We start from the raw sequence: 144,179 nt of genomic DNA on the forward strand, positions 1-144,179 counted from the left end.
ACAGTTCATAATGGAAACTCGAGGATCGATCCTTAGCTTTGACTTGTATTAAGACCACCCCTGAAGGCCAGCTAATTGAAACAAATCCCTAAAGAGACTATTTATCATTTGGTTCGGTGTGTGGCAGCTGCCTAGTCATAACAACATATGTAAATGAAACTGAGCTTAGTGATTTAAGAGATCACTGCTAATTTCTGTTTTAATTTTAATACTTATAATGTCCTACCAGGACAAAGAAAACAGAACTCTATAAAAAAAAAGATAAAAACATTTTTAAAAGAACATTTGTGAATCCCTGCTAGTATCTCTGAAATCACTTATATCCCAGTACAGAGAGTTCAGTTGGACTGAGTGTACTATAGTTAAATATTTCCAAAAGGTTATGTGATATTTGGGGCTGTACATGTATGTAACCAATATCATTAACATTCAAAAGGACATTCAGAAGCATTGTGATAAAAAAAAAGTGAGAAATTTCATAATGTCCAGTTTATTATCAATCACCCAGTAAAAGAAAAGAAAAACAAAGTTTTGCTAGCCATTTATCAGTTTCCAGATCTCTGGGATAAAGTGGAGTAGACTAGGCATCCACCATAATACCTCAGTATTAGCACCATAAGCCTTTACAGTATGTTCTCAGAGACCACCTATCCAGGAAAGTCACTATCAAAAAAATTAAAAGAAGGCAACAATTACTAAACCATCTGTCTATGATGGCATTCTGGATAAAGCACTGAGTAGTTGCATGCATACTGAATACACATCAACCAGTTTTGTGAGGTTATGAGGGCACAACATAGACTATACATGACCCTGGCCTGCAGATGGTCTCCCACTAAGTGGATATGTGTTATTTAATAATATATCCAGTTACAGGACTGATTCATCTGGAAGTGCACTTTGCTTGAAAATTTGGCCTCTAGCAGGCTTCTGTAGCAAAGTATACAGTGACTTAGCCACTATTGTATGGGCCTGGAATTCAACAAACAACTATTTAAGTAGTTTAGGTACTACACCAATAGCTACATTTATAACTTGGTTTACTTTATAACAGTGGGGGTTTAATATTTGTCAAAGGGAGTTTCTACTGTCCTACTTCCTGTGCATTTTATCTTAATGGGTGCATGAAGACTTTGCCAACTATTTATATATGTCAATTTCTATTTTCATAATCCATCACAGCTTATTCAATAGTGCAGTATTCAAGTTCCTATTTTATCTCATTGTGCTGAAGAAAGATGCAGCATCTTTCCATTCATTCTGAAATTGTACCGAAGCTGTTTCCCCTTTAGGCTGATACTCACTCTTATGGAAACTCTGCCTTAAAGTATCATAATACCCTTGGTCCGGAGTGCATAAAATAAATGGATGGGAAGAGCCTATTCTTTCAAAAAAGAGAAATGTGGAGTACAACTTGGAACATATGCTTCTACTTGTAGGTTGGCCAGGCACAGTTGTGTCTGACTGGATAATTCATTAAAATAGTGTCAACCCACAGGTCAAAAATTTCCAAATGGTACAGCTATTTCCTGAGAGCACCCACTGAGACAGAAAACCATAAGGCCCGTGGTTCACAGGGTGTCTTGACCGCTGCTGTGCTCAAGTGGAAAACAGTAGCTTCCAAACACCCAATCCTGTTACTCTGCCATAGCAGAGCATGGAAAAGATGTTGCTTATTGCATATGCTGGCGTTCATTAGTGCTTAACAAAAGAGGCAGTGTGTCTCTGTTTCGAAATAGAGAAACACCTTTTATAAAAGTACAGAAGTGTACCCAAGACCTGGCTAGAATACTTTTTTCTTTAAAAAGTCCCTAATTGTTATAATATAGCAACACAAATATCAAGGCCACTGTTTTGTAGCCGTGGAAGTTGGGCTGTAAGTTGTGTGTAAAAGAAAAAGTGGTCAGCAGCCCAAATTCCATGGCTGCTATATGAGCAGTGATATGGTGTTTCAGAGTGTATGTGGCTGCAAATAAGAATCTGCAGAGACAAATGTGCCATCACCAGGATATTAGACAGTGTCATTATCCTTTAAAACTGTGTTCTAGTTATATGGAATTAAGTTTTTATTTTTTTAACTACCATTCTATATAGCACAAGCTAAATAAAACATCACAATTTTACAAAGTAGTAGCTGTTTGCCTTTTTTTTACTATTCCCCACTTAGAAAAATCTAGTTTAAAATCATTTCCTACACTGAATGGATCAATTCCCAGAGGAATTCTTAGTATTTACACATTTTCATTCTCAACCCTGAAAAATGGAGAGTTTATCTTTGGAACTATCGTCACTTCGGTCTCCTAGTGCTGCAGCTTTTCTCACCCATCTGTTGTTCCACACTTGTTTTAAGTTATCCTTTCTTAAAGTCTCGGTTACATATGCACTTCTGAAACCCCCAGGTGATATGACGATCTGGTTTCAACTTAACAAAGAACTTTGATTTTACATGCTAATGTTACGTGTTATCACAGTCCTGTGATAAATGAGTTTTGTATGGCCGAGATTAACATGATTTTTCAGATATGCTGCTGTACTTGCAAGCTGTGTGTATGCTGCTGATTTTGCTATTATCATCACAAAGACTGTGTCTTATATATAAGAGTCTCTGACCAACAATACAAGACAAGATCTGAACAAATGGCTTGCACTGGAATTATCCAAACAAGATTCCATCTCTTCTTTATAACTACAGCTTCAGCATGATAAAATGCATACTAGAAATATTTAAACTCTAAAAGTCCTTACAAATGGAAGTTTATAGCCAAACTGACTAGTACAAACTGTTAACTTTCACTGCTGAAATTAAGTAATAAAGGGGCATATCATCCTGTGATAGTATTTCTCAATGGAGAATATGGCTCCCCAGTGAGTTCTTAACAGCCCATTAGGGGTTACTTGGGTACTGAAACATTTATGGGGCTGATTTATCAACATTTAAATATAATTTTTTTTTTTTACACCAACACTCATGAATTTAAATTAGGGCTTACAAAACTTGAATCTAAAAGCTTGTGAGTTCACATAGAAGTCAATGGGATTTGTCCTAGGCAAAATATAAGTGATTATTTTCAATTTTTTCACATCAAGTTTTTTAGACTCTAATTTTTATTAACAAAGCAAACATTCAAGTTTTGGCAAATTTAAAGTTTTTTTTAATTGAAAATGAAATGTAACACTAAGGGGGACATTTATTAATCCACAACCGCTCCGAGCGTTTGTTCGAACGCTCCGTGCATATTTTCGGCGACTTTTTTCTACCTTGCGTAACTTTTTCGTACTTTGCGACAAAATTTGTGCGACAAAATCGTATTGTTGCGCTGAGTACAAAAGTTTTGCATTCATTCAAGCTTTGGTATCGTGACTTTCCTTGGGCCAGGTTGGAGCTGCAGAGTGCCATTGAGCCCTATGGGAGACTTTCCTTGGGCCAGGTTGGAGCTGCAGAGTGCCATTGAGCCCTATGGGAGACTTTCCTTGGGCCAGGTTGGAGCTGCAGAGTGCCATTGAGCCCTATGGGAGACTTTCCTTGGGCCAGGTTGGAGCTGCAGAGTGCCATTGAGCCCTATGGGAGACTTTCCTTGGGCCGGGTTGGAGCTGCAGAGTGCCATTGAGCCCTATGGGAGACTTTCCTTGGGCCGGGTTGGAGCTGCAGAGTGCCATTGAGCCCTATGGGAGACTTTCCTTGGGCCGGGTTGGAGCTGCAGAGTGCCATTGAGCCCTATGGGAGACTTTCCTTGGGCCGGGTTGGAGCTGAAGAGTGCCATTGAGCCCTATGGGAGACTTTCCTTGGGCCGGGTTGGAGCTGCAGAGTGCCATTGAGCCCTATGGGTGACTTTCCTTGGGCCAGGTTGGAGCTGCAGAGTGCCATTGAGCCCTATGGGAGATTTTCCTTGGGCCGGGTTGGAGCTGCAGAGTGCCATTGAGCCCTATGGGAGACTTTCCTTGGGCCGGGTTGGAGCTGCAGAGTGCCATTGAGCCCTATGGGAGACTTTCCTTGGGCCGGGTTGGAGCTGCAGGGTGCCATTGAGCCCTATGGGAGACTTTCCTTGGGCCGGGTTGGAGCTGCAGAGTGCCATTGAGCCCTATGGGTGACTTTCCTTGGGCCAGGTTGGAGCTGCAGAGTGCCATTGAGCCCTATGGGAGACTTTCCTTGGGCCGGGTTGGAGCTGCAGAGTGCCATTGAGCCCTATGGGTGACTTTCCTTGGGCCAGGTTGGAGCTGCAGAGTGCCATTGAGCCCTATGGGAGACTTTCCTTGGGCCAGGTTGGAGCTGCAGAGTGCCATTGAGCCCTATGGGAGACTTTCCTTGGGCCGGGTTGGAGCTGCAGAGTGCCATTGAGCCCTATGGGAGACTTTCCTTGGGCCGAGTTGGAGCTGCAGGGTGCCATTGAGCCCTATGGGAGACTTTCCTTGGGCCAGGTTGGAGCTGCAGAGTGCCATTGAGCCCTATGGGAGACTTTCCTTGGGCCAGGTTGGAGCCGCAGAGTGCCATTGAGCCCTATGGGAGACTTTCCTTTGGCCAGGTTGGAGCTGCAGAGTGCCATTGAGCCCTATGGGAGACTTTCCTTGGGCCAGGTTGGAGCTGCAGAGTGCCATTGAGTCCTATGGTAGGCTTCCAAAATCATGCACAGAAGGATCAAAGTCGGAAAGGTTTTCCCGTTGTTTACAATTGTTCGGTACAAAAATTTCGGATCGCCAATACGATATTATCGTGACTAATCGTTTTTTCCGTAAGCATTTTCGTGATATTTGCGATCCGCAGAAATTATGGTATCCAATAGCTTTAGTTCTTCTTTAAGACATTTATTCTGCTTGAATGTTTAAATGCTCTTCTGCAATATGGTCTTCTAGTTGCCCATTTGTGTTCTCTAAAATACTACTCTCTGCTTGGCCTTAAGTTCTAATCTGTACCAAAAATTTGGCAACTTGTATTTCAGGCTTCCAGTGTTAAGTATTCATTTTATTTTAATAACCCAGTCTATCCAAGTGTCTAATCCAAGTGTCATCCCTGCCAACAGAGGTCCCATACAGTATGTACTTCCTAGTCCCTCATTGCGCTGTGCCATGTAGTGCTGGGGACTAAGCACTTTCAAGACATGTCTGTTTTTAGGGGAATCGTATTATCTCATATTAGCATTTATTTTTATGGCAGTTTTTATTGTGCAGTCGCAAGAAGAAAGACAGATATAATGTTATTACAGGAAAAGTATATGCATTTGTGCAATACACCACCAAGTGGCAGCATCAATTATATATAAAATAATCGTTGATTTGATTTCATTAAAAATAATAATATAATAATATAGTGATTACAAATTATTGTAAAGTAGGACCTATCAGATCAGATATTTGTTGTTGTTTTATATTAATTAGAGGCGTGGAAAGTGTATAGCCATCTGTACTTTGTTGTGTGTGAAATATACCTTATTTATAGAGATCTAAAATCTAATCCAATAATAAAAACGCCTTACGTGGGCAAATAATTGTGAGAGTGCAAATTTGTATGTGATAGTACATACTTTACATACTTTAATTGTCCTTTTCATTAACATTTGCATGTATCATTTTATGGGGAATGGAAAACAACACAATGTGACAGATGATGCTCTAATTAGCCTTTACTTGTAAGGTGATGCAATAGCATGTAATGTCAAGTTTTATCTAGTTCTCGTAGACCATTTACTGGGCTGCAGTTTGGTTGCTGAGGGTTAGACCAGAAAATTGATTCGCCTTTCTTACAAATTGTAAAGAAAAAAAATACTTTCACAGATGTATATTTCCTTTAAGATAGCTATATAATTATACTGTAAATACTCAATATAGAAAGGGAAGCCATGACTGGGCGGGACAAACTGCCAGACAGGGGTTAATAGTTGGGGCTTAGTATCAAGCACTTGGGGGGTGGAGCATATGGGATTTGAAGCAGGCACAGTTAAGGAGGGTATCCATTTTGGAAAGAGAAAACGGAGTCCCACCCGCCCTCCCATTGTTACCCTTTGTGTTAGTTGTCACAAATGTGGCCTGGGTAATGGGATACAGGTTAAGTTGACCCAAGAAGGTAAGTATTTTGGGGATACGGTGAAGCAAGAAGCTAAGGGAGGATGGCCCGTTGTCACAGCCGGGCAGCGGGTCCCTGGAAATGGAGATAGATTTTGTTGGCAGTGCCGAGTTTAGCAAGTCCGACTTGTTCAATGGGACATGGTTCTGGATGTTTCCTCTTTAAGAGCGATGGGTCTCTGGGATGTGTTACGTTATATTGATACCTTGGCTGAAGCATGCAACCCTGCGTACCCACCATGCTGTTAGGCACGAGAGGCTGGTGGCCGGTACGGTTGTCATGCACTTAGTTTGGTCCATTGCCAGGGACTTCAGAGCTTGAAGGATTACTGTTTAGTATTTGTTAATATACTTGTTAATACTGTTATAATTTACTTGTTATTTATATTTATGGTTATGTATTTTATTGCTTATGTTATATAATAAAGCTGTGGCCAATACATTTTCCAATCGAAGGACAAGCTGTAAGTGGTGATTATTTCTAGGCCAGTAGTTTGGGGCAAAAGGAGGGCAGGTATTTGGCCCTGCTTAAGTCAAGCCCTCCATAAGCATAGAATGACAAGATTGTAACGTGCTTTTCCCATAGTTGTTGTTGGTTTAGCTAAGCCTTTATTATTATTATTCACATTTATTTATAAATCGCTGTACAATAAGTGGGTTTCATACACTGGACATACACAGTAACATGAAGCAATTAATAACCGGTACAAGAGGTGAAGAGAGCCCTGCCCAAAAGAGCTTTCAATCTAAGCCTTACAAAGAAAGCATGGAAAATATACATCATATTAGTCACTCAAACATTACATTGGGATAATATGTATGTAAATAAACATAATTCAATACTCATACCAAATTGTAATTTTATATATATATATATATATATATATATATATATATATATATTTCTTCCAACTGAGCCGCACACCAAACTTGTAAAACTTAGCTTTTATTCAAGCATTTTCTTAAAAAAACGAATACCATGATCGTTCAAAGCAGTATAACAACTATACTTATCAGTCCATCAGGCCACATCCGCGCGACGTTTCGGGGGCATTCCTCCCCCTTTCTCAAGCGCACCTCGTGGTTAAGTACAGTCAGCAATCCACATAGCTTGTTACTTCCTTGTATAGCCGAAAACCGGAAGTGACGTAGTGGGTCACCGTGGAAACGGATCACACTGTCAGCGTAATCAGCATCCACAGAAGCCGGCACGTCAATCCAGTATATATTAATAAGGAGCTATTGGTCTATTATGTAAGGGCACCTATACATTCATAATATTGAAACAGTACTCAGCACAATGTGATCATATCAAAAATGGAACCTAGAGTCCCAGCAGTCTAGATTATTCAGCATAAACATTGATCATCTAAATGAAACCAGAGATAGGATAAATAGAAAATAAAAAATAAAAAATAAAAAATAAAAAATAACAAATAATAATACTACAGTAATAGGTTATTTTATACAAATAAATGTAAATCAAAATCCCTATTTAACCCATATGGAGCTAGAGAGTTTAAACGATGAATCCATTCTACCTCAGTTTTCTTGAGGATTTTGACCCGGTCTCCACCCCTTCCAGGGGCAGGGACATGTTGTATTACCCGATATCTAAGATCATCAGCTGTATGTCCCAGTTCTAAACAATGTCTGGATACTGGGAGAATTCTGTTACCAGTGTTCACTGTTGATCTATGTTGTGAAAACCTGTCCTTAACCTTCTGGATGGTTTCTCCGATATAAATTAGATTACATGGACAGACGAGCATATATACTACAAAATTGGTGTCACATGTATGATGTCCCCGTATTTTATATGTTCTCCCTGTATGATGGTCAGTAAATTGTGGCCCCACCAAAACAAAACGGCATTGGGTACAACCTTTACATTTGTACATACCTTCTCTAGGTGGACCTAGAAAAGTAAATTTTCTCGGTACAGGGGAGACTTCAGCTCTTACTAATTTGCCACCTATTGTATGGCCCCTACGATATGACATCATAGGGGCTTGTTGGAATGTTTCAATTGTGGGATATGATTCCCTTAATAAATACCAGTGTTTCTGAAGGATGGATTGAATCCGACCACTTTGCGCATGATATTGGGAAACAAACATCATCCGTTGTGTGGTTTTGCCTTTATTGGGTTGACTAATCCCTTTATTTCTATTCACTTTAGAGAGACCTTCCTGAAGAACATGTTTAGGATAACCCCTACTTGTTAGTTTCTTATCCATTTTGTTCAGATCCTCTTTAACAATAACTGGGTCATTAGCAATTCTGCAAACCCGTGAAAATTGGCTAATGGGAATAGATTTTTTAACCGATGTGGGATGAAAACTATCAAACCTCAACAACTGGTTTCGATCAGTAGGTTTTGTATAAATTCGTGTGAGGAATTTTTGTTCACTCTTTCTAACCTCAACATCCAAAAAGACTATTTTGTGGGTATCTGCTGTCATTGTAAATTTAATATCTGGATGGGCCCTATTTATCTGATCACGGAAGACGGACAGGGACTCCAGGTCACCCCGCCATAGGAGGAACACGTCATCGATATACCTCCACCACGCAAAGCAATGCGTAGTGAAAAGTACATTACGATAGACATGCTCCTCCTCAAACCAACTCATAAATGAGTTGGCATAGGCTGGGGCGACCTTGGAGCCCATGGCCGTCCCCCGTATCTGCAGATAAAACCTGTCCCGAAATTTAAAGAAATTTTTATACAAAATGAAGGTAAGAATATCCACAAAAAAATTAATTTCCATTTCAGTGTATTGTCCACTTCTTATCAAAAGCATCTTTACTGCCATAATCCCTTCAACGTGAGGTATAGATGTATATAGACTGGCAACATCAAACGTTGCCAGCCATATGTCATCAGCCAATTCATTTATATTAGATAATTTTTGTAAAAAATCATGTGTATCCCGTTTGATGTTGCCAGTCTATATACATCTATACCTCACGTTGAAGGGATTATGGCAGTAAAGATGCTTTTGATAAGAAGTGGACAATACACTGAAATGGAAATTAATTTTTTTGTGGATATTCTTACCTTCATTTTGTATAAAAATTTCTTTAAATTTCGGGACAGGTTTTATCTGCAGATACGGGGGACGGCCATGGGCTCCAAGGTCGCCCCAGCCTATGCCAACTCATTTATGAGTTGGTTTGAGGAGGAGCATGTCTATCGTAATGTACTTTTCACTACGCATTGCTTTGCGTGGTGGAGGTATATCGATGACGTGTTCCTCCTATGGCGGGGTGACCTGGAGTCCCTGTCCGTCTTCCGTGATCAGATAAATAGGGCCCATCCAGATATTAAATTTACAATGACAGCAGATACCCACAAAATAGTCTTTTTGGATGTTGAGGTTAGAAAGAGTGAACAAAAATTCCTCACACGAATTTATACAAAACCTACTGATCGAAACCAGTTGTTGAGGTTTGATAGTTTTCATCCCACATCGGTTAAAAAATCTATTCCCATTAGCCAATTTTCACGGGTTTGCAGAATTGCTAATGACCCAGTTATTGTTAAAGAGGATCTGAACAAAATGGATAAGAAACTAACAAGTAGGGGTTATCCTAAACATGTTCTTCAGGAAGGTCTCTCTAAAGTGAATAGAAATAAAGGGATTAGTCAACCCAATAAAGGCAAAACCACACAACGGATGATGTTTGTTTCCCAATATCATGCGCAAAGTGGTCGGATTCAATCCATCCTTCAGAAACACTGGTATTTATTAAGGGAATCATATCCCACAATTGAAACATTCCAACAAGCCCCTATGATGTCATATCGTAGGGGCCATACAATAGGTGGCAAATTAGTAAGAGCTGAAGTCTCCCCTGTACCGAGAAAATTTACTTTTCTAGGTCCACCTAGAGAAGGTATGTACAAATGTAAAGGTTGTACCCAATGCCGTTTTGTTTTGGTGGGGCCACAATTTACTGACCATCATACAGGGAGAACATATAAAATACGGGGACATCATACATGTGACACCAATTTTGTAGTATATATGCTCGTCTGTCCATGTAATCTAATTTATATCGGAGAAACCATCCAGAAGGTTAAGGACAGGTTTTCACAACATAGATCAACAGTGAACACTGGTAACAGAATTCTCCCAGTATCCAGACATTGTTTAGAACTGGGACATACAGCTGATGATCTTAGATATCGGGTAATACAACATGTCCCTGCCCCTGGAAGGGGTGGAGACCGGGTCAAAATCCTCAAGAAAACTGAGGTAGAATGGATTCATCGTTTAAACTCTCTAGCTCCATATGGGTTAAATAGGGATTTTGATTTACATTTATTTGTATAAAATAACCTATTACTGTAGTATTATTATTTGTTATTTGTTATTTTTTATTTTCTATTTATCCTATCTCTGGTTTCATTTAGATGATCAATGTTTATGCTGAATAATCTAGACTGCTGGGACTCTAGGTTCCATTTTTGATATGATCACATTGTGCTGAGTACTGTTTCAATATTATGAATGTATAGGTGCCCTTACATAATAGACCAATAGCTCCTTATTAATATATACTGGATTGACGTGCCGGCTTCTGTGGATGCTGATTACGCTGACAGTGTGATCCGTTTCCACGGTGACCCGCTACGTCACTTCCGGTTTTCGGCTATACAAGGAAGTAACAAGCTATGTGGATTGCTGACTGTACTTAACCACGAGGTGCGCTTGAGAAAGGGGGAGGAATGCCCCCGAAACGTCGCGCGGATGTGGCCTGATGGACTGATAAGTATAGTTGTTATACTGCTTTGAACGATCATGGTATTCGTTTTTTTAAGAAAATGCTTGAATAAAAGCTAAGTTTTACAAGTTTGGTGTGCGGCTCAGTTGGAAGAAATATTATTGTGCAGGTGGACTCCCTGCAATTTGAGCCTATCTAACGCACCCACAGTATTACATTATACTATATTAAGGTCTGAGTGCATCGTACGTTGGTTTTTATATATATATATATATATATAGACAGAGAGCCGCACACACAAGGACTTAACAATAAAGTGAAAAAATGTATTCAAAAAAATCCAACGTTTTGAGTACTGACTGTACTCTTCCTCAGGGACAAACCCCTGAGGAAGAGTACAGTCAGTCCTCGAAACGTTGGATTTTTTTGAATACATTTTTTCACTTTATTGTTAAGTCCTTGTGTGTGCGGCTCTCTGTCCATATATTCCCTTATTTTAGCTAGCACCCAGGGCATTGGAACTTTCATAGGGTGTGCTCCACTCTTCCTTATATATATATTTACTGATTAAGGTTATTTGTACTGGCATTCACCAAACAAATGCACTGACTGGGTTAAAAATCATATATATGTAGGGGTTTACCAAAAATGGGCCCTTAGGACAGACACCCCCAGACTAGGCCACTGGATGGTGCTAGGTAACAGGGACAATGGGATGACTGGGTTCTAAATAGTTAACAGGGAGTATACCTGTAGTTCGGGTTATGGCCACAGGGTGGTGCATAGGCCCATATAAAGAGTTGCAGCCATGTGCTGACAGCCATCTTAGGCTGGGATAGCTCCTGGGTATAGGAGCTTCCAAGGCCCAGTTACTAGATAGTAGTTCCAAGTAATAGGACATTCTAGGAGTGTCATGTAGGACACCAAGGTAGAATGGGCGGATATTGCCCCTCCAGGAGTGGTAGTGGGGTTAAGACCCCCCAGCATTATATCTACTGGAGTGCAGGCACAAAGTGGCTAGGTAGGTGGAACAAGTTCCCGCTAGTCCAGGAGGCCGGATCTGAGGGTGCCATACGAGAGTACCGGAGTGGGTCCCTGTGGTGTAACGTCCTAGCGTGAGTACTGGGAGAACTCTATAAGGGAGTGTCTTGCCATAAGTACCGGGGAGAGCACCTAGAGGGGAGCACATCCGGGAGCCCTTGGGGTAGCCCAACAGGAAAAGGTTCTCAATGAGAAGTATGGAGATATGCCCTGCCATGTGTGTAAATGATATGCCACTCCTGGAGAGGTGTCTGCCTTGAATAAACCTTTGCATCTATTTCACCTATACAACTGTGTCGGAATATCTATCAAGCCCGGAGGACCACTACCAAGCTGGTAAGGAATAACCCCAGGGTGGGGTATATAACACCAGGAGTACGTGGGTCCCACAAGGGGCATAGCATCGTGATCGTTTCCCAGGGGGTGGATTACAGTTTCACAAGACCATCCCTGGGTGGAGGCACACCATTAAAGGGAGAAATCCCTGTAAACCCCCATAGTAAGCGGGGGCTCAGGACTCCTGTAGCGCCAAAGTATAGTGCTTCCGCAGGTAGTGCCACAGGATCTGCAAAAGTGGGCTACATATATTATATCCTTTACTGTTATGCGCTCATTGTGCAGATATGGTTTACAACTATCTCTACCTCCTTCGCATCTCTCCCTTTTTCTCAGGACAACCCTGGGGCAATAAGGGCATCAAATATGTAGAATGAAGTAGCAATACTATGCCATGAAACAGGACTGTTTAGTGAACTATGATTGAATTGGGAGTCCTAGCACATGGCAGCAACAAGTCCAACAAGCCATATATGGAATTAAGATGGCAATTATCTGAGACTGTAATGACTTACTGAGCCAGGATACTGGGGATATTTTATTGATGTAAGTAAAACACATTGTTGTGTGTTTAAAAATAATTCACCTTTATTGATGAGAAAGTCAGCAGCTATTTTGATTGGCTTAACTTAAAGGCCTGGATTCTCTCATCTAATTGTAGAACTTAAAGACAGCAATGAAATATGGACAACAAAAAAAGAAATATGTAAACAAAAGAGACAGATATATAAATCTAGAGAGTTAGCATAAATGTATATGGAAACTTGTTGCCCAGTGTAAAGTTTGGACTTGCTTATAGAAACTGGGTCCTTGCCCATGGCTAATAATTATTGTTTTACAGACTTTAGACCCTGCAGGGTCTGTGAAACCTTCCTGACCCCTGTCAAGTCAATCAGAGGCTCCAAGGTTTAACAAGGGCGCCGGTCAAATTCTGGCTGGCTCTAATTTCCACCTACTCCCATTAGAAACAAGACTTCAAGGCAACAGTGATAAGTAATATGCCACTAGAGCTACTTTAACCTATAAAAAGAATGCAGATTGATAAAACAGTTTGACAGACTGAGCTTTGTTTACCTAAAGCATATTATTGCTCGTTGAAGACATTTATAAAATTTATAAAATGGGATGGGAAAGTCCTGTGATATAAAATTATCCCTAAGGTGGGCTGCACTGTCACCATTAGGTAGCACCGGAAGAGTAGAGACTGGAGAAATAGGACAAGGAGAGTAAGGATCTAGGGTGAATTCTTTTACTGCAAATGCTATTTTGCCAACTTCAGCTGCAGCTAGTGATGAGTGAATTTTTTCACCAGTCATGGATTGCCGTTTTGCAAATTTTCGCGCATCACTAGCTGCAGCTACTGGATTTTTTTCCCCAAGAATAAAGTGTCAGAATGAATTGAGAAGATGCTAACTGACAAATTAATAAATATCAGTGTATCTTTTCAATACATTTATGGGTACTTATCACCAAAAAACAACCTCAGGCAAACATTTAAATTGGTGAATACAATCATAATGAAAAATGGGCTTAAAGAGGTTATTCACCTTTGAGTTAACTTTTAATATAATGTAGAGCAGGGATCCCCAACCTTTCTTACTCGTGAGCCACAGTCAAATGTAAAAAAATTTGGAGAGCAACACAGGCATCATAAAAGTTCATGGAGGAGCCAAATAAGGGCTAAGATTGGCTATTAGGCAGCCTCTATGCACACTATCGGCTTACAGGGGGCTTTATTTGGTAGTAAATCTTGTTTTTATTCAACCAAAACTTGCCACCAAGTCAGGAATTCAAACATAACTACCTGGTTTGGGGGCACTGAGAACAACATCCAAGCCGTTGGTGAGCAACATGTTGCCCCTGATTATTTGTAGCTTCTTTTTATTATTTCAGTGTTTGTTCAGCAGCTTTCCAGTTTGGAGTTTCAAGCAGCTATGTGGTTGTTAGGTTCCAAATAACCATAGCAACCAGGGAGTGCTTTGAATGAGAGACAGGAATATGAATAAAAGAAGACCTGAATAGAAAAATAAGTTATAAAAAAGTAAAATAACAGTAAAACTATAGCCTTACAGAGCAATAGTTTTATGGCTGCTGAGAGCAATAGTTTTATGGCTGCTGAGGTCAGTGACCCTCATTTGAAAGCTACAAGGAGTTAGAAGAAGACAGCAAATAATTTAAAAACTATAAAAAATAAATAATGAAGACCAATTGAAAAGTTTAGAACTGGTCATTCTATAACATACTAAAGTGAACTTAAAGGTGAACTACCCCTTTAATATCTCCATAAGGAGTTAAGTCATCAAACACCATGTCCATTGATACTCAAAGACATTCCACACATTTACAAATGGAGCATAATAGCAAAGAAAAAAAGTGAAGCAACATCTTTGGCTCAACAAAGGTTTCTTGTAGTGTTCTCTTTATAATGCAGACATTCTCTAAGGTAGGGCTGCTCTGCTGGAAGCCTGAAGGCAGGATGTGGCCCTCTAAAAGAATGTATACACCCCAGCATGCTTAAGATCTCCATAGACCTCTTTTAATGACATCATTGTTTTAAAGCAATCTGGCCCTTAAACCATGTCCAATATCAGATAACTGCCCACGGCATGAAAAACCTTGGACAGCAAAAGGATACTCAGTCTCAGTAAAGACTATGTAAGATTGGCTTTTCATGAATCCTGATAGATACCATTTATCAACTCTGTCTTTACTGGAAACAATTCAAACCATGTTAAGGCCAGGTGTTAGCTATCCTGTTAGGGCGGCCATATATAAGCCAACTGGATATGATTTCCACACAATTGTCCCAAGGGCTGAATGCCTTCAATTTTTCTATTTTTCCAATCGAAGAGCACAAATGATCAGAACAGCAGCTGCAGCTCCATGGTTCCTGAACTGATGAATATCCATAATGTTGGCTAATGGGCAGTCTTCTCCTTTACAAGCTGCAAGCGGGGGAGGATTAAGCCTGTAGAACCAAGTTGTGGTCCTGGCAATCTCTCTCTATAAAAGCTGAAGGCATGGGGGCGGACTAAGCCCTCTGATTCAAACCAGCCCCCAGGTCAAGAATGGCAACAGTGCACGGGAGTGCCAGCTTTTGAAAAATATGTCCAGAGGTAAATAGATAGGACCACCATACGGGGTTTACCTTGCATTGCAGCATTTTTACAACAGCACCAGTGTGAATGAGGCAACATTGTTTCTAGTAATGAGCACAAATGTATTTATTTATACAGGAGCAGTATCCAGCTCATTTTTGTAGCTTCAATCTTTCTCAATTTCTGTTAGCTCGGGGCTGTCCAACTTGAGGATCATGGGCCAAGGCATTTTTGTGGCCATCACTCTTCCACAACATGAAAAAAGTATAGTGTACAACAGTATATTAGGTGATCTCTGTGGTATGTAACAAATTATTTGTATACACCTTACTTGGAAAAATCACTGTATTATGCAAACGGGCAATTGTTTCAATAGATTCTTGAACAAAATGAGTTAAAGATGAGCTACAGCCCCCTATGGATTTTTAACTATTTGCCCCCTCCCCCTGTACAGTGTTCCCCACCCCTTCCCTAATTACATTAATCCATCTGCTAAAGAAGGGTTTATTTATACCTGCTGGACAAATTGAGAGATATGGAGCACTGTTGATGACTGCCATGTTTGGCAGCTCCACAGCTAGTTCCATGCTCTTTGGTGCCACTATACTGGGAGCCAGTCTGGAGAATGTGCACCAGCAATCTATACTAGTGTGCAGTGCTGGAACTAGGGATAGGCAGAAGAGACACGCTGGGGGGCCCCAGGCAGGTACATTTCCTGCCTACCCCTAGACTGTGCTCCCATTCACCTGGCGATTGTCTTTGAGCGTCATCTTCCCAACCTAGGTCACTGCGCATACGCGCTTTTCCATATGTGCACGCGGGGGGGCGGTTTTAGGGGTGAGGTGGCCAGCCGTGCTGCCTAGTGCGTCCGGTCAGCTTGACCCACTCTTGCTACTATGCGTTTTCTGTTCTGTGATCAGTGCAATGGACCTTGGGAGCAAACAACCCTTGACTCTTAAGAAGGGCTAATGTAGTTTGAGAGGAGGCAGGGTGGGTGGTCACTAGTTCAAAAAGAAGGTTTCATTGCCCTTTAATATTCTGCAATATATATTGGTATGGATGAGTGCAGAGGTTTTTGCTTGTTTAAACCACTGAAGTCAGTTGCAAGGAACACAAAAGTTTCTAGATTCTTCAATCACTGCTACCAAGTAGGGACAATAACTACTATCATTCCTTTTTCATTCTGTTTTTTTTTTTCATTTGTGGCTTCTGTAGTGCTGACGGAAGTTCAAAAGTTTAATGTTAATTCGTAGTTTATATGAATTACTTCCTGTCTCACGTGCACTGCAAAATATCATAAACAACAAGTTTCCCATGTGCAGGTAAAAGGTGTCTTTTATGGCATATTAAAACACAGACACAAGAATGGACTAATCTTATGGGGGTAATGTAAATCTTATGGGGGCAATGTAAAAACAGATGCAGGCTTGCTCCAGGCCTGGTTACCCTTAGCAATATAATCAGATGTTTGCTTTCCAATAGCAGAACAGTATGTGTAAACTGTGCATATGTTATTATATTCCCCCAAATGCCTTATTAATATGTTTATGTTGTGTGCTTAAAGTGATACTGACCCTTACCTTGCCCATTGTGACTGACAGAACTGGCATTGCTGGGACTAAGCATCAAACCATTGCAGAGCTCAAGCTGGGTGCTGGCTGAAGGGGTATTTTAAAAGATGTGCTGCCACAGATCATATTTAGTGATACTGCTACTATTCATACTAACTGATAGAACTGTACCAGTATCACTTTATTCTACAGATATATTCTTAATATTTCTAAAGTATGATATAAGGATTTTATGCAATATTTAGGGAAATTACTAATGCTAATATTTATGTTATTCACAGTTTTTATTTTATTGTAAAAAAAAAGCAAAGCCTAGTGAAATAAATGTGGACTAAACCTTCATAATTGGTTCTCACATGTTGAAGCTTACATCCAAATACTGCCATATAATCAGATATTTATATTGCCTAAATAGACAAATTCCAGAATCCTACCTTGGTATCATAAAAATGTAAAAATCTGTGGAATTTGCTAAGTGATTTGACTGTTGGGTGCAATAAAAGTAAATAGTTTCCAATACTTACTCTGAAAAAAACAAAAGAGGAACTATTTAGCATCATTCTTGATTATCTCTGTTCCTGTTAGACTAATTGCACCCATTGGGAGTTTTGCACAGGTAGAATATTAAAATACTCCTATCTGCCAGATGTGGCGGTGGCAGGAAGACCACCCTTTAAAAATGCTCCTGTCAGTGTTTCTAAACAGTTTCTAAACAGTCATCCACCTGTTTTATTTGACTTCCATTGTTTTCCATCTGAGCACAACTGTGGCCAAAACACAAGTGTCATACGCCTCACAGTTTACTTTACATTTGAAACAGAATTTTTATTTTATTTTTGTTATATGACGGACAAATTATACTTCAAATATGTGGTTTGATTTTTATCCACAAAGTTGTCATATATACAATGCTTAATAGCTCAGTCAAAATTTGAAGCCCCTTAGTATACCCCATGTGTATATTTGTATTTACACAGTGCTACTTATGTACACAGCACTGTACAGCAGAACAACAGATTAATAAAACAAACATGGGGTCATTACAAAGAACAATTATATTAAAGATTACGAGTTAAGGAGGAAATGTAATAAAAATTGCAAACAGAACAATATTTGCACAAAAAAAGAATACAAATGTGCACTTTGCCATGTAATATTCTTTGTTATACAGTTATTGAATTGCAAATTTCAATTGCACATTACACACTTCTAAGGTATGCATGAAGGTAGCAAAATCTTTTGGAGCAAAAGTAACTTTTTCAGTAAGAAGTTTAATACATACACTGTGCACTGGTGCAAGCCACAAAAATGTGCAATCTTTTTTCCAGTGGCAAAAGTGGTCACTAAACAGTTTCCAGGTTCACAAAAGCTATATTACATTCATGATAAATTGGTTTGCACAAAGGCATGGATTTTCATATTGCAAATATTTTGCCAATAATGACATTTATTACATTCCCCCAAAAGTGTTAAAGAGACAAGAGTAAAGAGATTCCTACCCTGTAGAGTTTACAATTTAAGTTGGTCGGTAACTTACAGACACAAATAGGAGGGTATTAAGTGCTGGAGGTTACAGGGCCAGAACAGGGTCTAGTGTTATGTAAGTATGAGAGGTAGTCTTTGGGGCACATTTACTAACCCACGAACGGGCCGAATGCGCCCGATTGCGTTTTTTTCGTAATGATCGGTAATTTTGCGATTTTTTTCGGCGTCTTTACGATTTTTGCGTAAAAACGTGAGTTTTTCTGCGTCTTTACGATTTTTGCGTAAAAACGCGAGTTTTTCGGCGTCTTTACGATTTTTGCGTAAAAACACGAGTTTTTCGTAGCCATTACGAAAGTTGCGCAAAGTCACGATTTTTTCGTAGCGTTAAAACTTGCGCGAAACGTCGCGCCTTTTAAGTTTTAACGCTACGAAAAAGGCGCGACTTTGCGCGCAAGTGTTAACGCTACGAAAAAATCGCGACTTTGCGCAACTTTCGTAATGGCTACGAAAAACTCGCGTTTTTACGCAAAAATCGTAAAGACGCCAAAAAAATCGCGTTTTTACGCAAAACTCGTAAAGACGCCGAAAAACTCGCGTTTTTACGCAAAAATCGTAAAGACGCCGAAAAAATCGCAAAAATACGAAAAAATCGCAAAATGTTCGTTTCCAATCGGAATTTTTCCAATTCGGATTCGAAATCGTGTCTTAGTAAATCAGCCCCTTTGAGTTTATTCCTGAAGAGACTGAGGGAGGATTCTCTACGTAGGAATTCTGGGATGGCATTCCCAATGTAAGGAGTGGCAAGACAGAAATGTTTAAAGAGGAAAATGGTAGTAGTAGTGGGGGTGAGACCAAGAAGTTGCTTTGAGAGGAGACACATATGGAGACACAAGAAAAAAGATGTAGTGAGGTGCAGACAACTGAAGGGCTTGAAGGTTATGAGAAGGAGTTTGTAAGTTATGCTTTGTTTTATGGGAAGCCTGTGGTCTCTTGAATGAGATGAGGAGAGTTCTGGCATCAGTATTTGATCAACACTGTGCCATTGCAGAATGGAGAAACTGGCTACTTCACCATGTGTCCTCAATAAGGACTAATCTCATTCTAGTAATATTTGAATTGAGCTAAAAGTATAAATTATTGTTTTCATTTTGTGATTTTTAATATAGGTGTTTTCACTGTACTTTCAGGGTGTAATTGGGACGGAGATTTTAAAGGTTTCAGCTGTCAGTTTTGAATTCTATATTTGATTTTTCCAAGCCTACAACATGGTATAGTACAGTCCTGCCTAGTGTTTTTTATGTAGTGTGAAGATGATTTGACATTCCACATATCTGAGGGCCAGTTCATTTACAAATAATGATGTCATCAAAAAAGGAGTCTGTGGAGCATGAACAGCTGAAGACCAAAGAGGGCCTCCAGATAGACAGCCTTGGTGTAGTATGACCAACTAATGTATTATTTTATATTAATAATTTTGCACACATGACCTGTTCTAAGGTTTAAAAAAGTACTTCTTATTGGTTTTTTTGTATTGTTTAAAAGGACTATCCTTTATCTATGTAGCACTGGAATTACGCAATGGTCTATAGCAGTGCTGTCCAACTTCTGTTGTACCGAGGGCCGGAATTTTTCCGACCTACGTGGTGGAGGGCCGATAATGGAAGCCAGTTTTGACCACTCCCCTTTTTGAAACCGCACCCACTTGAAACCACACCCATGTTATCACATGATCATACCCATATTAATGGTTGTAGTACAGCAAAAACCTGCCATACTCTGCCTGCCCTACCCTGCCTGTGTGCCATACTCTGCCTTCCCTACCCTGCCTGTGTGTGCCATACTCTGCCTGCCCTACCCTGCCTGCGTGCCATACTTTCACTGTGTGTGCAATTCTTCGCTGGTTTGTGCCATACTTGGCCCATGTGTGCCATACTCTGCCTGCCCTACCCTGCCTGTGTGTGCCATACTCTGCCTTCCCTACCCTGCCTGTGTGTGCCATACTCTGCCTTCCCTACCCTGCCTGCGTGCCATACTTTCACTGTGTGTGCCATTCTTGGCTGGTTTGTGCCAAACTTGGCCTGTGTGTGCCATACTCTGCTTGCCATACTCTGCCTGTGTGTGCCATACTCTGCTTGCCCTATGCTGTGTGCACACACAGGCAGCCTACAGTGACACAATGCTGGCACTGCTCCTACAGTCTGCACAATAACTATATATTAAAAAACTTTTTAATTGAAGTACCACCTCAGTATATGTTCTTTTTGTAGTGTGCAGGGATTATTTGTGGGTTTCTACTGCTCCTGAGGTGTGAACAGGGGAACAATGTGGGTGATTACAGCCTGAGCCTGAGGTGTGAACACTGCAGGGGGTAAACAATGCAGAGATTAAAAGGTGTGAACAGTACAGGGGATTACATATTTAAACAATACAGCCTGATTACAGCCTGAATCTGAGGTGAGAACCATGCAGGGGGGGCAGTTAATCACAGTACTGATACCATTTAAAGCTTACACAAGAGTAAGCCATCAAAGCAGCCAGACAGGTGGGGGGCCACACAGAGGGGGGTCGCCGCGGGCCGCCAGTTGGACAGCACTGGTCTATAGAGATTATACATCATTCAAATTAGCCCTTCCCCTAGTAGGATTTACTTACAATTTAAGGTCCATATATTCACAGTTATACATTTAGACAAAGTATGAATATGTTTTTAAAATACCATTATTTCCACAATTTCGGGCATTTAATCACCAGCTGGTAAAATATTGATAATTTCTTGAGCCAAACATAAGTTCCCAATGCTTCCTTAGGATTCTGAGGTCTGAACTGCCACTGTGATTTCAACTTAAAGGGATTCTGTCATGGTTTAATGGTGTACTTTTTATTTCTAAATTACACTCTAATATTTAAAATTTTATTCTTGAATCAACAAATGTAGGTGCATAGGCAGCCATCTCAGTGCATTGTGCCTGTGTCTGAGCCTTTAGAAGGAGCCAGCGCTACACATTAGAACTGCTTTCAGGTAACCTATTGTTTCTCCTACTCCCATGTAACTGGAGGAGTCCCAAGCCAGACTTGGATTCCTTACTATTGAGTGCTATTCTGATATCTACTGAGAGCTTCTATCTTTCTACCTTTCCATTGTTCTGCTGATCGGCTGTTATGGGAGAAAAGGGGGGGCGGGTGATTGCAAATTGCAGCGCAGCAGTAAAGTGTGACTGAAGTTTATCAGAGCACAGGTCACATGGCTGTGGCACTCTGGGAAATAAAGACTATTGCTAGCCCCATGTGAAATTTCAAAATTAAATATTTAAAAATCTGTTTGTGTTTTTGAAAAACTGATTTAAATGCAGGATTTTGCTGGAGAAGCTCTATTAACTGATGTGGTTTGAAAAAAACATTTTCCCAATGACATTATTCCTTTAATTTTGGGTAATCGTACATTTCAAGACCAACAGTTTGTCAGGGCCCCTTTTAACTCATAACATGGATAAAAAGATGTGCTAACACTGCTGTATCAGTTATTGTTTAAGAATATATAGAGCAGCAAAAAATCATTCAGCCCAAAATCATTTTCAAACTGACCTTTATCTGGACTTCTAGCTTCAAGGAGAGGAAATATGCATTGTCCCCTAACTGGCATTCAGGTTGGCCCCTCTAGCCAAGACAATTGATTCTCCCACAATTATCACTGCAGAATTTATATTTACATTTATGGACATCTTAATGCACAGAGGTCTTGTGCAGTTCACTTTCTGTTGAGAATGCAACTAACTGGTTAATATTCCCAGCTAGCTGCACATGGAGATTGCTGTTTTTGCTAAATGTGTCAGTGCTTTGTCCTAAGGAATGGCAAGATATTTCAGCCAGGTGTTCTGCGTGACCTTTTTCACATAACTTAACCCTGCATTGTGCAAAGCAGCTGTAAATTGAAGGCATTCACACACACAGGCCTTCATGGTCACATAAAAAATATGCTGTATTTCAATTCCGTTGTCCAGTCAATTTCCTGCTGTTCTATCTATTGTTGTTGAGCAGATCAACCTGCCTATTTAAAAAAAATCTGGATCAAACCAGCAAGTTTATTATAGTGTCGGCATACCACACTGTCATATATCTAAAAGGCCTGCTAATCTTAAATAAGCCACATTGTTGCCAGATGCAATAAGAGCCAGTCTTTTAGAGGGGGGTTAAACAAAATGTAAACAATATTGAGCATAAAGTGTAAATTATCATACAGGAGTGCTATTAACCCGGCAACAATTATTTTCTTACCCCTTTTCAGCTGTTCTTCCATCTTTGCTCTCTTCTGGCTTCCTTTAAAAGAGTTCACTACTTCTTTTCCTCCTGTTATTCTCCTCTTCTCGTTTCCCCCAACTATTCATTTTGCTTTTCTCCTTTTAACCTCACTTCAATATTACCTTTCTTTTGCACCCATAGACTCTGCCACTATCACGATACCACACTCTGCTTTTTTCTTTGTTCCTACAATTCCTTCTGCTCTCACTGCTCCCGCAACCCTTCTTCTTATATATTATAGTATGGCCAGTTCTAAATTGTATTAATTCTGATTTATCTAACCTTATGACATGTAAAGGAAGTATAAAAGTCCTTTAACATCCCAGTCAGGTAGCATAGAAACTGAAACCTAGCAAGTCACTTCTGCTTAGTGAAATATATGGAGTGAAAAAAAACAGATCAGTTATACTATATAAAATATATTGCTTACCTTACTATGTATACTTAACATTATTTGCTTTGCTTTGGTTTATTGGCATTTAGTAAAATTTACCTTTGCAACTGACATCAATTTCTCCTCATTATAAGAAAGGAAATTCCTTATTTACAAAAAATATTTTAACATAACATTATTCTTTGCAGCCATCAAATTTAAAAGCAAAAGGAAATACCTAATTATGGTTCAATGCCAAACACTCAAGGGTCACCTGCAGTCATAATTTTGCCTCCTTGTTAGTCACCATAGGAGCACTGTTTTGTTGTGAAATAATCAAAATGAAAAGGGAATGAAGTTAGAGAAGGAAGCAATGGAGCGAGAGTCACTGAACCAGAACTAACAGCAACTGTGAACTATTATTAAAGCCAGTGTAGCCCCAGTCCTCTTATTATTCTAAGCTTAACTGGTTTCATTTATATATTTTGAGGAAAGGGTAACAAATAAGCAGATTTAATCAAGGAATTCCCTGAGTGGCAGCAATTGTTACTATTTTTTTATCAGATGGATCAGGACCCCCTGCAAGCAGCATTTTTAAAAAATTGTACTAGGGTTGTTAGTGACTTGGAAGTGTGCACTGCATTTATAAGCACAGATTTTGAACTAGATGTCATTTGTAAGGATATCAAAAGGAATCACTGCACAAATTTAATATTGTTTATATATCCTGGAGCTGTCCAGCCTGTAGTGGATCCTGGGAATTACATTCAATATATTAAAGTCATACAGGAGTTTGGTGCAATGGTCACAACAACCTGTTTATAGGGCAACCACTAAAAATTATTTAAATTAAATAAATTTTATCTTTGTTATTGCCATTAAGACCCATTCTAACTCAGATGTGTGATATGATCCAAAGTATTTTATTCTAGAAGTGTATGCCATAGACATATACTTCAGGGCCTATTTATCAGACTGTAATAACATTGTCCTAAGAAAGATCCCATGGTGGACTGAGACACTGACTAAATAAACATTTGTTTTTCTATATTTTAAGACCCTTGAGTGCATCATTGCTTTATGCGTATGCATAATTATGTATAATAATACCTTTTGGTAGCACCAGGGCAGTGCTTTTTTGTGCACTTGCTACAAACTACATTTCTGTCCAAATGGGCTTATATATGTCTAAGGGTGTATTTAGCAACTGAGCTCTACAGTAACTTTTACCTAGTTTTAGTTAAGTGATACATCAGGGGAGGGATTACCAAGATTATGGTCCATATATTCTTTAGTTATTCCCCTGAGGATCAACCCTATATGTTCAAACTCAGATAATAAAACTTCTATAAACACATGAGCATCTTGTTTGCATTACACATTATTTTAGGTAATAATTTTATTCTTTCCAAGAATCATCATCAATACAATGACAATGTATAAATTTGTGTTATACATAAGGGTAACATGTGTACTTTGTTATATATGTATATATAATATATGTTATATTTAGGCAAAAGTCTGTAATGAATAAGACATAAATTGGGTACACTAAAAATGGAAAATGTTGTTAAACTGGCATGGTATGAAGTTTAGCCATTACTTTCTTTTACTATTTCTAAGATTATGTTGGTCTGTAAAAATGACATTTTTTATTTTACCGTATATTAATGTACAGCTTCAAGACATTAAGGTCCTACACTGCACATTGCAAAGCTGCAGAGAACTGCATACCCTAGAGAAGAGCTACCACTTAGCAGGATTCATGCGCCGCAGACAGAAAGCGTCATGGGGCAAGGTAAACCAGTATGTTTGAGACAAGGTGCTAAGGTTTAGCTGACCACCCAAGTAGTCAGAGTTCAAAAAGGCAGCTAATCTGCAAATGCAAGATAGGTGTTTATTGTTTTTCATTTAGGTTTATTTATGTCATGCTCCAGTCCAGAAGGATTTCTCAGTACTGTGTCTCCAGGTTTAATCCCTATATTACTGTACCAAGGTTATATTGTAAGATACATAAACCTCTCTTTTTATAGGAGTGCTCATTTCTGTGTAATAGCTTAAGATATTTTCATTACTTTTAGGGACCACCGTCAGGATTTATCAGTGTTTTTTTTTTTATCTTAAACAGTAGTCAGTGACTGACACACCTCATAAGTAAAGTGCTTCATCTTGTTCTCCTGCTGTTCCTTAGACTTACCTCCCATGAGCCTGAAATGTAATCCTATTACAACATTTACTCAGGAAAAATAAACAAAAAAACATGGACCATCCAACCTACTCCCCCTCATCATCCCTTACCCCTCTGTTTCTACATCAATTCAGGCCTGCTGTGCCAACCGTCATATTTTTCCTCTCTCTTTTGTCTTTTTCATTTATTGCATAAAGGACTTAGCATACAAAATAAGTACATTTTATGTACACCCTGCTAATTTGGAACTTTGGAATTATAACTCCCAAAGCCCCAGCAGAAAGCAGTCTCTAGAGTGATTATGGGAGTTAAGGTTAAAAAAAGAACAGGTTTTAAAAATGAACAGGCTAATTTGTAGATTCTGGCAAATGCAAGAGGGGCTGTTAATTCTAGGTAGTCATTATTTATTTGGGCCTCTGTGTACTTGAATTGCTGGGGCCTATTTAGAATGTCAGTCCAAACATGAGTTAATGTAATGCCATTTTGCACAAGGTCTAGTATTTTCTTTTAACAACATGACCAGTAAATGTTTTTTACTGTTGCAGCAAGGCTAAGCATCCTTGCTGCAAAGGCTTCCTATAACAACAGTACAAGCCCTCTCATTCTTTCCTTCAATTTTGCATAGATAAACTCTAATACTATGGACCAGATTGCCTACATAAACTAATCTGACCCAAAAACAGAAAATTCAGATAAGAGAAATCTAACTGCTGTCTAGACTACTGTCTAGTGACACCTTCCCCCCTCAAGTGATCAGGTAGACTGCAAGACTTGTGTCCAACAAGGGCCACATTTGGCTGCGGATGCAGTCTGCTACTATTAGAGGGGAGAAAATCCACTTGCTTGGTGACCTAGCTAAAATATAGAATATAGGTTTTAGTGAAGTTTAAACCTTTTACTTTCCCAACAACTGCCCCATCTCCCTGTACTCATAAAATCCCCTTTCCAGTATCACCAAAATATCATATTATTTATTCTGGCCAACATATAGTCATATTTTTTCTGGATATTTTTGGGTCCACAGTACAGATCAGTGTCAACTGGAAACACTGGAAATTTAATTCAGTTTTGAAGCCTTGTAGGTGGCATGTTTAAACCTTTTACTTTCCCAACAACTGCCCCATCTCACTGCACTCATAAAATCCCTTTTCCAGTATCACCAAAATATCATATTATTTATTCTGGCCAACATATAGTCATATTTTTTGTGGATATTTTCGGGTCCACAGTACAGATCAGTGTCAACTTGAAACACTGAAACTTTAAGTCTGTTTTGAAGCCTTGTAGGTGGCATGTTTAATTACATTCTTGTGAAGATTCCTAATTTGCAGTTAGCCAGAACCAAAGCTCTATATGTAACCTGCTATGTAAAGTGTCAGCAAATGCAAGCTCTTTATGCCAAGGTTCTCACAACCTCTCATGTGCACAATTTTTAATAAAATTTAATAAATCTCTTGGTGAATTTACAAAAAAAACATTTTTGTTTCATTTTTTTAAATGAATTCTCTTGTCATAATTAGGAAAAAGATATAAATTGTGCATAATAATTCCACTTTAACTTAGTGAGCTAACAATACAATATCCATCAAGCAAAGCATTTCAAGCAGCAATATTTGTTATTGTGCTTGAAGGCATCTTTCCTTTATTGTTCCATAATAGGGCACCTGCACGCAGGAAACAAGAGTCCTTCAGGTGAATATATTAAGTCCTAATTTATAGTACAATAGAATTTTTAGTGCCGGAAGGATTAGAGTTCTGGTCACTCATAGAAACAGATGGAATTTCATTCATTTGTAGAAAAGTTGAATGGTCCCATCTACAATAACTAGAAACCATAGAATGAACACCTGAATTGGCGAAGGAAGGGAGAACAGCCTTCTGCATTAAGTCAGTGGATTACTTAAATATGTAGAGTGGAATCTTTTTGAGAGTATTGACAAGGAAATTTCTCCTCCTAAGGATCCAGAACTAAAGAAAGGGGTTTGGAGAAACATTCTTTCTGTGTTTAACAATGTATGTGCTATAATGCAGGAGAAAATAATTTGAACCCAACTGCAAAATGCAAATTCAAAACATATTTATGCAATGTCATATTTTTTAAAAAAAATCTTCATAGAAATCAACATTTTGTCAATAAGAACAATCAAAGGACAAGTGTTCTGGGATTATAAATTTTAGCACTGTATGCCTTGGTGTTTCCTATTGAAGAGCCCCCTGTTTAAAGCCATATAAAGCAAAGTGATATTGATGGTGATATTGATCATTTACTGAGATATACAGAATACAAAACTCATTTCTTAATTTACCCATATATAGTTACAGTTATAGTTAAGCTGGGTTGAAAAAAGACCAAAGACCATCAAATGTCACATCTCCAAATGAACCTCACAGCATGTAAAAAATAAAAAAAAAGTTGTTCAGTATCTCACAAAATCCATTTGCTCTAAGGGCTCTGGCACACGGGGAGATTAGTCACCCGCGACAAATCTCCCCGTTCGCGGGCGACTAATCTCCCAGAGTTGCCATCAGTTGCCATCCCACCGGCGAAAATGTAAGTCGCCGGTGGGATGGCACACGCGGCGGTGTGATTTCAGCAAATCGCCAAAAATGCCTCGCGAGGTACCTTTGGTGATGTGCCGAAATTGCCTGCGCAGCGTGTGCGATCCCACCGCGACTTACATTTTCGCCAGTGGGATGGCTATTCGCGGAGATTAGTCGCCCGAGAACAGGGAGATTTGTCGCGGGCGACTAATCTCCCCGTGTGCCAGAGCCCTAAAAGGGGAACTAAAATAATAAAAACAATTAACTAGACTAGCTTAGACTGCTCTTCTGTGCATTTTTGCACTTCTGGTGAGACACTGCTGTCTATATTGTACTTTCTGTTCCTTTGGGTCTCAAAGCTGTGCTGATAGTAAGAAAGAAGAAGCTTCTTCCTCCAAAAGAGCAACACTTGCTAACTCCCCGAGTCCATCTGACATAGATCTGATGCTTTCACTTAAAGATGCTCCAAGGTGTTTACCTAGGCTCTGACAGTGAGCTGGTAAGTCAAAAGTCCAATTTAGCAATATAAAACTGGTAATATTTTAAAACTGCTAAAAATTAGGGGTTTACTGAATAGGCTGACTCCTAGCGCTTTTTGTAGGACTGGTCAAACAACTGAATGTGAACTTTTTTGTTCACAATTGATGCAATATTTTAGATTTTTTTTTTAAAAAAAATCATATGCAAATTAGCAGTTAAATTCTGTTTGGGGTTCAGGTGGATTCAATGCATCCTACTAAAAATAAAAATAAAAAAACTGCCAAAGTTCTCAATAGTAATAGTGCCACTAATCAACAAATCATAGGAAGGTGTGCATGGTCAAAAATATAGAAATCTATTCACCAATTAGAAAAAGAGAACAAAAAATGACCAAATATTTTGCACTTCCCCTTCCTGAATATCTGAGATTCAGACCCTAAATTAAAATATAACTTTTATTACAATAACAGAAAAAAAACACACATAGGAAGATCTGATTGTGTCTGAATTCCACCAGCAAAATATAATAAATACTGTTTATTGCTGCATTCCCTCTAATAGTGTCGCCAATTCTGTGGCATCCACTCCTCTGCTGCTGTCCTATTGCATTCACAATGCTGATCATTTATTTTACTGCTCTACAACTGCACTCACTGTACTATTCTTCTGGTGCAATCTATGCATTGCTCCATTGTAGAATTCTGCTGCCATAACAGTACATATCAACTGCTGAATAAATTGTATTGGTGCACCTCTGAATAAATATTCTGTGGATATATCCTATGTATGACTATATGATCTGCTGTTGAATCTGCTGCACTGCTCCTTTGATTTACTTTTCAGTGCAATATCAGTTATACTTTTGTTATATTAACCATGCAGCCTATTCTACATAATTCCCTGCACTACCTTCAATTTCTAACTTTTTTTGTCCCTGATGAAAGTTCCAGTTGGAACTGAAACGTGTATCCTGTATGAAAATTCCTGTGTGTGCCGTCACCCCATGTATATATATCCATTCTTTTTTGCACTGGCACCCAGGTACCATCTGTTTTGTTTGGTGTGCAGCTTCCTGGCTACCTACAGTTATATATATATATATATATATATATATATATATATATATAGACAGACAGAGTACCGCACACATAGGGACTTTATAGAAAAAACAAAAAAATTTATTGAAAAAAATCCGACGTTTCGAGCACCAAACTGTGCTCTTCCTCAGGGTTTGTCCCTGAGGAAGAGCACAGTTTGGTGCTAGAAACGTCAGATTTTTTTCAATATGTGTGCGGTACTCTGTCTGTCTGCAACTAGTCTTCCGATACAGAAATACATGTGGCAAAATCACAGCTGCTTTCACTGCAATGTTGTATTGCTGCTTTTGCTGGACCTTTCAGCAGCTACTGAGGAAATACTGATACAGAATTACCAGTGTTGCAGTATTAACAACAATGCACTCCAGACCTAATATACTCCTGCATTTGCTGTGCAATTAACAATCATTTTAATGTTCTGCTGCTTTAACATACTGTCCTACTCTGCTGCCTGCATTTATTTACTGTTCTGTTTAGTTTGAAAGTTTTAGTTTTATGTATTTGTGTATTCTGTTACATTCAGCTCAACATGTATATAATATTGTCTGCTATTTTTTTTACATTTATTGAGCTATATTACTACAATGTTTTAACTTTGTGCTTCATTCCTCTTCTAAGATCCTCCATACCCTTTCCCTGTTAATCCGTTTACCACAGGTACCAAATAATTTAAAGTACATGTCAACCCAAAAAATGTTTTTTTTGCCTAATAAAAGAAAATGTAATTCTAAGCAACTTTCTAATATGCATTGATTAAACATTTTAGTGTTTTTAAAGTTTAAAGCCTGTCTCCTTCCTCCTTCAATAGTCAGAGCCACCAGAAAAGGCACCCTCACCCCATCCCACTATCATACAGCCAGGGAAAGGCACCCTCACCCCATCCCACAATGGTACAGCCAGGGAAAGGCACCCTCACCCCATCCCACTATGGTACAGCCAGGGAAAGGAACCCTCACCCCATTCCACTGTCGTACAGCCAGGGAAAGGCACCCTCACCCCATCCCACTATCATACAGCCAGGGAAAGGCACCCTCACCCCATCCCACTATGGTACAGCCAGGGCAAGGCACCCTCACCCCATCCCACTGTCGTACAGCCAGGGAAAGGCACCCTCACCCCATCCCACTATGGTACAGCCAGGGAAAGGCACCCTCACCCCATCCCACTGTTGTACAGCCAGGGAAAGGCACCCTCACCCCATCCTATTATCATACAGCCAGGGAAAGGACCCCTCACCCCATCCCACTGTGGTACAGCCAGGGAAAGGCACCCTCACCCCATCCCACTGTCGTACAGCCAGGGAAAGGCACCCTCACCCCATCCCACTATGGTACAGCCAGGGAAAGGCACCCTCACCCCATCCCACTGTTGTACAGCCAGGGAAAGGCACCCTCACCCCATCCCACTATGGTACAGCCAGGGAAAGGCACCCTCACCCCATCCCACTGTTGTACAGCCAGGGAAAGGCACCCTCACCCCATCCCATTATCATACAGCCAGGGAAAGGCACCCTCACCCCATCCCACTATCATACAGCCAGGGAAAGGCACCCTCACCCCATCCCACTGTGGTACAGCCAGGGAAAGGCACCCTCACCCCATCCCACTGTGGTACAGCCAGGGAAAGGCACCCTGACCCCATCCTATTATGGTACAGCCAGGGAAAGGCACTCTCACCCCATCCCATAATGGTACAGCCAGGGAAAGGCACTCTCACCCCATCCCATAATGATACAGTCAGGGAAAGGCACTCCCACCCAATCCCATCCCCATAATGGTACAGCCAGGAAAAGGCACTCTCACCCCATCCCACAATGGTACAGCCAGGGAAAGGCACCCTCACCCCATCCCATAATGGTACACCCAGGGAAAGGCACCCTCACCCCATCACATAATGGTACACCCAGGGAAAGGCACCCTCACCCTATCCCATAATGGTACAGCTAGGGAAAGGCACTCTCACCCCATCCCACAATGGTACAGCCAGGGAAAGGCACCCTCACCCCATCCCATCCCCATAATGGTACAGCCAGGGAAACGCACTCTCACCCCATCCCACAATGGTACAGCCAGGGAAAGGCACCCTCACCCCATGCCCATAATGGTACAGCCAGGGAAAGGCACCCTCACCCCATCCCATAATGGTACAGTCAGGGAAAGGCACCCTCACCCCAATGGTATAGCCAGGGAAAGGCACCCTCACCCCATCCCATCCCATAATGGTACAGCCAGGGAAAGGCACTCTCACCCCATCCCATAATGGTACAGCCGGGGAAAGGCACTCTCACCCCATCCCACTATGGTACAGCCAGGGAAAGGCACCCTCACCCCATCCCATAATGGTACAGCCAGGGAAAGGCACCCTCACCCCATCCCATAATGGTACAGCCAGGGAAAGGCACCCTAACCCCATCCCACAATGGTACAGCCAGGGAAAGGCACCCTCACCCCATGCCCATAATGGTACAGCCAGGGAAAGGCACCCTCACCCCATCCCATAATGGTACAGTCAGGGAAAGGCACCCTCACCCCAATGGTATAGCCAGGGAAAGGCACCCTCACCCCATCCCATCCCCATAATGGTACAGCCAGAGAAAAACAGCCTCACCCCATCCCATAATGGTACAGCCAGGGAAAGGCACTCTCACCCCATCCCATCCTCATAATGGTACAGCCAGGGAAAGGCACTCTCACCCCATCCCATAATGGTACAGCCAGGGAAAGGCACTCTCACCCCATCCCACAATGGTACAGCCAGGGAAAGGCACTCTCACCCCATCCCATAATGGTACAGCCAGGGAAAGGCACTCTCACCCCATCCCACAATGGTACAGCCAGGGAAAGGCACCCTCACCCCATGCCCATAATGGTACAGCCAGGGAAAGGCACCCTCACCCCATCCCATAATGGTACAGTCAGGGAAAGGCACCCTCACCCCAATGGTATAGCCAGGGAAAGGCACCCTCACCCCATCCCATCCCCATAATGGTACAGCCAGGGAAAGGCACTCTCACCCCATCCCATAATGGTACAGCCAGGGAAAGGCACTCTCACCCCATCCCACTATGGTACAGCTAGGGAAAGGCACCCTCACCCCATCCCATAATGGTACAGCCAGGGAAAGGCACCCTCACCCCATCCCATAATGGTACAGCCAGGGAAAGGCACCCTAACCCCATCCCATAATGGTACAGCCAGGGAAAGGCACTCTCACCCCATCCCAACCCCATAATGGTACAGCCAGAGAAAAACAGCCTCACCCCATCCCATAATGGTACAGCCAGGGAAAGGCACTCTCACCCCATCCCATAATGGTACAGCCAGGGAAAGGCACTCTCACCCCATTCCCATAATGGTACAGCCAGGGAAAGGCACTCTCACCCCATCCCATAATGGTACAGCCAGGGAAAGGCACTCTCACCCATCCCATAATGGTACAGCCAGGGAAAGGCACTCTCACCCCATCCCATAATGGTACAGCCAGGGAAAGGCACTCTCCCCCCATTCCCATAATGGTACAGCCAGGGAAAGGCACCCTCACCCCATCCCATAATGGTACAGCCAGGGAAAGGCACTCTCACCCCATCCCATAATGGTACAGCCAGGGAAAGGCACTCTCACCCCATCCCATAATGGTACAGCCAGGGAAAGGCACCCTCACCCCATCCCATAATGGTACAGCCAGGGAAAGGCACACTCACCCCATCCCATCCCATAATGGAACAGCCAGGGAAAGGCACCCCATCCCATCCCATAATGGTACAGCCAGGGAAAGGCACTCTCACCCCATCCCATAATGGTACAGCCAGGGAAAGGCACTCTCACCCCATCCCATAATGGTACAGCCAGGGAAAGGCACTCTCACCCCATCCCATAATAGTACAGCCAGGGAAAGGCACCCTCACCCCATCCCATAATGGTACAGCCAGGGAAAGGCACACTCACCCCATCCCATCCCATAATGGTACAGCCAGGGAAAGGCACCCCATCCCATCCCATAATGGTACAGCCAGGGAAAGGCACTCTCACCCCATCCCATAATGGTACAGCCAGGGAAAGGCAACCTCACCCCATCCCATAATGGTACAGCCAGGGAAAGGCACCCTCACCCCATCCCATAATGGTACAGCCAGGGAAAGGCACCCCATCCCATCCCATAATGGTACAGCCAGGGAAAGGCACTCTCACCCCATCCCATAATGGTACAGCCAGGGAAAGGCACTCTCACCCCATCCCATAATGGTACAGCCAGGGAAAGGCACTCTCACCCCATCCCATAATGGTACAGCCAGGGAAAGGCACCCTCACCCCATCCCATAATGGTACAGCCAGGGAAAGGCACACTCACCCCATCCCATCCCATAATGGTACAGCCAGGGAAAGGCACCCCATCCCATCCCATAATGGTACAGCCAGGGAAAGGCACTCTCACCCCATCCCATAATGGTACAGCCAGGGAAAGGCACTCTCACCCCATCCCATAATGGTACAGCCAGGGAAAGGCACTCTCACCCCATCCCATAATGGTACAGCCAGGGAAAGGCACTCTCACCCCATCCCATAATGGTACAGCCAGGGAAAGGCACTCTCACCCCATCCCATAATGGTACAGCCAGGGAAAGGCACTCTCACCCCATCCCGTAATGGTACAGCCAGGGAAAGGCACTCTCACCCCATCCCATAATGGTACAGCCAGGGAAAGGCACTCTCACCGAATCCCATAATGGTACAGCCAGGGAAAGGCACTCTCACCCCATCCCATAATGGTACAGCCAGGGAAAGGCACCCTCACCCCATCCCATAATGGTACAGCCAGGGAAAGGCACTCTCACCCCATCCCATAATGGTACAGCCAGGGAAAGGCACTCTCACCCCATCCCATAATGGTAGGCGCCGCTGCGCTTGGGACAATGACGTCAGGCGGCGCGGGGTGGCAGCACCTCCTTGCGCTCCACTTAAAAAGAAGCAAAAAGAGGAGCGAAACATGAGAGGCGTGCGGAGATGCGAGCCCTGCACAAGCACTAACCACAGGCAGCAGCGTTACAGGAGGGTGAGACATCCCACAGCGGTGCCAATAACCTCATTCCAACAGCAGCAGCGGCGGCAAGTGGCACCCAGCGCCCTCCAGCCGCACCTGAGCTACTGCCCCGACTCCTGCCCAGCTCCGCGCCTCTCACCTTTGCACCTCTGGCTGGGAGCATCCTACTGCCCTCGGGATAGGGGAATCTTTGGGGGTTCTTTGCTGTTTTTGTGAACTTTGTGGACTCTTTTTGCAGCAATGAAAAAGATCCTGCTGGTGCAGTGGATGCTACTCTGCGCAATCGCTCTGCTTATTCTGGAAAGTGACGCTAAGTTTGCAGAGAAAAGTGAGACTGGCGCAAGGAGAAGAAGGTGCCTCAATGGGAGCCCCCCGAGGCGTGTGAAAAAGCGACATAGAAAGTTACAGACTTTGGATCTGGGGGGGGCTGGAGAGGGGTGCAGGGGGCTATATCCCCGTCTCTCTTGCTGCCCCAAACCTGACATACCCGGACTGCCAATGGACAATAAGGTAAGAGACACGTGTAATAACGTCAGGGGCATCTAACCAGAGCCCCCAGTTGTTGTTTGAAGTATAACTCAAAACAGCCAATGTGAAGGATGCAGGGAATTGTAGTTCTTCAGCAGCTTAGCAGGTCAGACAGCCCTGTGTACATGCCTGGAACACTCCCTATGAGATACAGTGATGTAGCATAGCACCTTCCTTTTGGTACCCAACCCAGCCACTGACAGGAGGAGGATAAGTGCATAGACTTATCCACATGTCTCCAGTACTTGTGGCTGGGGCTTACCTGGGAATACACTGCAGAACATATATCTAAGAAAACAGCAGGATGTTTCATTTAGCACTAGACCTTGTTTTTTTCTCCGGGCATATAGGCTTGTTTTAATGAAATTTATCCTTCGCTTCTGTATAACTCCCAGTGGAGTCACTCAGCACCATATAAGACCTGAGTGTGATAGATTCCTGATTATATAGCCACAGCAGAGTAGTAAGCAATCCAGTCATTTGTGTGTAGATAACTAGACTGAAGCACCTGTTAGCTGGAAAGCCCCCTGCTCTCTCTGCTCTCTGACTCTCAGATGCAATATGCCAAGAGACTGTAAAGCTAGGAGCTTCAGTGCATCCTGTTTTGGAGAAGTATGCCTGGTATGTGAGGGGCAAACTTCGCCCAATTTGCATTGCCTTTCTAATGCAAGGCTGACTGATGGGGGAGCAGGAGCGAACTCACACAATGAGCAATGAGTTGTGTTACTGTACACTGTACTCTATGAACTATTCTGTATGTGATTTCAGAAGCACTATGTCCCTGCCAGCCCCTCCTGTCCTATGTGTTTGGGTGAATGACATATTGGTGTAATGCAGGAATTTGATTTTGGTATACTGCAGGAATTTGATTAGCTCCAAATGTTAAGTACTGGTGGATTCTAGCAACTCTTTACATTGCTTGCTTGACTTGCTGGCTGATTGTGAATATGTATGTGTTCACTTCAACCTTTCTCCTCCTGGAACCCCCAACTATGCCATAGGCAGAGCATTTCCCATACATCGCTCTAGGAAGCAGGGACAGGCACGGGTGCATTTTGGCAACCATTGTACTCAGGAGGAAAATAGCAGTGGTCAAAATGCATCACTGTGCTTTTCACAAATCACCAAAGTTCATACTGTACCAAAAGAAATGTCTCAAATGCTCCTGTCCAAAGATGCATTTTGACCACAGCTTTTTCTCAAAATACACTTTAGTGTGATGTAGATGTTCTTGTTTATTCTTTGTATTTCTTGAATTATTTCCCTTACTATTCTGCCTCTATTTAATGTGCCCCAGTCATCTTCCAATCTGTCATTCAGTACCACAGCCTGGTTGCTAGGGGCCATGGCACTCTACCAACCTGTTAACTGATTAATTTCTACACTGGAGAGGTTCTAAAGAAAAAGCAAAAACATTCAATACCCTTAATCATTACAAATAGAGATCACATGAAAGTTGACTTACACTAAATACAGCTTTGTGATTTAATGTTTGAAAACACCATGGTGTGGATGAGGGATATTACCGAGATTTTGGCTCGTGTCACACATTGTCACACCCCTACTCTCTCCCACTGATTTGAATAGGAACCCTCAGGAATTACTGGAATTACTAGCTTTTAAACCCTTTAGTGCTGCTAGTAGTTGGTCAGTTGGCTTCTATATAAATAAATGGGAGGTGCCAGTGATGGTGTGCAATTTCACCTGGTAGAGAGCCCATTCTGTGTGACATAACTATATTTACTTCATCTCTTCATGCAACCCAGGCGCACACAAGAGGTTAACTGTGTGTTGCCCAGTTTTTGTATTGCTAAGCTATACATATAAGTGTGTGACTGTTTAAAGGTGGAATGAGATGGGTTTATATGTGTTTACTCACAGAGTGTGTGCCCACAGTTTGGTTTAACTGTGTAGGTATGTACAGTATACACAAGTTGTATTGCCAGGCATAAACACACTGAATGTATGTAGGGGTGAGCATGGATGTATTTAGATAAAGTTTGAGTTTGTTTATGGATTTTAGTTAGGAGATCTTATTTACAAAATATTGACTTGTTGCTAATGTGTTTGTGGTATATGGCTTTCCGTAATACAGTGTTAGAATGCTGGTAAGGAAGCCTCGTTTATATGTAGCACGTGGGCTTTTGTGTACACTACACACATTCCATCTTGCCTGCACCTGGCATTGCTTTTCTTATATTACACTGATAAATGTTTATATAAACGTTAAAATGAAAAACTGATACTTAACATGTGAGGCCCCATCTGTTGAATACTACAACTCCCAGCATCCCCAACAACTGCAGCTTACAGCCTTTAACTTTACTGTTGTTGTGACATACATAATCCAGTAACACAGCACTTCAGCATTTTAAGGCCACAACTCTCTGCATCACACCTCTATGTAGTAACCTAGAGCTCCTAGCATACCCAGCTCATGGCTAAAGCTTCTAGCATTCTTCTGTGCCAGCTGCTGTGTCAATTATATTTTACTGTCCAACACTTCCAACCCCCTTTCATATAGTTACATAGTTACATAGGGTTGAAAAAAGACCTGTGTCCATCAAGTTCAACCCATCCAAGTAAACCCAGCACACCTAACCCACACCTACCAATCTATACACTCACATACATAAACTATAAATACACCCACTAGTACTAACTGTAGATATTAGTATCACAATAGCCTTGGATATTCTGATTGATCAAGAACTCATCCAGGCCCCTCTTAAAGGCATTAACAGAATCTGCCATTACCACATCACTAGGAAGGGCATTCCATAACCTCACTGCCCTCACCGTGAAAAACCACCTACGCTGCTTCAAATGGAAGCTCCGTTCCTCTAATCTAAAGGGGTGACCTCTGGTGCGTTGATTGGTTTTATGGGAAAAAAGAACATCCCCCAACTGCCTATAATCCCCTCTAATGTACTTGTACAGAGTAATCATGTCCCCTCGCAAGCGCCTCTTTTCCAGAGAAAACAACCCCAACCTCGACAGTCTAACCTCATAGTTTAAATCCTCCATCCCCTTAACCAGTTTAGTTGCACGTCTCTGCACTCTCTCCAGCTCATTAATATCCTTCTTAAGGACTGGAGCCCAAAACTGCACTGCATACTCAAGGTGAGGCCTTACCAGGGACCTATAAAGGGGCAAAATTATGTTCTCATCCCTTGAGTCAATGCCCTTTTTTATACAAGACAGCACTTTATTTGCTTTAGTAGCCACAGAATGACACTGCCTGGAATTAGACAACTTGTTATCAACAAAAACCCCTAGATCCTTCTCCATTAAGGATACCCCCAACACACTACCATTCAGTAGATAGTTTGCGTTTATATTATTTCTACCAAAGTGCATAACTTTGCACTTATCAACATTGAACCTCATTTTCCAGTTTGCTGCCCAGTTATCTAATTTTGTCAAATCGCTCTGCAAAGCGGCAGCATCCTGCATGGAACTTATAGTTTTGCACAATTTAGTGTCATCAGCAAAAATAGAAACAATACTGTCTATGCCCACCTCCAGGTCATTAATAAACAAGTTAAACAGCAAAGGCCCAAGGACTGACCCCTGCGGTACTCCACTAACCACACTGGTCCAATTAGAAAATGTTCCATTTACAACCACTCTTTGTACTCTATCCTTCAGCCAGTTCTCTATCCAATTACAAATATTATGTTCTAGGCCAATATTCCTTAATTTGATCATTAACCTTCTGTGAGGTACTGTATCAAACGCTTTAGCAAAGTCCAAGTAGATGACATCAACTGCCATTCCAGCATCAAGGTTCCTACTCACCTCCTCATAAAAGGCAACTAAATTAGTCTGGCAAGATCTGTTACGCATAAAACCATGCTGGCACAAACTAATAGTATTGTGAACTGCAATGTATTCAAGTACCCTATCCCTTATTACCCCTTCCAAAAGTTTTCCTACTACTGATGTCAGACTAACAGGCCTATAGTTTTCAGGCTGAGAACGGGATCCCTTTTTAAATAACGGCACCACATTAGCAATCCGCCAGTCTCTTGGCACCATGCCAGACCTCAATGAATCCTGAAAAATTAAGTGAAGAGGTTTGGCAATCACAGCGCTCAGCTCATTTAATACCCTGGGATGAATCCCATCCGGCCCTGGACCTTTGTTTACCTTTACATGTTCAAGTCTCTTTTGAATTTCCTCCCGAGTGACCCATGCGTCAGTAGCTAAATTACTAGAACTGGGCATATTAAAAGGGAAGCCTTCATTATCTGGCTTTCAGTCCACCCATGACCATCCAGGAAACTACTCTATATCACCCAAACAAAAGACACTGGCAGTTAATTCAGTTCCAACCAGGGCATCATCAGGAAGGAGTTTGCATGGTGACATGGGTCTCCTCTGAGTACATTCCCTCCCACACTCCAAAACATACAGGCAGAATAACTGGCTGTTGATAAAACTGACCTTTATTTGCGTGTGTGGTAGGGACCTTAGATTGTAAGCTCAGCTGGGCCAGGGACTGATAAGAATTCTGAACAATCTTTGTAAAGTGTTGTGTAAATGTGTTGGGGCTATATAAATAAAGGATAATGGTGATGAAGTCTTTCACCATAACATGATTTTGTGGAAGTTGTATTGGAATGTTGGTGGAGGAGATTTTTTCTAAGACTGAGAGGACATATATTGCAGTTTGGGAGTGGCTTTAGCTGTTAGCAGCTCTAGTGTACTCAGTCCTGGGACATTGCTGTATACATTGGAACTCACTGAGAGCATCATTGCTTTGGGCTATGCCGTTGCCATGGTGATTATACTGGAGACCCAACTTTAACAACTTCTTGCCCATATTTTGAACAGTAACATCCTCGCAAACAGATCTCATATTACAGACCACACAGAAACCAGAAAGCCTTACCAAAAGCCAGATTTTAACTTTAAAAAAATAAAGATGCGGGTGAAGAAGATATTTATCTTGACACCTTTCCTACTTCCTTCACCCTCTGCAAAGTTTGCAACACCTTGGCTGGCAGAGGCCTTGCTGCCCAACAAGAGAAGTATTTCAGCAGCAGAATAAAACTCAGGTCTGAGCAACCTTTTCCCAAATATCTGTTACTTTGTTTATCGTTTTCCAAGAGAAGCCAGTAGGCATTATGAGTCAGACTGCTGCTGCTGAAAATAATGGTTAATAATGGTATTCATGGAGTTCCACCTTGTCTCAACCAAGTCAGCAAATTTCTCTGGAAAATTTTAATTTTGGATAATTGATTGCAGTTTGAATAGATCTAAACCTGGCTATTCTGTATTGTATATTAATTATATATTATCCAAGGATTTACCCACAGGTTAAGAATCACTACAGTATAGATGGATATGTGGATGTATATGGTAACCTGCTGTTCCCTTTCTATCCTTCATGTTCCTATTCACCTACTTCTTAAATGTATATGTAATGTTAACATTAAGAGAGTAATGTAATAAAAGTAAATTAAAGGGTAATGTAATAAAAGTCACAAAGTTTGCACATCGAGTATGATACAGAGTAATTTCTTTTTTGTATGTAGCTTAACAGAGGGAGTACCATAAAACCAAATGGATGGAAAAGGTATGAAAACATACATTATCAAAATAAAAAAAATAACCACATAAAAATGATACATTGTATAGATAAAGAAGCAAAAGTGAGTTACAGGACCTTGTGATGGATGCCCCAGATTAAGGGAATAGAGAATGAGAATCTGACGCAGTTGTGCAAAAAATTTCAATCCAGTTTGTTTAATTTCCAGTGATGTTGTGAGAGTTCATGTGCACCCTTTTTCTTTAGTGCAACTGAGCTGCCGCAATTGGTGCATGCAACTGTTTGACCCCTGGAGACTCCCTCTGGTTCAGAGGTGGCGGTTGTTCTAGGATTTCCTTGTCAGGTCCTTGTCCATGTCAGTAAATGCAGCTGGATGCACCTGTAACCCATCTACCATACTGCTGAATCGAAGGTCAGCAATAGCTAGATGATGGTTGCCTTTTCCTCAGCTCTCTGGTAGCCCGGAGAATTAAATGTTGAAGCGGATTCAGTCCTAACTACAACTGTGCATGCTCCTAGTCAGTGACTGAAAATTATGTCAAGTAGCCAGAAAAGGCCAGACACCAACCCTACTGCAATACTCTGCATTTTATTAACTTGTATGGCAGTATTAGGCATGCCAATAGTGCAGTTCAGGAGGGGGTTCTGCAGCAGATATATAATATATACATGGGTTTCCTTGTCCTTTTATGTTTTAATATGTCTACAAAAATCTCCCAGGTTGGGATCATAGCTCCTTCCATTTGGAAATTCTATCTGTGGCTGTCCAGCCTGCCCACAGAGTGTAAAGGCTCTTCAATAAAGCTGAGGCTTAAAATATGTAAATAGCACCCACTTTGTCTTACTCATATATCTTACAATATATCCATTTGCACATAATAACAAAAATGTTTGCTTTGTTTGTGAAATTTTTTTTTAGTGTCTGCATCAAACTACAGACTTAGATGTTAAGTTAAGCTTGCCATACACATAAACATCTACACTTTTTTATAAGGTTACCAAACAGAGTATCTTTACCTAAATTCAGTCCATGTCTGACAGTATTTTTAAACCTGTTCAATAGAAATCTGGCCAATTAGTGCCAAGATACCTTTCAGGAAGGCCATCAGGGCAGCCCACACACAGCCGAGAGGCTACCAATTTGGTCAGAAGAGGATCTGAACAGGCAGAAGATGGCACCTGCATGCTCCACTGCATGTTTCTGAACACTTTTGAATGCAAAATACTGTGTGGGGAGTTAGTAGGGAGGGATGTCTGCTGAGGGGGGCTGGGGTTTTTTGGGGGGCTTATCCTCCTCTAAACAAATTGCAGAGTTGTTGTTTATTATACTTCTTTTACCAAGCCCTGGAGAGAAATGGAGCAAATACCCACTATGCTCTACCTTAAAACACTGATACAGGCTGTTGGTTATGCTGATCTTGTAAAGGTGAGTGTTTAGGGGTGTGGTAGAGGTATAGTGCACCCTGAGAGAGTATTTGGTTTCATTTGAAGTTACAGAGACATTTTTGGTCAAGACCAGACCATGACATCTAGGTTCCACAATGCAGAATGTGTTAAATTCACCATTTGTGTTGTTATTTCTCTGTACGTAGTAAAATTAATTCAATAAATCATATATTTAAACATCAGTGCACATGAATTTAACCATCAGTTTTCCATTTTCCCTGTACTCTGGTTCTAGTTTAAATAAGAATTTCTCAGTGGCAAGTGTGTTGTTGTCAAGGTCTGAGATATCCTTGGAAAACTTGTGTTTCTGCCTTTCTGGCCAAAGCATAGTAAAGAAAAATGCCTATTGCTGAATCGAATTTTTATGCCTAGTTCACGGTAGATTTCATTCTATTCTCATGTAAACAGCTTCTACGAATCAACATATGTGTCTGGGTGGTATCTCTCACTTTGTTTGGTAACAAAAAAGCCATATTGCATCATTTAATTTGCTCAAGTCATGCAAATAGGACAAAATCAATAGAACAAAAAGGGGTCGACTTCTCCTCCTCCCCACTGAACTGCTGCCCACACACAGAGTCTTGTTGCTTATGGCAAAAGAATAACAACACCATTGTGTTTGTTAGTTGGTTCACTAATGGGTGAAACTGGAGAACATCATTCTCCTTCAATGTCTGCTCTTACTCCAAATGTTCTTGTCTTTTCAGGGAGTAGTTGGGTTATTCCCCTTTTTCATCCCAGATGAGTGAGAACTGTCTTGCTGCAGGTTTTTAGTGTCAGCTTGCCCTTTATCCTTTTCTCCATCAGTACCAGTTTATGATTCCAAGCATAAACTGGTACTTTAGGCACTAGACAATGTTTGAAACATAACAGCAACAGATGGCTCCAAAGATTAATGTTTTGTCATTGTTTTCACATACAAACATACATTTTACCCATTATATTTGGGTTGAGTTAATCTGATCCAGCAAAGGTACAGACACCATTTTTATTATGTTTATCCCATGAACATAATGCTTGCCCGCAGATCCACTAGATGAGTACAAGCATTGTACTTTCTTTCTTTCTTTCTTTCTTTCTTTCTTTCTTATAGTACACACTATCATGCCATACGGTAATAATAAACCTTATATTTACAGTTGTTACCTATAGTAGCAGCATTTTGGTTCATTAAAGTCATTAAGACCCATTCTGACCGGTATGAGGACCCAATTGTAGGTGTCAGCCCATGTTAAAAATCTGTCTATGGATGCCGATTCACTGGCTCTTTTCCAAGTGCGACAAAACCAAACCTTACACTGTAGACAGTCTCAAAACATTTATCCACATAGTGAACTGTCCAAGTGCTGGCAAGCTTACACTGATGACATAAGATAAGAAATATCCCATGTCTGAACTGCCACAGTGATGGATAATGCTTATTCTCTCATCAGTGCCTCCCAAGCAGAATGTACACTGCAAAACAGGAACAGCACTTTATACCTTCGGAAGATTCACAGCCAAGTCTGTCAGGATATAATTGTCTGATCATGGATCTCAAGTGTGTCTTTTTACAACCATTCACTTGCTTTTGTTCCACAGACAAAGCATTTGTCAGTATCATTCAACTAAACAAACATCTCTGAGGGTTTCTGTAACAACTGCCTGATTATTATCATCTCAAATAAAGCTAAAATATAATACTCTGAAGAGGCAGAAAAGCACTGATAGGGAAAAAAAAGAGCTTAGATATTTCAATACATTTTTAAAGGTTTGTATGTTACTATGAAAGATATTTATGTCACTCTTTTGTCTTAATAAAACTGCTGCTTGGAATACAAGACAAATAAATTCCCTCTGCTCATTCTTTGCCATTGGAAAATAATGCTTTTGTCTTTACTAGACAGTAGAGAGTGCAAATCAAACCAGTTTCCTCTAATATGGTGCAGTCTATCTTTCTGGACATAGTAGACCAGATATCCAATATTCCAACTATTCTTATGTTTTGACTGTTGTTTTAATGAATATAATGATTTCATTATGATGGAGGCAGAGTGCCACATTTGAGTGCCACATTTGTGTCACAGGTCAACAGTAAGATAAGGCTGGAAACTTTTAAGATATATAAATCTTTAAATGTTTAAGGCCCATTGTTACATATAGAGCAAGAAAACAATATTCAGTACCACATGCACAGGCAGATTAGCTACAGACATAATAATGTAATTTTATTATATTGTTTTATCTAATATGTAACACTGACCCATTTACTTACTTACTACTTCTTGTCCCTAGGGCAAGGGAATGGGTAAATGGGTCTGCATTATATATCAGATATAAAATTCAACACAATGTTATAATATTTCTGTCTGTGGCTAATCCACCTGTACTTGTGTTACCGAGTATATTGTTTTTTTTGCTCAGTAAGTATCAGGGTGCAAACTACTGTGTTTTTGGCTTTAGGTGACTCAAATTAAAAGTTCTCATGCTTGATTATAGCTGTACGTGCTTCAGGTAGACTTTTAGGGCCATGACGGCAGGAGCTTTATAACTCTTATATAGCTCTCCTCTGGGCGATAAAGTGCCCAAAAATATGTGCCCATCCACACCAATTGGAATCCCAGTTATCACAAAAATGCAGAAGAAAGCAACATTGTTCGATTACCTGGGATTGCTACATGTAAAGAAAATCCACAGGGGCTAGTATTTGAGACATAGCAAGGGCCACTGTTTGCCAGTTATAAAGAAGACCCAGAAATCATGTGTGTGCTTCTCATAAAATAGCATTGATAAAAGTTACAAAGTAGAATTTATGGCAGGCAGGGAATAATGAACAATCTCTGTAAAGTCATGTGTAACACATCTGTGCTTTATAAATAAAGTATTCTAATAAAACAAATTTTGAAAATGATTAGTCCCAGTTTTGTGTAAATGCAGCTATGAACAGGACAACCCTTTGCGTTCATATTTTTTTCCCATTGTGAACCCAATAAAAGATGAAGCATGGGGCATTTATACTTTGGACTGCTCGTTTATATTTTTTTCCCATTGTAAACCCAATAAAAGATGAAGCTTGGGGCATTTATACTTTGGACTGCTCTTTCTTGCTATCTCCAATGGCAGAAGGCAAGAGCATGCCAGGATTTCAGTGTAAGTCAATACTTCTTCACGTCTGTAGAGAAGGTTCTTTTAACAGAACTGAAAGGTTAGCTAATGTAACGATTATTTCCGCAAGACGGAATGTAACTTAATGTCCACATCAGGTTATAGAGTTTGTCAATGACAGATTGGTGTTACATTGCGTTACACCAGGGAAAGAAACAGTCTAAAAAACAATGTCAAATGCTATAATTTATTGCAAAACAATATGACCCCTCACTTGTAGTAAGACAGCTGTAGAAAAGTTTTTCAGCCTAGAGAAATAAACATGCACGGCACACTTTAAACCCCGCAGCACAGTGGAGGTTAAACAAGCAAGCAAAGGCCTCCCTAAACCACAGTTGCCATCCAGCATTTCACAATATTGGTGCTTCTAAAGAAAATGGGTCTATCAACGATAATACTTGTTGATGTCACAATAGCACATCATAGAAATCTGGATTGTTGCTTTTGTGCATCTCTCCTTTGTCTAGTGCTTGTTCCACATTCCATTCCAGCCATGAACGTGTTAAACAGGCCCTAAGGCATTATAATTGACTTCACTAAGAGTATTAGTTTATTGAAACCAAACCTGGAGTGATGGCTCTATCAATCTTCCAGAAAGGTAATTTTACCACAGACCTCACACAGAACAAGATGTTAGGCTCCTGCTGTTCTGGAACAGCATGAGACACAGAACAGAATCCTGTAGTTGCACTCAGACAATTTATTGAATCGCTCATTCCAAATCTCACATCTATGCACATTTTTTCTTCTGGCCACAACTTCCATTAAATAATATTTTTTGACAGATCTCTAGAAGCGTTTGTAGTCCGCCAAGTCCTAAGTTATCAGTACCAATTACATTTAGACCTTTTTTTCCTCTCTTTGTTACTGTAAAGGGATCGGTTCTGGCTACTTAACATTTTTTCTTGCATACCTTGCCAAATGAAACCACCCTGCGTGCTACCAGATTATTAGAACAAATAATAGTACTCCTGCTGTCAGGTAATAGCAGCAATCATCTTATTCCCTTTTCGTCCTCTTCTTTATATATCTCAGATATTCAGCTAACCTCTATGTAACAGAACCCTGGCAACTTAGAATAACTAACTCTTTCTACTGGAGGGCCAAGAAACTATTTTGTTACATACTGTAAATGACATACTGATCTGTGTTGTGTATATGCTTGCCTAGTTTATGGAATGCTAATTATATCCTTATCAGAGATACAGGACTAAAGTAATTGATCTTTATTTTGCCTAAAAAAATGATAGTCGTTTTAACTAAAAATATAGGTTATGTAAGTTTTTTCCATGCTTATTTACATTTAATTTTAGACAATTTAGACATGAGTGGAAAATGCTATATTGCTAGGTTTATGGGAAGCATTCCCATAAACTCCTGCAGAGTATCTTACCTGTGCTGAGAGAGATTTCTAAGGAACGCAGCAATGTTGCAGCTCCTACTCATATATATGTAAATATGTAGAGATGGAATGCTCAGAGCATGCAAACTATGTCCTTATGTCTTTTTTTGATAAAAGCTCACATTCCCCCTCCCTCCTCACCATCTAATTGTGTAACCAGCGCATGGACTTTGGCATCAGGTCCCCCCATACTGGCACAGAAACAGGGTGCACAGCTTGCCTTAATAACAGTGTCCACAAAATGGAGCCTGCCTGTTTTTTGGAATTGGGAATTCCAGTGCTGAAGGAAATAAGTTTTAAAAAATTTATATAGTGTAATTGAAGTTTATTTTGCCTCGACAAACACAATAGAAAACAATTTGTAATTATTTCTTAGGGTGACAGGTCCCCTTTAAAAAGACCCTTCTCTAAAAGGAATGGGTACCTTTATCTCCACTGCCACCCTAATGGCTCCTTTGACATATAAAGAAAAAACCCAAAACATGGAGTGGATTTTAGTAAATAACTAAACAGTGCCATCAATAAAAATCAATTAAATTATTTCCAGGGCGAAAAGAGGGAGGATGTATAAAGTAATGTGCAACATGTCCTCCTTTCATGAAATTCCTGCCTCAACTTTATTTTATATATACTGTAGCTGCCCTTCTGGGCCATGGACCAAGAAGCAATCAACCTTGCCCAGTTTAAAGGGGTTGTTCACCTTTGTGCAACATTCACAAATCTAACAGTTCACATTAATAGAACAATCTTTGCCATATACATAGTTAACAAAAAATGTGCAGCTGAAGAAATATTCCCCTCAGAATCATCCCTCTGTTGATCCTTCACTTATTCACAGACCCTGTGCTGGGGGATGGGGGTCAGTGACCCCTATAAACACTACAGTTACTTTTTTTTTACTTCCTTAGATTGTAAGCTCTACGGGGCAGGGACCTTCTTCCTACTGTGTCTCATACCACATGGCACTTACTCCCTGTGTATTTATACTTATTTATTGTTTTTATTATAACACTTGTCCTCCCTGTGTTTAATTTTGTATTTTGTAAGATTGTACAGCGCTGCTTATCCTTGTGGCACTTTATAAATAAAGTTATACATACATACATACATACATACATGTCATGCATAGTACTGGCAGCAGTTTTAACTCCTATTGGCTGTGTCTTCTGTCAGTCTGACACTGCTTCCTGTGTGCTTCCTGTAAATCTAACATAGCAGTATTTGAGATCTGTGATATGCTGAGTCTGTTTGCCTATGTCATTGCAAGGAAGAAATTAACTAATGATCTTTCAATTTCTGCAACTGGCTAGAGTGCACAAGCAACTGATGAAATGGTCCAAAAGGAATAACAAAGCCTGGATGTTATCATGTAAGCATATCAAAAGTTCTCAGTGTATCAGGTTCAAAATAGGCCACTCCCATCCCTTCAGAAAACTGATCAGAGAGGCAGAAGTAGGCCTGATTTAACAGGTATAAAAAGTAACTTTTACAGTGACCTTTTTAATTTTTTTATGGAAAATTTTTTTAAAACACTGAGAGCATTTAATAAGGTTTGGAAATTGAAGGTGAACAACCCCTAACTATTGAGAGGAGATGCTTAAATATAAATTACATTTATATTTTATGTTCAAGGATTCTCTTGTATGACAAATACCAGCCCTTGTTTTTAGTTGTTTTCATTGTTTGAGTTAATGAGTTTAACTAATCAGTTTAACTGTGGATCATGCATGTACAATTCACTTTCTTAATGAGACTGTAGGGCTCAGCTCATGGACATATAAAAGGGTTAAGTTTCTCAGAGTGGAATTCAGTAGCTGCATGAACACTGAGCACTGAATGAGCCCCCATTGAGACATTGAGAGAATTCCACTGGAGGAATTTTAGGGGTAGGATCAAAACAATATCATGTAAAGCTATTTCACCCACCTGCATAGTTTTTCACATTTGACCTTTTAAATATATAATTTGCATGGATAACCTCGCAAAATGTAAAACAAATGTTAAGTATCAGTTTTTCTTAGGTATCAATTTTTTATGACCTTTCCTGGTAGAAAATCATAATACATTTTATTAGACCAACATCATTATGTAAAAAAAGGCTCATTTACTAGATGCAGTTCATGTTTCTACCCACAAATACCAGAATACCAGCACAGTTGCATTAGCTTGCTGTTCAGCTAATGCTAATTGATAGAGGCAAAGTAAGACCTGTATTTATCACAAGTCTAAAGGTGGCCATACATGTGAAGAAAGTGAGCAGATCTTCTCCCGATATCCCCACCTACGGGTGGGCGATATCGGGGGAATGTAGGCTAATTCGGTCCGAATTAGGCTAATTTAGTTGGATCAGGGACTGCATCAGCTCATTGATGCGGTCCCCGAACTGACTGCGCCTATTCCGGCGCTCTAATTCGATTGTTTGACTCCAGGGCCAGCCGATGCAGTGGCTTCTACTAAGTAGCTCTGTGTGTCTTCACCCTTAGATGTGCAAACCTTAAAACATTCTTTGAAACTCTTTTCTTTAAGAACATTAGATAAATAAAACCTAGTAACTTCATCTGTTGATACAGTTTGATTCATTCCTTCACTGGTCATATCTTTATACATCTCTGTTTTATGGCTTTTAGATTATATCTGTCACCAACAACACAGAATGTGCAAAGCTTGTGGAAGAAATCCGGTGTGCCCAGTGTTCACCGCATGCTCAGAATCTCTTCCACGCAAGTGAAAGATCCGAAACATCTGAGAAGCAACTGTTCCTTCCTGCCCTTTGCAAGGACTATTGCAAAGAGTTCTACTACACATGCCGAGGCCAGATACCAGGTAACTGACAAAATGCTGTTTTACAGAACTAAAGAATTAAGGCCAATTAACATGAAAGCAGTAGCAAATAATTCACAGGGTGATTCAAAATTAAAATAATAACATCTCATTAGAAACAGACCACATTGTCCAGCAGATGCAATGTCATATAGATGGTTGCATACCTAGGTAAAACCTAAAGGTGGCCATACGTTGTCAGATTTAAGCTGCTGATTTGTCTCCTTCACTGCCTACTGGCAGGTTATCTACTGATGTATTGGGCCAACCAACATCAAGAGCACTAGTGCAAAGTGGTAAATTTAAGCACTTTGGTGTCTACTAGTGCCAAATTGCCTGATATTACCCCCTACTGACTGCTATGGCAAATGATTGTCAGGTGATTGTCGGTAAGCAATATAGACTTCCACGTTTTGTTGATGGGAGTTAAAGTTCTCTAACAGCTGGTGGGAGGGACATTCCTTCTTGCAGGATATTCTTAAATGAAAGATCTGGAATTGCATGAAAAGCAGCAATAAGCTTTATTTTCTTACAGATCAAAGTAAACCAGTTTACATTGGGCAGCTTGCCATGAAATGTGTAGATCTGCAGTTCCCTTGCTACTCAACAGTATATACATATATCCTGTGTATAGATATATATATAAATATATACACACCCCCACATAAGTACAATTAACGGAAATGCCACATGATCAAGGACATTAAGTTTGAACTGATTAAATCAATGCCAAAGGCAGCTACACTGGTGAGATATACAGTATTAGGTTGCCATTTTGCACTATGTGTGTGCAATTAAAGAGGGTTGACACTCAGCACTTTAGATTGTGAATTTTCAAAGCAACATGAGGCAACTAACAGAGTTTCATAGAGTTCCAATAGCCATGCCTGAATTGCAGGTGCCATTGAACAGGAAAGGAAAACATGTGGCAAGCACACACTGCAGGGGATGTAACAGTGGCTGCATGTTGTAGTCCACTGACAGGGACAGACAGACACTTAGCAAGAAAGTTGCTAAATGTAGGAAAACTATGGAGTCAGAAGTTGCCAGTGACATGAATGAGTAGCTTTATGGCCAAGTCTCTACAAAAACTGTTTGTTGGGGGCTTTACAAAACTGGATTAAGGCAGGGTGCTGTTAATAAAGTCAATACACTAAGGGACATAAACTTGTGTAAGGAGCACACAAACTTAACCTCTGAGCAATGGGAACAAAGAAATATGTTCTGCAGAATCATCTTGCATTATTTTTATAATGCTTAGGTGTGTAAGGTCCACTAATTGCTTGATTGTACAGGTATGGGACCCATTATCCAGAATGCTCGGGACCTGGGGTTTTCCAGATAAGGGATCTTTCCATAATTTGGATCTCTATACCTTAAGTCTACTAAAAGATTATTTAAATATTAAATAAACCCAATAGAATTGTTTTGCTTCCAATAAGGATTCATTATATCTTAGTTGGTATCAAATACAACCATCTGTTTTATTATTACAGAAAAAAAGGAAATAATTTTTAAAAATTAAAATTATTTGCTTATAATGCAGTCTATGGGAGATGGCCTTCCCATAATTTAAAACTTTCTGGATAATGGGCTTCCGGATAACGGATTCCATACCTGTATTCTGCATAACATTCAAGTAAAATTAGACCAGTTGAGCCTAGTGTACCCCCGAATGTTAACATTATCCTTTATGATGGGCCATATACTCCAGTATACATTCACAAGTGCTTCACAAATGCCAGGTGGAAGTCAATCAACAAAATGCAAAATACAATTTCTCCTTCTTTAAACTAAAGCAAATTTTTTGGTCTGGAAAAACACTAGAGAGTGGAATGCATCAAATCCATATTTTTTGGGGATTTGATGAAATCCTGAATATTCCACAAAGGATTTGGTTGAATACCCTAATCCAAATACTAATTAGCATATGCAAATCAGTATGATGCAGCGGAGAAAAAAATGTTGTAATCGCATGTTTTAAAGTCATGATTATAAGGGTTCAGATTTGGTTTGGCTAGGCACTTGCCGAAACCTGCCAAAAAAGACTGGGATTCAGCTAAATCCCAAACCAAATTCAGGATTCAGTGCATGCCTACTACAGACATCTGAGGACCTGAAAGACAGCATTACAAGAGGCCTGAAGCTACTCTGAGGGCAAAGGTTGGCCTTTCTCATTAGGCATTTTAATTAAAGGGGACCCATCACTCTAAGAAATAATTCCAAATCCTTATCTATCATGTTAGTTGAGCTAAAGAAACTTTAATTACACTATATAAATTAATTATTTTTTTCCCCCTTCAGTCTTGGAACTTACAATTACAGCCAGCAGGTCGGCGCCATTTTGTATACACGGTTATTAAGGAAAGCTTTGTATCACAACCAAATTGCATGCATTTGCCATCTAGGTGATATCTACGAAGTGCTGAATGGAAAGTTAAAGCAACTGTAATTAAAAATCAGACCTGTCAATCATATACAGCCTTTATGCCACATTCAAAGATGCGGGGCAGGCAATATATGATTGACAGCTCAGATTTTTAAATACATTTATAACAAGTATGGATGTTTTAATTAAAAAAAAAATCTGGGTTTCATGTTTAATTTGTAAAGGACTTTAATATTACAGCTTTTTATGTGTGGGTGACAGGTCCCCTTTAATACATTGTTAGGTGGTGGCATTTTGTGTGTGTGTACATGTGAATGCACTTTCAGTTCCCATATGTACAGTACTATGTATCTGTTTGTTGTTGATATGTTTGCATGTTTACATATTTGTATATAGTTTTATTTTCTTTAGAAACAAGAGGTTTAATTAAGAGTTTGTAATTTTTTTGTAATACAGCTCTTTACAAGGGTTGTTTACATACCTAAAAGTCAGTTCAAATATATATATATAGAAAGTACCCAAAATGTAAAAGTTTTTCAGAATCAAGTGCACCTTTTTATAAATGACCTAAGGGTATCAGATGGAAAGCATTTCCTGGATTAATTACTATTAATTTCCTTTAGCTGTTTACATGAAAGCATATTTCCCCCAAACTCAATTCACCAAAAATGAATTGCTGGTATCCATTTTCCTTGGAAATTGATTTAATAGTAAATATAATAGTAAATAGATAATAATTTGCTAAATTTAATGGTGGTAACTTTTTCAGATGCCAAGTTTCCACCTGCATTGTCTCAATAACAATCTTTAACCACTGAGCCTGTCTCTCTATCCACTTCTTTGCCCTCTATGCTTTCCATATTTCTATGACAAAAAGCACTAAAGGCCTCATTTAGACTTAGGGCAGTGTATAGGTAAAGATGCATCATCTGACTTACATAGGAAATTGATGCTCCAGCAATCTGATTCCCGAGGGGAGAATTTTATATCTTAACTAACAAGGACTGGTCGTTTGGCTTCTTATATTGAAACGCTTTAACCAGAGCTGGTAAGATAGGTTTGGACATGAGGTACTTATGAAAAGCATAAGCTGAAATTAAAACACCTGTCCTCCACCTAGAGTACTAGCTTGCAAACCCCTGTACTGCAAACTACAGACTTATTGACCAATGCTGCTTGTATACAACCTGCCAACCACATGCACATCAGCTCTCCTACTACATTATATACAGAGAAATGAAGGTGCCCTGGTGTGGTCACCAAAGCATGGGATATACAGAGAAATGAAGGTGCCCTGGTGTGGTCACCAAAGCATGGCATATACAGAGAAATGAAGGTGCCTTGGTGTGGTCACCAAAGCATGGGATATACAGAGAAATGAAGGTACCCTGGTGTGGTCACCAAAGCATGGGATATACAGAGAAATGAAGGTGCCCTGATGTGGTCACCAAAGCATGGGAAATACAGAGAAATAAAGGTACCCTGGTGTGGTCACCAAAGCATGGCATATACAGAGAAATGAAGGTACCCTGGTGTGGTCATCCAAGCATGGCATATACAGAGAAATGAAGGTGCCCTGGTGTGGTCACCAAAGCATGGCATATACAGAGAAATGAAGGTACCCTGGTGTGGTCACCAAAGCATGGCATATACAGAGAAATGAAGGTACCCTGGTGTGGTCACCAAAGCATGGCATATAGAGAGAAATGAAGGTACCCTGGTGTGGTCACCAAAGCATGGCATATACAGAGAAATGAAGGTACCCTGGTGTGGTCACCAAAGCATGGCATATACAGAGAAATGAAGGTACCCTGGTGTGGTCACCAAAGCATGGCATATACAGAGAAATGAAGGTACCCTGGTGTGGTCACCAAAGCATGGGATATACAGAGAAATGAAGGTACCCTGGTGTGGTCACCAAAGCATGGGATATACAGAGAAATGAAGGTACCCTGGTGTGGTCACCAAAGCATGGCATATACAGAGAAATGAAGGTGCCCTGGTGTGGTCACCAAAGCATTGCATATACAGAGAAATTAAGGTACCCTGGTGTGGTCACCAAAGCATGGCATATACAAAGAAATGAAGGTACCCTGGTGTGGTCACCAAAGCATGGCATATACAGAGAAAATGAAGATGCCCCAGTGTGGTCACCAAAGCATGGGATATACAGAGAAATGAAGGTGCCCTGGTGTGGTCACCAAAGCATGGGATATACAGAGAAATGAAGGTGCCCTTGCCCTGGTGTGGTCACCAAAGCATGGCATATACAGAGAAATGAAGGTACCCTGGTGTGGTCACCAAAGCATGGGATATACAGAGAAATGAAGGTGCCCTGGTGTGGTCACCAAAGCATGGGATATACAGAGAAATGAAGGTGCCCTGGTGTGGTCACCAAAGCATGGGATATACAGAGAAATGAAGGTGCCCTGGTGTGGTCACCAAAGCATGGGATATACAGAGAAATGAAGGTGCCCTTGCCCTGGTGTGGTCACCAAAGCATGGCATATACAGAGAAATGAAGGTACCCTGGTGTGGTCACCAAAGCATGGGATATACAGAGAAATGAAGGTGCCCTGGTGTGGTCACCAAAGCATGGGATATACAGAGAAATGAAGGTGCCCTGGTGTGGTCACCAAAGCATGGGATATACAGAGAAATGAAGGTACCCTGGTGTGGTCACCAAAGCATGGGATATACAGAGAAATGAAGGTACCCTGGTGTGGTCACCAAAGCATGGCATATACAGAGAAATGAAGGTGCCCTGGTGTGGTCACCAAAGCATGGCATATACAGAGAAATTAAGGTACCCTGGTGTGGTCACCAAAGCATGGCATATACAAAGAAATGAAGGTACCCTGGTGTGGTCACCAAAGCATGGCATATACAGAGAAATTAAGGTACCCTGGTGTGGTCACCAAAGCATGGCATATACAAAGAAATGAAGGTACCCTGGTGTGGTCACCAAAGCATGGCATATACAGAGAAATGAAGGTGCCCTGGTGTGGTCACCAAAGCATGGGATATACAGAGAAAATGAAGATGCCCCAGTGTGGTCACCAAAGCATGGGATATACAGAGAAATGAAGGTGCCCTGGTGTGGTCACCAAAGCATGGGATATACAGAGAAATGAAGGTGCCCTTGCCCTGGTGTGGTCACCAAAGCATGGAGTATACAGAGAAATGAAGGTGCCCTGGTGTGGTCACCAAAGCATGGGATATACAGAAAAATGAAGGTACCCTGGTGTGGTCACCAAAGCATGGCATATACAGAGAAATGAAGGTGCCCTGGTGTGGTCACCAAATCATGGCATATACAGAGAAATGAAGGTACCCTGGTGTGGTCACCAAAGCATGGCATATACAGAGAAATGAAGGTGCCCCGGTGTGGTCACCAAAGCATGGCATATACAGAGAAATGTAGGTACCCTGGTGTGGTCACCAAATCATGGCATATACAGAGAAATGAAGGTGCCCTGGTGTGGGCACCAAAGCATGGCATACAGAGAAATGAAGGTGCCCTTAAGAATTACACATTTTGCAGAGTTTACCCAAAAGCGTAAGCATTCTTTGTCTAATTTCTCTACCACAGGCTGCCAAACAGATACCATTAAAAGGTCCATTTCATCTGAAGCCAGTTAGCTTAGAATGTTTGTAGGAATTTTGCCCTTCAAATTAACTTGTTCCGTAAACACATGCTTATAACCTTTAAAAAAGAGTTAAACTATATGGACTGAGTCTAATAAATAGGGAAATCCACACAGTTTCCCTGAATAAGCATCCAACTACTGCTCTCAATGGCATTGTGTCAGCTTTTATTGAGTACAAATGGTCATCTCAGACCAATTTTTCAATGAGGTTTTACAAGATTTCATAACTAGTACTCATTTAATGTACCCTAAGCAGGCAGTGAAGGCATAATTGCAAGGCGAGAATGTTTATTCTTTGCATTTATGTATATGTATAAGGCAAAGATTTGCAGAATTTAATAGTTTAGGCCCTGCTTAACATTTTGCCTGCTCTTAGCTCATAATAAAAATTAATTTGTATCAGTAAAATGAGTATTCATCACAAATCAAATTTCTCCTAAACATTACACTACATTGTAACATAGTAAGTTGGGTTGAAAAAAGACATACGTCCATCACGTTCAACCATAATGCCTATATATACAGTGGCTTGCAAAAGTATTCGGCCCCCTTGAACTTTTCCAAACATGAATCAATTTTATTGGCATTCCACGTGAAAGACCAATACAAAGTGGTGTACACGTGAGAAGTGCAACGAAAATCATACATGATTCCAAACATTTTTTACAAATAAATAACTGCAAAGTGGGGTGTGCGTAATTATTCAGCCCCCTTTGGTCTGAAAGCAGTCAGTTGCCCATAGACATTGCCTGATGAGTGCTAATGACTAAATAGAGTGCACCTGTGTGTAATCTAATGTCAGTACAAATACAGCTGTTCTGTGATGGCCTCAGAGGTTGTCTAAGAGAATATTGGGAGCAAGAACACCATGAAGTCCAAAAAACACACCAGACAGGTCAGGGATAAAGTTATTGAGAAATTTAAAGCAGGCTTAGGCTACAAAAAGATTTCCAAAGCCTTGAACATCCCACGGAGCACTGTTCAAGCGATCATTCAGAAATGGAAGGAGTATGGCACAACTGTAAACCTACCAAGAAAAGGCCGTCCACCTAAACTCACAGGCCGAACAAGGAGAGCGCTGATCAGAAATGCAGCCAAGAGGCCCATGGTGACTCTGGACCAGCTGCAGAGATCTACAGCTCAGGTGGGGGAATCTGTCCATAGGACAACTATTAGTCGTGCACTGCACAAAGTTGGCCTTCATGGAAGAGTGGCAAGAAGAAAGCCATTGTTAACAGAAAACCATAAGAAGTCCTGTTTGCACTTTGCCACAAGCCATGTGGGGGACACAGCAAACATGTGGAAGAAGGTGCTCTGGTCAGATGAGACCAAAATGGAACTTTTTGGCCAAAATGCAAAACGCTATGTGTGGCGGAAAACTAACACTGCACATCACTCTGAACACACCATCCCCACTGTCAAATATGGTGGTGGCAGCATCATGCTCTGGGGGTGCTTCTCTTCAGCAGGGAAGCTGGTCAGAGTTGATGGGAAGATGGATGGAGCCAAATACAGGGCAATCTTGGAAGAAAACCTCTTGGAGTCTGCAAAAGACTTGAGACTGGGGCGGAGGTTCCCCTTCCAGCAGGACAACGACCCTAAACATAAAGCCAGGGCAACAATGGAATGGTTTAAAACAAAACATATCCATGTGTTAGAATGGCCCAGTCAAAGTCCAGATCTAAATCCAATCGAGAATCTGTGGCAAGATCTGAAAACTGCTGTTCACAAACGCTGTCCATCTAATCTGACTGAGCTGGCGCTGTTTTGCAAAGAAGAATGGGCAAGGATTTCAGTCTCTAGATGTGCAAAGCTGGTAGAGACATACCCTAAAAGACTGGCAGCTGTAATTGCAGCAAAAGGGGGTTCTACAAAGTATTGACTCAGGGGGCTGAATAATTACGCACACCCCACTTTGCAGTTATTCATTTGTAAAAAATGTTTGGAATCATGTATGATTTTCTTTCCACTTCTCACATGTACACCACTTTGTACTGGTCTTTCACGTGGAATTCCAATAAAATTGATTCATGTTTGTGGCTGTAATTTGACAAAATGTGGAAAAGTTCAAGGGGGCCGAATACTTTTGCAAGCCACTGTAACCTGGCTAACTTCTAGTTGATCCAGAGGAAGGCAAAAAACCCTATCTGAAGCCTCTCTAATTTGCCGCAGAGGGGAAAAATTCCTTCCTGACTCCAAGATGGCAAAGTGGTCCTTAGTCTATTAGTCTATGTCCCCTAGTCGTGGCATTGGGCCCCCTTGGGGCAGCCCCACTGTTTTCAAACTACTAATGTGAGGGTCTGCCATGTTATTTACTTGAACAAAGACATGTTCTAAAGACAAGCACTGCAACATAACTTTCAGTTATTGAGGTGCTGCTGCAATTGAGCAATACTACATGCATGATGAGTTGTAGTGCACGTAAACCATGTCCTCATACAACTTATTTAACTATCTGTGAAAGCAAATTATAGAAACTAGCCCCAAGTTATAAACAGAATGTATTACTTTTAAAAGTAGGTTTTAGGATGCCTGAGAAGTATATTTAACACAAGATCTAGCTAATAGTTTATTTTCTATTAAAGATGTAAATCTTACAAACCCAACCTCAGTCAAAAATAAAAAAAAATACTTCTAATCCTTTTCCCAGAAAAGGAAGAGTTAAGGGGAAAGAAGTGAGTAAAAAGCATGGAGGAACACAGGAGCCAGAGCTGCTGGAACCTCATTCCCCAGATCAACATATGTGGTGACGAATGACAAATTTATTTTTCTACAAAGGATGTGTATATGTAAAACTCTGAAGTGCATCAAGATGTCAAGTGCTTTTTGTGGCCACCCAAGCTGCTTTGAAAGATAACCAGATGAAAGCATAACTAGCACTGGATAGAGACGCGCTGCTTGGCAGTAGGAGAACCATCAGCAGCCGCCAAGCCAGGGGCCAATTTTCATTGTCTGCATTGCTAAGTTCCTGATAATTATTTTAAAGATTTATTTTAAAAAGTGGATAATCCTTGAGATGACCCCAGAGATTTGGTTTATTCCTAATGGCTAAAAGAAAAGATCTTTTATCCCCCATTTACCATACAATAGGACTGCCTATAGGACTGTCTGTGGCCCTCCATTTGTTACTGAAATACTGCTTTATGCACTGTAAAATTGAGAGCCAGAATTCACAGTAGCTAAAGGGCAAGCAGGCATGATTTTTTAGGTTTAAAGCATACAAGGAAAAATTATACCGCTTAGTATACCCTTAAAACTCCTAAAGATGCCTCTTTTCTAATAGCAAAGCCCCCAGGGTTCCTATGTGTGTGCTGACCTGGGGCTTTTTTTATTCTTTATATAGTCTACATCCTTTAGTGTCTGACAATTATTTTAAAGATATATTATGGAACCTATCTTACTAGTGAATATTTAGACATGACTTATTGAATGTTGTTACTTAAAATTTTATTATGTTACCCTTCCCTCTTCCTTTCTGTACCCCTTCCCCATATATGCAAACTGAAAAATAAAGAATTGAAAAAAAAAAAAATATATATATATATTATGGAAGTGGATAATGATTTATATGGGCTTGCATATGTGGTGTATTTATATTCACTATAAACAGCATCTGCAATATTAGGAGTTATAGTCCTGAAGGGCCCTGAAACTGTGGCCAATGAATCTCATTCAAATATTGCAATAGCAATTTGAGTGATTTTGCAGTTGGTCTGTGTTGTAGGTATTTTATGTTCTACTACCTGGCACACATTTGATTTTTAACAAAGCGTATATTCATTAAAGGAGAAGGAAAGGCTAATAAAGAGTTAATCTCACTAGTCACTAGTATATGGAAGATATAAATGTGAATATGAATAGTAAAGGATAGAATATGAATAATTAAAGGCAAAACCTGATCTTAAATTTAGTTTTTTGACCATAATTTTTGCTTTGGCAAAAATTAACAGGTAGGAAATCACCTGCTAATTTCATGTTAGCATAAAATAGGGATCATGGCAATTTAACAAATCACATTTTTCAAAATTGTATTAATTTATAATAAACAACTGTGTGTATATTGATTGCTTCTAGCAAATTGAATTGCGATATCCCTGTGCAGCATAAAGTTTCTAATTCAACACTGCATCTTGTTCTGCCAATGTGAATTATGAATTCCTGGAATGCCAAACTAAACTTGTCCACCCCCTTGCCTTTCTTGCAGGCTTACTTCAAACTTCAGCAGATGAATTTTGCTTTTACCACGGCATGAAAGACAGTGGACTGTGCTTCCCAGACTTTCCAAGGAAGCAGATGCGTGGGCCAGCGTCAAACTACTTGGATCAGATGGAAGATTATGACAAAGTGGAAGAGATCAGCAGGTTCATAAAGATAAATGCTCTTTAATCTAAAAGAAAAAAAAAACTGACATACTTTTGTGGTTTTGACAGGGAATCAACTTAGACTGCCCTTATGTTCAGCAGATGTGCCCTCCAGATGTTTTGCTCATCTGCTGTTTATGTGATTTCTTGGGAACAAATGTCCTTTTAATATTCTGAATGCTAGTCATGCTTTGTTGGTTGTTAGAATGTGCTTCTGGCTCATGGTGTGCACCCAGGGTTTTCATTTCTAGGTTTTCCTCTGGAACTAAAACAGTTGTATTTCTATGAAGTAATACTATTGTGTACTACTTTATTTTTATATTTATTATTACTGTTCCTTCATCCAGCGAGGACCCTTGCTGAGTTGCTTATATGTTCAGATTATTAATCTGCAATTGAAAACATACAGTTTGTTTTATATGATCACATTTTCTATCATCTATCCTTATATACAGACATAAATACATAAATTGTTTACATTTATTTATAAGTAAGAGTTTTATAAGAAGGAGAAAGAAATCTAGTTAGAGCTTTCTGCTCAAGAAATACAGCAAGGAGTGGGCGGTATTTCAACAAATTGATACAAACCCAGATTAGAGTCTCTGTGTTCTGATTTGAGTCTGAAACCAGAGCCAACATTGGGATAAGATAGCCTTCTCCTATTCATATTTCAGTCTGTCATTTAAACCATTCCTGGTTTGTAGGGTAAACCCTAGCAACCAGATTGGTCCCTACATTCCAAACTGGAATCTTGCTGAAAAAAAAGATAAATACAAAAAATAAAAAAACTGTTGGACTTTGTTAGATAGTCTTAAAATAGTGCATCATTCTAAAAGTTAATGCAAAGGTGAACCACTCCTTTAATATTAAAAACTGACAACTGTTTTCTATCCGTAGGAAACATAAGCACAATTGCTACTGTATTCAGGAGGTTGTAAGAGGCTTAAGACAACCAGTTGGTGCAATGCATAGTGGAGATGGGTCACAGCGACTATTCATACTGGAGAAGGAAGGCTACATAAAGATTCTTACACCGGAAGGAGATCTGATTAAGGAACCTTTCCTAGATGTACATAAAGTGGTTCAAAGTGGAATCAAGGTAAGATATTTGGAATTTCTTCTAATATTTCATTTATGCATTTTGGTAAACCTTTATTTTGTGTGACATCATACATCAGCAGTAACATGGTAGAAATGGTCAAGTGGGCAACACAGTTTAGGCCAAAGATAGATAATGTGTATTATGATGAGCTGATATTTATTTATTATCTTGATTTGATTTAATTGTTTCGTAAGGTTATTTGTTTAATGTAGGTTTGCGTAAAAGAATGGCCAGTGGCCAGTTCAAGGCCAGTGGGCAGCCACCCCTGGTGACCTCTTTAGCATTCATGGTAAATACATAAGTCAAAAGTGCTAAGGGATAGTGTTATATCATTGCTAGTGATGGGCGAATCTGTCCTGTTTTGCGTTTCGTGGGCGACATTTTTTTTTTTTACCCCACAACATTTTTTTTATAGCCATTGGAGTCTATAGGCATTTATTGCCTCCAACAAAAATAAGTTATATCTTAGTTTGATTTAAGTGCAAGGTACTATTTTATTATAACAGAGAAAAAGAAAATCAACTGTAAAATTATTTGATTTAAATGGAGTCTATGGGAGACAGCATTTTTTTCTGAGCACAGATGTTCCTCAGCAGGTTAGTTCTCCAGACTTTTCCTAGAATAGTCACAGAATTTTGACATTTCGGGAATATTTACTAATCAAGAATAAAGTTTGGAATATATTAGGTCATTGGTATAATTTAGTGGGCAGCTTGCCAATGGATGCCGTTAGCAGCTGCCTTTTTTGGCAGGTAAGCAGTATATTTACATTGTTCTCAAGTTAATATTTATGGTCTTGCCAACTGTTGCAACTTCTATTCCATCTACATGCATCAAAGTGTTCCTATTGTTTAGCGAATAACCTTAAAACATTCAGTATATTTCCAGTAGTCATTAATCTCCAAACTGAAGAGAGACTGGACAGCAATACTTTTAATGTCATGGCAGCTCTATAACCGCTTGGTAACGTATTTTGTGCCATGTATTAAATCTGTCAGCAACCTTCAGCATAAAGATCCATGCAATTTCACTAGTTTGTTTATAATCTCTTGCCAGGTCTTTTGGTTTGGCTACAGCTGTGGCTGTGTCATTCCTAGTGGGCAATCTTCGGCTGCAGAAAACACAACCATATAATAATAGTAAAGCTTAGCAGTAAATGGCATGGTGAAATGGGAGGTTAATGAGAATTACTGAAAAATACTAATTGTTGTTTTTTCTGATATGCATGTGACATCATTACAGCTTAGAGGGTTGGTAGTTGTTCTTTGAAACAGCTGAATGGGTAGCTATGTACTTGACAAACTGTAAGGGTCTTTTACAAACTTTGAAGAATAGCTGCAGGTCTTTGTGCTCCAAAATGGAGCAGAAAGACCTGTCTCTATCCAGTGAAAAGAGTGCCACCTGTGTTCAGCTGCGCTATATGCATGAGAAGTCCATATCCATCCATTAACGTGTATGTCATTTAGACATGCAAGATAGGAAGGGCCGATGGGCACAGGCCGCAGAGGAGACATGTACTTAACACCTTTGCTGTGATACTGTGCTCTGCTCCCTGAGTGTTGCAGAGCCCCATCCAAAATGAATGATCATTAAAGGAGAAGGCAAGGTTAACTAATAAATATGCTCCATTATATAGTCCACTGCCAAACCGCATAGCTCCCAAGTACAATAGTTACTTACCACTGCCTAATAATGCAGAGATTAGCAGCATTTATCTTGCAAGTGTCATTTGTCAAAGACATCAAGTTGACAGAACTTCCAATCTCTGCATTTTGTGTCACTTATACAGAACATAAGCATCTTTTTATTTATTGAACAATATTGGGAAGGGCCATGGTAGAAATATAATGTTTCAGTTTTCATAAAATAAAATTCTGTAGGGCACTGGAATCAATGTTACTGTCTTCTGTAATGAGCAGGCGCAGACCTGTGGCTTGGAGTACTGCTCATGTTCCTTGCCCAAAGCAGTGGGGGCAGCTAGAACTTGAAGCTATTACACCACCAATCTGTCTTCTATTTTACACAGAATAGTATAGGGGTCCACAATCTTTGTTTACCTATGAGCCACACTCAAATTTGTGTTTTATGGAATATACATACTTGCAAAATGTATTTCTTTGTATTATGCATTTCTGAAGAAGGTGTGTGTCAGCTGCAGAATTTGTTGTGATTCTAGCCAACTGTGCATCTGAGATGATCAGTCACTTTACAACTCCTAGTCCTTAGCAATATACAGACTATTGGAATGAGCCTTCTTTGGCAGGATTGTTGCAACAGGTTATCTTTCTAGACTGTACTGAATTCCTTATATTCATGACAGGGGAGAAGGCTGACATTTTAATATGGGGAGACCAACAAACAGAAAGTTATTCTTCTGAAAATGTTTAACTATATATACATATATATGATATGGAGGCTCAAAATCTTTATTATAATTCTCCACCTATGATACAGGCTATAATAAATGATTAGAACTATTTTGAAAAGTAAGTGCTAATGTTAATCTTAGGCGCTCCAGAAAATATGGGTATGGTCACAAATTCAGTGATGTTACTATGAATCCTGGACCTTATTATCAAGTACATGTGAATAGCTATGAGAACACATTCCTACTCTTCATGATACTGAATCTTTGCTGTGATAAACAGCAGCATCACTGGAGGACACTGGAATACAAAGAGAAAATGCTCTATTCATACTATATAAAAGCTCATATTGCAATCACATCCAACTCTCAGTGGTTTTTTTGTGGAAGTCTTAATGACTATGGCAAGAGCAGGCGCACAGAATGGTTAAGAGGCCAGAAATTGGAAGGGGGAAAAAGGAAGCCTTTTCACCTAGTAGCCAAGATTGCCAGATGAACAAAACATGTTCCCTTCTGCTGATGCTGGTCCCATTGTCTTGGATTTCAGGATCTGGGAAAGGAGATAATAGTTCATTGGTTTACATACACATGTGTATATTTCAATGTTCTCTGTTTCCTTGCGAGGAATCCCAAGGAGCCAATTAACCTAACGTGTTCCTAAACAATTCTCTGTTTGGAAAGAATAATTTTCAGTGTGGGTGTTCGCTGAAATTGTATGCCTCATACCCTGTTATTACTGAAATGTGTGCAGCGCTCTCAAGAGTGCCAGCGTCTTTTCTTATGGACTGTATAGATTATAGCTGTATCCCACACACAGTGCAAGATAATCCCTGTTTTGATTTTGTTAGGCATACAAATCCTTTTTGAACGTTTAGTAATTTAAAAAATGTAGAAATCCCATCTGTATCTTGAACTTCGACGCGTAAACATAAATTGCTTAATTTCAGTGTTTTAATTAGTGATTTATTTGGCTGAAACAGTAGTGTGGCATGTTTAAAGAATTTAGAAAAAAAGCTCTACACTGAATTTGGTCTCTGTAATACCATACTAAAAGTGTTTTACTTACTGAACGGCTTGTCTACTTAAACACAATAAATACAGTCTCATGCTAATTGCATTTGCAAAAGCCTTGCTTATCACTGAGAAGATTTGTTGTTCTTGGCAGTTGGCTATATTTCAAGACTTGAAGGACTTTGAAGACTGGAATAATATATAAATGATACATTTAATTAACCCATAACATAAGAGCAGGTCAGTTTACTGTAATATCCCACTCATTTATATGATAACTGAACATATGAAAAGGAGCAGCAATGAAACACAAATGCTGTATTAAACATCCATCAAACATCCAACATAAAACTAGCAAACAAGAAAAGCTCAGTTGCCTGGATAAACAGCCCCAAGCAACGCCATCATTTAATTACAAGTGGATATACAGTATATACAGATTTAGTAAAGTCATCAATACCTTACCAAAAAAGTTGTTATACAAAGGACAAATTCAGTAGGAGTTTTTATGATTATTTACTTTGGCTCTGTAAATTGTATTATTAATAAACTTGTAAATGTTTTTCAAGAACCATAGAGTGCATTACTTTATCCTGTTGATATATGCTTGTATAAAATGAAAGGAGTGAATCATTATTATATATTATTTATTATGCTGAATAGCCAGGAATGGATAAGAGCTAACTTACTAGCACAGGTTTCTGAAACTGCACAAACACTGTGGCCAATAGCAACCATTCAGCAGAGGCTAGTTCTGATAAAAATACTACCTGTCTGAATGCATAATTGTGAAGGCAACATTTGGTAGAAGATGTATAATGATGTTGGGCTGTTTTTCATGGTTGGAACTGGCTTTACTGAAAGAAAACTTTAATGCTTTGAAATGAAATCCTTGACAACTTTGTGCTTCCTGCTTGTGGCAACAGTTTGGGGAAGGTTTTTTCCAGGTTCTGCAAAATAATGTCCCATGCGCAAGATAAGGTCTGTACAGAGAGAGGGGAAGAACAGAGATAGGAGTGCAAGACTGGCCTTCACAGAACTCTGACCTCAAATCCATTGGGATGAATTGTAAAACTAACTGCCAAACAATCACGTGACACAGAAGGGATGCTGAGAGTTGGGGTGAGGACTGTGTCAATAAGCCGATCTACTCCTTGCCCCGCGGGGATTTTTAAACTACCCCATCAACATCTGCCCGATTTTCAGCCAGATAATGGTTGGATATGACTGGCAGGGGGCTCCACACATGGGCCAATATTAATTGGAATTTGTTTACATATTTTGGATGTTTGCTGTTGCTTACTTTTACAATTGAAGGTATGTTTTGCTAGAGGAAATCCATTGTTTATTGCTTTAGTCTAAGGGTTTACATTTCCAATAGCATGCCAGCCTATTTTTAGAGTTCTTTTTTAACTTGAGTTATTTACAGTGTCCATTTTTCTTATTGTTCTCATTTGTTTTTAAATGTATACATAATTAGATTACATTGTTACATATGTCATTAGTTTGCATAACTTGGTCACCTGGTGTATTTTTAATTTCTTGCCTGCCCCTGAGTCTGTGTTTATTCAGTTGTAATCAGCCTATGATTTAGTTTAGCTTTTACTATTTTGGTGGTTGTGGTTTGCTCCAATATTTGTAGTATTGTGTCACTGAAGTGTTTATGTCCCTTGCCACAGGTGTTGTTGCATCCATATACACACTCTTTACAAGTACATTAGAGGGGATTATAGACAGATAGGGGATGTACTATTTTCCCATAAAAAGGATCAGGGCACCAGAGGCCCCCCTTTAGAGGAATGGAACTTCCATTTGAAGCAGCGCAGGTGGTTTTCACGGTGAGGGCAGTGAGGCTGGGGAATGCCCTTCCTAGTGATCTTGTGATGTCAGATTCTGTTAAAGGACATGTCAACCCCAAAAATAATTTTTTTCTAATAAAAGAAAAATTATTTCTAAGCAACGGCTCTGGCGTTTTAAACAATGTAACACAAGCAGCACATTTTACAGACCTGACTTACTGGAGGAGCCTGGCACTTGCAACATTGTTTAAGAAGTAACAACTAGGAGTTCAGCAAATGCTGCTTTCTATAGCAGTTACATTTACAAATACCTTTTAAAGCACTAATAATTTTTAATAAACTCATATTGGAAAGTTGCTTATAATTATGTTTGTTTTCTTTTATTTGGCAAATAATTATATTTGGGGTTGACATGTCCTTTAATGTCCTAAGAGGGGCTTGGATGATTTATAGTATCCAAGGCTATTGTGATACTGAAATCTACAGTTAGTACTGATGTTGGTATATATAGTTTATGTTTGTGAGTGTATAGATAGGTCAGTATAAGTTTGTGTGTGTGCTGGGTTCACTTGGAAGGGTTGAACTTGATGGATTATTTCATCTTATTTCAGCCCAACTATGTAACTATATATATAGTATCCAGTTGAATGAGCAACATCAAATGGGTTGGTGAGCAATGTGTTGCTTGTGAGCCACTGATTGGAGACCACTGCTGTAGAGGAAAGCTAATTTTTGGTGTGGAAAAGCTCCATATTTATTACTTTTCACAGGAGTGGCTGCAGCTTTGTAGCAGCGTGTAAAGCAAAACATCTTTGTGGTAGTAAAGGTACAGATGAACAATAACCATTCTACATTATTCAGTTGTTTCCAAACTATGGCTGTCAGGTATGCTGCCAGTTGCAGTTATTCCAGTAAGAGCTGTAGGTCTGTAGGCTGCATTAAAAATAATGGGGCCCAGCAGAGGCTATTTTGCTCTTCCATTGAGGGGCATGTATTTTATCCCTTGCAACTGCCACCTATGCAACGATGCTTTGTGCATGCAGTGGTTGGATAGTTTAGGGCTGTCTTTAATATAGATCTGGCACTGGCCACCATTAAGGACTCTTTGTGACTTTCATGTTGGGGACATATTTAGAGTGTGCTGCAGTTGTAAGTAAAGTTGAAGCCTCATCTGTCCACCCTTAGTTCTAGCCCTGCTGCTTGGACTGTACATTCAACGCTTATATATCCATGATGAAATAAGAATGATGAATAAAGAATGAAGAAAAGAAAACAACAGCATGGAAACACAGGGACGGAGACAGACTACATCTTAAACTAGAAAGGGAACAAACTTCATGTTGGTTTGAAAACGTGAAGTCACTGAATAAAATATGATCTGTGGTAGGCTCCACCCAATTTTTCTAACCTTGGACCATGTTATATAGTAAAAACCACTGTGCAAAGTTTGGGGACCCGGGTTTTAATAGTGTCTGAATGGCAGCAATATAAATTTCCCCACTGAAAGTCAACGAGTGACATCTGATTGGCAGTTGGTGGCTCCACACCCTTTTTCTAAGCTGAAACTGCAGTTCTCAGTGATTCATCTGCAAAGTTTAGGGACCCTATGATTAATAGTTAAAGAACAGCAGCAGTTTAAATTTAAACCAATAAAAGTCAATGGGTGAATTGTGATTGGTGGTTGGTGGGTGTGCCCACTTTTTCTAACCCTGAGCTGAAGTCACCCAGTGACAAACAGTGGGCACCATGGCATAAATAGTGTGAGAATGACAGCATTTTAAATTTAAACCAATGAAATTCAATGGATGAAATCTGATTGGTTGTTAGTGGCCCAACCCACTTTCCCTATTTTTGAACTGCACTTCCCCAGTGACCAGCTCTACAAAGTTTGGGGACTCAGGCGTAAAAATTGTGGGACTGACAGCATTTTAAATTTCACCATTGAAAGTAAATAGGTGGCAATAGGTGTCATTGGCTGTTGGTGGCTCTGCCCACTTTTCCTAACTTTGAACCATAAATATCCAGTGACTAACTTTTTAACCCTGGAATTAATATGAAAATTAAATTTAATGGGTGGAAACAGATTGGCTGTTGGTGGCTCCACCCACTTTTCCTAACTGCAGTCCCCCCTGGTGACAAACTATGAAAAGTTTGGGGACACTGGCATTAAACGTGTGAGAATGGCAGCAGTTAAAATTTCCCCACTGAAATCAATTAAAGAAATTAGATTGGCTGTTTGTGGCTCTGCCCACTTTTTCTATTCTTGAATACATAGTCAACCAGTGACTGACTGCAAAGTTTGGGAACCCTGGCATAAATAATGTGAGAATGGCAGCATTTTAAATTTAAACTAACAAAATTTAATAGATGAAATCTGATTGGCTGATGGTGGCTCCACCCACTTCTTTTCTAACCTTGAACCGCACTTACATGGTGACTAGCTCTGCAAAGTTTGGGGACCTTAGTACAGGTATAGGACCTGTTATCCAGAATGCTCGGGACCAAGGGTATTCCGGATAAGGGGTCTTTCCGTAATTTGGATCTCCATACCTTAAGTCTACAAAAAATCAATAAAACATTAATTAAACCCAATAGGATTGTTTTGGATCCAATAAGGATTATTTATATCTTAGTTGGGATCAATTACAAGGTACTGTTTTATTACTACAGAGAAAAAGGAAATCAGTTTTAAAATTCTGAATTATTTGATTAAAATGGAGTCTATGGGAGACAGGCTTTCCGTAATTCGGAGCTTTCTGGATAATGGGTTTCCGGATAAGGGATCCGATACCTGTATTAATATTTAAAGAATGGCAGCAGTTTAAATTTAAACCAATAAAGTCTATAGGTGAAATCTGATTGGCTTTTGTTCCGCCCACTTTTCTAAACTTGGGATGTAGTCACCCAGTGACAAACTGTGCAAAGTTTGGGAACCCTGGTGTTAATGCGGTGAGAATGGCAGCAGGTCAAAGTCAGTGGCAAAATTGGGGCAGGATTGCTTAGAAAAGCCCAACAACCTGCTCCGTTATAGGACGAAGAAGTGTGGAGAGTTTGGGCATTGTACCCCTAAAACTGTGTTTAGAAAATGGGGGTGCTAAGAAGAAGAAGAAAAAGAATCGGAAGAAGTCAAAGAACAGAATGTTGGGTTTTTCAACCCAACATAATAACAGGTGGATAAGAAGAGGGGAGTGAAGGAAAGGGCAAAAAAACCCCACACAAACACCCATCATTCATTGCCAGCATTTCACTAGAGAATATATAAATGTATATATTGCTAAGATAGTTATGGACAGTTTACACACAAGAATAGGGTCGTTAAAGCCCTTAACCCCTTCAGATTACAACATTTTTGCAGGCAGCTGCAAATGTAAAATGAAGCAAATATGCAGAGCATGTCACATCCTGGCTATAACGATTTGTGCATATAAGAAGGTTATGAGCTTTCACTAATGATCCATTTGATTTAGAACATATGTTCTTAGAGTTAATCTGAAGTTGGGGAGCTGGAAAATTAATAAGTTATGTTACAGACACCTAATAATGCTTGTTAGGTGATGCAAATAAGTGTTGTAACATGAGATTGTGTTTTTCATTTCTAAGCAGAGTCATCATCAGAAGTAGGGTTGGTTTGATTAATTAAAAACAAAATACAGTGCGTAATGTGCTTTTTTCTCTTGGTGAGAGTTCTGGAGACCTGATGCATGTAACATGATATTTACATAGCACACTTCTGGTTGAATTTGAATAACGTAAATAGAGACACAGCACGGTGTCATTTAACGGATGAGAATTGCATATTTTGACAGTATCCACAGCTTGTACAACTATAAGATATACAGGTCTTTAGACTGGAGGAGTTGTTTACAGCACTAACATGGCAAATAAGGTCACTCAGCTGTGACACTAGCTTGTTGACACCTGTTGGAGAGCTGGGACTCTGGCTTCAGAATGTGGGCACTGAACGGGCCTTGAACAGAAGGCCCCTTGAACATCCCAGCAGGCTCATAGTAATTGGTTACCTTGCAGAATATGTTTGTTCTGTGTTTAACTGAGTCCCTCATGGAGAGATCTGTATTTTGCATGCAACTGGCAATTGTTAGATACAAGATCACAGAGTCACATTGTTGGGCCTATATTCAATAATTAACACTAGTTATAATAATAAACACAAGTTTGACAGTAGCCCAATGAGTAATAAGCATAAAAACATCAATTTAGACATTAACTTATTAAGAAATACATGGCGACCTGCTGTACTTCCAGAGAGTGCAGTCCACTAGATTGTGAGTTCTTTATTTATGATTCCCAAAAAACTGGTTTCACAATAGTAACTATGGCTTAAGAAGACACAAGAAAGCGCCAGAAGAATGTAACCTTTGTGGAACTTGAATAGTTTCTGCACTTTTTGTATCATAATTAGTCTTGATTGATTTGCACTATAACGAAAACTGAAATATGACATCTGTTACAAAGTTTTGTGTTTCCCTAAAGTGATGTTGCAGCAGATGTACTAACAGCCCTTAAACTGCAGTTACATTAAGGTCACAATTATGTTTTTTTGCAGCCTCTCACACAAAGGTGCCAGTTTTAATATATCATGTACATTATTTCTATATTTGTATAATGCTATTTTGTATGGTAATGCAAGTGAAGGGATAGCTACACTGTATATATTGCAGACAACACTGCTGACCAAGATTTTGTCCAGCATAGTTACACATAGTAGGACAAAGAAATGGAGGAGAGAGAGCTACATAAATGTAAATGCTTCTTCCACATAAATAAACCTAATGGGGCCTACTTATCACATCAAAGAGTTGATCCAGAGCATATGCTTATTTTCCCCAATCTCTCTACTTGTTGCAGTCATGTATAGTCCCCCTGGTCCTCCTTCTACTTTACTGGATCACTTTGCTGCTTGGCTTCCACACTTTCTCTCCTGCGATACACCAGCTCTCATTATAGATGACTCCAACATACCCATTGACAGCTCTGCTACCTCTAAACTCCTCTCACTAACAATTTTATTAGGTGTCTCTCAGTGGACTGACTCACCTACTCACAATAAGGTTCATACTCACTTATAATCATACTTATATTCTGCCACTCCTGCCACCCTTCAAACCCTACTAACTCTCCCTTCTCCCTATCTCACCATGATTTACTCTCCTTTCAGATAACACATTCAACATCTCTCTCCACCACACATACAGAGATTTGAATGCATTTCACCCCAAATCAAGAGCAGCAGCTGTATCTGGCATCTTCTCTCTTAAGGGCTCTGGCACACGGGGAGATTAGTCGCCCCCGCGACAAATCTCCCTTGTCACGGGCGACTAATCTCCCCGGATTGCCATCCCACCGGGGAAAATGTAAGTCAGGTAGGTTCCCTGTCTTCTCTGCCATAGAGGGTTCCGGGGCTCCAAAAGGGTGTCAGTGAAGACCAGGGTTGACAGGGGCTCTCCTGTTACACTAAAGAGTATACTCTCCAGCTGTCTCTCAGGATTCCTTGCTTAACTGACCATTACATCAGGTTTCATCACAGTCATTAAGATCACCTTTCAGTCGCACAAAAGACCGTTCAATCGGCCACTAACGTTCAGGGCTAAAACGGCAGATAAGGAGGTAGAAACAATAGGATTTCTACCTCCTTCTGCCGATTCAGCCCTGAAGGCAGATTTTGCTCAGGTGCCTTCTATGGCGCCCGATCAAAATCTTTTAACCTGCCCAATCGGCGAGTCGACCAATATCAGCTGCCTCCTGCGATATCGATCGACTCGCCGACTTTCCATACACGCACCGAATATCGAACGAGGTTTCGTACAATATTATCGGTGCGTGTATGGCCAGCTTTAGACATAACTAAACACTTATCAGGTCTCTTATTATTTCCAACACATTGCCTTTCACAACTCCAGTCTGTTCTAAATGTTGCTGCTAGACTCATTCATCTATCTCAACAGTCCATATCAGCTGCTCCCCTATGCATATCTCTTCACTGGTTTCCCAGTTTCCTCTAGGATCAAATCAGCCTTAACATTGAAGCCCCTCCCTATATTTCTGCTCTGATCTCAAAATACAATCCTTCACACAACCTACGCTCTGCTACTGACCTTTGCCTTTCTTCTCCTCTCATCGCTTCGTCCCATTCCTGACTGCAAGACTTCTCTTCTGACTGCCTCTGGAACTCTCTGCCTTGAGCCATCAGACTCTTACCTTTGTTCCAAACTTTCAAACGCTTCCTAAAGACATCCCTGTTTGGGGAAGCATAGTCATGGTATGTTGATTAGACATTTCTGTATCATAAATCCTGTTTCTATATTCCTTATGTTTCAAATGTACCCTTACTCTTTAGATTGTAAGCTCTGATCCAGTTCTTACATATAAATCAATGTAAAGCATTGCATAATTTGTTGGTGCTGTATAAATAAGTGATGATAATGATGAGGTATAAACCTGGGGATCTTAGAAAACATTTATAAAGTGCCCTTTAAAACATACAATGGATAAAGTCTGAGATTGTTAAGGAAAGCCAAACAAGGAAGTTTTAAGTGTTATAAGCTGTGTGAGTGGGTACCACATGCTCAAAGTTGCCCTGTTGACTTGTACGTCAATTGCCTGCAAGTAACACTTGGAAAATGCAGAACTCAGTGTTGGAGTAACAACTTACCTGTCTAGCACATGCAGTGTTGCTTGCCAGCAAACAGTTATAAGTGAATTGGTTGTGATTTTGAACATTTTGTCCTTCACAGTTAAGGTACTCATCACTGTACAGACTGGAATGTGTGTAGATGTTATTTGTGGGATATGTATATGTAGTGCATTTGTACCAAGAGGGTGATTCACAAAAGTGGAGTTAGCTTGAATGCGGAGTTAAAATGTTTGTTGGTTGTGTGTATGATATATGGCCTGGGGGTTAGGGTCCACATTCAATGGGTCATTCGTTTGAGTAATCAATGGCCTCGGCTCCCAAATTGTTACAGCCTTGTGTTGCTGCAACCCGTCAGTACTTATTAAATAAACAATAACATATTTTATTACATTAGAACCACCATTTTATGTTTTTTATGAGACCAGGTAAAAATATTGTAGCATCCATGAAAATGTAAAATCAGGGAAATGCATTATGAATTATGACATAATAATATATATATAATTATTTTGGTGGGACCACAGAAAAATGGTACAAAACCAGGGGATTTAAAATTGATGTTTCAATGTATATTCTGTTTGTGCCTTTGAAATATTGAAATAAATGTACAAATGTATTTATTGGCAGGTACTGCCTTGTTTCTATGTTTGTAATCCATGGTATGTACTTTAAAAAGTCATGTATGATAATTTTCTGCTATTTCTGGCAGTCCAGTCGGTCCTATCATGAGAGTCAGTGTAAAGTATAAGGGACACACATGCCGATAAGTTTATTCCAAATCTATACAAATAAAACAGAACATTGCCCTTAGCATTTGCATAGTCCTTTAATAAGGCACTATACAGCAAAGTCATTGAAAGATTCCCATGGTACACTGCCCATTAACATGAAATTAAATACTGAAATGGAATCACAGGACAGTGTTCTGCTATAAGCACTGTAAAATTGATAGTTGTCAATAAGATTCTAAGTGCCAGACATCCCTGACCTACCTTAACAATTGTTAAACAATATAGGAGTCAATTATGACTACAAGTTCTGTTGGGGTGGTGCATATTTCCCCTGAAAATTCCCATTCGGAAAGGGAGCGGTGCTATATAATTCCAAAAAAATTAAGCCTTAAGTGGTTTAAGAGCATTATTCGAACCTGAACCATTTGTTGAAATCTCTAACCAATTAACGACCATGATGACATTTTTATTGTGCAGCTCAAATAATTGATACGTTTACTAGAGGAACTGGAGGAGACAGGTTTAACCCACTGGGCAGCCATGGGGTGAATAAACACATAATAACTGTTACAATCAGTAGTGATTTGTTATGAAATATTTGCAATTAGAGCAAGTCTTATAGATATTTAACCCATTGCTAGTTTATAGATCCTCTACAGCGATGGCAAGATAAACATCATGCTGGTGTCTGCAAATAATCTGCATGTCCAGTACTATCTCACTGGACACACTGGCATCCTAAAAATTAGATTTTTTTTTAATGAAGATGCACTATATTGTATTATGGCATATATTTATAGGTGATACTGCAATGGTTTTTTTAAAAATGTTTATCAGCAGATAATTCATATACAGGGTTTGATGGATGTAAATAGATGGCAGCAGTAACACAACCAGGCCACACCCATTATCCAGGGCATATTCCATTTTGCTCCTACCCTAAGAAAAGAAGACTTTAGAAATCTAAATATGATTGCTTTCAGGCTGATGACCAGTAAATGCTACACACTAATTTTTCAGTTTCAATTTACCCCACATTTGTGAGCACCCCACAAACGTTAATTAGATTACTTTTTTGAAGTGACAGAGTCATGAATTATTGAAGAGTAAGGTCATGGCAATTTAGAGACTTTGGCTTTACCAACTGGAGAAAATACATTATCTGCCAGTTATTTCCTATATGTCATAGTTTTTGTTCTGAGACTGCAGCCAAGGTAATATGCTCCACTCTACCAAAAAAACAGTCCCAGACTCAAGAGGCAGACAGGAGCAGTAAATAACCCTTCAAACTGAGAACTTTAACCCTTTAAAATCACAGATATATGCAGTTATAATAATAAACAGATACAGGCAGTCACCTGCCCTGGCCTATAACTCCCAGAACTCCCTACATACTTTAAGGAGGACCATAACTTTTTAATAAAAGGCATCAGATGGTTTATGTCCTTATAAGTGACCTAGCAAAGTATATTTTCAAAATGTCATATACATGTTAGTAAATATTGACCTTTTACATCATTAATTTTAGACCATCATTTTGTAATGGTCTGTGTGTTACTCAATGAGCACCCGCAAATAATGCAGACTTTACCTGTATGGGAATTTGGTCCATTTATTGCATAATGTTGCATATTGTGTATGTTTGCCCTTGGTTTGTGTGTAAGCGCAGTGACTAATGCCAGCTGGAGAGACTGACTTTTGTACCTAAAAGTCGTTTAGTATGTGATTATTCAATGGCACAAATTATTAGAATCATGTATTTTACATGAAAAACTTCATATGAAACAGTGTTTCACATATGGGCTCTTTTATGTGATTTATTTTATGGAGACCTGCAGTGTACACGGGTAAAGGATGCTGTGATATGCGGCTTTCCATCTGGCCTGCTCCTGCCAGCATCCTTAGTCATTAAAGTTGGCACCTGTTGGTCACAGCATCACATGGAGCAGCTATAAATGAAATCTAAGGCATGAAAACTAAACAAGTTGTTCTTTATAACTAGAAAACATTAAATTAACTTTCACCTGTTTATATTAATGTGTCTGGGCAGCTGCAATACCTGCTGGAAATCAGGACAGAGAATATTTAATTTTTTGTTTGAATAACTTGATTTTTAGTACCAGCATTCCTTCAAACGTTACCAGTCAGTGCCCTAGTTATGCTAATTTCCTTATGGCCTCATTGTCTTATAGTTCCACGTGTCAACAGGAGCATTGTCCCTAGCTGCACAATTCCAATTTAGGATTTTATAGCCGATCAGGTGAATGGTTTAATATGAGGTGTGTAATACCTGTAAAGTTTTAATCTCTGTCACAGCTGTGTCAATTAATATTGTTTCTTGCTAATTAAGTGCTAGGTACTGGCTAAAAAACACGCTTTCCACACATCATTATTAAAATTCAGACATCTGTTTTGCCACATTCCCTCGGCCTGTTCAGTTTTGAACCCTGACCTGCAGAGGGCAAAGGTCACTGGCCTCCGGAAGGTGAAGCAATATGGCTATCATGCTCATCAGTCCTGTTTGCCATTACACAGGGGCTAAATTGTGTTCTCTAAATGGCCTAAAACTATTAATCACACTAATTTATTTAACCCCTAAAGTGCTAAAAAGCCTTAAGCACCAGTTTTGCTCACTACTGCTGTTCTTGTTCTGCATTACATAAAGATATCTGACACATAGGAAGAAAGATAATAGCTCTTTAGCAGTATGGTGCATAGTGTGGTAAATAGCACAGCATATGGGATCCTTTATAATAAAAGCCAAGTGTAAAACATAAATCAGCCTAGTCATTTCCCACAATGCACTATAATTATCTCAGAATTACAGCATTATTGCACCCACCTCCAATTTATTCTAGGACATGGCCCAGTTTGTAAATGGCACATAAGCTGCAAATGCATCATTATAGTCAATATGTAGATTTTCTTTTTAGTATCCTTCAATGGCTCTTGTATCTGCAGACACACAAAAAAGGGTGCAGGAGACAGCAGCAGCCTCCAGTTTAAGGAGGCATCTTCTCAGCACCAGGATAGCACCAGGTCTTAATTCCAAGACTATTATCACCTATTTTGCCCCACAGCATGAACATCTGTCACCAGAACTGACATACTGCTGATGTGGCTGCTCCTGTATGAGTTCTATTTACAGTTTACATAGAATCATGGGACGGAGTAGATAATAGCCCCTAATTGCACAATTTATACCAAAATGGTAATTATGCCAGTTTAAATAAACTTACTCCCACATAAAGTCACCATCATAACCCCTCACGGATTTCCAACATCCCATATCTAATGGAATCCTCACAAAATGATAAGGCCCTTTGATAACATACTGTACGTACATCTTTTATCACTGTAGAGTGCACAGCTACCACTGTACTGCAGCAGTTTGCTTTGCTGGTCAAGCCCAGTTACAAAAATAAAAGTTAACATTGGTTGCTATGGGCTACAAGCTAGCAACACACAGACGTGTAATGTGCAACCAGTCTGCTCAACATCAGTCCATTTTGATTACACATATGAGTGGCCAGAATAAGTAAACTACCCAATGCGGGCTGTAAACATTCTATAATGCAGGGTCTGGGTAGCGATATCAACCTTCTGTTAGCCAAATCCAGGTGATATTTTTTAGCCATGCCATTGCCTGACCATGTCTTGTTTCTCCTCAAGTAAGCCCCTTGTGCCACCCCCTGCTGGTGTATAATTATGGGTGACTCCCATAAAATAGATTGGGTCCCCAGCTTTTCTGTACTGTAGACATACAAGTATTTGTAACCCTCTTAGTGCTTTTGTAACTGTGGGTATATTATGGGGTAAATTGGTCACTTTCACATTATGGAAATGGCCCAGCTCTTCTGTTTGTTTAATCATGAGATGTGCAGTGCACAAAAATTTCTGTGTATAATTTAAAGAAGAGTTGGCTTCCCAAGCCTGACAGTCTTCAGCAGGCACAAGCTATGTTTAGGCACAATGATACATAGACTAAACCTTGCTTTCGCTGTTTAAATAAATTGAATGAACATTTTAATGCAGACCGTTGGTACAAAGTTGGCAGAAGAAAGCCTGCACTCAGGTGTGCCAGTGATTTACTGACACAAAATGCTCTTTATAGGTGAGCTAACTGGATTTGCCTCAATAAGCTGGGTTTTATTTTTTGCATCACCATGATGGTGTTCACATTTACCTTGCATCACTTATTCTTACACCGTTTATTTGTTACTCAGCTTGGAAAAATGGTGTGTGTATGACACTGATAATGATCTACTGAAGGGTTTCACTTAGTCTGTTAATGGGTGAGAAACTAATGATATAACACAGGAACAGGCTTTACAGAAAGACTGATGTTATGCAGATATGATTTAAAGGAGATTGATGACCTTTAAATTAACTTTAAGTATGATGTTGAAAGTGCTATTCTGAGACAATATGCAATCATATTCTATTATTTTATTTTTTTTTAATTATTTCGCTTTTTGTTCAGCCGCTCTCCAGTTTGAAATTTCGGCAGCAATCTGGTTGCTAGGGTCCAATTTAACCTAGCCTTCAGGCAGTGGTTTGAAAGAAATACAGAATATGAATAGAGGAGCGTCTAAATAGAAAGATAAGTAATAAAAAGTAACAATAAAATTGTAGCCTCAGAGCAATAATTTGGCTGCTAGGGTCAGAGACCCCCATTTGATGATGAAAAGAGCCAGAAAAGGAAGACCAATTGAAAAGTTGCTAAGAATACTCCATTACATAACATAATAAAAGTTAACCTAAAGGTGAACCACCTCTATAATAACATGACTTAGATTATTATCTCTTACAGACAGGGTCCTCCTTTCTCATGTGTATCTTTACACTTCAAACGATGCTAAACACATCTAAATGCACATACAATATATGGATTTTTTAAGTAATTAAGTACATTTTTGTGAATTCAGTATTTATTTTAACATGTCAAATGCATTAGAATTCAGCATGTTGCTTTAAAAAAATGCAATATGATGCAACTATGCTAAAACGTAAATCTCATGGCTAGAAAGATTAAGTTTTGTTTACCCCTGTTTCCTGTTAGCTATTTAGCTGGGTGCCGATCTTAGCCTTCCATGTTGTCAGTGTCGGGGGGCAGTCGAATGAACAGTGATACAACTATTTTATGACCTTTGAGTGTATAATTTGCTTCACACAGGAGATTGTACATCGGGCATACAGACAGAATGCTGAATATTTTTGGTGGGGCTCTAGTAGATATTAAAATGATGGCAGTATTATTCCACTCACAATGCAAATGGAGCTTATGTTAAAAAAAAAAAAAAAAGCATATGGCGAGCATTTTAAGCATGATGAGTGAAAGTTTTCTCCCACACACTCACAATGAAAACATGGGAGTTTATAGTTGGCATTCCCACTGATGTGTATAATTTGCAAGTGAAATTTATACATGTTGAACAACATTTGGAGGCACCTGTCACATAAATATAACACAGGGAGGACACAACTTGTGAGGTATAAAACTTTTTTTACAATGCACAGACATGTTTGACATCTTGTGTTATAAGTCACTTACATTGTTATTACTTAACTGTTCATCTTAAAACTGGCAGTTAGATTAAAATCATTCTGTTGCAGTGTTGGTTTTTTAATGTTATAATAAAAATAGATACTGGACACTGTAGCTCTGTTTCCCAGTAGTCTGATTTTACACAGCTTTTTACACTGTTTTTTTTTCCAAATTTTGTTTTACACAGCATGTGTAACAACTTAACATGTCACTGCCTTTGCCCATAGCTGTCAAACCAACCTGCGGCTCGTCAAGTCAGACCTTATTCTATACCACATAACTCTCATGATGTTTTTACCACCTTTCGTTTGCCATGAAAGAAATAACCACACTTACCAGCTGGGTGGAACTGAAAGGCTGCAAACAGCCTGTACATCCATGCCAGGGACCCTGTGCCCAACAAGCTACCAGTTGAAGATAATTCCTTAATGATTGGTATCCTACCACCTGCCAATAATTGCAACCAGCTGTGGATCCAACCACTTGTCCCCTTATGCCCACCAAGTTCTAAGAATGCCCTATCAGTTTCCAGATGAATCTGTCAAGGTTAATGTCGGATAAATGAACACCATGGCAAATTCACCATCCTTTAGTCACTAATTGTATTCCTTCATGCCTGATCATAAAACCACCTGCCTTTCAGACAAAAACCTTTAGGTTAACTTTTAGAATGTTATAGAGACTCATATTAGCAACCTTTTAGCTGGTCTCTATGTAAACGTTTTATTTTTAATCTCTAAAAAAAATCTGTAATCTCTAACATTACCCTTTACCGTTCCCAGAATGACATACCTTTCTCCCTGCATCCAGATTTATTTTGCTTCTCCATTACAAGCAGCTGAACTGGATCTCTTTTACTTACTTCCTTGTCTAGTGTGAAGCCTTTCCCCCTTTTGCTTTCAGAGCCCTCCTTCCCTCTCTGAATATAATGACCTCAAAGAGGGGCCTATTGCGCATTTCAGATTTTTCTGATTCCTAATTTTAATTGGAAAAGTGAGCATGCCCAGTAGGCACCTCATAGTCGGAGAGAGAAGGAGTGCTTAGAAGCAAAAGGGGACAGAGCTTCACAGTAGACAAGGAAGTAAGTAAAAGAGATACAGTTCAGCTGCTTGCAATAGAGAAATGAAATAAATCTGCATGCAGGGAGAAAAGTATGTTATTCTGGGGGCTGTTTAGGGTACAAAAACTTCCAAAATGCTTCATTTTTTTATTAACTTTAACTTTATTTTTATTAACGTAATTTACAAATGCAAGTGCAGTGTGTAAAGCTATGTTTTTTACCTACAATTTAACTTTTTCCCTTCACAATTCCTCCATAATTGCAACTGTAAGGTGGCACCGTGGTTCCTCTGCACCAATAAGCACACTTGCACATAATTTTTGTAACAAAGGAGCACCCAGTGCAACTATAAGGAAGTGCAAGGAGGCTAAGCTGGAAGTTATGTGTGGCTTTGTGAAGCAATAATATTTTAAAGCATCACGCAGACATTGCAGTAACCTTGCTTTACTCAGCAAGAAAACTTGCTCGAATAACCATAAGTCTGTTAATTCATCAGCAACATAATGTACCTATAAAATCATGCCTTTACTTTCATACTTAAATATTCACTTATTAGATATATACATTGCCATCATTTTAAATATAAGCCCCTTCATCACTTGTAGCCTTAAATACTATTTATTTTTGTTCATGCTTTTCCCATTTGAAATGCTAACGTTTTTGGAACAATTTCTGGAGATTCCAGTAGCCCTGGCTTGGAAGGATGACATCAGAAAGTCATTAATCATTAAAGCACAGGTGGGCAATCTATGTTTGTAACTGTTTCTGAAATACCAAGGGAAGAAAATACCAAAATGAGAGTGGGCTTTGCCAAAATAATCACTATATTGGAAAGGCAGCAAACTGGTGTTAAAAGAAAATATTAAAAACGAAATAATTTAAAAAGTTCTCTACACAACTGGTGCAACATTATAATACCCACTGGTGCAGTATATTAAGTACAGCACATTTTCTGCTGCGTCCAGTAATTGTATATGCTAATGCTGTATGACTTTGTTTAGAATGGTCTTACTACATATTAAATATCTTTCCTGAACACTTTCGGAAGAAGATACCATTTTGTAATTCTGCACATTTCAGTAAACCTTTTAATGTAATTCCCCTTAATTCTTGTACCATTTAAACTTTACATATGCCTATATAGAGCAATGTCCCAACTTAAGCATTCCTACTACATCTGCCAGTTTAATATAGAAATGAGGGGATAGCTTTATACAAAAAAGGGCAGGTGGTAAGGACATGGCCCTGATTCTGTTCCTTTCCTTGCACACCTGAATGATGCAGGGTAGGGTCTTACACGCCTCTTTCTTCCTCTTGGATCCTGTGCTGATTGATCCAGTCAGCATCGGATTCAAAGGCCACGCAGCAGGTTTATGCTCTCCAAAATGGGGTGCAGAGGTCTGCCGCCATTTGCAGATGGCTGCACACAGCATGCAAATTTAAAAAAAAAGGCCTTTGGAGTTAAGGTTCTGGCTGTAGGCTACAAGGCTACAAGGTTAAACATAAATAACGTAGACTAATAAAGGCCTGGAGCATCCATTGCCTTCTAAAGAACTTTAACTCATCTAGAATGCAGTTAAGCAAACCTTTTCATGGGTTATTGGATGGTTGTTAAGAAAGAGAACACTAATAAATGTTGTAAAGGTCCTGTCCAAGATCTTCCAATCTTGTGATTAGGAAGGGCTTGCTGTGTGTTTTCTCTTGGTGTATATGCATCGCAGTTGGTGTGTTAACAATATGGCAAAAACTTGAGAGAACCTTCTCATTTAAAGCCCCATCCAGTTGTAGAAACAGAAATAAGAAAAAAAATGAATGCCTATATGATTTTCCACTGGGTGGCCCAGAACTTGTGACTGCTCAGCCTCAGGCCATGGATTGTATTTGCATTCATGGTGTGCAAGAAACCATTATTGTCTTGCATACTGGGATCTCTTGCCTGATGATATCACCATGGTCAGTGGGGGCCAGACCAAAGACATAGACACAGTTGGAGCTGCAAGAGGATAGGTTTATAGGCATGTATGTTCCTTGTAGAGCTGATGAACTGAGTTAGCATAGCAGATTATAAGTGCAGCAATTGTTTATGATACTTTGGTTACCATCTAATTTGCCAAAAAACTATGTTTTAAATACTATTTTCTCTCATGGGAGACATGGATACCAGTGTTGCCCTGCTCTCTTAAACTTGTAATGCTTTCTTTCTGGGCAGTACTTGTGGAATAGACTTTCCTTAAATAATTTCAGGTCATGCCAAATTAAACTCTAGGGATGCTACATTTTCTGTTCATAGTAGGGTCGGCAAAGGGATTTAATAATTAGCAACCTGTGTAAAGTCTACTGCACATATACAAAGTACGTCATTTATAAGATGACGAAAATCTACACTAACAACTTTTTACTATTATTAAATGAATAAATGCCTTCAGTTGAACAAAACAGCAGGACATAATTTGCAGGAAATCCATCTGCCACAGAATAATCAAAAGTTTACAGATTTTATGGGTTCTCTGCTAAGGGGGTAAATAAATACACCTGCAGGTCATAATTTATATATAAACTCCAGCCAGAGGATATTAACACATAATTATAATTCTATGTACTGCCATAACTTGCAACTCCAAAAAAATTGAATCTGCATATTTTCTTATTCAGGGTGGATGTAAACAAACTGTGGACAAGTCCAATTTTATCTTTATTCAGCACTCCTGAGGGTACAGACCAATAGAGGAGAATGAAATCAATTAACTCCTGTTATTGGCATAAGAAAGAACACACACAATCCCACCATGTAGCAAATGCATGTACAAACACCAATGTGGCTTTAATAATTAAATATTTGATATATTATTCAAATTTGAATAGCATACATATTTCAGATAGGTTGGTCAGCACATAATCCCAAGAACCTGATTTAAATATCCCTCACATATAATTTGTAGGTTTGTTATCTTACTGTAGCCACTTACCAACATTTGGACAGGTAGGCCTACTAATTCTGCATGTTTGGGCTAACAAGTTTGTAGCCACGTTCTCCCTTTACCAAGTAATGTGGTAGTGATGTCTGTAACACTTTTGCTCAGCTGTCTCATGCCCTAGATCTGAAGTCTGTGCGCAATAAAACCCCTTGGCCATCAGAAATAAGAAGGTGTGATTCAGCCATGATTTAATTCACAAAATTATTACAGCACTATGTAATGCTTCTCTGAAGATTACCCTATTTTCGTAGCTGGTTTTTATTAGTTGCAGGGGTCTGCATGAGACTTTTGCGTTTGTGCGAGCTGATGCATTGAAAGAAGGGAACAAGCAAGGTGGGACTACATAAATTTGGATTATTCAGTGTTGCGTAACCATTGTTGAAGTTGATTACCCTATTAAAGTTAGTTTTACAAACAGTAGAATATCTTAGGGAGACCAGATCACCCTTTTCCAAAGCCTTTAGTATTTACCTTTATATCAGTATACCTTATATATGATTGCACTGACACAGACAGTGAAACAGCCTTACAAAAATGCCAAAAGTGGTTTAGTCCTGTACTCCATGTTATTTTTGTTATCTGCAGACTGCAAATTTCAGCTCAAAGAATCCCTTGCCACTGCACTGCTGAAAATTATAGTTTAGAAAGCAGCCTGATATCCACTTCATACATAAGCAAGCTGTTTTATTGATTTAGCAAGTGGCTAAATTTTATAGAAGCCTTGCTAATGCAGCCCTTTTCAACTAAGGTGTTTATTTACCAAACAAGAAAAAACACTAAATATTATTCAAGACTGAGGAATGGAAAGCTTCATAGATGAAGTCGTACATTACAAATATTATTTGTACTTCAAGATTTTTTTTTTGTTAAGTTATGAGCATGACATCATAAGTATTACTTGGTTTATTAGCTTTTACTCTAAAACTTGTAGACTAAAGCTGTTAAAGACAGGGTCCCAAGATATCCAAGCTAGGTTCATATTATGCCTACATCTTTAATTCAAGTTGTTAGTAAACCACAAATATAGTTTTACATAGAAATTTCAAATGTTCTTGATTAGTGTAGAACTAAGATGATACAGTTACTAGAAGCTTGTAAAAAATGGGAAATGACCACAGTGCTTTATTTATTAGGTTTTACACTGCTTGGTTTGGCTCAAAGATGTATTTCATTTGGTTAATTGAACATTTTTTCTTACCTGTAGTTTCACTGAAATTTCATTTTTGTAGATACAAAAAAAAAAATGGTTATATGACTTTTTTTTTTACAATGTATGAGGGGGGTTGCTATGGGGAAGAAAAATTTAACATGGGCACACGCTGCAGGTGCAGAGCTCCCAGCATTTTTCATGATGAAGGCAAGAGGGCCATCCAGTGAGTAGGCCATGTACTGTGTGTGTGTGGAGCCTTAAGAACTCGTAACATAGTAGGCTAACCAGAACTGTGAGCTAGTTAAGCTAGAGAATCTACTGAGAGACTGCAATGTTTTCTTGAAGAGATGCAGCAGCATGGACAGTGTTGAGAGGTCCTGGAATTCTTAGTATTCTCTAGAAATACAGCATAACCCTATATTACATGGTTTATGTTCTATTATGCATCTACTGTAGAAAAATAGTGCATTACCTATGGCAAACGCATTTGAAATGCTACAATTTAATTGGTTCCTCTAAAGTCCACCACTTCTGATTGTTTCATGTGATTCATATAATATTACTTTTATTTCAAATAGATATTTCTTTTCCTCATTTACTAATCACAAATCATTTCCAAATAAAGCTAGGGGCATATTTACTAATCCACGAACGTCCAAAAAGTGTCCGAATGCGTTTTTTTCGTAATGATCGGTATTTTGCGATTTTTTCGTAAATTGTCGCAACTTTTTTGTAGCCATTGCGACTTTTTCATAGCGTTACGACTTTTTTGTAGCCGTCGCGCCAAGTACGAAAGTTTCGGATTCATTCAAGCTTCAGTATCGGGACTCATTGGGCACATTTACTAATCCACAAATGTCCGAAAAGCGCCCGAATGCGTTTTTTCTGTAATGATCGGTATTTTTGCAGTTTTTTCGTCGCCGTCGCAACTTTTTTGCGAATTGTCACGATTTTTTTGCGAATTGTCGCAAACTTTTCATCTTTGTTGCGAAAAAATTGTACTGTCGTGCAGTGTACGAAAGTTTTGGATTCATTCAAGCTTCAGTATCGTGACTTTCCTTGGGCCAGGTTGGAGCTGCAGAGTGCCATTGAGCCCTATGGGAGACTTTCCTTGGGCCAGGTTGGAGCTGCAGAGTGCCATTGAGCCCTATGGGAGACTTTCCTTGGGCCGGGTTGGAGCTGCAGAGTGCCATTGAGTCCTATGGGAGGCTTCCAAAATCATGCAAAGTCTGAAAGGTTTGCCCGCCGTTTACGAGCGCTCAATACGAAAAAGTCACAACAATATATGAGCAAATCGTAACAGCTACGAAAAAGTCGCGTCAATTCGCGCAAGTCGTAACGGCTACGAAAAACCGCAAAAAATACAAAAAAGTCGCAAAATGTTCGTTTCCGATCCGAATTTTTCCCATTCGGATTCGTGGATTAGTAAATGTGCCCCCTAGTGTTGTTTAAAGGGGATCTCCATTAAAAATGGTTTTTGCTTAATAAAGGGAACTGTCATTCCAAGCAACTAAGTGCCATTCCAAGCAACTATGCAATTTCATTACAGTATACTATGTTTTTAAAGTGTAATCCCAACTGAAAGCAGTATTTGTACATCCCTCTCGGTTCTTTGGTTTTGAAACGTTGTAGCAGAATTAAGTTCCCCAGGTCTCATAATTGACTGTTTCTGTTACATTGTTTCAGGAGTCAGAGCCAGGAATGCAGGGAATATAAACAAGACCATACTGCTTTAAATTGCAATTACGCTTACAAATTTAATTTAAATGAATGAAAATGTATAATAATGCATAAGAGAAAGTTGCTTAGAATTTTCTTTCATTATGCAAAAGGTGGAGGAGCCCTTTCAGTCCACAAGAGTGGCACATATATTATAGTATTTTAGCAAACATTTCACTCTTACCTTCTGCATATTCGTGCCAGTGTGCTCCCTGTTTATTGTAATTCCAAATCTTTGTTAGCATTATAAAGTACTTGGAATGCATTGTCCAATCAGATTACACAATGTGCTGACACACCCCCAAACTCTTGTACGAGGGTGCAGAACATTTCTATTATGGGATAGAAATATTGGTTTGTCAACCGATTTACTTTACAATCTAATCACCTAAAAAGGTAAATGCTTTTTTGAAATCCAAACAGGAGCACTCAGATTTTGCCAGATACACTGCTCTGCATCGTGAAAGTGAATGTGTGTGTGCAACACATGTCCCCCATACACTGGATTTGTGTTTGTGGTTTCTGAGTCATGTACTTCTTCATACAGAACTTGTTTCAGCTCTTGAGGCTGTTCTCCAGAAAATTTTGTTTTATTTATATTGCCTCAGGCACAAGTGTTCCAGAGACTTTGTATATTTTAAACACAACTGATTGTTCTGAAACCACACAGGATAAATCCTTACAGCAAATTGCTGTTAGCTCTCTGATGGCTCATTAGGACCTAGCAATGATTGAACACTTAGGCAGTAGGGTAACCAGTAGGCACGGTGAACATTTAAGATCTTTGCATAAACAAAAGCATGGTTACAAAGTTAAGATGAAAAGAAATTGCCTTGATGCTACTCCTAGCTGCATACAGTATAGTGGTGCACACTGTTTTGGCACTTGCACTTCAGCAATTAAAGATGATTACTATTTCTAAAAGATTATTGCATTTTCACACTTTCTGTAGGTCTCAACACTTCTAAAATGCCAGTGCCAAATAATTCTTTAATAAGTATTGTGGGAGTTTTTAATTAGGGATCCACTATTTTGGTATTTGGCAGAAGCCCGAGTAATACGTGAAAGACTGAATACCAAATAAAATCTGAATTATAATTTCCATATGCAAATTAGACTACAGAAGGGTTAAATATCATCTTTGCTGAATCCCAAACCAAATCCTTGATTCGTTGCATCCCTATTTTTAATATGCCCTTACAATGAAGAACAGGACACAACATACAATGAGGGTAAGCCAGTAGACAGGTGACATGAAGAAACTATGATGCAGAAATTCCTTGTCTAATTACAAATCAAAATATGTGAATGGTTACTGGACCGGGGCTAACATTGCTTTATATTACCACATTATGGATAGTTTAAATATCTGTAGCATGGAATAGAAAACTGAAGAACAGAGGGAAGGAGACAGAAAAATGTTGTATTAGGGATATTAAAAACTTCCACGATACATATTAAAGAAGTGTTTGGTGCTGGCATTGATGAGTGTTGAGTGAGAGTGTTACAGAAAGTGTAAAAGCACAATCATTTTTTTGAAACAGTAACCTTTTTTCATATTTTTATTGTAAGAGCTTATCTGCAATATCCTCCTTAAAGGAGAATGCAAGTCAGAATTTAATAAGCATACTTCCCAATAGTCCTCCTATTGTTTAGTAAAAACGCCACACTTTTGGCTCACCTAATCAAATATTTACTCAGTCACACTTACTTCACATTTTCTAGAACAGGCAGCCATCTCTAAAAAGGTATTCTCCCTTCCTTTCCCTCCTTGCTTCATACTGCACATGTGTTTCATTCCCTCCCCCCCCTCCCCTCTGCCAGATCGCTTCTGATTGGCTGGTGGGTATGTGTAGCTCTGAACAGGGGGCAGGGTCAAGTTACACACATGCTCAGAGAATAGGAAGGCTGCCGCTGGCAGCCTACAGGAAGGGAAGAGAGATTTCAGTGATGTCACTGTAGTCTTCACACTGCTGTAGGCTGCCAGCACCATTTCTCAGAGAAGCAAGCAGGGATCTGGGAATTTAGATATGCAGTAAGTACTTAAAAAGAATGCCTTTAGACTTACTTTTAATTTATATTAAGCTTTCATTGTCCTTTAAACCTTTTATCTTGGTATGTATATATCTATACTACTCTTATGTCATATCTATTTCTGCAGAAGAACCTTGTGCTAAATAGCAAATGCAGTTACTGCGCTGCATTTATTTATAACTCACCATAAGAACCAATGCAATCTTGTATTTTTAGCCCTGATAACAGCTCACAGGTGTCCCAGAAATAGTAGAAGCACTGACTTCTAGGCTGACCTCACTTATGGTGGTGGCCACAGCCCACCAAGTACATTCACAGTCAGGAGGGTTTGTGGTGACTTTTTGTGCTTGAGTGTTTTGGAGAAACTATGGCTTTAAAATGAATGCATATTTCTTTCTTCAGCTGCTGCACTCGCAATCTCTGTCATGTTATGCTGACATTTAATTACACAGTGTTCAGTGAGACAATTCATTTTTATGTAAACCTTTCCTTTTAACTTGTTGACCTATATTTTAAAAGCAACATCTTTGTGGACCTTTTTCATAAGAGCTATGTCTATTTTTGACCCTAAAAGTCAAACCAATTTGAAGAAAAACTCTACAGGGGCAGTAAAGTGATAAAAGCTTCATATATCTTAAAATTTATGGTTGTTCCTTGGTGGTCTAGATGATTTAGAGAGAAAACAGTTTTAAGAAAGGGGGTTGGATTGTCTAATTGTTAATATAGAATGCCAGTAGCAAATCCACGAACAAGTATGTAACTAGCCAGGGTTACTGGCTTTCTCCTCTATTACAGGATAATACTTTTAGCTGCATGACTATTCCATTAGTCACAGTTAGTAGAAACAAATCTTTATACAAATAAAGATGTGGATAAAAACAAATGAAGTCACATTTTTTTGGCAAGCATTAAGAAAAATGATTTCTTATTCTTCACTATATTACGGAAGATGTAATAATAACAACTGTGTTTATGGCCGGGTTATAATAAAACCTGCTTCATCCCTTTAAAACCCAATCACCTGAAGTATCCATGCTTTAGGGCTCAATAGTAATCAGTAAAAGTGCACAACGCATGCTGGCACTGACAAAACATCAGCCTGCATGGTTATGACATTGCTGGTATTTGGCTTTAGGGCCATGGCTGTGCACATCCATCTAAAATGTCTTTGCCTGGCATGGTGGGATGTGAGGTGCAGCTGCATCTGTATTGTATATTATGCCATTCTGTGGAGAAACACAGAACTGGTGAATGATTTCCTTGCAGATCTACATTATCTTTAGAGGGTGTTAATGGGACCTAAGAAATTGTTTGGTAATGGCAGGTCTATCTTTTATATTGTATATATTGTCATTCAGTGTCTCGTGATCTCAGGTCTTCCTATCTTTTAGCAATGCCTTTATAGTCTTGGGTGCAGATTTTACTTAGACATGTTTATCATTTTCACATGATAAAAATCAAATTAGATAAAATACTGCTTATATTTAAGCTCTATGTCATTGATTCTTAACTTATTGGTCTGGCTGGGCCTCATGTTATTGAGGATTATGGCCATTTAATAAATGGGAATGTTCACAAAAAATTGGAAGTAATAATTAAAATATGCATAAAATAGTGAATAATGTACACCCTATTCTAAATATAAGAATATTATGTCACCCAGGAGTTCCATGACCATATAAAAGGATGAGGCCAAAGGCTGAATGCTTTTTCAGAGGTGACTTCTAATATCCTGATATTACATTATTTATTATAATACACAATATTCAGGAAGTAATGTGACGGAAATTACATCACAAGCACAGATATAACTGATGGCATCAATAAGCACCATTTATAAGAATATAATCTACAGGATAATTATGGTATTATATAATTATAAACCAGGTTTTTGGGTTGCAAAGCAAAAGCTATTTATACAATGTATTTATAGTTTGTGTCCACTGCCTTCATAATGCTATTGGTTTTGTATTATTTATGTTTGGGACCAGAGTGTTTGCCGCAGGTGCAGATTTTAAACATAAATATTAATTATTCCATTTGTGATGGCTGTTGACGTGTTTTACTGTGGTCTTATAGCAGAATGGAATCTTAGGACTTTCTGGTATTTTCATACTCCATGGCTTGCCTTCTAGGGTGAGTCCCAAATGTTATACGCCTCATGCAATCTGTTAAACTACAGCTGGGCAGACTTAATTATAAGTATGATATATAAGACGTTTCCTACCTTTCTGTGTGGAGTCAATTAAAACTAGAAGCATTCTATTCATGTACCAAGGCATGTGATAAATATTTCATTTCTAGTACTCTTCAAATTTTTTCGATTTTCCCTTTGTGAGTTCATCTGCGAACTGCAAATCTGCAATGGAACAGGGTGCCAGGCATTTATCAAAGCCTGCGTTGCTACAACATTTGTCTTAGCAAGGGATTGAATATCAGCATTCTGGAAACGCTTCTTGAGACAGGCTTAGCTAGGGAGGTCTTTTCATTTAAAGAATCACTGGGGACACCGCACTACATGAGTGTGAATCCAGAGTTTGTCACTCAGTGGTCAGTTTATTAAGTCTCCCAGCTGCTATAACAGTTTTAAAGAATAAATATGTGTAGGAATCTCATTGACTGGAATTTAAAATAAGGCTATAAGACTGATTTGCCATGTTTCTTTAAACCTATACTTAATTGTCTATATTTAATTTAAATTTGCCATTATTTGTATGCTTTCTTTATTTCTCATATCATGTTGTATAATGCAAATAGGCTCAGCTGTAATATACATTTCACAAAATATTTTAATGTTAAAGCAGTAAAACGGTAAAAAAACAATGCAGCTTCCAATGTTTCCTCCAATATGCAGGCCACACATTTTTTAATTACATTTTTTGAGTGTCCAGTTGTTATAACACTTGCGTTGGGGGAACATTGACCGCGTCCTGTGGAAAAATATGTGCTGAGGTCCTCTTCTGTGGTACTGCAATTCCAACCATTTATTTAAAACCAGAACCAAAATCAAATAATGTTTTAGTGGATTGGTGTTTTAGCAATGAGTCATAAATGGTGGATAATGCTGCATGTTCCAGTGGCTTCTTTTTATGACATTGCATGAATGTTTCAGCTCTCTCTGTAGTCTGAAGATCTATCTATCCATCTATCTATCTATCTATCTACCTATCATCGTCTATCTATCCATCTATCTATCTATCTACCTATCATCATCTATCTATCATCCTCTATCTATCTTAGCTATCTATCTTAGCTATCTAATCATCTATCTATCAGCTGTCCATCTATCATCTGTCTAAATACGCAAATAAACAATATGGCCCAAAGTACTTGGGCATATTTTTTTAGCCAAAAGCATCCTGAGGCTCAATCTAAAATGACATGTTCTCAGTTGGAACAATCACTCCATGCTGAGTTCCAAACTGTCACCAGAAGCAATGTCAGTGACAGTGGGGTTTTTATGGGTGAGAGGCAAACCTAGCATCCCCATTTGCAACACCAAGTGTCGGCTGGAGTCATATAAAAGGTCACCTAGACTGGATTCTGGAGCACTGTCTGGCAGTCAAAAAAGTGTCTATTTTACTACCTGCCTGGAGGCATAATGCCAGTAAAGTTTGGTGGAGGATGAACAGTAGTTTGAAAGTGTTTTCCATGGTTAGGCCTAGGGCCCCTGGTTCCAGTGAAACCTAAGCCTTACAGGAGAACAAAAGGTTACTTTGTAAGATGTTGCCCAAATCTTAGTTGGATGCCCCCCTTCTGAAATTGCGTATTGTGTAACTGAGAAGGAGCAATCACGCTGTTATAGTAATCACTCCTATTGGCAGAGTAGAGGAGTGAGGAGGAGTGGAATGTTCAGTGATGACGTCCAGGACTATCATGTGACCTGAACATCATTGCTGGACTCTATAGTAAGAGGAACTTATTGCACACGTCCAGGGCTCCAAGAAATCTTCATTGCACACGCACATGCTCTAATCTGGAGTATTTCAAGAAGGAAAGGAAGTTAGCATTTTTCTAACATGTTTTTAATATTTTGTATTCATATTCTGGATATGAAGTTTCTTTGAGAGGCAAGCTAATGGCATGCCATTACTTTCATTATGGCCTTTTATCGAGCTAAATTTGTTTTTTGACTTTCATTCTCCTTTAAGGCTACTTTATGCTTCGTGGCAATATTTTGCTGAACGTGTAGTGGCCCAATGCTCTTAGTAAGGTTCATACACAATGGGGCACATTTACTAATCCACAAATCCGAATCCCAAATGGGAAAAAATCGGATTGGAAACGAACATTTTGCAGCTTTTTCATATTTTTTTGCGATTTTTTTCGTCGTCTGTACGACTTTTTCGCGAATTGTCGCGACTTTTTTGTATTGAGCGCTTGTAAACGGTAGGCAAACCTTTTCGACTTTGCATGATTTTGGAAGCCTCCCATAGGACTCAATGGCACTCTGCAGCTCCAACCCGGCCCAAGGAAAGTCTCCCATAGGGCTCAATGGCACTCTGCAGCTCCAACCTGGCCCAAGGAAAGTCACGATACTGAAGCTTGAATTAATCCAAAACTTTCGTACACTGCACGACAGTACAATTTTTTCGCAACAGAGACGAAAAGTTCGCGACAATTCGCAAAAAAATCGTGACAATTCGCAAAAAAGTTGCGACGGCGACGAAAAAACTGCAAAAATACCGATCATTACAGAAAAAACGCATTCGGGCGCTTTTCGGACATTTGTGGATTAGTAAATGTGCCCCAATGAGTTTGCCAAAATGGGAGTGGGAAAACCTGTCTAGCCTGCACGGAGCCCTGACCTCCACCCATCTGAATACCTGTGGGATAAATTAGAACATTCACTGTGTGCCAGGCCCAATATCAGTGCCCAGACTCACTAATGCTCTATCCAGTGGAAAGCCTTCCCAGAAGAGTAGATGCTGTTATAGCAGCAAAAGGAGCACCAACTCTATACCCTCAATACCCTTCATTTGGCAATGAGATTTTTGACACGGAGGTGTTCAGCAACTTATGGCCATATACATACAGGGTATATACCGTTTTAAACTAGATTGTGCAAGGGAAATAGGTTATCACAATCTAAGAGGGGCATAGGAAAACTACAGTTTACAAAGATACAAGGAAGTGAGTAGCATACAAAACGTCTTGTGAATTTTGAAGCCCAAAGGTACATTTTTTTTTAGATGGTAATACATTTCTAATATGAAAACAACATTTTATAGGAAAGGGAATGGAAATTTAAGTAGTAGGAAATCCAATACAGATCATATTACAAACTGGAGAATAATCTTTTTTTTAAATGGAGAGGTAATGGAGGAGTGAATGACAGAATGATTAGGAAGAATCTGACACCAAAACAATGAGAACTAGAAGAGGTCAGGTGTAAGGGATGCCATCTAATATTATTGCAAGCCTGAAGGCACAATGAAGTCTCCAAGGGAATGTGTGTGAAGGATAAAAGTTATCTCCTAGGAAAACTGCCTTGGGGCGCAATACAAAACTGGATGAAGTAAGAAAGTAGAAGAGACCTTACATAAATGTAATACATTCTTTTTATATCATTGGCATTTTATTAACTTTATATTAAAATAGCATGAAAACCATTTGCTCTTCACAATTTAAAATGTTTCAAAACAAAATGTATTTTAAAGGCTGTGTGATTGATACTTTTTATGTGCAAATATTGTAGGTAAGAATGTCTACACTAACCTTAATTACAACATGTAGACAAATAACTAGATCAGTAGCATGCGTGGCCAGAGATGTCACTCATGCCATTGATTGTCTTCATAGTAGATGGTAGGCACATTTCAGCCCATATTCAAGTCAAGAATAGTATAGAAGTGAGATCCTCTGGCTTATATATAACTCTAAAGTGAACACCCTCTTTTTAATGCTGGTAAAAGTCTTAAATGACCATCTGAAAGATGAGCCCTGGGAAACTTAGATTAGAGTAAAACATGGATCTTGGCAGGTACACAGGTCTTAGATTTAGAGGGACCATCCAAATCTTACACCCGGCACTAGTGGCCATGATGATAGAATGCCTATCATGGTATGCCATGTAGTGTTAAGGTGCTTTTGCTTCAGTAGTATGTTGTGTACTATGAACATAGAAATCATTTGTGATTGTTGCTGCCATTTGTGCCATTCAATATACACAATTTCACATGTCACCCTTTTAGGAATATTATTTAAACTCCCAACATCTGGCTGCACTCCTAAAGGCAGCCAACATGATCTATAGCTATGCTTTTAATAACAATGTGCTCTCTACCCAAATACATAAATGAAGAACAAGTATTATCATAAAAATTCTGTCATGCACTGTTTTTAATTTGGTTTTAGCTGGATATTGCATGACATTCAAATAATATAAAATAAATGGTTGGTGAGGATTTTGATTTCAAACAGTAGTACTTGTAAGGAAATTGTTTCTTCTCAGAAGTGACCACAGACATAGCTATGATTTCTGTGCAGCACGCAGAGATAGCAGGTTATTACCTACAGTGAGCAGTGAAGAGCAGACCACCAGAGTAGTGACAACTGATGCAGCTGCCCCAGGGTAAAAAACAAAGGTTTATATATTACACAAGCAATCGGAGTTCTTTCTAAGCACATTGCCAAGACAGTGGGAGTTGGCAGCCAGTGCTGTGCTTTTAGGTCGTGCTTAGTTGGATTAAAAATTACTGCTGATTATTAACCCTTTTTTATTATTTGCCTACAATGAACTACAAGCAACCTAGTAACCCGGCTAAGAATTCTTCACAGCACTTAAACTTGTCTTCATGGATACCAACAGATTACATACACAAATCACTTCACAAAAGTAGCATAAGAGCCCAGTGCATAGATAACCACCCAAGACAATTGTCTTGTCCAAAGTCTTAAATAGTCCCCAAAGTGAAATGTTTTATAATCCTTTTTGTGTGGCAGAGAGAGAGAGAAAACAAAGAAGTTTGGGCACAGATTATCCATCAGAAAGAAAGCATTTTTCTGGGGGTTCATGCTGAAACACAATAAAGCACATAATTAACTTCTTCATTCTTTGTGTTTTTCATTTGACTGCAGGGAGGAGATGAAAGAGGGCTACTAGGCCTTGCATTCCATCCCAATTATAAGAAAAATGGAAAGCTGTATGTGTCGTACACCACCAACCAAGAAAGATGGGCCAGCGGACCTCACGACCACATTCTTAGAGTCGTAGAATACACAGTATCTAGGTATGTAAAATGGCTTTAATGCTTGTGTCTTTCTAATGCAGCTAAGCAGTATATGGATAAAGGTTTAGGTAGAATAAACTTAGTACATAAGTTGAGTTCCATGTTTAGAAATGAAACAGAATACAAAGTAATCAGTGGAAATATTTTATATATTTACAGTTATGTTTACAATTGATTTTTATGCAGTAGGTGCAATTTATTTCCTGTTCATCAAAACAAGTAGTGCATTGTTGCATTGCTATTACAAATGTTTGAAAAAAGCCAGAAGTCATGTCTTATTAAAGTTAGAATTATTCAGTAGTCATGTAAGAAAGTTTCGCTGAGCTGCAAGTAGTCACAAAGTCATCCAGGGCATATGGGGTATTTTTATGTAATCAGCTGTTTCTGTATCTACTTAAAAATAATACAGTTGCAACCAGTATATTCCCACCATTACCAGTATCAGTCACTTTAACTCTCTGTGAGCTTAATACATACATGGCAAAAAAACTTTAATGCAAATTTTATAATGATTGCAAAACCTGATACTGCCACAACCCTAACAATCTAAGGTGCTCATACACAGGCTGATAAAAGCTGCCGATGGATCAACTCAGCAGCTTTGTGGCCAGTGTAAGGGGGCCTCAGATGGGGGCCAAACGATCAGATTAATCCAATATCACCGAAGATTGGTTGCCAAACGTGCAGATATTTCAGTGTAGGTGCTCTTTAACCACCTACATTCGGTATAACAGCGGTGCCAAACAGGCACTGCTTTATATACACCCAACCTCCCCAAGTACATTTAACTGGCTCTTTCTCTGGGTATAACAGAGTCTTTAGCAGCATTCCCTCTATATTTTGCAGGTTGTATTCTCATAAAATACATGTGTTTTTTTCTGTGTGCAAAGCAATAGCTGGCTCCAAGCAAGTATTGAATTATGTGTCTGGATTCAAAATTTTCTGTCCGTTTTATGTTGTGTTCAATGTCATACATATAACTTAAAGCATAGCTGTCCAGCTGGAGAATCGTTGGCTGATGCTGGTCCTCCAAAAGAATTTTATGTCCCTAGACTGCTGAAGAGCTCCTCTGACCTCCTTGGATAACATCATTTTATTATGATCTGGCCCTGAACATGCACATAGTGAATTATTGGTACTATAGGGATCCAGTTAGACAGCACTGATAGTGCTGAATGTTGTCCTATAGTTGTGTTTTTTAGACCACCACAGACTTGCCAGTCTCTCAACTTGCATAATTGTCTGTGTCAGGGTGAACATTAAATAGACATATGCCACTTATACAGATAGCTGTGCACTCTTTTAAACATGTGAAACCTATCACCTCAGACAGTGATATCTATGTCCGTAAGGCTTTCTATTTTTATTATAGATATCGTACTAAAATGAATAATTGTGTAAACAGTAGCTTTTCTGCTATGCCCACAATTTCAATGATGGGATTGTTGGTGCAAAACTGTGCAAAGTTCCTCAACTAGTAACATTTATCATGGTTTGAGTAAAGATCTGGCCCTGAGCTTTTTAGCAAAATGTTTCTCTAAAGCTCAACACATGCTTCTCATTTCCTCATAATATTCAGAAAATTTGTTTTGGTTTGACTACAATCAAATAAGCAGCATTTTCAAATAACTTGAATGATTATTATATAATTATCCATAGCAGAAAAATGCCGGATGACCTTCTTGTTATACGTATTCCAACACACTGAAAAAAACTCTCTTGGAGGAATTTCCTGGGTTAGACACTCACATTTCTTGTTTCCAAGCATGTTAGCAAGTAATGAGCAATGAAATTATGTGTTCCTATGATCAGTCTTGCTATTTATATATTTTATAAAATACAATAACCTTATGTTCAGCACTTTCTTTTGCTGTACATGTATGGTAATCTAACAGGAATCATGCCCTTTCTGAATTTCCCAGAAAACAGCACAGTAAAAGGAAATATATATCAGTCTGCATCATCAAGTACCTTATATGTTATAAATGTTATAGGGTTGCCTGTTGTTTTCTGTAGTGTAACAACATCCCTTTAATCTCACATGGCATTTTCTAAATTTCTTTATTTAATGCAGGAAAAACCCAAGCCAGGTTGATGTAAGAACCGAGAGAATTTTCCTAGAGGTAGCAGAGCTTCACAGAAAGCACCTGGGAGGACAACTCTTGTTTGGGCCAGATGGCTTCTTGTATATTTTCCTTGGAGATGGAATGATAACTATTGATGATATGGAGGAAATGGATGGGTTAAGGTAAAAATAAATAATGTTCAGGTGTCTACTTTTTGTATTTCTGTTAAAATATTTGCTTTAAAGGGTGAGATGTTGCATTTTACTTGTGTGCTTATGTTCATTATAAAACATGGCTTATTACTTCTCAACAAATCAAATGGTAACTGGAAAGAATTCTTTCTGGAAAACCCCACTGCAGCAGGTAAATAGATGGATCAGAGAAGGTATAATATGTATCTAGATCAGGGGTTCTTAACCAAAGCATCAGAACCCAAATATTGATCCACTTGTAGGAAGAGTCACATGATTCCCCTTAATATAGTGGAATCTCCTTTATACAACAGAAAACAGTAATTAAAACGAGGTGCATAAATAGTCCTAAACTGCTTTTGAGGTCAGAAAGCAGATTGGTTAGAAAGCCAATTTAAGTTGGGTCCCATGAGGAATAGTTTAAACAGATTCTGTCATGGGGAAACATGTATTCTCAAAACACATCAGTTGATAGCACTCCTCAAACAAAATCTTGTAACAAAATCTGTTTTAAAAAAAAAAAAAAGAACAAAATTATTTTTTCAAGTTTTAACATGAAACAAGGCAAGCTGTTTTCTTATTTTGCCCCATCAACCTTGTGACTCTAATAAGCTTTAGTCTCACTTAGGGTGATTAGCCACTGCAATTTGTAAAATCCTGTTGTGGCAACTAATGCTATATGTACCACACAGTAGTAACGACTGTTATATATGTGCACAAAAGTTTTGTCACCACAATTAGTTGCTGGATTTTTAGTCACCACAACTAGGCTTTTTTAAAAGTCGTGGTGACTAATCGCACCGCCTGTCTTCACCCTTAGTGCACCCAGCCTTTAGGTTGTTATCATCAAGTGCAAGGTTTCTGGATCATTCATTTGTGGATAATAGATCCCATACCTGTAATACGTTTTGATATTATAACGTTTTTTAATAGCAAAAAAAAGTAAATGCAAATAGCAAGCAGGAAATAGCAATCTGGGCAATTGTTTTCCTCAGTGGAATGAATAGTTTCAGCTCTTGAAATGAACGGAATTTCATTGTTAATAAATTGTTGTAATAATGATTTACTCACTCTTTGGGGCACATTTACTAATCCACGAATCCGAATCACGAATGGGAAAAAATCGTATTGGAAACGAAAATTTCATAAGATCGCAAATATCGCGAAAATGCTTACGAAAAAATCGTATTAGTCATGATAATATTGTATTGGTGATCCGAAAGTCACGAAATTTTCGTACCGAACAATTGTAAACAGCGGTAAAACCTTTCCGATTTTTTCGTGCAAACGTCCGAAAAAGTTGTGCGCCATACGAAAAAGTCGTGCTTTTGTAAATGTGCCCCTTTGTCTGTTTGCTTGTGACAGTCAGTCAATTCCATTTCCCTGTTTCTTATTCTACATTTCACAGTGACTTTACAGGCTCAGTTCTTCGAGTGGATGTAGACATTGATGGTTGTAGCGCTCTTTATTCAATACCAAGAAGTAATCCTCATTTTAATAGTACTAATCAGCCCCCTGAAATCTTTGCACATGGGCTTCACAATCCAGGCAGGTAAGCCATTTATTTTATTAGCTGAAAATGTCAATATTTTTCATTTACAAATTCGGCGGTGTTTAGCTTTTAGTTTTGTTTTCTACACATATATACACTGTATATCGCAGCTTCCCTGTAGCATTCCTTATGGTGTTCTACCCTATCTGTGGGTGGTAGGAGATTGAGCTCAAAAGGCTAAAACTGCTGAAAGGCTAAAAACAGCAGTGAAAAGTTATTACGGTTCCTCATTCTACATGCACAGCGAAAACCCAAATCTCTCTAATTTACAGTGGATGGCTTTTGTCTAATTTTATCCAACATCAACCTCGCATATATGTTTCTTCTCTTTGGTTGTTTCAAGTCCAACATCACAGAAGTCAAGTGTCTTGCAATAACTATGCATTAATACCTTTAAATGCATTGCTGTATCTGTTCTTGATGTATAGATGGCCACTGGTAAATACATAAGCAAGTTGCATGTCTTACCTCATAATACCTTAAGGAGGCATTTGGTATTAAGGTAATGTTATGTATGTAGCATGAAGCAAGTAAAGATGTTAAGGTTTATATACGTATTTGTAGGTGCAAGTACTGGAGCACTAAGGGATGTAAAATTGAGCTTCTTATAGTGTCATAGTTTTGGACCTAGCACAATGCAACTTGGGCTCTGTGCCTTGAACTGATTTGAATCTGGTGCAAATCTGGTGCTCTTAAACTAAAATTAAATATTAAAATTATTAGGCAGCTCCCAGTGATTATAATCACTTATCTGAGAATGCAAACTGGTGCTTTGGTTCGGTGATATCTTAGCCAGCCCCAGGTACTACTGTAGGAGAGCCACATGGATCTTCTTCATGCATTCCCACATTCTTCTTCATAGATCCCTGTACAGCCGGGGGCCAGGTGCACTTTTGTTTCAGAGTTTGACTTATCACTCTGCTGTGCTCAGTGCACAATGATCAAGGGATTCCTAGGAGACAGTGGCGTGACACTTCTATATTATACCCTGGGCCGGTGCATTTTTGCAGAGATCAGAAACAGTAAGTCAGGGGTCTCCTCCTTAGTCCTATGCCTGCCCACTAATCCGGGCCTGCCAATACATTTTGAATATATGTATCCATAACTGTAGTTTTGGAAGTTATATCACATGGGCAACTTCTAGGGATAGATAAGACATGTGGGCCTTGAAAATAGAATAAAATGTTAGGGACTGCAGATATATATATATAAATACTAATTATGTGGGGCGAAGGCATGAAGCAATTAAAAAAACATAAAATGATGCAATCCAAATGAAGCTTTAGTGACTTTTTTTTCTTTTGGTTATAGATGCACTGTTGATCATCTCTCAAAAGACAGCAACATGAATCTGACTATTCTTTGCTCAGATTCAAGCACTAAAAACAGATCGTCTGCAAGAATTTTACAGATCGTTAAAGGGAAAGATTATGGTAAGTTATCAGGACAGAAACTGAATTCTCCTCAGTGCTGTTTGAATGGGAGTGGTAACAATGTTTACCAGTAAGTAGGTTGTATTATACAGATCACTCAGAAATGTAAAATAGGTGATGCTTGAGTCAGCCACTTTCACTTTACTCATTTCTATGAAGGTAAAATGTAAAGGAGCAGAGTTAAAAAAAACAAGCACTAACCACTAGTGGTTTTAATTTAACCGATTTAACAGGGATTTTTATTTTATGCAAATTATTATTATAAGAAATCATAGTCTAGATCAATAACTCTGTAGATTTATGCTGCCTATCACCTAATACTATGGTAGTTTCTTTCTTTTCCAGAAAATGATCCTCCCCTTTTGGAATTCAAACCGTTGAGCAGTGGACACATGGTTGGAGGATTTATATATAGAGGCTGTCAGTCAGAGAGGCTGTATGGAAGCTATGTGTTTGGAGATCGCTATGGGTAGGTATATTCTATTTTACATCACCCAAAAGGTCAGGTGCTAGCACTGGAAGAACCCTTCCTTGTATATGGTTTAAAGAACATTTGCAAAAAAAGTAATGCCCTAGTAGGGCACGAAACATTGATTAACCTGTATGTGTATGGGCTAAATAAAACTTTTCACTAAACAATAATTATCAGTATGTCACTGGATTTTTTTAAATTGCGTAATCTAATATCGGTGATTGGTTTGAATGAACTTGTAGTCTAAGATGGGAATGTGGTGGTAATAATAAGTGAAAAAGGGGCTTTTTTAAGATAGCAAGGTGCAAGAAAGGGCACAGAATGGCACCTTTTTAATTACCACTCAGGGAAGTGCTTGACCCTGTATCCATTAAACTTGCACCATTCATTATATGCTTTATTTGCATGCAAATGTAATTACTGATGCCTCACAATCATGAATGGCCGCAATGACTTGTGCCTGCATAGCTCCTAAATGTATTATTTAATTTAATGAATGTTATAAACTGATTTTTGGCTGTTGCTTTCCATGGTGATGCCTGCAGACAAAACTAAAACCCTTTTAATGGTCAATTCTGTTTTTAAAGTTCATAGAATTATAAATATATTGTAATGCAATATGTAATATTAGATATTTCACCATTACATGATGTATGTTTTCAGGAATTTTGTATCACTTCATCAGAACCAAGTCACAAAGCATTGGCAGGAGAAACCCCTCTGTCTGGGCAGTGGATCTTCCTGCAGAGCCCCATTTACAGGACACATACTGGGGTTTGGAGAAGACGAATTAGGTACAAACTATTTGAACCAGCCTTTACACATTTTCACTGATTGTTTTTCTTAATGCTATTTAGAGTTCCTTTTTTTAATTTTGTATTTTAGTCAAACTCATAACTTCTAAGCTTAATCTTTATTTACATAATGCTTATGGCATTGGTACATGGATCAAAATCATGAATTCTTTTGACAAAATCACCCTACATAAGGGAACTCATATGACACAGGATGCGATTTTTGGCTGTATGACAAAATCATTCAATGTTCCATTGCTTTTAAGGTTATTGTCACATAGTACATCCTGCACTGTCCCTTTTGTGACAGGAATGAATACACTCCCGACATGGTGCACATGGGGCAGATTTTGGGCAGACATGCATTTCTCATCCTATCGCTATATCTCATTTCTATCTCTATGCACGTGGGACTGTTGCAGGTCTTATCAACACATTGGGGTGTATTTATTAACATTGGAGACAAACACACCCGAAGGTCGCCCTCCAAGACCTGCAGCCCTAGGCACACGCCCTTGGGTGGCGATATTTTCTTGTTTTATTGAAAAAAAATGGCCCAGCCTCTACCACTGGAGGTGAGGGGGTAGGGGGTCACAGGCTCTGTGGAAGTGACTTAGGGCTGTATTTAGGTCCAGTGTCTAGGGCATTTGCAAGAGATTAGTTGGCCGTGAGAGAGGAGATTTCTTGCAGGTTACTAATCTAGTGTGCCATTAGACAATAGTCGGCTGACTAGAAAATGAACATGTGAGTTTTGGTTTTCCATGGCCCTTTATGGGATTAATATTGGTTCTACAAAAATGACTGTACCAGTCACATATGCAAGCCAAGAACAGCTACAGTAATCAAAAGGAAAGTATTGGGATTCACTAGGTAGCATTGCTGCCTTTCAGTTCTGGGCATCCAGGATGGAATATGACCAGTCAGGACTTGTGTTGGTTAATTCTTGATGTTTTGTTTCCTTCCATAAGAAAAAAAAACATGCTGGTAGGCAAATTAGCTTTTGATAAAATTGACTTCTGTATTTGTAACACCAGTGCAGGTACTGATGCGGATGATTGATCATGAAGCATTCTGTAAAATGCTGGCATATACATAAAGGATAATAATGTAGATGCAGGCTGTCCACCTGGAGGACACCTGGCAAGATGTGTCCCTCCTATAGATTTTTTTTTTTTAACATCTCTTTATTTATTAATTTTGTTTTTACACGTTGATTAGTAACAGTATCGTTGACATGGGTTACAATGCATCTTGATAGTTGAAGTTGAAAGAAAGTAGAGGTGTCTCGGTGAGGGTCAAGGCCTCCTATAGATTTTTAGGGCCCCCAGACTGCTCGAGAGTTCCACTGCCCAGTCTGTAATGTAGGGAACAATTGTCCCACTATATTGACAAAGTTGGACAGCATTGAAAAAGCATCTGTATTGTGACTATATTAAATAAGTTGTACCAGCTGTGTTCGAAGTCATGATATATGGAGGGTGAGTTGTATCTAATTTATGTGCTTATTTCTTTAAACAGGGGAAGTTTACATTCTGTCAAGCAGTAAAAGCATGACTCAGTCACACAGTGGAAAAATCTACAAAATTATTGATCCAAAAAGGTAATTACTTTTTTTAAAGATATTAAATTTGTTCCCCAGGGCTACCTAAAGCAAATAAACAAAATAAATGCATGTTGGTTCATTTTACCAGAAAACAGTTCAAGACCAATGATTTGAGTATGGAACTCAAGTGTACAGAAGAGTAATATGGGTGCAATATTTACATTTTCTAACAAGAAAGCAGGAGTATTCAGTGTTTTAATGTTTCAAAAAATGTCTTGTTTCTTAAGAATAGGGACCAATAGGCAACATAGCTCAAAATATCAGTATATTTTAAGTGTCATTTATGCAAAAAAATATTATCTTTATTGTCCTCTCTAAAGGTTAGTGTACATTTAGTACATAGCAAGGAGTATTTTGTATTCCCCAGGGCATAAGTGCTGGAGTGCTAAGGGGCACAATAGCAATTAGCAGTTAGTGCTTACCTAAGAAGCACTTGTGTCCCAAAGAATGCTGCTCAAAAAAAATCCAGTACTTGATGTAAAGAGCTGCATCAGGAGGTGCAGCAGAAATGGGCATTTGCTGACTTTTTTCCAAGTGTTTTGCATCATAAATTACTCCTAGGGGCTGATTTACTTACCCACGAACGGGTCGAATGGAGTCCGATTGCGTTTTTTTCGTAATGATCGGTACTTTGCGATTTTTTCGTATGTTTTGCGATTTTTTCGGATTCTGTACGAATTTTTCGGATCCAATACGATTTTTGCGTAAAAACGCGAGTTTTCCTATCCATTACGAAAGTTGCGTAAAAAGTTGCGCAATTTGCGTAGCGTTAAAACTTACGCGAAAAGTTGCGCATTTTTCGCGTAAGTTTTAACGCTACGCAAAATGCGCAACTTTTTACGCAACTTTCGTAATGGATACGAAAAACTCGCGTTTTTACGCAAAAATCGTATTGGATCCGAAAAATTCGTACAGAATCCGAAAAAATCGCAAAACATACGAAAAAGTCGCAAAATATTCGTTTTCAAGTCGGAACTTTTCCAATTCGGGTCGGATTCGTGGGTTAGTAAATCAGCCCCCTAGTATGAACCTCTAGCTACTACTAAGCTTTCATGCATTCATTCCCCCCCACCCTGTTGAAGAATATTAGTCCTGGCTCTCTGAAGAATGGTCAGGAAAACAACCAATAGGACAGAAAACAAGGAATGGGACTTCATAGACTGTCCTTGTAATACACTGAGCATGTTTGTTCTAGGGTTTGATGTTTGCCTTAGCAAATGACAAAATATTTTAGAAAAAGTTGTTGCTGAGTGCCGGAGTTAACTCTGAGGGTGGGAGTATGTAGGATTCAGTGTTATCTTGCGTCCCAACTAACAGAGCACATATTAGGTATACTAAGGGGCTGATTTACTAAGATACGAATTCGAATCCTAATTGGAAAAATTCCGACTGGAAAACGAACAATTTGCAACTCTTTCGTATTTTTTGCGATTTTTTTTGTCGCCTTTACGACTTTTCGGAAATTGTCGCGACTTTTTCATAACCATTACGACTTGTGCGAAAAAACGCAACTTTTTCGTAGCCATTACGATTTGCTCGTATCTTGTCGCGACTTTTTCGTATTGATCGCTTGTAAGCGGCGGGCGAAACTTTCAGACTTAGCATGATTTTGAAAGCCTCCCATAGGACTCAATGGCACCCTGCAGCACCAACCTGGCCCAAGAAAAGTCACCATACTGAAGCTTGAATGAATCCGAATCTTTCGTACTTGGCGCGAAAGCTGTGAAAAAGTCGCGACTTTTCGCGCAAGTCGTAACTCTACGAAAAAACATTTGGAATGGCTACGAAAAAGTCGCGACAATTTTCCGAAAAATCGCAAAATACCGATCATTACGAAAAAAACGCAATCGGACGCATTCGGCCCGTTCGTGGGTCAGTAAATGTGCCCCTAAGAGTGGTGCCTTTTTGGAGATTTTCTCTCCTGAATGACCATCTTGGGAGTGCTCGAATGTTTGAATTTACTGTTCAGTGTGATATCTGATATCAGCTAGTCAGTACCAAGGCATGAGGCACATGTGTGGATGGGATTGCCTTCTACTTTAAACCACTCTCCCTAATCCTTTTGGTGGCAGCTCTGATTCTCTTTTTTAATTTGAAATTTTACTTATACTTCTACATTATAAATTAGATAAACTTGATAAAAGGTATTGACCCAAAACATGTCATGTTACCACTACCCATAATAAATGTTTTGCAGCAAACCTGCTGAAGCTTTTTTCCTATTTTTTGGATTTCTACAATTATGAGCTAGATCTTTTTGTGTTCAAAGCTTATATTTTATATATATATATATATATAGAAACGAGTTGCTGGAAAGCTGCACACCATAAGAGCAAGATAATACCTGGGTGCCAGTGCTGAAAGCGTAGATACACAGGGTTGGAATGACAGCACACGCAGGATGTTTTTCAAGAAGAATCACAGAGGTTTAGATAAATAAATGTGAGGCTTTATTCAGTCCGATGTTTCAGTTCCTATCTGGAACTTTCATCAGGGACAGTAACATCACAGTGCAGTACAAACGTTTTTAAGCAAAAAAGGGCGCCAAGCCTGTTGCTAGGCAACCATAAACAAAAAAACAAAAAAAAATGAAAACAACAAAAAACAGTGGAAAACCATTGCCAAAATTGCGTATAGGTGTAGACATGTAAGGATAATAAGTCCAGAGCTATTGGGTACAGAGAAAAAAAAGGAGGCCTCAGGGAGTGACAACATCAGGCCATTTTGTCTCTTTTAAAAGTTGCAAGAGCATGAAAAGCCCCACCCCCTCTCGCCTCCACTAGTGCTGGGAAGGAGCCACCAGTACAAAAAACCAACCCCACGGTACGGAACCTTGAGCACACTCGCAAACTAGTACCGTCGCCGTTGCTAGGCAACCAACCCCTGGTCGTGAGCGGGCATCGAAAGGCACATGCAAAATTGGCCAAGCTTATGCGCCCAAAAGGGCAGGGCCATATTACATATTAGGGACAAGCAAATAGGCAGCAGACACTTAGGTCACCGCATAGGTGAACCTGGTATTGCTGTGATTGTCCACAAACAAAAGGGAGCGCGCCGGACTCGGGGTACCGCCAGGGCTGCGCATTGTGCCTATGAATAGTGCCCATGAGACACAGAGTGCCTTCTGTATAGCTCACATAAGGGGATAGCAACAGCAGTCACTGGGTGCCAAAAGCCCTCCGCAGGGCATATACTCGTACCTGGGGAAGGGGGGAACCAACGCCTACAGGCCCCCCAATGTACAGCGCACCAACACCAAACACGGGGAGTAGGTGTACCCCACGCGGGGCAATATACATTGGTTCAGGGAAGGGGCATGGGTACGCCTGCTACCCACATATAGCACCATTATAGGGAGAGTCGCCATAACCACAGTTACCACAAGAGGTCATATGCATACCGAACGTAGTACCCTAGCCCAACAGAAGAGGTTGCAACAATGTTGCTAAGGAAGTGGTGCATAGTTACAAAACCATGTACCTGGTGGAAATGATACCAAAAAACAAATGGTGAAAAACATAGGTAAGAAGAAGTGTATTGCAGAGCTATATTAACGGATACGTTTCAGAGTCCATTCTGAGGAAAGGAACAATACAAAATATTAGATAAAACAACCTAAGGGCAAGATTTAATTAAGACCACGTGGAGCGACACAGTCCAGTTTGTGTATCCAGCGAGATTCCCTTCTGAGTAAGGCCAAGTCCCGGTTGCCCCCTCTTGTTAGGGGAGGTTGGTGATCGATGGCCATACATTTAAATGTGGGCAAGGGGTGTCGCATGTTAACAAAGTGTCTAGCGACCGGCTGGATGGACTCACCCTCTTTCAACGCTCTGCTAATAGCAGAGCGGTGGTTCCCAATGCGTTCTCTCAAAGTAGTCACCGTTTTACCCACGTAGTATAAACCACACGGGTAGGTTTTGACTAGCAGGTCTCTTAGGCTGTTACCTCTTTTGTAGCCAATAACAGGCTTGCTGGCATGATAGAGAGATAGTGATTCATCCTGATTGACCATAGGCCAATTTTTGGTGATGCTTTCTGAGAGTGCACGGGAAGTGGATGAGAAGGTGGTTGTGAAAATTAATGGTGCTGGTTGTGCGTCCTGTGTGCAGTCTTTGTTAAGCAAAGTGTCTTGGGTATGGGTGAGAGCCCTTTGAAGTTGTATGAGTAGTAGTTGTTCCTTATAGCCACGTTCCAGAAATCTGTCAAACATGTCTTGGAGTTGTATTCTGGCTGTGTCAGGGGAACTGTTGATCCTGATGACCCTAAGGAATTGGGAATACGGGATGCCCTTGATTGTAGCAGGAGGGTGGTGGCTAGAGGCGTGCAGGATGGAATTCCGATCTGTTGGTTTGCGGAAGAGTCTGGTCCCCACTCCACCATCTGTTTTAAAAATATTGATTTTTTTGTTGTTTTCATTTTGTTTTGTAAAAATATAAAAACATTTTTTATATATATATATATATATATATATTACTGTAGAAGGAACGGCACTCACAATAATGTAGAGGATCAGTGGCCTGGGTGCAGTCCAAATCACAACCGTATAGATACTTGAACAGAAGGACCGCTTCACACAGGACTCAAAGTGAGAAAGACTGGGAGTCCGGCCGAAACGTCAGTCTCCATTTGTGATGCGTGAATAAAACTACATTTCTTCATAAGTCCTGTGTGAAGCGGTCCTTCTGTTCAAGTATATATATATAGTATTATAAGAAAATTATTTATTATTATATATTATCATATTATTATTATAAGAAATCATCATAAGTTAGAACCCAAATAAGCCCATTATCATCATAAATATATTATCCCTTTTAATTGGACACTGAAAGATTTGTTGACTGCCTTCTTCATCCATCCCTTGGTATTATTTGAATTAAAGGAGTGATGCATTATACAATGAACAGTTAGACACCTTGTATATACAGTATAAATGTAGTTAAATTCTCTCTTATTATTATGGGCATAAGGCAGGCCCAAAATGGCTGTGTTTACGCCAAGAGTAAACGTTTAGAAACAGATGGACTGTGTGGCATTCTTTGAGAAAAGAACGTAAACAAAAAGAAGTGTCTTAAAATTAATTTGGAAAACCAGAGCCAGAGAGGCCTTCCTACGCTGACCTGTGAAATGATTGAGAAGAAGCTAAAGAGGTGGGATTTGCCACACACTGCAGAGTTTAAAAGAATAAGTGACAATGCAACAGGACTATAAAACTGACATCAAATCACAGAGCAGCAGTTAAGGGGTTGAGGGTTTTCACTTAACTTCCAATGTTCCTGGTGGATTGTTACTAGGGATTTAAGCATATTCTGTCAACCGTCAGTATCTAATTACAAAACAGCATTTAAATTGACCTTGACTTTGCTTGTGCTCATTCAGCTATTAGGGTGGTCTTAAAATGTCATACCTGAAAAGCCAGACCTCCCATTGCTGTGTTCTTGCTTTGGTTATTTTGTGTGTGGGCGAGAAGGATGTCATATTAAGCATCAGAGAGTATCTGGAGGAGGCAGACTACAAGTATGCTAAGCCCACTGACCCCATGGTGTTGATGGATACATTTGAAATAAGATTAGCAATGATATTTGCCTAAAACATATATAAACTAATAGTATTAGGCAGTCTTTCTAGTTGTCTAGTTGTCACATAAAACACAGTTATGATGCCAATCAAAACAACTCTTAATTCATGGTGATTTTTTATGTGTGTATAACTTTATTTATTTAGCAGTACTAGTATATGCAGTGCTTGGTGTTTGGCCAAATACCAAATCCTTCACAAAAGATTTGACTGAATTTGAGACAGAATGCAAACCCTTATTTGCATATTAGATAAATCACATACATAAAATAGGCAAGCAAAAAAAGCATCATCCATTGCCCAGTGGTCTTAAATCACATGATTCAAAGGATTTGTTTTGGCCAGACACAAACCTAAAAGGGAGGACAATATATATAGGCGCCCATATAAAAAGGTACATGCTAATACAAAATCCCCCCCCCACCCCACCTGCAGGCAGAAACTTATAGTTACATAAGGGGGAGAAGGATCAGATCAGTATACAAACTGTAATGAGCATGTAAGATACAGCCCTGTTAAAAGGCTTGGATTCAACCAAAACCTATTCATTCTTGTTTGGAACACAGCAGTTCAAACACAATCATTGTAGCCAAATGTATTGGGTATATGGCCAGTTTTAAAACTTTTAATGTTTTGATAAACATTTATAATGGGCTTTCCGTAAGGTGATGTCATTATTTTTTAGTCATATTGCACTAATTTTTTAACAGGAGACTTATTAAATCCCTCATTTGCTTTGCATATTTCATAGTATTCCTTTATGTTTATAGTTTGATGTAGGAGGCTGTTGGCTGCATTTTGCAGTCTAGATGAAACACCGGAATAATTCTGTTTATGGGATAATGGCAACAAAACGATTTTTTGGGCACTGTAGTCACCACTCACTCTGAAAGGGAATCTCTTGCCTAGCACTTAGTGCTCAAAAACACACAGTACTGCAATGTCAAGCAAAAAGCACCCAACTGCACCTGGCTCTTGCAAAGTGATCATTGTGAGCATGTTGTCCCCCTCATGCTGAGCTGCAAAACACTCAGGCAGCAAAAAGATTGAAATCGTCAAGATTCAGGATTGAATTCCCCAAGAAAACTTTATTTCTCGCTGGGCATTTTCCTCACTAGCTGGTGAATAAACAAGCAATGGGACAGATTCAGCTCAGTGAGAAAAAGTTATCTCTTGGTTTATCTTATGGTTTATCAAGTGGAAACTCATGGATCAGATTCAATTCAAGGAGAAAAACTGTGCTTTTAATTCAGTTTTAGTTTTTTTCTTAGAGTTATCATATGCTAAACCATAGGGTATGTTTTTCTAAATTGAATCTAAATCTGATCCAATTCAATGTCCATCAGTGATAGACCGATATCTCACTGAATTAAGTCTGGCCCTGTATGTATTATTGTATCAATACAATGCATCTTCTAAATACAGATGTACAGCAAAGTGAGACCTGAAGATGAACAAACATATGTACAGAACTGGGACAAGCACTATGGCTGCATTCACCTGTTCTGCGTACATATGGACCATAGGTTTCAGTTATACACTGTACCTCTGATTATAATCCCCTGCATACTAAAGAGAGTACACAAGAAAAGGTAAAATGGGGGATTCTTAAATACCTTTAGTTTAGGAGTCTTTCAGGAGATATAGTTAAATATAAACTGCATATCTGTTAACTTATATAGTTTGAATATTGCATTTCCTCTGCTGTCAGTGACGTACAGTACAGAGTGTTCATACTGGATTGGCACTTGTGCATTAACTGTAAATATCTGGAACTAGGTGCACAGTTCAGCGTAGGATAGGCGCAGGCCAGCACTGCCATAGAGCAGGTGGCGAGTACAGGGCCACATTGCAGCCTGCATCTGCTAATGCTCCCTAACACCTGAATCGCATGTACGTTAACGGATGGGTGGGGGGTAGAACAGGTGCTGCCTACATGAATTCTCTTGCCTGCCCCTCATGAATACAGCTTTGCCAAATGCAGACTATGCTGTGTTCAGAGCGAGAGAGACCTGCAGAAATTCAAATAGGTTGGGTGCAAAGTTTAAAAAAAAATGTCAGATTGCACCCAATTTATGTACAATATACTTTGTACCCTACCTTCAACTTTGTAAATGATACCAGATATCAGTGTCCAGTTACACATATGGGTCAATTTAGCTAATAAGGGGCAATGCTCTGTTCTTCAGATAGCTGGCTGAATGACTGGGCCACTTGGGGGACCCATAAAGCCTATTCCACAGCCAATATGTTTGTATGCTTGTAGGATATACCTGTAGGTGTATGGTTTATTGGAAGGAAATGGGAGCTTATTTTGGTACTACACATGAACAGATATTGGGGCAAATTGCTAGATATTCGCTGCAGTGCATGGGCATACCCTAAAGCTGTTTAAATTATGTTTGTCTGCATATGTATACTGGCTCACAAATGTATTTCATGACTGTAGGGGCAATGGCACACGTGGAAAGCAATCTATGGTGGGTATCAGGCAATAAAAGTAGCTGTGATCATGTAATATTTAATGTTACATCTGTGCGATGCCAGCTGTTGGCACTTACAGTCATTGTGGCCATTTTGTCGTGAGATTTTCTGATATCAGAATCACAGTTTTTACAGACACTGTATTTAATTACCTTTAGCTAAATCTAAAATTGTGTATGTTTTTGTTATATATAACAGCTGAAGATGCATCACAGTCCCCCCCCCCCCCATTTAAATGGAGCTGTTCACATGGGTTTATGATAGATCTGCTTGTTTTTAGGCAAAAGAACACAAATACTCTAACAAGAAGTGTTGTACCAGTGACTCTGTGGTGCAATAACAGCTTTCTCTTTCCAATACATCTCATAAAGATTGGATTTGTTGTGCATGTTGCATTTTTCCAAAAATTTTTAGATATTAGTTGAGGAGGATTATTAAGGTTGCACTGGATAAAGGGTAGATGTGCTTGTTCCTTGCAGTTCTCCTTATAAAGTTCTGTGCACATCGTGCCTGCAGTTGATAAACCTCAACAGGGCCTGTTGACCCAGCTGGCAAGTGCTTATGCAGCAGGTGTTGTTTGTGCGACCACCCTGGTAGTAGTGCAAACTGTTTAGCCATTGCACTAACCTCTGAGCCATTAATCCCTTCCCTGCCTGAATCACTTCCAGAGAAAGAGCACATCTGGTGGCAGAGGGGTTAACTTCTCAAGGATTTGCAAACATGACATAACTCCATGGGAATAAAGGTCATGGTAAATGGACCATACGTTAATTCATTTGATACATGGCTATTTTTGTTGCTTCAGATAAAAAGGCGTAACAGTTAAATCTTTCAGGAGCTGCAGCAACAGGTTTTAACGTGGCTTCAGGAATATTGTACTTTTAACAACTGGATTCAATGTGGGCCGGAAAAATAATAAATCAATAAGGGATACCCAACCTGCAACCCACCAGATGTTGTTAAACTGTAAGTCCCACTGTCATCCCATCTGCCTGATGTAGACTAAAAATATCCAGTAATTGTTCCACAGTATAATACAGGTATGGGGTCTGTTATCCAGAATGCTTAGCACCTGGGGGGTTTTCCAGATAAGTTGTCTTGGATCTCCATATTTTAAGTCTACTAACAAATCATAGAAACATAAATCAAACCCAATAGACTAGTTTTACATCCAATAAGGATTCATTATATTATAGTTAGGATGAAATACAAGGCACTGTTTTATTATCTCAGAGAAATAAGAAATAATTTTAGCAACTTTGAATTATTTAAATAAAATAGAGTCTATGGGAAATGATTTTCCCATGATTCAGAGCTTTCTGGATAATGGGTTTCAGGATAACAGATCCTATACCTGTACTCTAATATGCCTTTTGTACTCAACATACTTCACCTTACAGTAAGAAATGATAAAGGTGATAAGGCAACTAAGTTCATCCTTACCAAAAGTGGTTACAAGTTTAAATGCTTCTTTTCGATTTCCGCAAATCGCGCCGCCGCGTATGCCATCCCACCGGCCATTTACATTTTCGCCGGTGGGATGTCATATCGGGGAGATTATCGCCCGCAACAAGGGAGATTTGTTGCGGGCGACTAATCTCCCCTTGTACCGGAGCCCTAAGGCTACAATTTTTTTTAATACTATTATTGTTAGTTTTTATTCCTTATCTTTCTATTCAGGCCCTCTCCTATTCATTTTCTAGTATCTCATTCAAACCACTACCTGGTCATTAGGATAATTGGACCCTAGCAACCAGATACCTGCTAAAATTCCAAACTGGTAGTGTTCTTAATGGCACATCGGTCAGTTTCTCTGGGGGAGAAACCTACCTGCATGCTGTTAGCCTTAGGCCATCTGCTTTATTGCTGCTTGCATTTACTATAAGCATAGAGTGCTTACATTGGTAATCTCACCCCATAGAAAGACACATGGACATAGTTGGACATAAGCTAGCTTATAGGGGTTGTTCGCCTTCAGCATAACTTTTAGTATGACATAGAGTGTGCTGTTACACTTAAACAAGCTCCTCAGTTGGACACATTTTTTTTTCAACCTGACATCTCACTGGCGGTTTTTCTGCATATAAGTTGTGAAGCACGCGATCAGGTGCAAAAGGAATAACAGTTTTGCTAAAACTACAGGAAACTGCCTAGATAAAACATATATCAAGAACAGAGCACTGACAGCTTGCAATGATCATAATTTTATATTGGTGCAATGGAAACAACAGAACAATATGCCAATGTTCATATTATCCTATAGGTAAGAAATAGCCATTTATTATCTTTACTTGTTAATTTAACTTTTTGTGTTAGAGTTTTAAATCTCATTATTAGGCAGATGTATTAAGTAGAATGAGGCACAGTTTAAACATGAAAACATATTTATTTGATGGAACATTGGTAGTTAGCTGTGCAGTTTTATGATGTGATACAGTTTTCTCAGCATTCAAAAAAATCTGGCAATTGTAAAGGTATTAAGGTGGTCATGTTTATGGAAAAGCTCTGACTGTATATTTAATTTCTAACTGATCTGGGCCACAGGTGCAATTATTTATAAGCCTTTTAAAATATGTGAATGTGTGCCGGGCAACTTCTATATTGAAATAGCTATAAAACATGCATACTTATAAAATAGGCTTCAACTGGTGCATGCCCGCTCTATAACACTGTGTTTATTTTGGCACAGTTTGTTTCAGGCTAGAGCAATATTTGCTTTAGGCTACTTAGCTCTCTCTCTATAAGACATTATTTAAACTTAAAATATACTTGTGATTTCATACATACAATACAGATGTTTATGAATGTAATAGGTGTATAAATTAGCACAAAAATGTGGGAACAATAACTACAAGACATATATTGTTGTGTCAAATAGGCCATGGTCTTAATGAATATGATACCCTACTGAGGTGAATGGTCTTGCTTTTAGGACTCTAGTGGTTCTACATTGTCTTTAGAAACATCATGTTAGCTTGGGCCCAAATTCATAATTTGTTAGTTCTACTTTTTATCTCGCTTTAAATATGCATTCTGAATTTTCAGACAAACATTGGTGTATATTATGTGATATCTGCCTTCAGTGCACCTTCATGTTCATCTGTGCACAAAGTTTTATGGTACCAGGTTATTGGCTGTTCTGCAGCTTTTTACTGTTAATGAATTTATAATGCACCCGGAATAGTTTTTTTTTAAATTAATTTTTGGCTGTAATTCAGACAAGAGATTTTAGATTCTGATTGGCTAAACTATTCTGATTTTGATGTGTTTATCAAAACTGGAACACTTCTTCACAAATGCATCTGCATAGGCTTCTGGAGAGTACACCTGTCCGCTGTTTTACGTTTTTCTTGGGTGCTCAAACAGCAAATCTATAGGAATACATTTTGCAGCATAGAACGTGTGGTGTTGACAGCTCTGAGCTTTGTGTTAACAAACCTGATAGAATGCAGCTCTTTTGCAGACTCCATTTAATGAGTTCAACTTCTTGTACATAATTCATTTCTTTGGGTTGAGCTATCTAGGGAGCTCAGTCAGGGTAGCAATATGGCAGCTGGAAAATTCCATAAAATATGGAGCCCCTGGTTGGACTCACTTGCTACAACTGCTGAATAAGTATTATTGCTTGAGTTGGTTAACTACCTAATTTGACTCCTTAACTTTCTTCTTAAATCTCTCTCTCTCTGTATCTAACCCTTTTTGTAATGTAAAAATGCAAAATAAAATCTTGCTAGCTAGCACCCATGCTTAAATATGAAGAGAAGGAATGTTGTGTGCCTTATATCCACACGATTTGCTATTTATTAAATATGATCACTCTATAAATAGGTTCAAATTGTATTTTTATAATTATAATAGATAATATTTGAATGCTTGGACTTGCTCATCTTATTATGGTTAATGTTTTTTATGCTAAATTTAAGCAGCTTTATATGTAACAAATCAAATATGCCAGTCATGTTAAATCCACCTAACGCCTAATCACAAGCCTAAACCTTACTAAGCTCACTGTTTAGTCAATTTTATATACATTCATGTAATGACGTTATTAGTGTGATAAATCTGTATTTCCCATTCATAGGGGCTGATTTACTTACCCACGAACGGGTCGAATGGAGTCCGATTGCGTTTTTTTCGTAATGATCGGTACTTTGCGATTTTTTCGTATGTTTTGCGATTTTTTCGGATTCTGTACGAATTTTTCGGATCCAATACGATTTTTGCGTAAAAACGCGAGTTTTCCTATCCATTACGAAAGTTGCGTAAAAAGTTGCGCATTTTGCGTAGCGTTAAAACTTACGCGAAAAGTTGCGCATTTTTCGTAGTGTTAAAACTTAACACTACGAAAAATGCGCAACTTTTCGCGTAAGTTTTAACGCTACGCAAAATGCGCAACTTTTTACGCAACTTTCGTAATGGATACGAAAAACTCGCATTTTTACGCAAAAATCGTATTGGATCCGAAAAATTCGCACAGAATCCGAAAAAATCGCAAAACATACAAAAAAGTCGCAAAATATTCGTTTTCAAGTCGGAACTTTTCCAATTCGGGTCGGATTCGTGGGTTAGTAAATCAGCCCCATAGTGTAATATCAGCTTTAGGGAAACTGAATTCTAAGGTGAATTATCATCGGACACTATAATAGAATGATTGCTAGTGGATTTTATTCCCAAATCCCATCATAGTGCCTAAAACAAATCAACTCAGTCGATAAAGAAGTAATATTCCTTTGTTACAGATATTTATAGTGGCTTTTGTATACACTGTCCCTGCAGTTTACCTAATGCTGTCATTTGCTTCACAGATACCCTTATAGTAGAGGCTAAAGGGTCTTGCCTTTACTCATTTAAAATCAAGGCAAGTTACTGATTACATTCAGTCATAGCTACAGGAATATCGGGGCCAGCAAATGTGTTCATCTCAAAATTTCAAATGTCAAATGAGGCTTTCAAGAGTACATATGGGAGCAAATAGATATTTTCATTTGTGATGTGCCAGTTTGCACAAAACCTACAGGACACACAGGTTTTCCCACAAGTTTGGTGGGATTGGGTTAAATTTGGGCGACCAGTGCGGGTTGCATGTGGGTCAGACTTGGGAAGTTATGCTCTGCTCCTGAAGATTCCCTGTCTTGGAACCAAAGGCACATACAGAAGTAGTGTACAGAGTGGGAAAACAGAGATACAGGTTGGGTGCAGGTCGTACAATGGCAACATTATGCAAGTAAGGGTTGGGTGCAGGATAAGGTTTTGCGGGTTGAATTTTTTTCTGACCCACACATCACTAATTCTCACCAAATCTCTACCTAGGCAGCCTGGTCCCCCTGGGAAACCATCTTTACTGTTTGGGAACCACTGCTCTAAATTATTCAGCATTGCCTATTTTTTCCCTGCATGTAGACCAACAGTTCCAGAAGAATGCAAACGTCCATTAATGCCTGCACAGCCACTTGCATCCGAATGCTCCCGCCACTGCCGAAATGGGCACTGCACGCCCACAGGGAAATGCTGCTGCACTCAGGGATGGGAAGGAGAGTTCTGCAGAATTGGTTAGTGCTGGATTATATTTTTAAATTGCAGAACTAGTTCATTTTATGTGACTGTAAGAAAATGCTGATGGCTTTTGTGACATCCTTAATACTAGTAACTAACTGTGTAAATCCTCTTTTGGTGATATAACTTTTCTCAATGTAATTTCTTTTTCAAGTGTAATTCTTTGGATTTTGTCCTCCTGGTGATCTACATTGTAAACATTTATAAATGAGTGAAATAATGAAATATACAGGGATGGGATCCATTATCCCGAAAACCCGTTATCCAGAAAGTTCCGAATTACATAATGGCCGTCTCCCATTTCCTTTTTCTCTGTAATAATAAACAGTACTTTGTACTTGATCCCAACTAAGATATAATTAATCCCTATTGAAGGCAAAACAATCTTACGGGGTTTATTCAATATTTAAATGATTTTTAGCAGACTTAAGGTATGGAGATCCAATTTACAGAAAGATCCCTTATCTGGAAAACCCCTGGTCCCGAGCATTCTGGATAGCAGGTCCCATACCTGTAGCATCATTACTGAAAACAGGATTTACTAGAGATGCACTGAATCCAGGGGCACTTATTGCAGTGTTCATTAACTGCATCATTTTTTTTCTAAGACTTAAACTTAAAACTGAATGAGATGATTTTTTTATTTACAATCATTTCATTTTGTAATTTTTTTTTCTGAATATGCAAGTTAGTTTGATTCAGGATATGATTTGGTCTTTGCCAGAATCTTTTGTGTAGGATTCAGTATTCGAGCAAATTCAAAACATGAATTCAGTGCATCACTGGTATTACATCAGGGGTGGGCAAACTTTTTAGCTCAGGGGCCACATTAATTAACATACGGACCGGGCCGGACAGCGTTACGCCCGGGGCTGCCATCAAAAATGATGGGGCCTCTCAGCTCCTCCCCAGCAACCCGCTGCTTCCTCCCTCCCGTCCTTCTGTTCCCCGGCTCCCCAGTGCATTCTTTTATATGGTTGCACCCCGTGCGTGCTGACGCTGTGCGCACGCACGGGGCGCAACCAATCAGAGCCCGTCATTCTTTTAAGGGGGCCGGAGGCGGCGGGCCGGATTAAAAGGGCTGACGGGCCGGATGTGGCCCGCGGGCCGTAGTTTGCCCACCCCTGTATTACATAATAGTCTTGCTTATAAGAGAAACGTATTTTTGAAGGGACTTTATTTTTAAATGCCAAAAAAGTTACTATTCAGAAACCACTGTATCTTTTACAGCAAAATGTGAACCAGAGTGTCGGCACGGAGGCGTCTGCGTGAGACCAAACAAGTGCTTATGTAAAAAAGGCTACTTGGGCCCACAATGTGAGCAAATGGATAGAAACGTCCGGAGAGTGGCCAGGGCAGGTATTCTTGATCAGATCATTGACGTGACGTCATACTTGCTGGATCTGACCAGCTACATTGTATAGTGATCTCGGACTGCTTGGATAATCCATCTAACTGGGCATTTATTTTTAAAACATGTAAATTTTCTAAAAAGGACTTTGTAATTCTGCTCTAAATCCCTGTGTTTTAAAATTATTTTATTAATTTAAATATATTGTCCATAAAAGTGAGCTTGTGTGTGTAATTTATGAATATTTGAGTGTATATGTATGTGTGACGGTATAGACATATTCATTTATTAAACATTCTAATATTTTAAGTACTGGCTGCAGCATGGTCATGTGAACAAGACTATCAATTTGATTTGGTTTTAAAAGTAACATTAAAACAATAGACATTCACATTAAAGTGCAGTATTGTATTATTAATAGCAGTCACCCCGTGGGAGGGACAAAAGTTCTGCAATCTAAGTATCAATCCTGATTTTACAGGATATCTACAGTGTCTTTACTTATTATCAACATCTTTCAAATTCTATAAAAATGGAGCTCAAACGACTTTGTAAGAGCCACACTTCTGTTCAAATGCTAGGTACATAGATATCAAAAGTTCAGCAAATCGCTTCATAATGGACCTGGGTGCAAATAAATATTATTAAATATTAACACTGAATTTCCAGTTTCTTGTAGGATTAGTTACTATTCATGCAAGTATTTGTAAAAGTCTGTTTTACTGCAGTCAGAGCACCTACTACCATCATATTTTGAGCATATTTTTAAAAGAGGGAACAAGCAATTCATCATATAAGTTAATGGGAAAGATCTCCTGAGTCCTTTACAAGGGAATAGTGTTGTGGAACTAAAACACTGACTTTCTTTCCTGCCCACAATGGCTGCACACAACAGACTTCAGTTTTCAGTACAGAAATGTGTTGGGAAAAATTTTGCAGGTATATTTACATCTACCAAAAATATGTTTTTGTCTCAAATAAACATAATGCTGAGTATAGTAAGTACACAATGGGGTAGTGTTTAGTTTAACTTTAAAAACATAATGCAGTTACTACAGCGTACTTACTCATGTAGTGTATTTATATAATACGTTCCAGTATATTAAAAAAAAAAATAACAAAACATTTTGCAGCTGGAACATATCTCAGGGTTGAATAAAGAAATTCTTTAAATAAAACATGCAGGGGGTATGTACATTATGCTGGCCACAATGGGGTATACAGTGTATACATACTCCATCCTTACAAGTGAAGGGGGATTTTACTGCAACATTACATTTAGGGGCAGATTTACTAATCCACGAACGGACCGAAAGTGTCCGAACGCGTTTTTTCGTAATGATCGGTATTTTTGCGATTTTTTCCACCGCCGTCGCAACTTTTTCGTATGTCCTGTGATTTTTTCGACGCCGTCGCGATTTTTTGTATATATTCCGCGACTTTTTCAACGCTGTTGCGAAAAAATGGGATTGGTTTTTCCGCCGTTTACTATTGCTCAATACGAAAAAATCACGACGGCGACGAAAAAGTTGCGCAAAATACGAAAAAGTCGCGACAAATACAAAAAATCGCGTTTCCAATACGATTTTTTCCCTTTCGGGATTTGGATTCGTGGATTAGTAAATCTGCCCCTTAGAGTACCATTAGCTGTTACTTTCAGTGCACAGAGCAACAAGCATGTTGATTAGGAGGATTGGGGTTATGGTCACTCAGTATATTATGCTGCTGAAAATGCAGAAAGGATTTGACCCTTTTGCATTTACACTTACACAGCATATGCCCCCTTACATTGTTCTGTTGGGAGAAACAGTGGGAGAAATCCACAATGGAAAACAAAAAAAAACATGATTTCATAAAAATAATTTTATAAGATTAGGTTCCTAGGTAATATTATTATTATTATTATTATTATTAAAAGAGGACCTGTCACCCTGAAATAAAAATCTATAGAATAAAACTCCTTCTCAAATAAAACATAAAACCCTTTTTTTTTTTTTTTAATAATTAAAACATCCATTCCCCCTTATAAAGTTGTCTGGCCTGCCTCTGTACCTCAGGCATAGAAGTAGGGCAGTCAACTCTCCTTTCATCATTTTATAAATGTCACTGCATTCCTTTTGTTCCCGCTTCCTCCTCATGATCTATACTATTGTCTAGCCCTTTTGCATTCGCATCAGGTCCCCCATTCTGGCGCACACACAAAATTTTGGGGAGATACAAAACTTGCCTTCAAGGAAAAGGAAAGGTAAAAATCACTGGGGGTGCCAAATGTTAGGCTGGTACTTCAGTTAGGAGAAAACCGCACCAGCCCAGGGTACCTGCGAGAGAGCGATCCCTTTTCTTCTTCTGTCTTCGCACCACTTGCACATTCGCAGTAGAGGGAAAAGCCAAATTTAACAAAAAAGCTGGGCTGATGCGGTTTTCTCCTAACAGGTAAGCGATTACAATCACTGGGGGATGCCTTACATTTTGCACCCCTAGTGATTTTTACATTTCCTTCTCCCTTAAAAACAAAATTGCACCTGCCTGCTTGTTGTTGCTTGTGACAAGACTTGACAAATACAATAAAATGGAGTTTGGAATTGTTTCTTAGGGTGAGAGGCCTCCCTTTATATCTGTGTATACAAGGAAATTTATCATATGTTTCCTTAATAAAAAGAAAATACCTGTCCTGAATTTAATCTAAATGACCCTTTTATGTTTTGGGATTTGGATTAGTGTTTAGATAGTATAGTGTTTATATACAGATCCACATCATAACTTACTGCTTTTAGGAGCAGAAAACAAAAAGTGACCCCTAGAGCTGTGCAAAGATTATCTGCTTGTGATTAGGAAAACCTTTTGGTAGCAGAGTCTTTTAAAGATTTATCCATAACACACATCAACTTTAGTGCATAATATCAGGTGCAGCCTGAGAATTTAATATGGCCTGTTGTTGCTGATGTGCCTTTAAACACTAAATGATTGGCTAAAGTAGCGTCGTCTTTGTTGCTGACACAATTATCAGTTCCCAAGGCTTAGACAGGAAACAAGGCAATAAAATAGGGATGCACCAAATCCACTATTTACCGATTCAGCCGGACTCCAAAAAGTCAAATGATTTTAAGGATTCGGTTCAGCCAGGAGCATGGATTCCTGGATTCCGTGCATCCCCACAATAAAACTTGTGCAGAAGTAAAGACTTAAGATCCAGATAACATAATATCCCTGACAATAAATTAAAATGTTGCTATGCAAGGTACTTATGAAACAGGGCAAAAAGCAGACTATTAATACACCAGTTATAAAAACTGACTTTACAATTCCATTTGTGATAAAACAAACAAAACCCATGCACCCATGGCACTGATTTGAATCTAATTTCTCAGTGTGTCTCTGTATACATGTACAGGCAATTCTTATTCAAATCAATCTTTTTTTTAATGGGAAATCAAAAAGATCTATTTTAGAACCTAGATATGAGAAAAACACTCCCATAATTAATGTGTGCTTCTGTCAGAGGGGTATGGGGTATATACCCTCTCAGTTTATCTTTAGTGACCGGTGGCACCAGATTTATACTAAAAATAAAAACAGCTCTTGGATAATAAACCTGATCATTTTTCCAATCCTTTTCTTGGAATGTTTTTTAGAGTTTACAGAATATTTTAAAGAAAGTTAAAGAATATTTAAAGAAATGTTTCAATTTCTGGACAAATTTACACCTTTCCCTTCTTGTATGGTCCCCCATCTAAGGTTATATTGGCTGAGTTCAGAAGTTAAAAACATTAACTCTGTTGAATAGACTGGAAATATTACTATGGGTCATTTCAATACTCAGCAAACTTCAAAAGTTCATTTTCGGATTTTTATTTATTAGCTTTATTATATTTTCCAGTTTTATTCCTTGTTTCCAAAATGTTTAGAACAGTTTATGTTTAGCAATATTTTGCATTCTAAATGCAGTGATAAACAATGGTACGTATTTTGGCAAGTTGCATAATTACTATGTAATTTTGATGGTTTAATATTAACAACCTGAGCTGATGTTTTCACTGTGAATGGAAATTAAATTAAGGGAACGAATTGCAAAGGCAAACACAAGCTATTTCTCATGCCTCTAATGCAACAGACTTGTTTCAAAGTTCCATGTTTATTTTATTATGCTTTTCATAATACAAAGTTGTTTTGGCCCTAGGATCTATAAATAAACTCAACGGAAAGTTCCAGAAACAGATATGACACATTTTTTTTAATAAAGAATTGTGATCCAAGGAAGAAAATGATCAGATTCTAAAATATGTGTAGATTCTCTCGAGTTCGATTGCAGTTATTGCCCACAGTGTCACACAACTACTGAGTAACGTACCCTGAGCAAATGGAGCAGGCTAGAAGGGCACAAACACATTTTGAAACACTGGTAAATTATTCAAACAGAACAATGGAATAAGCACCATTAATACCCAAGGCTTTAATGCAGTTTTGCATTTCACTTTCCGTGGGTACCTAGTTACAAATACCAACTATCTAATCACAGTCCGGGCTCAGCAGTGAATATGTAAACCACGGGCTTGTCTGCATTTATTTGTCCGACAAGTAATTATTCCTATTTTTTGTGTTTATCTAATTGATTGCATTTTTGAGATTGAAAGATTAATGAAAGATCTATTCTTCAAATCAGTCACGTGAAAATGGAAATGAGCTTAGAAATCTGGATTCAATTCTTTGTGAACAATAAAAAGTGCATTCATAATGTTGAACAATGTAGATTCAGTTGACAGCCGATTGAAAAAAGCATCAGACTGAAAATAAGCATGAAGGCCAAATTGCCCTTTTACCCCAGAAAAGGGTGGTCCTGTTTAGTCATTGGAGAACTTCATTGGCAATACAGTGTGACAGGTTCCCCAGTGAACTAAACAGCCTGCATCTGCAGGTTAATAGCAGCCCTTTATGCTCCATGCTCTCTCTCTTTATTTTACTGACTAAATTCCCATACAACGTTTTAACACTTAACCTAAAAAAGGAGCCTTGACGTCTGTTTTGCAGATTGACCTCGCTGTCTAATTTTCTCTTATTCAACGTGGGTGACATTAATAAAATGTGAACTTCTTTCAACAGATGAGCTATCTAAATGCATGAAATCACGTTGTTTTAGAGAACAGTTTACATTTCTGACAAAAAAAGATAAGCAATAATTAAATAATGCTGGAAAAGAAAAATAAAATGAAAGCTTAGCCTGGCAAGTACTAAATACTGATTGCGTTCTCGCTATTAAAATAAAGCCTGCTTTTTCTTTATTTGCTCAAGGGAATGACACTATAAGCATCACATTTACAAATAATTATTCTTGATAGATAACAATGGACTGTGCCGGCTTGTCCTCACAGCTTACACACTGCTATTTCATGGGTTTCTTCTGCTTCGCCTGTGTTTTAAAGGGCTGGCATATTCAGCTGTAAAAGGTTTGGTGAACTGATTGCCTCATACATGATTTGTATTTCTGCTAGACATGAAAGTGGGCAACAAGATTCAGAATAGGATATGCTACTCAAACCAGACTACCCTTCATTTTAACATTAGATTATACATGTGAAGTAAAAGCCAAGTAAATTCAGACAAAAAAGTTTATTTATCATAGGGTGGAAATAACCAGAGTTCCATTTCATTGCTCTTTATTCAGTTTTAGGGGCATATGTGCTTGTATTTATCTAGGGGCAAAAGTGAGACTTTTTCCTTAAAAATATGGGGCTGAAAATTCTGAATCCTGTAACTGAATAGAGTGCTATGAAATGCCCCCCGGTGAACAGTGGCAAGTTCGTCTTTACTCTTCCCTAATTATGCCTCAAACTGTAAAGCAGAATTATTTCATTTTTAAAACATTACAATTTGCCAATATCAAGCAGCCCATAACATCCAATTATTTGTTTACTTCCATTATTCTTTCTGCACTTGCCCAGTAAAAAGAAATTCTGATTGGAAGCTAAGATCTTCTTACTGTTGTACTTCTGTATTTTTCTGCTTATTTTACCTTTTCCCTTGTCATTATGGGGATCTTATCATGAGCATTCCTGTTCAGTCATCAAAAAGTTTGTGTTTGTGCCAGAGAGCAATGCTTAATGTTTTGTAACTACTGCAGAAGTATCACCATACCAAGGACATTTCTTGTCCCAGAGCTGACACTTCTGCAGAAATTACAAAATGCCATCTGAGTCAGTATGGCTTTACATTATGTAAAAGTTGTGTGCTGTATAGGGAAGTGTAATTGAATGGTTAAGCCTTCTTCCTTTCTCACAAAGCACCAGCTCTGTCTTCTTTTATGACTAAGTCTTGCTGTCTGACCATGGTGGCCAGAGTGCCTTTTTGAAACCATCACTTAGAAAGGCAAAGTTAAGATGCCTGGCACTCAAGCAATAAGCATCAAAATACACATATATATGTATTGTGGCCCCCAGCTTATAAATGTTTCTCTTTTTTCTAGGCTGATACCACCTCATGCCTATTCTTTCACCCACCATAGAGGAAATATGGCTTTATCTCCCACCTGCCCCTTGGCCTCAGGCCTCACCCTTCTGGCTGCACTAACTTGTACCCAACAAATAGGAAACGTCACTGAATTACAATGTTGATTTTGGGTGAGATGTAAATGATGTTGCTCTATAACTGGGATCCTTAACTTATGGGTCTCCATTCTGATGATGGTCGCATTCCATGATTCCCCTATGAACAATGACATTTACTTTGATATTAAAAATGAAACACGCAACTGATTCAAAACCAAATCTTTGGTTGCAAAAGTTATTCCCCAACTGTTCTTTAAGTAATACATACTTATTGTGGGTTGCATTACACGTGATAGGAACAATGAGAAAGTGTGAAATAAACTGATTTCCACTGGCATGGCAGCTGTGAAGCTGTAATTCCAATACCAAACAATCAGTACCTGGTTCCATTCCTAGACCTGGTCTGTGAGCGTTGCTAATATGGATGCTCAAAAAAAAGGGCAAAAGAAAGCATTATGCCCTATGGGATGTTGAAGTGGTTAATGGCAGCTTAAGCTCTATGCATTTGTACAACCAAAAAAATAAGAATCGTGCCAAACATCCAAGAACATGCCTTAAATAATATTGCTAACAGGCTTTAAACTTTGTGTATGTTCACTGTCAATCCTGTTTTAAATTTCATTTAACAAAAATATGGTGGAACCAGCTACCAGTTGAGACAAAGTAATATTAGTGTGTGAGTGCCTGGTGAGTGCTGTTGACTTAGGTGTTGCCTGCCTTTGTCTGGTCTGAACCCATTGAACATGTTATAGAAGGAAAGGGAATAATTGTATTAGTCTGCTGTAACTGTTTACATGAATTAGTGCTAGGTCCTCCAGTGCCTCCAATGAATCCTAAATATTAATGCCAACAAATATACCTTGTATTTATTCTGTATATGTTCTCACTGTACAGTACCTATGTATTGAATGTATTACTAACACTACCATTTTTAGGATGCCGTTCATCCATAGTTGGATAAATGATCTATCGTTTTGACTTTTTTTTTTTTTTTCATTCACAAATGTAATTTATCTGAGCAGAACTGTGTAAAATAAATCAAATCATACATTTATTAAAGTTTCTACCAGTAGACAAATTAAGTTAATGTAAATTCTATGCTTAACAAATATTCTTGTGTTGGTAAAATGGTATTTTCACCATGTTTCTATGCCTCAAACAAATAAAGTCTTGTATTTATATTTTCTTAGCATTTAATGTGGATCTCGTACATTTTTACAAAAAGTATTATTTTAAGAATAAAGACTGAACATGTTGGACTGTCCGAGTAAATGCTGTTTGGTATTTATTCACTTGTTTGTGATGCTGCTGTGGCTCTTTATGGGGCTAATAATTTAAGATATTTCAGTTGGCACCATGGCACAAATCCCCAGTTACATAGTTACATAGTTACATAGGGTTGAAAAAAGACCTGTGTCCATCAAGTTCAACCCATCCAAGTAAACCCAGCACACCTAACCCACACCTACCAATCTATACACTCACATACATACACTATAAATACAACCACTAGTACTAACTGTAGATATTAGTATCACAATAGCCTTGGATATTCTGATTGATCAAGAACTCATCCAGGTCCCTCTTAAAGGCATTAACAGAATCTGCCATTAACACATCACTAGGAAGGGCATTCCACAACCTCACTGCCCTCACCGTGAAAAACCACCTACGCTGCTTCAAATGGAAACTCCTTTCCTCTAATCTAAAGGGGTGACCTCTGGTGCGTTGATTGTTTTTATGGGAAAAAAGAACATCCCCCAACTGCCTATAATCCCCTCTAATGTACTTGTACAGAGTAATCATGTCCCCTCGCAAGCGCCTCTTTTCCAGAGAAAACAACCCCAACCTCGACAGTCTCACCTCATAGTTTAAATCTTCCATCCCCTTTACCAGTTTAGTTGCACGTCTCTGCACTCTCTCCAGCTCATTAATATCCTTCTTAAGGACTGGAGCCCAAAACTGCACTGCATACTCAAGGTGAGGCCTTACCAGGGACCTATAAAGGGGCAAAATTATGTTCTCATCCCTTGAGTCAATGCCCTTTTTTATACAAGACAGCACTTTATTTGCTTTAGTAGCCACAGAATGACACTGCCTGGCATTAGACAACTTGTTATCAACAAAAACCCCTAGATCCTTCTCCATTAAGGAAACCCCCAACACACTACCATTCAGTAGATAGTTTGCGTTTATATTATTTCTACCAAAGTGCATAACTTTGCACTTATCAACATTGAACCTCATTTTCCAGTTTGCTGCCCAGTTATCTAATTTTGTCAAATCGCTCTGCAAAGCGGCAGCATCCTGCATGGAACTTATAGTTTTGCACAATTTAGTGTCATCAGCAAAAATAGAAACAGTACTGTCTATGCCCACCTCCAGGTCATTAATAAACAAGTTAAAAAGCAAAGGACCAAGGACTGACCCCTGCGGTACTCCACTAACCACACTGGTCCAATTAGAAAATGTTCCATTTACAACCACTCTTTGTACTCTATCCTTCAGCCAGTTCTCTATCCAATTACAAATATTATGTTCTAGGCCAATATTCCTTAATTTGATCATTAACCTTCTGTGAGGTACTGTATCAAACGCTTTAGCAAAGTCCAAGTAGATGACATCAACTGCCATTCCAGCATCAAGGTTCCTACTCACCTCCTCATAAAAGGCAACTAAATTAGTCTGGCAAGATCTGTTACGCATAAAACCATGCTGGCACAAACTAATAGTATTGTGAACTGCAATGTATTCAAGTACCCTATCCCTTATTACCCCTTCCAAAAGTTTTCCTACTACTGATGTCAGACTAACAGGCCTATAGTTTTCAGGCTGAGAACGGGATCCCTTTTTAAATAACGGCACCACATTAGCAATCCGCCAGTCTCTTGGCACCATGCCAGACCTCAATGAATCCTGAAAAATTAAGTGAAGAGGTTTGGCAATCACAGCGCTCAGCTCATTTAATACCCTGGGATGAATCCCTTCCGGCCCTGGACCTTTGTTTACCTTTACATGTTCAAGTCTCTTTTGAATTTCCTCCCGAGTGACCCATGCGTCAGTAGCTAAATTACTAGAACTGGGCATATTACAAGGGAAGCCTTCATTATCTGGCTCCTCAGATGTATAGACAGATGAAAAATAAGAGTTCAAAATTTCAGCTTTTTCCCCGTTTTCATCAACCAACATACCCCCCCGTGATAATAAAGTTCCCACCCCTTCTTGCTTCATTTTTTTACTATTCACATAATTAAAAAATAATTTTGGATTCTTTTTACTCCTAGCTGCAATATCCCTTTCCATCTCTATTTTAGCTTGCCTGATAGCTTTTTTGCATGCTTTATTTGCTTCCTTGTACCTGATGAAAGTTTCCGCTGTCCCAGCTAACTTGAATGCCCTAAAAGCACGTTTTTTCTTACCAACCTCGACAATAACACTTTTATTCAGCCATAAAGGTTTCGCTTTGCGATGCCTCTCCTTGCTTACTAGGGGGATATACTGTTGTGTATACCTACAAAGCAATGTTTTAAAGATGTTCCATTTTCCTTCTGTGTCTAACCCCATGAAAAGCCTTTCCCAGTTGACACATTGCAGAGATGCCCTTATACTGGCAAAGTCTGCACGTCTAAAATTGAGCGTTTTAGTTACTCCCTTATAGAGCTGTCTCTGCAGCATTATCTCAAAGGAGACCATGTTGTGATCACTGTTCCCCAAATGCTCACCCACACAAATGTTAGAGATGAGTTCATTATTATTAGAAATCACCAGGTCCAAAATAGCTTAATTCCTAGTGGGTTCTTGAACTGCCTGAAATAAAAAGTTGTCATTTAGCATATTTACAAACCTACTAGCTTTTTCTGACTTAGCCACCCCATTACTCCAGTCAATGTCCGGATAATTAAAGTCCCCCATAACAACAACTTGACCCAGTTTTGAAGCCTCCTCCATTTGCAACAATAGCTGGGCCTCATCCCCCTCATCTATACGGGGTGGTTTATAGCATACACCAATGATCATTTTCTTTGTGACCTTCAGCCCTACTGAAATTTCTACCCAAAGAGATTCGACGTTTTCATTGGTAATGTCCCTTTTTAATCTCTCTGTCCCTCCTAAAAAGTGTATAACCATTTAAATTCACAGCCCAGTCGCATTTATCATCCCACCAGGTCTCAGTGATACCTATTAAATCATAATTTTCAATACATGCAATAGCTTGCAGCTCCCCTAATTTACCCGACAAGCTATGCGCATTAGCCAGCATGCAGCGGAGATTATTACTTCTCCCTCTGATGTTTACATTAGCTAACGGAGAATTAGAGCTAAGGCAATTATGAGACTGCTTTCCTTGTAACGGAAGCTCCTTATCTGATAAACTATATGCCCCCCTCACTCCTCCCCCACAACCCTTTGCTAGTCCCCCTACCCCGTCTACACTAATTTTCCCATGGAATTCTAGCTCACCCACCCCCCCCTTGTCTAGTTTAAACACTCCTCCAACCTCTTAACCATTCTCTCCCCTAGCACAGCAGACCCCCTTCCATTGAGGTGCAATCCGTCAGGGCTGTATAGATTGTACCCCAAGGAAAAGTCAGCCCAGTGCTCTAGGAACCCAAACCCTTCCTTCCTACACCAAGACTTTAGCCACGCATTTAGCTCCCTAAGCTCCCGCTGTCTCCCTAAACTTGCACGTGGCACCGGCAAAATTTCCGAAAAAATGACATTGGAGGACCTTTGCCTAATCTTAGAGCCTAGATCCCTGAACTCACTCTTTAAAGTCCCCCACCTACCGTTCATTTTGTCGTTAGTACCGATATGTACCAAGACAGCCGGGTCATGCCCAGCCCCTCCCAATAATGTGTCAACCCGATCAACCACATGCCGAACCCTGGCACCAGGAAGACAGCAAACTGTCCGGTTGAAGCGATCCGCTCGACAGATTACCCTGTCCACTTTCCTAATGATCGAATCCCCTATAACCACCATCTGTTTAGGCCTAGCTCTGCTCTCCTCCCCACCACTACTAGTGAAACTGGTCTCCCGGCTGTTAGAGAGATCAGCCTCACCTAGAACCGCCAATCCAGAGTTCACACTCCCATCTTCTTCACACAATCTGGCAAATCTGTTGGGATGCGCAAACCCTGGAGCAGCCTCCCTTTTCCTTTTCCCCACACTAGATTTTCAAACTGTCACCCAGCTTACTGCCCTATCATCCTTTTGCTGCTCCCCTCCCCCCCTACTATCTGACCCCACTAGTTCTTGTTCAGTTAACAAGAGACCCCTCTCAAGATTGTTGATTGAACGCAGTGTTGCAACGTGTTCCTCTAGGACTCTAACGCGAGCCTCTAAAGTGGCAATTCGCTCACATCCACAACAGAGGTATGCACTTTGGAACTGTTGTTCCACAACTGCATACATGTGGCAGGCTGTGCACTGTGTCATACCTTCAATGTTGCTACAACTCATACTCCCAGTTACAAGAATCTCCCAGTATCTTTGCCCAAATGGACATTATCAGCCTGTGGACTGAATAGTGGGATGTGGGGATGCACCAAATCCAGGATTTCGTTTGGTATTCGGCCAAGAGTCTGTCTTTTTTTGGCAGGATTCAAATTTGGCCGAATCTACGGTCCTAGCCAAACCGAATCATAAAAATCATGTAACTTTTTTCATGTAAACACGGAAGTTGAAAATGTAACCCTTATAAAATGGCCAAATCCCTAGTGGGATGAAACCAAAATCAACCCATGTATACAGGTCAGAACAAGCATTTAATGAGGATAAAGTCCTGCTCGAGGAGAGACCAGGGAAAGCTATGGTTTGTGTTATTTCTCAAGCAGTTCTATGTTTGGTCCATGAGAGGTTGATAATTAGACTACCAGTATACTACCCCTCCCATTATCCTGTCTTGCAAGGATCAAACATGGGGTAGCTTTAATTTGTGGGATAGACCTATGGGATGGAGATAAACTACAACATGCTCAGAAAAAGTATCATTGATGTGCAGAAATGGGATTGTGTCAATCTGGATTGAATAGAATATTGAGACTCTGTATCTTAATTAATTGGAAGCACAATGTGCAATCTTTTCTCACAAGTGCACCTTCACTAGAATCCTGCCCCCTAGTTGTGCTAGTTAGTGCAAAATGTGCAGGGCCCTGAAATTACCTGGCAGCAATATAACCACAGGGTTCCTTAAAGAGAAGTGTGTGGGGAGAAACTTGGCCTTGGACTTTTTGAATACACAGTATACCAGGAAACAAATTACTTTATAGAATCAGAATCAGGGATGAAGTCTTACTGGTCTAAAGGTAAATGAGGCCCTCTCACGTAAACCCTCAGGAATGTAAGAACCCCAGTACATCATAGTGTATACAGGGACCTGCTACTGGAGCTTTTGTGAATGCCACTAATCTTAATATATGGGATGTGAATTGAGCTCACTTAAAGTTCTTGTAGCTATAACAGAAGCCTGCCTATACTCTTTTGTGTACAATAACCATTTACCTGATTTATGGTTGGCCAGGTCCCATAGATACGGTATAGTCATATAGTATATATATATAGTTGTTTTCAGCAAAGGTCACAGTACCACCTCAATGTATCAGTACCCATCCATGCCTATGAAGTTGCTGCTGTCTTTGCTATTCTACTAAAGCATAATACACACAAAGGCAATTGAAGTACACATGCCTCCAGCAAATTATCCCTCTGGTCAAGTGACGTGCTCACAACAATGAATAGTGCACACTGATGTAAGATTCAGTTATGCTGTGTCTCTCTACCACATTCCATATTCTTCATTTAGTGAACTCTGGGCACCGCTAGTATAGAGTTGGCAGTTTATATATTGTTATATCTATTTCAAAATAGCCATTGGGAGCATTCTTACCATTGTAGGAACCCAAAGAGCTGCACCTCAGGGCAAGTAAGGCAGGATTGATGACTGCAGCCCTGTACTTACTGCCTGCCCTGTGACCTAAGGACAGGGCTGCTTTGTGCTCACCATACCAGATACATAAGGTGCAGAGAACATCCACACCCCAGGGCACAAATGCTTATCAAACTTACAATAAAACAAGGACTTTTTCATTTTTTAGGTTCAGTGTTATTGTATGGGAGATCACCAGCTAACAATTTTAGTCAAAAACTGCTTTTCAATAATTCTGATCTATCTATCTATCCATCTATCTATCTATCATCTATCTATCTATCTATCCATCTATCTATCTATCTATCTATCTATCTATCTATCTATCTATCTATCATCTATCTGTCTGTCTGTCTGTCTATCTATCAATTTATCTATCGTCTGTCATCTATCTATCTATCTATCTATCTATCATCTATCTATCTATCTATCTATCTATCCATCTATCTATCTATCTATCTATCTATCTATCTATCTATCATCTATCTGTCTGTCTGTCTGTCTATCTATCAATTTATCTATCGTCTGTCATCTATCTATCTACCTCCCATCAGTCTGTTTATGAACTTAAATTATTTTCTAACTAATCATAGCTTGATTTTTGAGGTTATACATTAGTTTTGTTAGTGAGCTAAGTGCAGTTAGAGGATTACAGCAGTGCTTTATAAATGAGAGAACCTGAAGTCTTTAAAGAAAAGAAAACAAATTGCTTCTAGAGCTCCATTTGTCTCAGATATTCCAGACATCTTCATTTCTTGCTGGTGTTTACTTAGGGAGCTATAATTTTTCTTTTAACTACTTATCAGTAGCATGCACATGTGTTTTTTTGCATTTTGAATAATCTTGCTCATTAGGTGCAAATGGTCATTGCTCATACTTGTTCAAGAACCAAATAGGGTCACTTTTCACAGTGATGGTGGTCTACCCACAAAATGTGCCTGGGACAGCTGTCTGCAGCTATGAATACATTTACAGAAATGACTATTGCCAATAGCACACACACACACACAGATCATTTTCATTGCAGTTGGTCATATGTGAAATAAGTTAAAAGTTGTTATTGTATTAAAGCACCAGTAACTCTGCTGTACATGGATGTACAAACAAACCTCATTCAAATGAATGTTCGTCCATCATACTGAGCAGAGAGGCTAAACCCACTTATTTACAGTTCTGTACAGTATCATATAGTCTAGCAATGTGGGGCTTACTAACTAACAAGGTAAAAGGCAAAAGTTTGGCCAAGCCCCCATTGTGGTTTTTCACCACAATGCACCATTTTCCTAAAATTCAGTTATTAAACCCACCCCTCCCGTGTATTGTGGCGCGCATGCGCAGATGGAACACGTGGGGGGGCGATGTGCAATAAGAAGCGGCGTGAAACAGATCGCAGACTAGGGGGCACATTTACTAATCCACGAATCCGAATCACGAATGGGAAAAAATTGGATTGGAAACGAAAATTTCTGAAGATCGCAAATATCACGAAAATGCTTACGAAAAAATCGTATTAGTCACGATAATATCGTATTGGTGATCCAAAAGTTACAAAATTTTCGTACCGAACAATTGGAAACAGCGGTAAAACCTTTCCGAAAATATGCGAAAATATGCTCGGAGCGTTCGCATGAACGCTCGAGCGTTCGTGCTTTTGTAAATGTGCCCCTGGGGTAGGCAGGAGAGGCTCCTGTCTGGCGCCCCCAGTCGTTGCGCCCTAGGCAGCTGCCTTTCTTCCCTCCCCCTAGTTCCCTGCAGTATAAAATATAGTGTACGCTGCTAAGTCCAAGTTGTGCTTTAAAATGGGTGCCTCGGATTTATGTGTAAATGTAGTTAAAGGTCTCCCTTGTGCAATGATGCATAAGTGTAAGGCACAAATATTGAACTGCACCTTCTGACCACAAATGAAGTCTTGTGTTTACATTTATAAGTAAAAAACAGCAACAAAATTCGACCTTACATGGCCTGGCTTCGCCACTTAAAAAACGGCATAATTTTTTCTTCCACCAGAACTTACATAAAATAACGGTGTAAAATCTGGTGTTTGCACAGTGAAATTTGAAATTTATTTTACACATTTTTACCTTGTTTTTTCATTAAATTTCCTTTTACACAATAGGCCACGTACTGTAGGGTCAAGTGCCATGGCCTTTACAGCTCAACAGAGCCAGAAGGGACAGGTTGGACTTTGCTGACTGTCAGTTAAATATTGCACCACTTGTGAAAACCCTAATTTTGTTGCGAATATTTATCAAGAAAAAACATTCACTTATCCCTACACACTAGCCCTTAGCTCCATATAATACATATAGGTATTCTCAGGGTCAGACTGGGGGTGCAGGGCCCACCAGGGCTTCTGCCTCAGGGGCCCCTGCAACCCCAATGATGGCCCCCACTTCACTCCCACCCCGCAGGGGCCCCCAACACCTGTCCGACCCCCTCCCCCGTGCGCGCCTAAATTAGACTTACCTGCGTTGGGGGTGGGAGACCAGCGGATAAGTGGAGCACCCAGAGGGGATTTGGTTTTTTCCCGGTGTCCTAGTCAATGCTGCAGTCTGAGAACTATTTCAGATTTTATTTGGGAACAAATAAGATCACAAATCTATTCAACATTGATTGCACAATCTTATAAATCATTAAGTATGGGTTTAACATCTGCAAAAAGAAAATTTTCTAGTGACCGTTACTGGCCCTATTCCCTCTTTCCGCAACTCTCTGGTTATCTTCCTTCAACTGAATTCTCCAGCCTGCGCGCTGTGTCCTTCACATGTCTGCAAAAATCAAATGCTTTTGTTATTTTTATGACACATTAGATGTGAAGGTTGCCTTCAACTGCATTATTTATTTAGCATAATCCATTCATATGCTTCCCTTATCCCTAGTAATTACTGCTTGCTAATTATGGCAGACTGTTTACATTCATCAAGCCGAACCAAATGTTAAATTTAACATAAACACAGAAATATTACTAAACATGCAAACTAAAATATAAATATAAACCTAACTCCTAGTATATCTCACAAAATGCCATTGTACCTCAGGACGGATCATCAAACTGAATCTGGCCCTATATTATATCACATGGGGGAATCCCACTGCTGCTGCATTGTAACTGTTACTGTAGCATATAAATACCCTGTAGAGTTTTTATATACAAAAGTAACATTATGGGCCTTATTCACAACCCAATAAAGTTGTATAATTGATCAGTCTGCAGATTTTTTCTAACTTTAGGGCAGATTTACAAACATAGGTTGCCAGAAGTTTTGACATGCACCTGTCTTAGTAAATTATTCTCTCTTAATAATAGTCCGTTTCATTCAGAATTGACCCTATTTATAAAGAACTACAACATTAATTTTGATCAGAATATGGTTGATATTTGCTTCTCAGCACAGACAGGGAGAAATCCTATTATTTCCTGGTGAAAGATTAAGAATTCCTCACTGTGTAAATAGGAATAAATCATGTGATAGTTGGGTACAGGTATAGGACCCATTATCCAGAATGCTCGGGACCAAGATTATTCCGGATAAGGGATCTTTCCGTAATTTGGATCTCCTTACCTTAAGTCTTCTAAAAAGTCAATAAAACATTAATTAAACCCAATAGGACTGTTTTGCATCCAATAAGGATTATCTATATCTTGGTTGGGATCAATTACAAGGTACTGTTTTATTACTACAGAGAAAAAGGAAATCAGTTTAAAAATTCTGAATTATTTGATTAAAATGGAGTCTATGGGTGACGGGCATTCTGTAATTCGGAGCTTTCTGGATAACGGGTTTCCGGATAAGGGGTCCGATACCTGTATAATAAAACTTAGGTTTGGGGCATGTAAACTGCCAAAATGTTGAATTTTAGCTGCATTTTAATGAAAGGGACAGATTTCCCCAACATTTAAGTGGAAGTTTGTATATACATTTGTGTTCAGTTGCCATTTGATTATCACGTTATACTGTGTTTTTTACTTTAGGGGTCATTTACAGTGCAAGAGAGCACTCCTGAGTTTGGCTGCATGTTGCAGAGCACAGTTTTGGTGGGTGCAGATCAGTCCTGTCCTTAAGGCTTAGGGCATCCACAGCAGCACCCTAACTTGCGTGTATTCTACGAGCTTCACCCTCCTCATAAATACAGCCCTGCCGAATGCATGTGTCTGTGCTGCTGAGCCATCTATGGTAGAAGGTAGGGTGCAAAGCACAAAAACATGGAGGATCAAGCCTGTTCTTTGCACTTTACACCTGCCTACTGTGCCACAGCCAATATCTGCACACATGCTGGGGATCTCAAGTGATAAATCTGAAGTTTAATCATTCATTTTTTTATAACCATAATAGAAAGTTTAGCAGTGATTAAATGTCCTAAATGACTAATTCCAGGCGATTGTCTATAAGAGACATGTGAGGCCTTGGGATGAAAAAAAATAGTATCCATTATACAGAATGCTTCAAAACCAGAAATTCCGTTCCTCAAAGAACTGCTGGAATAATTCGTAATTCTTGCCTGAATCACTATTACTCTGTAATAATAAGCTAGTGATTGCAATTAATGCTAACTAGCCAAGAATAAATCATATTAAAAGCAAAATACTTTTTCAGCTTGTTAATTATGTAAAAGGTGCTTCAAACTACTGGAAAACCTCCTCATCAGAAAAAATTGGGTTCCAAATGATAGGCCTCCATAAACATAGTCAGCCAGGAAAACCTGTTGTGAATTACTCTGATCTCAAGGATGGAATCCATAGCCCAGAGCTGAGAGGACTGATTCATTTATCCATGGCCTGCTCTGACTGCAAGCACTATTGGGAAACCTATTCACAAATGAAAGTAGTTTGGGGCAGACACATTCAAGCCAAAGGTATTGAAAGGATTTTGAAATTGATAGACAGAGGATATGTTTAGTCAGTTCAAAAAGTTGGACCAAGGCACAGTGTTGAGTTTCATGTTGTATTCATGATCATGATTAGAAACTTAACTGAAATCTTATATATGTTGCATTTCAACCATAAAAGAGCCACCCACTCAGCAACAAATTCAGCTCAGACTTATACTACTGTATATGATGAAAACAATCTTTATATAATGCACTACTAGTTGGGCTTCTTTAGTTCAAACCTCCATTGAGCTCCAACCTTGGATCAGGGTATCCCTTAGAAAGGGTCCCCAACCCCTTTAATCCATGAGCCGCCTTTAAATTTAAAAAAAAAAGTTGGAGAGCAACACAAACATGCAAAAATGTCCTGGGTTCACCAATTATAGGCTGTGATTGGCTATTGGTAGCCCCTACATGGACTGGCAGCCTATGGGAGGCTCTGTTTAGCAGTGCACATGGTTTTTATGCAAATAAAGCTTGACTTTATGGCAGGAATTTAAAAAGAAGCACCTGCTTTGAGGCCACTGGGAGCAACATCCAAGGGGTTGGGGAGCAACACATTTCTTGCGAGCCACAGGTTGGGAATCACTGCCTTAGAGTCTACCAGTGTTACAAATATAAAAATTCATTAGTGTATAACTCATTTAGCCACAGTTATATAATAATATCTAGGAATACAATACATATATGTTTAATCCTCCAACTTTTGCCATGCAGTTTGCTTCAAGATGGGTTTTCATGTGTATTTGGAAAAAACAAATATGCATTATACACATATCTCAACCTTCCACCATTAAGGCTGAGCCCACAAATCTACTTTATAATTGTAAATCAAGGCACATACTGTCTGAGCATGTAAACTCTGCCCTTAGGGTCCGGCACATATAACTCATATAACAATTGGTCTTCATTTAATTCCCCACAGAAGTAAAATTTGCATCTAACAAATTGCAAAATGTTAAAACTACATGGTTTGGTACATTTAAGGAATATTTTCTTTTTAAACTCTTTGCTGCTTACAGCAATAAGGTAGTGATGTTTTGGAATAGAGATAAGTCAGCGCTTACCTTGTAATAGAAGGTTTGCAGTGTATGCTATAAAGTGTTAAGGTGGGGCCCTATATATTGGTCTTACTATTTGACAACTGAGAGTAAGATTAGGGAAACATTTTAGAGGCTTCAGTAATAAGGAAGAAGACAATTTTAAAGGGTACCCCCAAAACATAGCATGCGTGGAATAGAAAGTTTTCATGGAAAGTGGGGGCAATCTGACTACAAAGCTATTAAGGCTAGAATCAAATTGAATTCCTAGAATCAAATTCCATTCCTTACACTGCTATAAAAAATAAAAAATATTTCCATGTTTCCTATATAAAAAGTATACATTTTAATTTAGATTTATGGTATTTACAATGCATTCATTTAAAATTAGATAGTAGCACTGTAATGTTTAGGCACCACTGAGTTATTATGCACTTCAACAACTGTAAACTCACACTTTTCAGTTATCATGTATTATTATGTACTTTAGGTGATGTATACGATATATAGGGGGATATGTAATGAAAAGTTTGCTACAGATTTAGGTACCTTTAGCAATCCAATCACGCTGTAGCATTTACTGGTCAGCTGTTTAAAAGCAAGCATTTTATTGATTGCTTTGGTTTACTGCACCTGGAAAGACTTTTATTACATATAGGGAATACTCTATATTGCCCTGTAAAAAGCTTATCTTATGGTGGCCACACATGGGCTTATAAAAGCTGCTGACTTGGTCTTTTTAATCCCACCGGTAGCTTATTGGCCTGTGTATGGGGCTCACAGATGGGCCCTTGCCAATTGATATCTGGGCCAACCATTGAATCAACCTAATTTGGTCCACTGTGTGAGGGGGCAGATCCACTCATTTGGATACCTCAGATCTTGCAGTGTATGGCCAGCTGTAGATTATGTGGCCCTGATATGTGGGTAAAAAAGAATGAGCTAGGGGACCCTAAATCTAGCATTTAGATAATAAGATGGGTATAAAAGAAAATTACCTAAGCATCCAATGGCACAATAAAGTCAGGGTCAGCATGCCCCCCGCCCCACCCGTGTGCCAGTGTGCACTGGGGACAGTACGCAGTGTGGAGGTATAGCAAGAGCTTGCGACTGAAGTGGGGAGGCAGCAGTCCAACACTGGATAAAGCTGTTAAAATGCAACTCAACATTGGGGTGGAAGGTCACTGTTGCAGTACAACAACATCTACAAGGCTACAGGTTGCCCATCCCTGATTTATTCCCTACAGATGGGCCAAAACCATAATTGCATACCAAAATATATTAAATCCTAGAACAGTTTTGACACAGTGGATGCAGTTAGCACAGTTACGCTCAGATCTATGTAAATAAGAGTTCTGGGTTCTGTATATGGACTGTTTTCAGTATTCTGTTGATTGGAAACATTATATAGTTGGAACATGAATTTGCAAGTCAAACCTTCTAGCAGGAGAGACCAAGGTGGAAGCCCTTCAAATCAGGATGAAGGACGTTCCATCATAGGGTGCTAAAAGGATTTTTGACAGTGATTTCTTGCAAATTGCTGGATGCTTCCCCCAGTGGCAACTGTACAGGCAGATCCAGCTCTTCATCTTAGAGAACCTTCTTAGCAAGTTAGAAGCTCCCTTGCCAATATAAAATTCATAGTGCCAGCACTATTTAGCAAGTGGTCTGATTGCTTTTTGAAGTCAGGCAACAGTTTTTAGGAATTATTTGATTATGTGATAGAATGAAGGCTCCTCAACTACGTACATTGTAAAAAGGTTAATCTCACCTGAGCTTAAAAAAGGACATATCCTCAATAGCCTCTGTGATACCATTTGTGGGATTTTTTTTTTTTGTTTTATGATTGACCTGATATCTTTTTTGTTACATTGCTTCCTCTGACATCTGCTTCCTTCTGCCTCAAATGGCAAGGTTTTGGCAATTGATTTCAATTTAAATATGTGTTTTAACTTTAAGTCATAATAATCAATGTCAGTCTCTTAATGAATGCAAACAATTTTCACTGCAATGACCTTTAGCATTCTCAGTGCTGAGGAATTCTGGTTAGCTGTATGGGTTTTCCAGCTGAAACAAGATGCGTGAGTAATCCAAACTCCTGCTCTCCCATTAGTGCTGTGAAAAATGAGCGCTATGGAAAGCAGAAAGCCAACTGACACCCTTCCAGAGTATGGCTACATCTCCCTGCTGGACCTGTCAAACTGAATGTGGGTGGGAATGAGGTGGAGCACATCTGGAATTAGCTGATGGAAAATAAACCAGGAAAGACACTGGGGAAAGCTCAAAATATGACCCACCCCAAGGGATACAGTCTTAGGTCATTGACAGTTAAATTATAACAGTATTATTATCATGAAACAGTACATGAACTGTTTGCTTAAGGACAAAGAAAGCTGACCTACCACACTGGGTTGTCAAAATATTACATCTCCATTTTCTGTAAACAATTTATTCTCCGTATCCTCTTTACAATTACAATGAACTTTTGGCAACGGGGATATCCCTTAACTGGAGTTTCCTGACTTGAGGTTTGTGTCTAGCCTGCCTCGCTTGCTTGGAACAAGAATTTTTTTTTTTAATTTATGAATGATTCAAAATCTTTTTTGGAAATCATTTACTGGACACCCAGACATAATAAGCACTTTTCTACCTCATTGTTCCCCTCAATGACTGTGAGTAGATGTACTGACTTAAAACTTACATATTGTAACTTGATTGCTAGGTCGTGTACACCAAATAGGAATCTTGCACAATAACGAGAGTTACAAATGACATTTTATGGGAGAAAGACCCTGAGGCAACACTCTCCCCAGAGAGATGGCTAAAATGCTACCAGTCTGTCACTAAAGGAAGCTATAGTGTCTCCATTATGGAAACTTCACTTAACTTGTTCCACAGAGCACAGTATGTACTGCAGCAACTGCACCAAATATATCCAGCCACTTACCCTCTTCAGGAATTGCTCTATAGGAAGTATATGGCACATAAGGTGAACTTACCTAGCAGTTTGGGACTGTGTCCCTTCTACACGACTATATCTCCTTTCCTAAGGTCATGCTTCTAGGAGACAAGCTAATAGGGTTAAATAACCCGGTGCAACAGCTGACACAATACACATATATGTATGGCCACAAGAATTCATATTGCAGCACAGTGGAAGTCCAATACATTATCAATCACAGAAGTAATGGATAAAATTGGATATATACAGACCAACAAACTGCTCAAGTACCGAATACATAACCCAATGGAACTGTATACCAATATATGGGAAACTTGGCTACAAAATAAAGGCAGTCTCTCTTTATTAATCTCAATGGTCCCCCTCAGTAGAGCACTTATAATGCTATAACACCCTGAAGGTAATTGAACAAGTAAAGTCATTTTCTGACATTTCAAAATGATAAATTCCAATAAAAATTAAAGTGATAAAAAATGACAACTTATTGCTTGTCTGTTTAAAATAGAAGGCCCCAAAAGATATCAGCCTTCAGGTCAGTTTGTCCCCTAATAAGTACAGCAGGTCAATGTATCACTGTACTTTGATTCCTTTTAAAATAATAAAATAATTCTGACCTCTACAATGTTAATCTAACCATAAATACTGAAATTCTATCTTTCTTTTATATATATCCCCAAATACTACTAAGAAATCTTTTTATAGTAAATATTTACCTAGAGACACAATAGAATGCCCTCATGTTATTGCAGACCATAAATGAGAATACTTGACACATATCATATTTCAGTCTCTACACTTTAAAATAATGGCAAGGAGTGCTTTGATTAGAGTCAGGCATATTATAGAATCTAAATTAATAAGTCTAAAATGAGGAAATAGTACCCCTCAAGCTCCAAAATTATTGCTCCATCCCATACCTGAAATATGAGTAAAAATGTAACTTTTATTCTAAACCAGATAAAAACCCCAAATGGTTTAAAATTTGTGAGTACAGTGCAGGCTAACCCTTCTCCCCTCGTCAGATAAGGTATTTAGGATGAATAGGGGTTAATACAGTGCAGGCTAACCCTTCTCCCCTCGTCAGATAAGGTATTTAGGATGAATAGGGGTTAATACAGTGCAGGCTAACCCTTCTCCCCTCGTCAGATAAGGTATTTAGGATGAATAGGGGTTAATACAGTGCAGGCTAACCCTTCTCCCCTCGTCAGATAAGGTATTTAGGATGAATAGGGGTTAATATAGACTCACATTGGGTAACGTGGTTCATGGTTTTTTCTAGACATATATAATATCACCAAATCTCCTTACATACCTGTATTAGATGCGAAACCTCCCCCAGGTTTGGTGAGATTGCAGAAGGTACTGGGATCACTATGGGCTATCTCATAATGACAACAGTATCACTGTATTCTCTACACAATGGATACCAAGTCCAGGTCGGTGTAAAGCCAAAACTGAACCAAGAGACCTGCGGACTGTCTTATAAGGAGATGTAAATACTGTATAACAAATAGGGATCCAGCCCACAGAAAGATTTTTAAATGATCATCAGAAACTCTACTACGAGTGCATAAATTCTACTAAGGTATGAGAGGAGCATGGCTTGAATGCTTGATGCCCAGGTATAAACCCATAATAAGATACTAATAAGCTAATAAGATGTTTGCTTTTAAAAAAATGACCAGTAAATGCTTCCAACTAATTGCTTTCTGAATGAGCACTAAGGGTCATGCTTGTGCCCCACTTAGTGGTTAAGCTTTTACAGTAAACCCTGGACACCTTTTTCACAGTAAACCCTGGACACCTTTTACTACATAGTCCCATTTAACTATGTCAAATCTAAACAAAATAAAGTGGAAAGGACTTCTATGTGACTAAGCCTGAACATCCTCACACCCCCAATAAATAGTGACTGTCTATGGCATCTTAAAGCAGCCCCACTGGTATTTGCCAGAATCCGCAGACTGCCAGTCCAGGCCTGGATATATATGCAGGAAGTGTATGGCATTTCAGCCTATGTGTTACAGACACACTGGAGCTGCATTAGCTCCAGACGCCAGCTTGGACTGACACAGGCTTATATACACAAGGTTTTGAATGCTTGGCCCCTTCTAGATGACTTGATGAGATGACATCTACAACTGTCAAAGTTGATCTAACAATGCAAATATAAAAATAGATTTTGAAGTTGCTGAAATGTTTGAGCAAATGTTATCTCTATCTGTGCCGAGTGACACAACACAAGACTTCACAAGATGCCTTAAATGCTTACATAAGGATTTCTTTTCCTCTTCTTTTCACCCGTCCTGACTTTCTCTGAGTATTTATTATCATCCTTCCTCAGCTTCTCTGCACTCTTCCTTTTAACAAAAACATTTCTTTGAATTATTAAAATAAAATGAAATCCAAATGTGATGCATCTGGCTCCACAAATAATTGGATCTCCACCTTCTTATGTCTTATTTGGGATTACATGCCACTCTGCTTTGTAAAAACGTTGTCAGTGTGACTCATTCTTTCATGCCATCTTTTTATGGGCATTGTTGACATTTATTGGGAAGAGAAATATTGGATAAATACTATGAAAAGTAATATACACATATTTTATAGACATGATATTGAGAATGTTTGACTGCCATAAAATAAAGCACTTTTATTCTCTGTGCCCAACATTTTAAAAATGAAAAGAGGGACAAAAAGATTTGGTGCGCGCAGCACGGCAATTTTTGGGCCACGCCCACTTTTGTGGCCACGCCCCAATTACCACACCCCATTTTAAAAAAAAAAAAATACTCCTTTTATATAGTTGAAATGGCGGGATCAGACGCAAATGTGCTATACCCTCATACTGTACTACCTAAGGAAAACAATATAGCAACTCCTACATATAAAATACAAATATAGAGAGAAGGCAGTCAGTTATAAGTGAGTTATAACTATGTACCAGTTTTGCCCCCCCCATACACAGTGCCCCCAATGGCCCAATAGACAGTACCCCCCATAGACAGTACCCCCATACACAGTACCCCCATACACAGTGCCCCCCATAGAAAGTGCCCCCATAGACAGTACCCCCAATTGACCCCATAGACAGTAGCCCCCATACACAGTGCCCCCAATAGCCCCCATAGACAATGCCCCCATAGTAAGTGCCCCCAATAGCCCCCATAGACAATGCCCCCATAGTAAGTGCCCCCAATTGCCCCCAAAGACAGTAGCACCATAAACAGTAGCCCCCCCCGTACACAGTAGCCCCCCACCCCCTTACACAGTAACCCCCGCCATACACAGCCGCTCCTTCTTCTTCTGCGGCTCTGCTCCTTATGCGGCAGCGACAGGCCCTTTTATAAGTTTGCGCCCCATGCGTATGACGTCACACGTACCACGGGGCGCAACCTTATAAAAGGGCCTGTCACCGCCGCACAAGTTGCAGAGCAGGAGAAGAAGTCGATGTCGCGGTACAGCCAGCGCATCCTGCTGTGCTTGATAGTTCAATGAATGTCCCGGAAATGCGGGATGTGCTATAAAAAACGGGACTGTCCCATGGAAAGCGGGACAGTTGGGGGGTATGGGATACCCCCAACAAACTACCATTCAGTAGATAGCTTGCGTTTATATTATTTCTACCAAATTGCATAACTTTGCACTTGTCAACATTGAACCTCAGTATCCAGTTTGCTGCCCAGTTTTCTAATTTTGTCAAATCGCTCTGCAAAGCGGCAGCATCCTGCATGGAACTTATAGTTTTGCACAATTTAG

At 39.3% G+C, this 144,179-nt stretch overlaps 1 protein-coding gene across 1 annotated transcript; it reads left to right on the top strand.

Annotated features, from left to right (window-relative positions):
• Positions 1-34,290: 34,290 nt before the first annotated feature.
• On the top strand, positions 34,291-118,480 carry hhip (hedgehog interacting protein; the record flags this gene model as incomplete). Its single annotated transcript, NM_001007190.1, is given in 15 exon segments — positions 34,291-34,343; positions 34,570-34,841; positions 49,036-49,231; positions 54,780-54,788; positions 59,471-59,628; positions 60,526-60,727; positions 94,855-95,006; positions 97,081-97,254; positions 98,672-98,815; positions 100,127-100,248; positions 100,594-100,717; positions 101,384-101,514; positions 103,033-103,114; positions 116,579-116,727; positions 117,962-118,480. Coding segments are annotated over 13 exon segments (1,764 nt in total), but the record flags the coding sequence as incomplete, so codon positions are not given.
• Between the last annotated feature and the right edge of the window lie 25,699 nt (positions 118,481-144,179).

This window comes from Xenopus tropicalis, chromosome 1 (genome assembly GCF_000004195.4).
Source record: "Xenopus tropicalis strain Nigerian chromosome 1, UCB_Xtro_10.0, whole genome shotgun sequence".
Lineage (NCBI taxonomy): Eukaryota > Metazoa > Chordata > Amphibia > Anura > Pipidae > Xenopus > Xenopus tropicalis.